This window comes from Protopterus annectens, chromosome 6.part0, assembly GCF_019279795.1.
Source record: "Protopterus annectens isolate FY-2018-M chromosome 6.part0, PAN1.0, whole genome shotgun sequence".
In the NCBI taxonomy this organism is placed as follows: Eukaryota; Metazoa; Chordata; order Ceratodontiformes; family Protopteridae; genus Protopterus; species Protopterus annectens.
The window spans coordinates 1955445724-1955589902 of NC_056737.1; positions in this window are offsets into that span (position 1 = coordinate 1955445724).

The following is a 144179-nucleotide window of genomic DNA, read 5'->3' on the forward strand; positions in this document are numbered from 1 at the left end:
TATGTTGAGGAGGTCTTTGCCAGCCTCAGGGCACCTGCCTGCCTGCCTGCCTGCACACACAATACCTGGTAGAGACCATAGTGGAGGTGGGTGCTACCCACACAATGGCACTGGAGCATGCAGGTAAGGCCACAGGGCACATCAGCAGACCACTGTCATGTAGCCATCTGCATCTGTACAGTTAGATCATGCATATGTGAGATGACATATACATAGTCTGTTGCTGCATTGTAGTAATAAACAGATGTGTATAATCTGTAGTATTGTGGGCTTGTACTGTTGATGTACTGTAATGCTGCACCCACCCTGTACCAATGCCACAGCTATGGCTACTGACATCACATTTCTCACACACTTATGTAGGTCCCTCAGGTATACCTCCAAGGCAGCAGCCTGTAGCTGGTGAGTATGTTTGTTCAGGTTTGCAAATACACTGGTCATGTTATGGCTATGGTATACTCCATGCACACATTTCACACACCTACCATAATGCATGTTGTACATGTTCACGTGTTGTTGCTGTTAACTGCACTGCATCACAGTGGTCATCATGATGGTGTATCTGAAGGGTATATCAGACTCCTGCAATATAACTAACATCCTATCATTGCAAAATGTGTGCACTGAGATGAACATAATGGTGGGGCAAATGGCCTACAGTATGGACATGTGTGAAACATCACCCATATACAGTGCTACAGCAGTGTATATACCAGTATCACAATGGCAACTGTTAGAGATATACACTACAGCATATCACAATATTGCAGTCCACAACCCTTACAACCTGCAATATGGTCTTAATATTAGCAATGAGTGCGTAATATGGAATCGTATGTTAGAACAGCAAATATAGGTAATGCATACCTTCACAAACACTGGAAGCATATGTGTGCACACACTCCAGACAAAATATAGTGGAAGCAGCTGTTGAGGTACCAATTGCATGCATTTGTCATGGAAATGCACCTCCAGCAAGTACATATCCCCAATGTCACACCAAGAAATGGTCTGCTGTCCAAGATGTTTGGCCATCATATGTCCCCACTTACCTGCAACAGAGGCAGCCATGGCTTGCACACATCTTACATGCCATGGATTGGGCCCCATACACAACAGGTTGTACCCAGAAGTTGGACATGTATGCGGTGAGGATGTATGGGACAGGAATAATGTAAAAAATGAACAGATGGCCATCCAAGACAGATGATGTCACATGTATCAAACTGGTCATGCAGGCTGCCTAGTAGCATGCCACAACACTGAGGGGGTTGCAGGAATGTCTAGCAAGTACTAGCTGTGTCAGCAATTGCCTGGACTCTGCAAACATGTGGCCCATGGTTAGGGTAATCAGATGTGACAGTTGTACTACAGCAAACATCAGCCAGGCCTCTATACAGGTAGTGTATGCATAACAGAAGTGGTCCCAAAAGGCATGTGTTGCAATGTGTACTGGTGTACCAAGACCATGTTGGAAACCTACAGGGGGTATCACATAAGATACATGTGCTGCACAACCAACACCTCACCCCACCTCAGGGCCACCATCCCCATCTGTACCATGCTAGTGCCAGTGTACACCTGTATTTTTGCCATTCATTAGCTGGGACTTGGCTGTTACACATGGTGTTCAGTGTTTGGGACACTGCAAACTGACACACATGCATAGGCCATAGTTGTCAAGCATCTACAAAAAGGCTGTAGGTGGGGAGAGGGTGTCATCATGACATAACAGTGCACAGCAGCAGGGATCCAAAGGATGCTATGAATGGCTATATCTGCACACAGTCAGGGTCAGGAACTGTGGCAGGCAGAACACTGGCTCCAAAGCAATAGTGACGGCAGTGTGTGAACTCCAAGGGATGTGCACATGAGTTGACCTTGCAATCATGCAGAGTTGGGGCACATGTGTAGGGCAGACTGACCATATACTGGCAAATGCAGATGGCCCATGCTAGTATACCCCTGCAAGGAATAGTGACTGCTGTAGTACACATAACAGTAAGTGCAACAAACCATCATGATAAGGGCGTGCACACATATGCACCCACAAAGTGTATCCATCTCAATCAGCACAACTAATACATTTGTTTGACAATGCATTTGATTGTACAGGACATATGTCACATATCAGGCTCATGTAATGCTAACATATACAGTAATGTGGTCCCATGGCATATCAAGGAAGAAGGCATCATATCAATAAGGGTGTGTACCCTCCCCATAGCCATGGTAAGATTTGATGGTTGTCAGTGTTATAGTATTGTATTGGTCATACATGCACCGCTGATAATGACATCTGTAAATCAGACATCTGGCATTCACAGATGACATCTGTCCACATATCTTCCCAGGTATGTATCGGACAAACACATAGGGGCTGCAAGCAACAGAGCAGACATAACTGACACAGTAATACAGATTCAGCAATGGTGTGTACACCTGTGAGGTATAGTGCACAGTACATGGCAGGGTACTGAACAGGTGCAGTGTTTTCCAGGGGAAGGGGCATCACCTACTAACACAGCCCATGCATCACACACATGTATACTGTTGCTTGCATGGATTGACTATAGTTGCACTGCATGCTGTTGAGTACCATATATTATGCATGTTGACAGATGGGTAATGGGAGATATGTGTGTAATATCTTCATGCAACCTCACCTGTAATTGTGTGTGTGTGTGGGGGGGGGGTTATTTTGTCTGTAAGTGCAATCTGGTGGAGTGGGGGTATGATGCATGTAGAATGTGTGTGTATGTGTGTGGGTGTGTCCATGTATGCACATGTGTGATTGTGGGGTTGTTCATATGTCTCGGCTTACCTTTGGAATCGTGTAATACATGGACATAGACTGACACATGAGACACCAAGAATACTTGTCTGATATGTAATCTCAGGACAGCTGATAGTATAATAAGGTCTGTAGCATGGAACATGCATTGGCAGGGAAACTAGACACCAGGTATACTGTTAACATTTCAATCAGCAGAAAGGTGAAAGAATACCTGCTTATGCAGCACTACAGATGCATTGAGGAATTTCTAGACAACACCATTGAGTGTATCCAAATACAAAAGCTGAACAGTCCTTTTTATACAATCTGAGGAAGGCTTATTTGCTGAAAGCGCTTATCGGAAGACTGAGGACTGCTTATTTTATGTTATATTCTTTTCATTAAAGTTTTGATTTTACTATTAAGTTTTACTGCCATGGTGGACATCAGGAGTTTTTAGTAGTGTTTGTCCACATAATAAGTTGATTAAGCAACGGATCTTGCATCTACTGAGCAATAGTTACATATGACACTCCAGTGCGTGACATTACTGAGTGACTGCAGTAGCCCCTAACATATGGGGGACATGCTCACGATGTCTGGACATACCCAGGGTGAACACTAGATAACAGCAGTGAGCCCTTGTAAAACTGACTCCAATCAAGTCAAAGAGGTAATGGAGTAACAATCATGTTTTGTGATCACTTGTCTAGGCAAATAGAAGATGAGTGGCGCAGAGCTACAGTTATCCCAATCCACAAGGGGGGATCCACCTTGGATCCCGGAAACTACCATCCCATCAGTCTGACAAGCCTTATCTGCAAGGCCATGGAGCGTATTATCATGGAACTTATAAACAAAGACATTGGCAACCTTCAAACACTGGACCCCACCCAGTTTGGGTTTGTGAAGGGCCGATCTTGTCTCCTGAACCTGATTGACTTCTTTGAATCAGTCTCCAGAGCCATGGACAAGGGTAAGGTGGTCCACACAGCCTATCTAGACCTTGCCAAGGCCTTTGACACCACCCCCCACTCTGGAATCATAGATAAACTTACTAAGTTGGGCATTAATCCCTATGTCACCCATTGGGTTGCTAAATGGCTTACTGATAGAACCCACACTGTAAAAGTAGCCGACTTCTGGCTAACAAAGTTTGCAGATGACTGCAAACTGGGAGCCATTATTGAATCCCCAAATGATGTGGATACTCTACAAAAGGGCCTTACAGAAACAGATGCTTGGTGCCAGAGCCATGGGCTCAAGCTCAATGCCAAGAAATGTATTGTTATCCCCTTTGGGAAAAAACATGTATCCATGAATTACCATATAGGTGGCAGTACACTAAACACAGAAAGTGTGATAAGAGACTTAGGGACACAGGTGGACAGTGGTCTCACCTTTGATAACCACATCGCCACAACAGTCAGGAAATCCTTCTATGTGGCACACCTCATTATGAAGGGCTTTTCATCCAGAAAAAAGGAGGTCATTGTCCCACTGTACTCACCCCTCATTAGACCCATTATAGAATACAACGCCCCATTTGGTATGTACCTCTCAAGACATCTGCAACAACTGGAAAGGCCTCAGAAATACCTCACTAAAAAAATCACAGGCCTAAAGCAGATGCCCTACACTGACCACCTTAAAAAACTGCAGCTATACTCTGTCGCATATCGTCTACTCAGAGGCGATCTCTGCTTAACATACAAGGCCATGTCAAACCCAGAGCTGTTGGACATGCTACACTTAAAGAAATCCCAATCCCTCAGAGCTACACGCTCCAGGGATCTAAACCTTGTCATCACAATAAACAAAACATGCTGGAGGGATAGGTTCCTGACCCAGAGACTCCCCAGACTCTGGAATAGATTGCCCATACATGTCAAGCAGAGTGCCTCTTTGGACCTCTTCAAGAGGAACCTTGACAATTGGATGGGAGAAAGGAAATTCACCCCAGGTATCACGTCAGTCACCCTGCTAGACAGGGGTCCAGGAAAGTAAATAATGTGGGAAGAAATAGCCAGGGAATTGTTATGGCTAGGCTTGTATAGGCCCTAGGGCTGATAGCCTAGTACTGACCTATGAACCTATGATTGGTATTAATGAGTGTAAGTTTCCAAGTGTTGTGAAGCAGGATGGGGAACTTAAGTGAATAAACTTGGGGCACTCTGTAAACTCAGGGACAGGTTGGTATTATGGTGGAATGTCAGTGTGTGTGTGTGTGTGTGTGTGTGTGTGTGTGTGTGTGTGTGTGTGTGTGTGTGTGTGTGTGTGTGTGTGCATGTGTGTCTGTGTGTACTGTTAAGTAATGACGTACAGGTCTTAAAGTGCATTTCTTGTTTTCTCCTCACAGGTGGCGAGGTGGGTCAGGGTCCCTCCTGCATGCAATCTGATCTTGGTGTCCACACAGACACTGAAAATGATGATAGGTGTGTTGATGCACAGGCGGGGTTGTCAGAGGCTGAAACTGTACCATCATTTGACATCCCCCTGTTATCCACCACATCCCTGCCCACAGTCACAGTGCCTGTAGATACCCCATCTCCAGTGTCCATAGCAAAGGGACAGTTGGCATTGGTGGCAGAGCATAGGGCAGTGTGGTATCTATGGCTGCTGTGTCTGAACACAACAGCCATAGCTGGATGTCTGGCAGGGTACCACATAGGCAGATTTACAGGGGTGCTCATGGGAGGGCTGCTGGTCATCGTGCCCCTGGCAGAAGTGCCACATATGGTACCACCAGATGCATGTTTCAGGCTGTCATGGAGGCACAGGCACGTATTGAACTCTACACCAGACAGGGTCTGAGGCTGCAAAAGGCTGCTTTTTCAGCTGTAAGTGACAACATCCATGATCTTGCAGGTGCCCTCCGTTATTATACAGAGGTCATAGATAGACAGTGGGGTGAGATGGTGGGCCTCCTCGACTGTGGATTGTCTGTGCTAGAGCATGTGGTGGGAGTGTTGCAATGGCCATGTGGATGTAGGCCAGCAACACCAACATCTGGAGGTCGACGTGGCAATGCAAGGACACCAAGTCACTCCCATAGTGGCAGTACAAGCCACAGCACTGCAGGAGGGGTGCTGTCTACACCACAGCAGGCCATGTGAATGTGGTCCTGGCCAGTACCAGGAAGGACCTGGTACCAGCAGACATATGTCATCATTAGGGGAGAGTAGCATATCGAGGCTTGTTCCTGAAGTGTCTGTGTAACCCCTGGCAGGCACAGTTCTAATGTCCATGGCCGGAGCTGGTGAACTGCACACCCTGCCAGGTATGGTCTGCAGCTGTCAAACAAACATCTCTATAGGGCAGCCCCATGGCAGAACTGTGTGCATGCATACCCACACACAATACAAACACACCTAGAGCAACCCCATACCTACACACACCACATCACCACAGCCATATCAGTAATTAAAACCTCTCACTCACACACACATGGTGTCAAACATATGGCCCAGCCTAGGTCTCTGACAAACCAACAACACACCCTTTGCATATGATGATACCCGTGCCACATCCCTGTCATCCATAACATCGATGCAGGGACAGGCTAATATGGTTCTGATGCACATGGTGACTGCACTACCGTGCACCAATGTACTGTTGTGTAACATGTTGTCAGCATTAATGTTTAATGCTTACATGTCTGGTAGTATATAGACTCACACCCCTTTCTAATGTAATGACAGCACATAGATGCATGTTATGTACATGGCATTACATACACTTATTACAGCTGTCATTACCCTACTATGTTATCAGACTGGGATGTGAGGATTGGTTATGAGGGCTGAGCCATGCTTAGCAGGTGTCAGCATTACTGCAATATAACATCTAAGCACATTTGTCCACTGGTAAGCGAAGCCTACACAGTGTAAGTGCCCATATGTTTAACTATACCTTAGCACAACTTAGCTTGGCACAAACCTGTGCAAATGTGCTTAAAGCTGCTCAAATCTGCCTTAACCACTCTGTATCCAACAGCCCTTGTTCTGCCCAGCAAGAAAATAAACATCCCTTGCAGGTCTTGAATCAGGACCCTGTACACTATAGTCACAACAGTTAACCATTACGCCATGACAGCTGTGAAAACAGTTGTTATTTTTCCAATATATCTGTCAGTACACATATTGAATAGTATTGAACAATTGACGTGACTTCTACAATTCTGTAGTACTTGTTAGTGATATTACTGTTGCATCACATATGTTGTTATAGCTAAATATACACAGATCCGATACATACAGTGTGATATATCTGGGAAGGTATCCACAACAGTAATGTTTACACATAGATATCTCTCTGATCTATATATATATATATATATATATATATATATATATATATATATATATATCTATATCTTATATATGTATATATATATATATATATATATATATATATATATATATATATATGTATGTACATCATATATGCATATATATATATATATATATATATATATATATATATATATATATATATATATATATATATATATATATATGTTGGTATATATGTAGATATCTATAACTGCATGGGTATATATATATATCTATATATCTGTATATGTGTAGACATATATGGATGTGTATATGTATATATATATATATATATATATATATATATATATATATACATATATATATATATATATATATATATATATATATATGCATGTAGATACGTATATGTGTATATATCTATATAGGTATATGAATATATAGGTATATGAATATATATATATATATATATATATATATATATATATATATATATATATATATACATATATGTTTACCATATGTCCAGAACATGGAGTGGAGTCATACCTCAGCACCAATAGTCTCAACCTCTTAATGCAAGGAGATGTCATATATGTATTACAGGTATATATGTAGACTGTTGCTACTGTAACAGGGCTTGTCTTAACAGACATGTTGTGTGTGGGAGGTCATATCTGCTATTGACATGTACGCCATCAGTTACTGACAGACATCCTAAGGTCATCATAGTACAGTACCACTGATATCACAGTAATGATCCTATGGACTGCAGCAGAGATATGACCAATATATGTGGACAATCTGGTGCACTCTGATCAGTCCAGAGGTATACACAGATCTCCTTAGTGCGAGACATGTGGACCAAGCCTGACAATGTGGATGTTAACAGCCATGTACATGAGCATATCACGTAAATACTGGACTACATATGCCCACACAGTTTATGCATTCACCCACTCCTGTCTGTCCTGACACATAATAACTGGTGGTGCAGAGGTCACATGGCCTCCTACTACCCACTAGTTGGTGACATACATCTGTACACTATCCCACTGCTTTGTCAGAAATATACAACAGTTATGGTGGCCCGGCAGCAGTACATCTGGCAAATATTTGGACATAACATCACACTGGGTAATTAACTAAGCTGCTAGGCATGTAACAAAGCATTGTGCAAACTACAGACAGACGGCCGCAGCACTGGTTTACATTTCTTATTGGGGAATACACATGTACCTGCAAATATATCAGGCTTTGCAGGCATGTCACAGCACAGAGTAACAGACACCTGTGTGAAAGTGCATACCCCCAGCCAATGTGAACACAGCCACAGCCACATATAGTAAGCAAGCTTAATATTACACTATATATGGACTGTCTGATCAACACCATCCTCATATGTGCCACTCACACACTAACCCTACATATACTGGGCCAAGACACAGAGTGGTCCAATGCCTGTCTGTGGTATGGGACACATGTGTGTTTGGACCTACAAACATGTGAGCCGATAGGGTACCATACACTGGATCAGCATATAACATCAGATAGAACAGGACCAAGAACAATGACATCTACCACAGTCTGTACACAGGCCAAGGTACGTGTTTGCAATACACATACTGCCAACAATCATCATAAGTAAACAGACCTCACTACTGTACACACAACCACAGAACGCCCAGGTTATGTCCTCAAATATAACTCCTACTATACATAACTATACATGACATATGTACAAAGGTTGACAGACTTGTGGCTGAAGGCACAAATACTGGACCAATATTGGCATGTTGCTGTGATACCCTCATACATTTACTTTTGTAACAGGGTTTGTTGTGACATATGTCCTATGAGGGATATGAAGTCAATAACTCTCATGGCTGTCTCCATGTACTGACTGCAATCCTCAGACTATGATTCTGCAGTTCTAAGATAGGTGATCTGTGAGTAACACAAGAAACATAGGATTCCGAAAACTGGCCAGTCTGCAGATAACCCTACGGGTGGGAGTTTCCTCAAACACATAACACTATTATGACAGGTATTAAATCATGTAGACCAGCCATATCAACACAAACCCTGTTAAACCAACATGACTCCAACTGCAGAAGAGCAACACTTACATTCTGTAGTCATGTCTGGAACATGCACCTCCTGTTTGTTGGCCTATCTCCACAGTGTATGTTGGTAGAGGTATATCCCACTACCATCTGTGATGCTGTTTGCCAAACACTGACATGAAGTCCTGCTCACAGTGAATGAAAAGGGCCAACACCGACATGATGTTCCTAGTTATAGGAGTGTGTTTCCATGCAATTGGCTATGGGAATGTTACCACAGCTGTTCCACATTCAATCAGCTTGTGGGGGAACGCAATTCATGCAGAGGCCATCAGCTGATCATTAGCATCACTTACAAAACACGCATTGCTGCCTAAGCAAAGCAGGTGTACTTCTCCACATCCACCAGAGAGGGATTGAGAGAGACAGAGAGAGACAAAGTAAGACAGGGAGGAGTGGAAGAGTAAAACCTAAGCATGTTTGTGTCACACACTTACCAGTACAGGGTTTCAAACCCCTGTCTGACTATGTACTGCTATCATATGTCTATGCAGTTATTGCATGTGCCACAGGCTGACATATTGGGGAGTTGTCCAAAGGTATATTCGATGGTGAGTGACATCAGTAACAGTGATAAAGGAGGGATAAGATAGGTGTAGTACATGTGCCTGTCCACATGAACATGTGTCAAGGTCGACATAGCCACACTGTCTCAGGGACTCACACACATTATCACAGTTGGCAGGGTCAGGATTAGACTTCCTAACTAGCTAGTTTGTCACAATACAGTAATATGCAGGTGTCACATGCACCACAGGGGTTATCAGGATGATATATGTGCAAAGGGTATGTCAAGGTGTCTGACATCAGAAGGCATGCTTCAGTAGGCCAATGTGAGGTGTAGTGAGTGTGAATGGTGTCCAAATCATTATACTGCACACACACACACACACACACACACACACACACACACACACACACACACACACACACACAGGTTTGCCAGTACTGACATGCATGGGTACATTGCTTCACAGGTATAAAGTTGTTGACTGTTCCAGAAGGCTGTGCAAGGCTAGGTAAAGGGTACACCTTGACATCAGGCCACATGACAATGGTCTGTAGTGTGGCTCAGGGGTGTTGTGTCTGGATTGGCCCACACAGGTGGGTATTGTATTCACCATCCAGTCATCTGGGTTACTACTGTGGGTGACCAGTGCTGTGCAATGCCTGCCATGTATGTGTTCTATATTCCATGACATGGGCAGTGTCTGGGATGAGCACACATCCCACATGCATGTTATTTGACAAGTGGAAGTGTACCTGATGAGTCTGGAGCATGTTGTGTAGACAGATTATCATCAGCTGTGCCATTCCTGACCTCATGTTGTGAGAACTGGCAATGGACACCATGTTAAGCATGCACCTACATTGACAGCATGATACAGGTATTCCCTGGTGTCAGTGGCATCTGTTCATACAAGGCATGTGTATAAGGCATGGTATGTCCTTTGTGGGTTACATTTGCTGGCTCTACAGTTGTTACAGGTGTCCAGTGGGGAACATAGTGAAGGAGCACTGTATGCAATGATTTGCCTATTGTAGGGATGGGACAGGATGCCATGTCCTCTGTAGTCCATTGCAATCACACCATGGTTACTATCTGTGGGCAATATGCAGGGAACTACCAAGATAGTGGTTGTTGCTTAGCCGAGTGTGCTTGTGTATGAGACATGGGTAGAGAGTGTTCTCTGGGTAATGCAAGGGTTGCATATATTGTTCGCCAAGCCATGATGTCACACATAGGGGTATGGATTGTCTACCCCATCCTCTCTGCTGTTTGACATCTGTTATCCTTGTAAGGTGGAAATTGTGACATATAATAGGCCCACCATATAAGAAATATGCAAAACCCACTCCACAATGAGTCCTGTTGTTACACACTCACAGCTACCTCCACACAGGATACGTATGACCAACACACACACCAAGTCTCACAGTTGCTATGTCTGGGATGAGAACTCCTACCTAATTAGCACATTACACTACAGTATCACGCAGTTATAGCATGCGCCATGGAGATTACTGGGCTACTCCTTCCCCAAAGGTGTATTTCAAAGTGAATGACAGCAGGCTTGCCAATGGAATGGAATGGAAGTTGTAGTGACTGTGAATGGCTTCAAAAGTACTGATTCATACACAGACATAAAGACACACAAAACCTTTTACACTTGCTGTGTCTGGGATTAGAACTCCTACCTAACTAGTACATCACACGACAGCACTATGCTGTTATAGCATGTGCTATGGAGCTTACTGGGATAGTCTTTTCCCAAATGTGTATTTCAGAATGAATGACATCATGACATCAATAGACTTGCCAAAGTAGGGCAATGGAAGTTGTAGTGACTGTGAATGGCCTCAAAAGCATTGATCCCTACACAAACACACCTTTACACTTGCCGTGTCTGGCATTAGAACTTCAACCTAACCTGTACATTACACTACAGCATTATGCAGTTATAGCACGCACCATGGAGCTTACCAGGCTAATCCTTCCCCAAAGATGTATTTCAAAGTGAATGACATCAGCAACCTTGCCAAGGTTGGACAATGGAAAGTGTAGTTCATAGGTTCATAGGTTCATAGGTTGGTACTAGGCTACCGACCCTAGGGCCTATACATGCCTGAACATGACAATTCCCTGGCTATGTCTTCCCACAATATTTACTTCCCTGGACCCCTGTCTAGCAGGGCAGCTGACATGATCCCCGGGGTCAATTTCCTATCTCCCATCCAATCATCCAGGTTCCTTTTGAAGAGTGCCAAAGAGGCACTCTGATTGACATGTATGGGCAGTCTATTCCAGAGTCTGGGGAGTCTCTGGGTCAGGAACACATCCCTCCAGCATGTATTGTCATTGTGATGACAAGATTTGGCTCCCTGAAGCATGTGGCTGTAAGGGTTTGGAAATCTTTAAGTGTAGCATGTCCAACAGCTGTGGGTTTGACATGGAATGGTATGTTAAGCAGAGATCACCTCTGAGAACACAATATGTGACAGAGTATAGCTGGATGAATTTCAGACGGTCAGCATAAGGCATCTGCTTTAGGCCCTTGATTTTTTTTAGTGAAGTATGGCTGCAGCCTTTCTAGTTGTTGCAGATGTCTTGTGAGGTACATATTTAATGGGTCGTTGTAGTCTGTACTGGGTCTACTGAGAGATGACTACAGTGGGACAATGGCCTCCTTTTTCCTGGATGTAAAGCCCTTAGTGGTGAGGTGTGCCACATAGGTGGATTTTAACTGACTGTTGTGGCAATGTGGTTATCAAAGGTGAGACCACTGTCCACCTGTGTCCTAAAGTCTGTTAATCACACTTTAGGTGTTTAGTGTACTGCCACCTATGTGGTACTTCATAGATACATGTCACTTCCCACAGGGGATAACTATAAATTTCTTGGCATTGATCTTGAGGCCATGGTTCAGGCACCAAGCATGTCTTTCTCTAAAGCTCTTCTGTAGAATATCCACATCGTGTGGGGATTCAATATTGGCTTGCAGTGTGCAGTCATCTGCGACCTTTCTTTGCCAGAGTCCCTTACTGTTGGAGTGTACTTCAGAGCAGTAGATGTCAAACAAGGGCGGTGCCAGGACTGAACCCTAAGGTACTCCAACTGTCACTTGTCTGGGGCTGGGGTTGGTGTCACCTACATTTAGACTGTGGGTTCTGTCAGTACAGCAGATGGCAGTTCATCGAGTGGCATAGGGATTAATGGCCAGCTTGATACATTTATCTATGATTCCAGACTAGGGGATGGTGTTGAAGGCCTTGTCGAGTTCCAGACAGGCTGTTTGAACCACCTTACACTCATCCACATCTCTGGAGATGGATTCACAGTTGTCAATCAGGTTGAGGTGACATGATCAGCCCTTCACAAACTCAACCTGGCTGGGGTCCAGTGTTTGCAGGTTGCCAAAGTCTTTGTTTTAATTTCCATGATAATACATTCCACAGCCTTGCAGATCAGACTCATCATACTGCTGGGGCTGTAGCTCCCAGGATCCAAGTTGGATCCCTCCTTGTGGACTGGGATAACTGTAGCTTTGCGCCACACAGTGGACACGAAGCCTGAGGTGTGGCTATGATTAGACATGGCATGTTGGTGAGGTGGCAGTTCATTTTATAGCTCATGTAGTACACAGTCCAAGATGTTGACTGGTCCCATGGCTGCTGTTGTCTTAGCTCTGGAGAGTGTGGTTTATACCTATGTGCCGTTATTACCAGAATCTGGTAATCTTTCTGTGTTGAGATGGGCCCTTTGGGGGGGTGGGAGGGGGGTGCAGGTGGCACTGAATTGATCTGCCAGGATATTGGCAATATCCTTGGGCGCAGTATATGTAATACCATTCTGTTGTAGCTCAGAGCAAATCTGAGCATTGCTATTTATATTCCTGACATAGCTATGGAATGGCTTGTGGTTGTCTTTGGCTATATTATGTTCATAACCAGCTTTGTTGGATGTTATGAGAGATCTCTGCTTCTTACTGTGGCTAGTAAGGGAGTATTTGGCATTCTGGAAATTCCCCCCATTTCTGCAACAGTTTCCTCCTTTTGCTGTATAGTATGTTTATGGCAGGGGCCAACACATTGGCTTTCTTTTCTTGGTGGGGAACATCTTGGTTCTATAGTGGATGGCACGATTCATGCACGAGTGGATGTGCTCATACAGTGCCTTCATGTAGGATTCAGCAGTCATCCTTTCAGTTCCTATCTGCATGGGTGTCATGATTTTAGTCACGTCTGACCTGTAGCATGACGTTGGCTTTGGAGATGTGTGTTATGGAGGTTTCTTCACTGGGGTGTGAGGGAGGGATGTTGATGTTAAGGGTCATTAGCTCATAGGCAGACCTGACCACCGATCAGGTGACCATAGGTATGGAGCATTGATTTCCCATGTTGGTAATGACCAAGTCTAGGATATTTGAGCCCCTGGTGGGACTATGGGTTACTTGATCCAGGACATTGGGAATTATGACTTCCAAGAACTGTTGGGCACACGTTTTGATACACAAGTATTTTTCCTAGTTAATGGGAGGGTAATGTAAGTCACCCAGTATTAGGGTGTTTGGTTGTATCATAATATTTCCCAGTATGTTTCAAAAGCTGTAGTGGGAATCATTGGGCATGATGGGGGATCTGTAGCAAGCTATACAATTTGTACTGCAGTCTGACCTAGTGTTAGTTGCACCGGGAGTATTTCAGACACATTCTGTTGGGCAAGTAGCCTGATGGTGTGAATATCCTTGGTGAATATGGACACTCCTCCACCTTTATTGCTTTGGTAGCCAACAGGTGTGGTGAGAGCTGTACCTGGTATTGCAATGTGCTCTCTGGAGCCTAGGATCAGGTCCCGGTTACTGCACAGATATCAAAGTTCACCATTTTTAGGTGTGCCTAGTGACTGTGAATGGCCACAAAAACATTGATCCCTGCACACACGCAACCAAACACACATACACAGAGTTTCACAGGTTCCATGTTTGAGAATAGAACTCCGACCTAACTAGGTATATCACACTACAGCATTACACAGTTATAGCACGCACCATGGAGCTGATTGAGCTACTTTTTCCCCAAAGGTGTATTTAAAAGTGAATGACATCAGCAGGCTTGCCAAAGTAGGGCAATGGAAGTTGTAGTGACTGTGAATGGCCTCAAAAGCATTGATCCCTACAAAGATAAACACACAAAGGTCTACAGTTGTCATGTCTGGGAATAGAACTCCTACAGAACTAGTACATCATACTACAAAATCACTCACTTATAGGACACGCCACAGAGATTACTGAGATATTCTTTCCCCAAAGGTGTATTTCAAAGTGAATGACATCAGCAGCCCTGTCAAAGTAGGGCATTTGACATTGCAGTGAGTGTGAATGGCCTCAAAAGCATTGACCCCTACACAGACAAACACATACAGTTGCCATGTCTGGGAATAGAACTCCTACCTAGCTAGTACAGCATACTGAAGAATTATGCAGTTCTAGGATGTGCCATTGAAGTTACTGGGCTACTCCTTTCGCAAAGGTGTATTTCAAATTGAATTACATCAGCAGCCCTGCCAAAGTAGGGTATTTGACATTGGAGTGAGTGTGAATGACCTCAAAAGCATTAATCCCTACACAAACACACACACACACATACACAGTTGCCATGTCTGGAATTAGAACTCCTACCTAAGGAGTACATCACACTACAGCTTTATGCAGTTACAGGATGCACCACGGAGATTACTAGGCTACTCCTTTCCCAAAGGTGTATTTCAAAGTGAATGACATCAGCAGCCCTGCCAAAGTAGGGCATTTCAAATTGTAGTGAGTGTGAATGGCCTCAAAAGCATTGATCCCTACACAGACACACACACACACACACACACGCACACACACACACACACACACACACACACACACACACACACACACACACACACACACACACACACACACACACACACTTGCCATGTTTGGGATTAGAACTCCTACTTAACTAGTACATCACAATATAGTATTACGCAGTTATAGCCCACACCATGGAAATTATAGGACTACTCCTTCACCAAAGGTGTATATCAAGGTGGAGACATCAGCAGGCTTGCCATAACAGGGCATGGAGAGTGCAGTGTGTGTGCATGGGCCATAACCCATTCATCTAGAAGCAGACACACAACACTCAGGCACACACAGGATTATATTCCACAGGTACGTGTATACAACTGCTAGATTACTACTGACTTGTACAGTCATGTTACATACACAGTTAGCACAAGCACCACAGACACTATAGTGCTGAGGGATACCAGAGGCAAATGTCTACGGTGATTGACATTTGCACATCATGTGGTTTTAGCCAGTTGGATGTGTGCTGAGTGGGACAGGCCTCATGATGGGAGGCTCTTTGTCACTGTCTTTCACTCTCTTCCACACATCTATGCATGTGTAATTTTGGCCTATTATAGTGTGTTGTCCTTGGCTATATTTGTATATTCCTATCCAATGTGTGTGCATAGCATGACTGGTGTGTACTGAGGAGTGTGTGCACAAACATCTGTGACTGTCAGCTATGTATAGGCCTCTATTGTTGCCAGACATGGGCTTCATTTCTTTTTGTGAGCATGCCCAGTATGACCTTTCAGTATTTTGTTGTCAGACATGGCCTTCATTTCTCTAAGTGTGGGAGCATGACCAGTATGACCAAAAGTCTTCATTGGAGTACAACCTACCTGGAATGGACTCACACATTCAATACAGAAATTGAATGTGTGAGTCCATTCCAGGTAGGTTGTACTCCAATGAAGACTTTTGTGTTCTACACCTACAGCTAGCAACCTGTTTGTGTAGGATATCTGTAGATCGGTTGACAATATGGATCAAAATAGGCAAAGGATAGTGGGTTACTGTAGGTAATTGTGTCTGTGCTGCTTCTGCTACACGGTCTTGGTGTTAGCAGAGATATTCAGACATATGTGCTGTTTTACACTGTGATGTTTTATGTCATCAAATACTGTCAGGTATACATATTTGCTTGCAGTGATGTCCTGGGAAACACAGGGTGAATGCAGCTGTGTCCAGTATTGTGGTCTGCAGCCTACATATTCTTGCACAATCATGCCATTCTGAAGGGGAAGCTGCAGACACTTGCTGCAGGGTCTGTGTAAATGGTTCAGCCCCTTGGTACAGTGGTGGCTGAGGATCCCATGTACATCCATCGACATGACAGTATGGCCATATCCTGCTGTGGGCATTTCTCACAGCTGTACAGATTCACACAGGTTACACACAGGCAGGGGTCATAGTTCTGGACATTACCCCTTCACATTGTGGTTTACGAGAAGGTTTTTAGCCACCCATTCATGTGTTTGTAGACAGGGATAATATGTGCACATGGCTGAGTTTCAGACTTCACACATTCCATGCCACCCATGCTCCTACCCCCCGCTATTATTCTATCCTCTTCCAAACATTACGCAAACACTATCTGATAAGTTCTCTATAGTTATCACCTCATCCCAGCAGTAATTCGGTGTTGATCCACAGTTCATGCAGTAGGACATGGTGGACATGTTACTGGGATTTGTCCACATGGCCTTGCATTTGGGTTTTGTGAACTGTGCTATGTTGTTATTTGGGAGTCCCTGACATAACATACATTGGCAGTACGGGTGAGACACAGGTATTTGGCAGAGGACTGTAGGACATTTGGTAGTGATGCAGGCCAGCTGTAGCAGGCCATTGCATTGCGTCACTATTACAGTCCCAGACTGCAAGACACTATATTCCCCTGGGGTGATAGGATAGGTGTGCAAGGTGTTAATGCCAATACTTTCTGTCATTATTGATCCAGTGGTGTGGATGCTGGCAGGATACTGCTTTTAGCTATGGACATACCTGCATGGGATACCTATTCTGCATGCTGCATTCTTTGATTATTGCCATACAGAGGTGGAGGTCATATTGTACTCATTCCCAACAGCAGGAATAAGACCGGAGAGGTACCTCTGGGTGATGGTGAGGAGAGCTGGGTGCATGTGTGCTATGGATACTACTTGCATCTTTCTCACAAATATACATGGGGCATTCCACTTATGCTGGCTTATGCAGTGACATCAGCTTCTTCTCAATTCTTCATATCTGTGACCTTTGTGGTCTGCCAGTGTTTGGCCAGGCGACATTGGTATTCCCTACTACAAGCCCAGCTAATGTGCTGCTAACCTGTATGCACAATTCCAAAGATGTGTCCATTTGACAGTTACATATTTTATTATGTCTGTCTGGGGTACTTCCCTGTGTGTACTGTTTGTATGTCTGGGCGCACATTCATGCCAAATCTATCTTTCAGATGGTGACACATATTACTTCTAAACATTCATTATAGCTTACTGCTGGAATGTGTTTTGCTGGGATGCATTGTTTTTGGCACTGCAGTTGTGAGAACTTGGCCCTGTCATCAGCAGTACTGGCCAGTGGTCACTAGGACAAACCTCACCATGTCTACATACTGACCACTGTCACACAATATATAACACTCATGAACCTAACACATGCAGCCCTGCATATTGTACACATGCTACAATCTATCCTGCTACCTTGGCCAGCTCAGGTAATCTGTGCTCCACTGTTATTATACCTACACATACATGTTTCTACATTTCTACATAGGATTGGGGGCACTCCTGACACTTGTACACATTTGCTATGACTGTACTGGCATTTCAGGGGCTCTCTTTCATTCTGTATTCTGACCTATCATGCTGATTAGAGGCATATCAGTGTACTACAGGTCTTAGGTTTGATTGACCTACAATTTAGTTTCAGACTTCTTACCCTTCAGAGCTAACATGCCACTGCCTGACCTGTTATAGTCTGTCTGTGTAGGTCTGGAGGGGGGATGTTCTCTATAGCCATCAATCAGAGGCCTTAGAATAGCCTTTGTTTGTATTTGTCTACACCTGTCCTGATGGCTTAGACTGTTGTTGGGTATGTGAGCCTCCCTGACTGGCATGTGTGTGTGCTATGGACACACATGTGGCCCACCACATTTCCTAAAGTGAGTTTTGTCACCTTGTCTATTACTGGATACTATGGTGATACCAGTATTTGTTACAGATCTCATGCTGCCACTATAGGTGTCTACTATCTGCTGGCATCCCATTCAGCCACTTGATTTCCTTGCATGCTCACATCTATACCATAGATACAAGTAACAAAACATAGTACTCAATTCGGCAATTGATAGGGAGAGTGACTTACCTTGTGGCTGTGCCAGTATTGAGGCTGATGCTGGAGGGCTGACTATGTCAGATGCACAAAGTACACTCCCTATACATGGTTATGTTCAGGTAGTGTCATGTTTGGCATCCCTTTTACTGTATGTGTGAGTCAGAGAGAGGTGTCATTCCCTGGGTTGGTACCATGTCAGTGTATGTGGTATGCATTGCCTCTTTGCCATGGCCTGGGCATACTGGGCATGCATCCTTCTGCCTACAGGGGCAGGCTCAGGTTGTTCCTCCTCTGAATCACTCTGTGCCTGTGCAGGCCTTGGAAATAGTGGGGGGCTGTGTGGGCCTTCCCTGTGCTGTTCCTGCTGCAGCTGGTTCCGCAGGATCATATTGTGTAGCACGGCACATACAATGAGAATTTGGGTACATGTAGCTGGTGAGTACTGCAAGGCTCCACTGGATGTGTCCAGGCACCAGAACCATCACATGAGCATCCCAACATTCTGGTCTGTGTGTGTGCCTCATTATGGAGTTTTTGTTCAGGTGTGTGTATTTCTGATGGGTGTCATCAGCCACGGCTTCAGTGCATAACCAGCATCCTTCACTAGGTGGCCATAAGGGATGACCCCATTGGCAAATCTCTGGTACAGCTGTATCATATGCCAGATGTGGGAGTCATGATAGCTTTCAGGGCAGTCAGCACACACATTCATTATAATGCCCTGGGCATCACAAGTGACCTGGCACTTGATGGAGGGGAAGCCCTTGTGGTTGATGTAGGCCTTACCCCGCTCACCAAGTGGTACTTTGATGCGTATGTGCATGCAGTCTATAGCACCTACTACCTCAGTGTATTCTGCTATTTGGTGGAAGAGATGCATATTCCTGGTCAACACCTCTCAGCTGTTGTGGAAATATACATGCTCACCGGCATGTGCTGACATGGCATCCAGGAACTGATGGAGTACCCTGGATGCTGATGCCTGTGAGATCCCCATGATATCCCCAGTTGGCCTTTGGAAGTTACCTGTGGCTAGCATTCTTAGCCCTACACATACCATGATATCCACTGGGATGGGTTCTCCTCTGTTGGTTCAGTGTTTGAGGTGTGTGGGGCACAGCTCACCAGCTCATGTAGCCTGGTAGGTTACCCTGGGTCTGTACACGCTTCTCCTTCTCCTCACTGTGGGTTGGTCATCAGCATTCATATCCTCACCACCCTCAGCCTCTTCCACATGTTGATTTATGATAGCTGCTGCAGCCCCTATCATTTTGTTGCTTTTGTTTGGTAAAATTTCCCCGCTTTTGTACATCGGTGTTGTAGAGTTTTTTGGGAAAAAACAGAGTGAAAGGTGTTTGCATAGTTTACAGTGATGTGCTGAGCTTGGCTGGGCTGCTGCCTATGTAATTAGCTGATTCTGATACATTTCACCTATCAGCTATGTTAGCTCCCCTTGATTATCTTCCTACTGCTGTTTTCCCATCCAATTGCCTTTCTGTTTAAGCCCGGGGGTGTACTGTGCAAACGCAGTGCTCAGATGTACATTAAGCTGCTATATCCTGGTTTACTTTTTTTCCTTTAAAACACAGTGAGCGGTGTGCACACCCGCTTAGGCAATGTAAAGTGTGCTTGGCAGCTTCAGACACACCCCCTTGCTTAGCTCTGCTAAGCTAAGGGCAAACCCGAGCCACAGGGCTCCAATAAGCTTACAGTATGCCTGACACACCCCTCTATGATGTCAGCTAGCTCTTTGGCTTGCACAATGGTCTTTCTGCACCAAAACAGTTGGGTGCAGGCTAGCCATGAAGGGGGATCTGGGATTCAGTATCATTCCCCTCATTTGCATAGGATTGCCTGCTAATGCTTAGTGATAAGTTTGACACTAAGCCTTCCCCCTTAGCAACCACTATTCACTGGCCATGTTGTTTCTGCCTGCCATTGAGTATAATAGCAAAATTGTGATTTTTGAATAGAATGCTTATTTCTAGTTCTTTTTTTTTATTTTCGGCCCAATCCCATTTGTGAGCCGCTGTCCTTTGCTTAAACAGACAAAATCGGCTAAAAAAAAGTAAAAGTTTTTTTTTTTTATTTTTGCAACTGTTTTCCATGCCAATGGCCATATATTTGGCCATTGGCATGCTTTCCACAATGTATATATATATATATATATATATATATATATATATATATATATATATATATATATATATATATATATATATATATATATATATATATATATATATATATATATATATATATATATATATATATATATATATATATATATATATATATATATATATATATATATCTATATATATATATATATATATATATATATATATATATATATATATATATACCAAGTACTTGGAGCTATCATGGCTCCATTTTGTACTTTGCAGAAATGCACTCAGTTACTAACCAATTACATTTCTGCAGACTACACTAGTCCTGCACGGCTGACTGCCAGCTTCCTGGATTGCAAATTCACCTTATTTGTATGTTTTTGACCTACATATGGGATAATTTGCATACAGGAGCTGTGCCTTTGCAGGAATAGTGCAGGAGCACTCATGCACTTCCTGGGAGCATATTCCTGGATCGCACGGTAGCAATATTGCCTCCAGCAGCTCCTGCACTATTCCTGCATGCCATGCAGAGCTTGCTGAATCCTGGGGAATGTCTTGAGCTAGAAGTTTTTGTATTGTCTTGAAGGAGAAATACTTACTAAGTTTCAAATGTAAAGTGTTTTATTGCTTTATGACTTCTTAGCAGCTGCAAAGACTCAAGAGATATGTATTTCTCACACAGAGATGTTAAATTCTGTTAGTTTCTGTTTAGCCTGGGAACTGAAGTCAGGTGACAAAAAGTGATGTCATCCAAGCTAACCCAGCAGTAAGATTTCATATTAAAGAACTCTCTCAGAGAGTGACTGTGCATTTTGCATTTTATCTTGGACCTAGCCAGAACATCCATTTATCATCAGCATCTGCACTTGTCTTGCTGTAAGTAAGATTTATGGCACAGTATCTCTTTTAGATATAGATAGGAAAATGTAAAGATTAGTTTAGATGTTTTCTGTATTTATTTGAGACTGTCCTGCAATGTTGTTTTAAAATATCTCCTGTAATTTTGAACTCTGAAGTAACTGTGCTGGATTTACTGAGTATTGTCTTGCTCTTTTATTATTTATTATTACATATTTATTTAAACCTATCTTTGTGGCTGATATTTGTGAGACATATTTAAGCTCTTAGAATACTTGCATATGTATTTGGTGAAACTGTACAGGCCACTCCTAAATAGCCTTGCATGTCTTGGTCAGACTACCATTTGGATAATAGTAACATTACACAGTAGGATTGGACTCCCTTTGTAAGTTCCTTATAGTAGCTGATAAGTAGGGGTTGGTGGCAGTGGATGCTACCTTATAGTCTGGGCAGAAATGGGCATAGCTAGTGAACCTGTGCCAGCCTTCCCCAGGTGTGTGTGTGTGTGTGTGTGTGTGTGTGTGTGTGTGTGTGTGTGTTTGTATATAAATCAAATCTCGACGTGTGTGTGTGTATATGTGTGTGTGTCAGCTACATGGACAGGGACACAAAGCACTGGTTGGACAGAGGGAGTGCTGGAGGTCTTGGCTTGGCCCTTCAGCTGAGATCTTAACCCTATAGCTGTGCCAGTGGTGAGTCTTACTGAGGATCTGGAGAAAGAGGGAGAAACCAGCCCCAGACTGCCTCTGATCTATGTGTGCTCTTAAGGTAAATTGTGCTTTACTGTGTGCGCACTTGTCATCCTCCCAATGTGCACGTTCCCTAGCTGTTGCCAGTGGTGAAGACTGAGGCTCCTTGATTACTGGGCCAGAGGAGGGGCATCACACTAATATGTATCAAACAAGAAGAAAGAACACTATCAATGTCTTCTGATAATGAAGGCAAAAATACTAGTTCTCTTGCCCCTCTTTTAGTAGATAATAAACCTGGGTGGCCATAATGCAAAATCTGAGTATATCCATGCTGTAATGAAGCAGGAAAACCAATTGTAAGACCTTTGAAAATAATATCATCTTCCATCAACAATTCATCTCTGTAGAGAAAATATGATTGCACCTCAGGTGACACACTAGATTGTTGTGATGGCCATCCAACATTGATGTAGTGACTGAGCTTTTGTGAAATTTGATCAGTCATAGTGTGATCTCACAACTCATCATGTCTAGTGGTGGAAAAATTACGCACTGACATTATGTCAAAGTCAACATTTTCAGTGTCAAGCTGTTCAGTTGTACTTCTAAACAGCGAAACTCGGAAATGTCGAACACACTAAATAGCAAAATCAGAAATGTCGAATTGCCATAGTTGGCCCATCTGTGGTATAGCTCCATAAGGTAAGTGTGCGATAGTTATGGACCTTAGGGTTAGGGTGCGGGTTAAGGTAAGTACATAGATAGGTAATGTATGCAAGGTTTAGTGTAGGGTTTTGTTAAGTGCATGTGCGTGGAATATTTACTTTGTGTGGGTATAGTTCTGTAGGGTAAGTGTGCGGTAGTTACAGACCTTAGGGTTAGGGAGGGGTTAAGGGTAGTGCATAGATGGTTGTGTATGTGGGGTTTAGTGTAGGGTTACAAGTGGGGTTTTGGTGCTTTAATTTAAGGTTAGTAGTAAGGTTTGGGTTAGTGTATGTATGTGTTTTTTGTTGTGTTTGCATAGGTAGTATGTTACGGGTGGTGGGGTTGGCCGACTATTGCGGTTTTGATGTTTACATTTCACTGTTTCACGTGTTCGACGTTGTCCTGTTTTGCTGTTTATGTGTCGACAGATTCGTATTTGATGGATTGCACTTCGTTTAGTTACAGTAGACCCAGCAGAATGCATAGGCTTTTTTTAGAATACTAACTAGAGGCTGATGATCAGTTTCAATTTGAATAGCTCAACCATAAATATAATCAAGAAACTTGGAACATCCAAAAACTATTGCTACACGCTATTTCTCAATTTCAGCATAACACATCTCAGTTTGAGTAAGTGTCCTAGATGCATAGGCTACTGGTCTGCCCTCTTGTAGAATAATTGCAGCAAGACCAAAATTAGAAGCATCACAGAATAAGATAACTAATTTTCGTCACATCATAGTACCTTAACGTAGGGTGGGGTGGGGTCGCAATTTTTTGCTTAAGGTCATCAAACGCCGTCTGATGATATTGTAACCATGACCATACAACATTTTTTCATGTTAGCTCTCTTAACGGTGCGGTCAGCTGACTGAAATCTGGTATAAACTTGCCCAAATAGTTGACCATGCCAAGAAAATGCTGTAAACTCTGCACATTATCGTTTGCTGACATCTCTAAAATAGCTGTTTGTTTGGTTGGGTCAGGTTTTAAGCTTGTACTTGTAAACAAATGTCCTATGTAGGTTAATTCTGGAAGTCTGAATTTTCACTTCAGGGGATTGAGCATTGAATTTACTTCATGTACTTATCTAGAATTTTCTTGAGGTTTCTGTCATGCTCTGCTTTGCCATTGCCTCCAGCTAGTAGATCATTTACTATTATGGCACAAGGATAACCTGAAAAATTTCTTCCATTGCATGCTGATAAACTTCACTTGCAGAATTTATTCCAAATGGCATCCTTAGAAATCTCTATCTGCCAAATGGGGTACTAAAAGTAATTGAAATGAGGATTTGCAATCAAGCATCACTTGCCAAAATGAACTCTTTGCATCCAAAACAGAAAATACAGTGGCATTTGGTATTAGGGCTGCAACTTCCTCTACTATATGCATTGGATGATATGGCCTCTTTAATGCTTTGTTCAAATTTCTAGGGTTAATGCATATTCAGATTTCATTGGAGCCTTTTTTGTGAGTGGCTACCATGGATGAAACCCATTCAGTTGGTTCTGTGACTGGACAAGTCACACCTTGCTGCACCATCTTATCCAACTGAGCTTTGACTTTATCTTGCATAGCTACTGGAGCACTTCTTGCTGGTCTGACCACTCGAGTGACCTCAAAGTCTAACTTCATAGAATACACCACTGGTAACTTGCCCAACTTGTCATCGAAAACATCAGCATAGTCTGAGAAAATGGTTTCTGCAAAACTTGAACTTGAAACTGCACTCACATGATCAACTTCTTTGGCAAACAAAAGTAGATTCATTCACAAGCTATCTTTGAGACTTAGTAAAGATTGCACTGGTTGTCGGACTACATAGAATAATAAGTTGTAACAGTTCACAGTCAAATAACATGGAAGTATTACTCAACCTTCAGTTTGAATTTCTTCACCTTCATACGCAGCAAGTCTCACACTGATGGTTACATTAAGTTGTTCATGGTTCTCACTTTTGCAAATGTATTGCTGATATAGCATTACACCTTAATCCAGTGTCTACTTTGAGCTCTGTGGTTTTCCTGTTGATCTGAACTGTGCAAAGCACTTCACTCCTTGTCAATAAGTTTACAGTGTCAACACTTTCTCTCAGTACTGCTACACCATCTGCTTAGAAAGCTGATTGTTTTGGCTCTACTTGATCAACTTGTTTTCTTGCATGACCTTTCTTTACAACTTGTGAGGCTTACTTGATTTGCAAAACTTCTGGAAGTGGTTCGATTTCTTACATTTATGGCACTGCTGACCATATGCTAAACATTTCTCTCTTTTAGATTCATGGTTTGCACCACAATTTCAACAGTTAATGATAAAGCTAGACTTGGAGTTTGCTGACTTACACTTGTATGGAGCTAAGATGGTGGTGGAGCTTGCACTTCTAGAACTTTCTGTAAAACTTGGCACCTTCTTTGGAATTCCTATGGTTGCCCTTTGTTTAGGGCTGTTTCTGCTTGCCACATGTGGCATACTGTCTGTGTTTGCTCTGGCACTTACTGAAATCATGCTTTTGTCACTTCTAAGCATATTCGTTTGCCTTTCTGTCAACTCATGGATCTGACAAATCTCACTTGCTTTGCTTAATGTCAAATCACTGTCACAAAGCAGTCTTTCTCACTGCATCTCTATTAATACCACATACAAGTCTGTCCTTTATCAGCACATCTTTCAAGTCAGCAAACCAAAACTTTTTGGCCTTGTTGCAAGTCAGTTATATAAGCTGAACATGTTTCCCCTGGCTTCTGATCTCTTGTGTAGAACAAATGCCTCTCTAATGTAATGTTCATCTCGGGTTTGTACATTTCTCTGAACTTATGCTTTAAAAACTCTGGATCTTCTCTGGATTCAGCTTGCACAACAATATGGCTGTCTGCACCTTCACCTTCATACACTGCTGGTGCATATACAAATGATTGCTTTCTTTGTATAGCCTCAGATCCTACTAGATTCCCTTGTGCATGCATCTCTGTCTACATAAGCTGCTTGTATAAAAATATCATACTTCTGTTTAAATATTCTCCAGTTCTCTGCAATATTCTGGTCAAACACAAGTGGTTGTGGTTTTCGAAATCTGTCTGCCATATTAACAGATACCAGCGAAGGGTCTTGCAAATACATACAAATACCCACAAACACACACACACACACACACACACACACACACACACACACACACATATATATATATATATATATATATATATATATATATATATATATACACATGCATAAGTATCAGCATGAACATTCAATTTGGTTAATGCTCTGCTGTTTTAAATCTGCACTTTCTTCTTTGTGCCTATCAGTATTGTGCAAATGAATAACCACATAGTGCTTTCAATTAACTGGACTTTGTGAAATTGACCTCTTAGGCTTCTCAATGCTTTATTGGATTTTGTGATAATTCCATTAAATTTTCGATAAGTAAAGGCAGAAATTCTAAAATCATCAGCTTTCTGAATTGGTAAAGGCTAAAATGCTAAAGTAGTTGCTTGAAAATTTATCGATAATGGCTGGCATGGATGCTTTATTGCACTTTGTGAAATACCCTTTCAAATTTCTTAATGCTTCACTGTGCTTTACGAAAAAGCTTTTTTTTAAGTTTCTGGATGCTTTATCGTACTTCGTGAAATGACTTTTTAGCTTTCTCGATGCTTTACGAAACTCAGCGGAAAAGCTTTTCAACTTGTTTACTGCTTTAAGGAGCTTAACAGAATACTTTCTTGGACTTTGTGATAATTCCATTACATTTTCGATAAGTAAAGGCAGAAATTCTAAAATCATCAGCTTTCTGAATTGGTAAAGGCTAAAATGCTAAAGTAGTTGCTTGAATATTTATCGATAAAGGCTGGCATGGAACAGTCAAATAGTAACCCTTTTTATTGAAGTTGTCGCTTTAAGAAACATTCAAGAACTTTGCAATGCAACTGAGGAATGCACAAGCACTGTAATACTCTTGTAATGTTGTAAGAAACACCTTTCTTTAATACAAGAAACATGCTAAGTAATTGCACAATGTGAATAATCAGATTTTGGTTGCCTAAATTCAACATGTTTTGAGATATGTGCTCTTTGTAAATGACTAAATGCAATACACTGAAATGCTCCTACAATGGCGGAACCTTGCCAGGCAACTCTTTACAGTACAAGAAGCACTCTGTAATGGTGACATTTTGTAAACAGCTACACCCAGCAGAACTTTTCTTCAAACAACCATGCTTCGAATCAATTACACAAGATAGTTGCACTTTATACACAGTGAACTCTTTAAATATAAGCACAGTAATAAGCACACACTTTAAGCACTTTCACACTCTGAGATACTGTAAATGACTTTAATTACTTTTTTGATACCAAACGAAGTAGTAGTTATGCCTAAACACAGCTCGTTGCCCAACATAGCAGTCGCCTTGCTTTATTTTTATCTACTGTGCCCCTTTTCTTATTGTTATTCTTTGTGCTCATTTAAACCCTTTTCCTTTTTTATGCCCTGTGTACATTCTTTGTGCTTGTTTTACTCTAAATATGCCCAGTTATGCCTTAAACACATGCTTTCTGCCTTAAACATGCTCATTTTATACTTTAACATGATCATTTTGTACTTTAACAAGCTCGTTTTGCACTTTTATCTTAAAAATTTTCTTTAGGTAACAAACTTTTTGGCTTTCCGCTTGCCTAATAATGTGGTTTATGCCTTTTCTTGCCTCTTTGCATCGAGTAAATAATTTGGGTTGCTTTTCATTACCTTTGATTCCTTCTGGTTATGATCGCACTGTTTTCTCTTGGTTTTACCTTTGCTGTTGCCTTTACATCTCATGGATCCAAATGTTTTGTTCATTTCCATCCTGGTTCTGACACCATGTCACTTTCATGTTGGTACATGAATAAACAAGTCTTCATGGGTTCTTTTTAAGCAGCTTTATTCTATATAAACACATTACTGTAAAGCTTATTTGACTATGACTAAGTAAGTTACATACAAACTAGCTGCTGTGATCATGCATGCTTACATACTGGCTGCTTCTTCAAAATGGCACTAGGGATTTGCATGTGTCTGGAATTTATATGTGCGCGCACAGCCTTGCATGCATCTTAAAGACATAGTGCACACACACACACACACACACACACACACACACACACACACACACACACACACACACACACACACACACACACACAAAACACTTTGATCTACACCTGTGAATTGTGCTATTTTGAACACCGGTCAATCATCTGTTTAGTCAATCAAATTTTTTGGCTAGCAGATGTTGACCAAACGTAGTGTTGACCAAATTCAGTCACCTACAGATATATGTATATATACATATATCTATATCTATCTATCTATGAAGTTACTGAAGTTAGTCTAAGGTTCAGTAGATCAGCACTAAAAGCAATGACTGAAAAAGGTCGGGGGGAAAAAAACAACTGCAACAATACCCTAATATGCATGCCCCAAGGCATAACCTTGGACCATATAAAACAAAACTTCTGTTTTTTGTAGTGAGGCAGTCTTCCTGCATCTCCTGGCCACTGATAATTATATATACTAACTCCAAGATCACAATATATCCAGTAAAGGGTCATATTCCCCCACCCCAAATATCAGTATTTAGAAGTCTCACTTACTTGTTAAAACAGCTGACCCAGGAAGAGGCACTCAAGACATATCTTACCAGCTTGAAGAGGTATGTCCACAAGGAGGGCTGTGATCAAGATAGCCGGGCCTCTTTCAAGGACATGGATGGGACAGATTACCAGAATTGTGGTAAAGTCAAACAAGATTTACTTTTCAGACTTGGAATTATTTCAAAGACACAAGCTCAGAAGTGCCGTGGTTGGATAGTTTCTCACAACAAAACAGTAAACTCACAATTATCTGACCTAATGCCTATAATTAGTTTACAATTAGAGCCTGAAGATCAACGTGAAAAACAAATATGATAGAAGTGATAGGAATTGACAAATTTAAGACCTTTACCTATTACTTTAAGAAAGTGGGTGTTCCAGATTTGAGTATTAACACTCCAGAACTGTTGTTGTTCTACTACTGTTATGTTAGGAATCCATATATAAATTCAACATTCTGGACTTGTATCAAATGATGTTCATCATTAGGAGCACTGCTGCAGTAGCCTAAGCTATATAAGTTATACCCTACTTAGGGTATAACACCCAACCATCTTTCAAAGCTTTCAGGGCACCTTCCATTTGCTCAAGCCATTAGCAATTTCAAGCTTAGCTGACTGAAATGTCAGATTTGGGCACTAAGCCCTACAGAGAATTCTTGCTGCCAAGAAGTGCTCCTCTTGCTGGCTTTCAAGGTTCCACTGTTGACTAACTTTGCTTCAATGTTGGGAATATGAGTTCCCTTCTTGGGGAAAATATGTAAACAAAACTTCCACTGTTTTTGCCAGATATTGTAGTTTTCTGTGAAATTAAAGCTAGGAAAAGCATTTTAATAAATGCCATGCAGCTTTTATTTACTTTTAAATGAGAGTATCATTTTTTGCTATTGTAGTAACAAGTTGTTAAAATTAATTTTAAACTACTTTATCTCAGGTGAAAGCTGTATTATTTTACTTTGGGATGATTGATAAATGTTTAATGTACTTTTTATATATATATTTTTTTTTTTGTGGAGAAAAAGTAACTTTCTTACTACTTACTTGTTTTACTGATTATTGCTGCCTGGCTTCTCCATGACTGAGGAATCTTCTGCACCTTGGCCATGAGACAACCTACCCAGTTCCTGCATCCTTCCTCTTTCCAGCCACAAAAAGAAGAACATTATCTAACAACCTTTGCCACCACTGCAAGTTGCTAAAGTGCTCAGTCACAGATGGGTGATTGCAATGACTAGAAATGGTTACAAAGACCATTCATCTTTTTCCTTGGCTTCCGCTGGTGTATTTGTTAAAGTCACCATGTGACAGGGGTTTGATATATCCTATGCAGCTGTTTTAGTTTTCCTTGTCAAGCAAGGGAAATACATTCTTGTAGTTCTAAGAGAAGGACAGAAAATAACACTATGACTAGCCAGAAAGCTATACCTTTCTATAGGGAGGTTTTTCCTGGTAAAATTAGATCTGTTTCTTCAGAATTTCCTGTAAAAATGAAACAAATACTTAAGCATATGCCCTCTCCTGTTTCAGCTACTATGAACAGGATGACTTATTGGGCTTAGCTCTGCGTTTAGTTAAATCTTTTGACCTTTTTCATATGGATGTTTCTGGTAAATGAAAAAGCCATTCTTCATTTTCTGAAGAGATTTAAGGTTTTGGACCTCAAAATGACTGTGAAGGGACAGATTCTGTTTTATCTCCCTAACTTTCTGATTCAGATTCTAAGGAGAGTGTGGCTTCAGCCATTTCCTTTGAATGATTTCTAGAATTAATAATTTGTCTCAATAGGAAAACAATGATTTCTTTCTAGTCTGTAAGAAAATATTATGGTTTATTACAACTGAATTTTCTAGAACCAATCCCAGTTTCTCCTGTTCTTTCATCATTGGAGGATATTTTTTGTCATAGCCTGAAACTTGATTGACAGCCAGCCTGCAGCCCCCAAGAAAGCAGATACAGTGTATAAAGTTCCTCCACTTATCCTAGATCAGATCCAGCAGCTATTTCTTAGGGATCCCAGGAATTGCTAAATATTTGCTTAATACAAATCTGTTTCCTTCTGACAAGGATGGGAAGGCTTTTGACAAATTTGGAGAACAGTGTGCATATTTCTTCAATACTTGTCTTTAGCATTCTCATTTGCCAAGCTCATAATGTTAAAGTTTATGCTCGTCTCTTTTGAGAAAATAAGAAATATTTTGGCTTCTGTTTTCTCTTCTTAGTAGAAATCTGCTATGTGTAATTTGGTTGTTTCTATTTTTCAAATGACTGCTCACTGGTTGAAATGCATATATGATTATGATATTGCCGATGCCACTTCCAGGGCTGCTGTCAGCAGAGCTGTTCTGAGGAGGTTTGCATTGTTTCATTCTCAAAATCTCCCAGAAGATATAAGAATTGAAATTTTTAATTTTCTCTTGGATAGAGACTTAGTTTTTGGTCCTTCTTCTGTGGAGGTTTTTCAGATTTATCAACCCTCCTACTCTATTTTTCCCAAGTGATTTAATACACCCTCTATAACCTTCTTTAAAATTCAGAATAAATAGACCCAGAGAACTGCTAGTAAGAAAATGTTTAAAAAGAAATTAGATGGAGTTTCCAAGAAGAAAGCAGGACCCTCCCCCAGAAGAAAAAGATTTCCTAATAAGTCTGAATGAATATTTGTAAGACTTCCCTTCCGTCCTACCCTGGCAATCCCTTAACTCATTAGAGCCGAGTGTTCTCCACGATTTTCTGCAGTTGCCTCCTACTGCGCCACTAGGTGTCAGATATTGCTTGTTCATATTTGCATTAATAATTTCAAAACCATGCTACATACAATGTATCAGAATATTTTACCTTGAGGCATAGATGATGGCAAACACAATTGTATTGATACTTGACCTCTATCAATGAGTATTTGTTAGAAGTGTAAAGACTCAAGCCACAGCCACTTGGAATTAAAGGTATGCACTCAAAAGAGCTGTACTGGATGGAATGAATTAAAGCTTCCAGAAAGTCTGAGCCTCCATTTCTCTGTTTGGCAACAGGTAGTTTGAGACAGATGAGTTCTTATAGTAATCCATCAAGGTTACAGATGGCAGTGGGAGTCCTTCCCTCCTTTCCAAGGAATTCTCTCTCACCTACCAGACCAAACTCTTCTTTTTTCTCCTGTCATTTCGCTATGTTCTCCCAGTGAGTGATAGAAGTTGTCTCTCTTCCTCCATTATTTGAATAGTTTTATTCAACAACGTTTCTAGAGCAAAATAAAGAAGACTCATGGAATCCAGTTCTGGATCTTTTCTTTCTGAACCTTTTTGTCAATACTGTCCAAGTTCAGAATGTTGTCACTTCACAACCTATTACCCCTTATTCCACATTTATTTTTCTGGTGACCTTAGTTTTAAATTATACATATCATCACATTTGATCCTGATTTTGTGGCTTGTTAATGTTTTCTGTGTCTGAATTGTGCTATCAGTTCTGCATTACACTTTGGTCTATCCACTGCTCCAAGGTTATTAATAAAGTGTCTTGTTGCTATGATAGACTAATGTTAGGTAATCCCATTTTCACTTGCTTATCTTTATAGGGTCTTTTTCAAAGTGAAAAAACACAACTTTACTGGAGAAAACCACTTTATAAAACAATAACAATAGCAAAGCTTTCAGGCAAAAAACCCTTCTTCAGTGCATTACAGGTTACAAAATCATTCTAAATTTATACAAGGTCACTATCACATGACCAGCAGCCCATTGATCATATGACACACAAACAAGATAAAATACACTCTTTAAAAATATATAAAAATATATATATATATATAAATATAAAATCTAAGAAATAACAATTTCATCTAAGTTTAATATGTTGTAAGCGTTTAAGGACAGGTTTTAAGGTAATAACATCATTAAGTCCTGGTGGATGATCCGCTGCTAACCTTATCATCCATTCATATTCCTTTAGTTCAAGCAAGTTATTGATGTCACCACCACGGGGTGTTTGTTTGACAGTATCAATAACTCTAAAAGAAAACCTATGATTTGCATCATGTTCAGCTATGTGTTTATATAATGCATTAGTAACCACTGCTCTCCTAATCTCTGATTTATGCTCCACTATTCTATCTTTCAGCTTTCTTGTAGTTTTTCCTATGTAGAATGATGGGCATTTTAAACAATTAGCCATATAAACAACAGAAACTGTGGTGCAAAAAGCTTTTATGTTAAAGGAATATAATTTATTAGTTACAGGATGTCTAAATTGGTGACTGGATTCACCTAAAATATCGGAGCAACAAGAACAATTCAAGCATTTATAAGTCCCAGGATTAACGACTACAGGGGAGGAATAGAAATTAAAGTCCTTATAGCATAATTTTTGTTTTAAAGTCTTCATATTTCTATAAGAAAAATATGGTCTATCACCTAAAATTTTCTTAACATTCATACAGGCCATAAGGATCAACCAGTTTTTCTGTATAACTTGTTTAATTAGATGAGTTCTAACGTTAAAGATGTAACAAATCTAATTTTGGCACCATGTCACATATTTTCAGTTCTGTTATTTCGTTCTAGATAAATAGGTTTAAGAATTATATCTCTATCCACTATAGTCTTGTTTTTAGCCTCAGTTAACAGCTTGCTATCATATCCACTAGATATAAAATCTGTATACATATCATTGAGTTGTGCATTAAACTGAAAATTTTCAGTATTTAATTTACTAGCTCTACCAAATTGAGAGGTCACTATGCCCCTAAAGATGTGAGGGGCATGCATACTTTTATAATGCAGATAGCGTCCCGAGTGTACTTCCTTCTGATAGATACTCGTATGAAAAGAGCCATCTATCAAATGCAGCCTTACATCTAGAAAAACTATCGTCTTATCCGAGTACTCCATCTTAAACTTCAGAAAATCTGTTGTGTTATTCAAGTAAACTAGAAATGCATGTAATTGTAACTGGGTTCCTTTCCAAATCATAAGGCAATCATCTACAAAGTGTTGGTAGAAGGCGATGTTATTAGTAAAGGGATTACTATCATTTAATATAAATTTCTGTTCCCAGCAATATAAGACCATGTTGGCATATGTGTTTGCTACAGATGTCCCCATGGCTACTCCTGATAGTTGCAGGTATAATTTCTTGTTAAACAGAAAGATATTATTACTTAGAACCAAATCAAGCAAACAACATATATTTTCTACCTTACGTCAATGGAGACTGCCTGGTTAAATAGTCTCTAATACATTAGATCCCAAACTCGTTGGGTATCTCTGTAAAAAGTGAAACTATGTCTAAAGTAACCAAGTAAATATTTCCCTCTAGGTTCTCTCTAATGTTAAGGGCATAATGCCATGTTCGTAGTTTTAACAAAAGGTCTGTGGTGTCTTTTAATACAGTAGTACAACTATCTAAATAGGGATATAATTGTTTCTGTAGGTATATAGAGATAGGCTCAGTTTCTAGGATCCGTTGAGGCACCACCTTTGTGGAGAGGGACCATTGTTGCTGTACACCACTCTTTGGGTACATATCCTGTAGTAAGGCTGAGATTGAACAGTAGTTTTATGTTTGGGTTTAGCTCTTCTATGTGGTAATTTGTAGGCACTTTGTTTTTGCCAAAGGGGATGACTATACACTTTTTAGCGTTTAGCTTGAGGCCATGGCTCTGGCACCATTTGTCTGTTTCTATGAGGCCCTTTTGGAGGATGCTTGTGTCGGCTGGAGAGTCGATTATGGCACCCAGTTTGCAGTCATCTGCGAACATGGTCAGCCACAGTCCTTCCGTGTTGGCCTGTACCTCCGAGAAATATATACCGAACAAGAGAGGTCCCAGGACTGAGCGTTGTGGGATGCCACTTGTAACTGGTTTGGAGTCTGACATGGCTCCAGCAATTCTAACCATGTGGGTTCTGTCCTTGAGCCAGTTTGCAACCCATCTAGTGACATAGGGGTTTATATTTAAGCTGGTGAGCTTATCTATACGCCACTCTTTGGGTACATATCCTGTAGTAAGGCTGAGATTGAACAGTAGTTTTATGTTTGGGTTTAGCTCTTCTTGGAGTTCATGTAGGACGCAGCCCGGGACACCGTCTGGTCCCATTGATGCTGTGTTTTTTGCTTTGGAGAGGGCGGCTCTTACCTGAGCATTTGTTCCAACTAGGATACCAGCGCTCTCGGATTTACTATTAGATGTGAAACGCTTTGTTAGGAAATTGTATTTGAGAGTGTATTTTGATGCAAGAAAACAACAAATTGACAATGTTGAACTTAATGATAGCATATGTACTGATATTTCTATTAATGATTGTTCCTTCAGTAGGTTTGATTTATCAATTCTGAATGATCCTCTTATGGATCTTTCGTTGCATGACTATGACCAAGGTGAAACTTGTGAGTTTAATGCAAATAGATCTGACACTGAATATAGTGTTAGTGATGGTAATTTTGTTCATGCGGATGTTTCTGAAGAGGTTGAGCGTTTTATTACTGGTTATGGGAAACTTAGAGTTCCTAATTTGCCAAGCTGCAGTTCTTTCTGCCCTCCGAAAAGTTCTTTTGTTTTAAGGAATTTTGAAAATGTCCTTTGTAAAAAAGTTGAAACTGAATATGTTACATTTTTGAAAAAGTATATTGAATTCAATCTAACTAAATCTGAATGGTTAGCACTGAAAGAGATGAAAGCAGTTTCTAATAAATATATATTTTGCACAGCTGATAAAGGGGGCAACTGGGTTATTATGGAAAGATGTCATTATTTGAAAATGAGCTATGATCTTTTATGTAATGATGACATTTATGTGCAATTGGCCAGTAATCCCATTGCTGAATTTAATTCAGCACTTTTGGACATTTTGGAAAGAGGGGAAAGATTAGGTTTTTTGAACAACAATGATGTTAAAAGGTTGTTCATTGTTAACCCTAAGGATCCCATGTTCTACGCACTTCCTAAAATACACAAGAATTTATTCGACCATCCAGGTCGTCCCATTGTATCTTGTTGCGGAGGTTTTTTGGAACATATTGGAATTTTTTTTGGATAGCATTTTAAAAAAAGAACTTAAAAGTGTAACTTCTCATATTAGTAACACTAATCAGTTTTGTCAGTTTATTAAAAACTTTAAATGGCAAAAATCATTTTACTGGGCAACAGTGGATGTAAAGGCACTTTACACCAGTATTAAGACCAAATTTGGTCTAGAAGCAATTGGAAAAATTCTAGGAGAAGGTCCACGAACTTCTTTCATCATTTCACTACTAGAGTTTGCACTTACCCACAATTATTTTCTATTTGACCAGAAAATATTCCTTCAAAAGGAAGGGACTGCCATGGGGGCTAATTTTGCCCCCACTTACGCCATTTTGTTCATGTCTTATTTTGAAATTAATTTTTTTGTACACTTTAGATTTTTTCAAAAGAAATGTTCTTTTCTATTACAGATATATTGATGATTTGATTTTTATCTGTAAAGGAGACAAGCTGGCATTTGAGAAATTCATTGATAATTTGCATCAGAATAGATTTGGGTTGGAATTTACCTATAATGTGAATTCTTGTACTACCCAGTTTTTAGACATTTCTTTATATGTTGATCAAAATGGATTGGTTCAATATAAACCATTTAGAAAAGAAACTGCCTGTAATAATTTCTTACACGCTAATAGTGCGCATCCTGCACATTTGATTGAAGCTCTTCCGTTTGGGGAATTTAAACGTACACAGGAACATACTTCTGAAAACATTTTTTTAAATGTGGAATTTGAAAATGTTAAACATAGGTTAAGGTTGAGAGGGTATTCAGACAAATTGCTTAATAATAGTTTGAATAGGTTAGTTAGTTCAAGTAGGATCACCCATAAGGGTAAGAAAGATCAGTATAATACCTTAAAAAATTATGGGAATACAAAAGATAATAACATTAGTATTTATTTTGTGACAAAATTTTCTCCCTTTTCTAAAATTCTGAAAAATGTAGTGGAATTTTTATGGCCAATTGTGAGTGCTAATGAGGAGATAGGTAATTTATTTCCAGATCTGGTTTGTTTTTCTTATGGGAGATATGCTAACTTAAAAGAAATTTTGAAATGCAAGTTCAATTGGAATGACAGGCTAGGTTCTGAATTGATCACTTTACCTAATGGTATGTTTAAGTGTGGTAAATGCAAAATTTGTAGAAATGTGAAGAATTTATCAGGCAGCATGATAAATGGGGTGAAATATATTGCTCAGAGCCATTTCAACTGTAAATCTTGTGGGGTAGTGTACATTATTGGTTGTGATTGTGTTCAAAGTAGTACTACATTGGCCAAACTAAACGCCAATTAAAAATATGTATTTTGGAACACATGGGAGATGTTAGAAATGCTAGAATTGATAGTCCTATTGCTGAACATTTTAATACAGTTCATAATGGGGCTATGGATTCTTTATTTTTTTGTGCTTTAGCCAAACCTGCCCCTGGTATGAATGGTAATTATTTACAGAACCTTTTAAAACTTGAAAGTAGATTTATTCTAAAATTTAGCACTTTAAAACCTAAGGGTATGAATTTGGAAGTAAATCTCACACTTTGATATTTGGTCAGTAAATTATATTGTGTGTTCTAATGTATTTTTTGCACATTTTTTCTCTTTGAATGTATCCAGAGAAAATTCTTTGTGAATGTATTTAAAGAAAGTCTTTTGTTTCATTACATGTCTCTTTAACTCTGATTGGTATTTATGCAAATATTTAATTGTATAATTGATGTTTTGTTAAATATAAAAGCAGATAAGAAAATGATGATTTTATTCCTTTGAAGGCACTCAGCCGATGTACCGGAATAAACTTTGCTGCTTCCAGTTTCGTTTGGTTTTTCACATTCTATTTGCTTGGTTTTTTGGTACTGAGCATCTGAGATGTCAGGGGGGTAGCACTCTGCTGGGATAGATATTTGCCCTTTTGGTGGGGGGGGGGAGTTTGCGCTGAAACTGTCAGCTAGGATGTTGGCAATGTCTGTGGGTTCGGTGTATTTTTTGTCATTTTGGACTAATTCTGAGCATATCTGGGAATTCTCACCCAGGTTCCTAACATAACTAAAGAAAGCCTTGTGATTATCCTTAGTGTCCTGTGCAATTTTTCTCTCGAAGCTGGACTTAGACGATTTTATGAGTGCCCGTAGTTTTTTGCTAATACTGATCAGAGATGCCTTCCCTTTTTGGGATTTTGCTCTATCATTTAGTAGCTTCCTCCTTCTATTGTATAGTTTGTTTATGGCTGGGGTCCACCAGACAGGACGTCTGCCTTTGAAGGATTGGGTCTTGGTTTTATTTGGGATTGCATGATCCATGCATTCCTGAAAGTGTTCATAGAATGCATTTATAAAGGATTCTGCGGTCTGGGCTGTATTTTCCACAGGCCCAGGGGCTTTGAAGGTTTCCACCTCGGTTTCGAGGAGTGTGAAATTTGCTTTAGAGAAGTTTTTCACTGTGGTTTTCTGGGCAGGAGGTGGGGTCGGGATGTGAGTATCCAGTGAGATTAGTTTATGGTCTGATCTTACCAGTGAGGGATACACTTCTGGTCTGGAGCATAGAGTCCCCATGTTGGTGATGATCAGGTCCAGTATGTTTTCCCCTCTTGTGGGAGTGGTGACAAGTTGTTCCATAGCATTTGAGTTTATAAATTCTAGGAACCTTTGGGCTAGGGTATTGGAGCTAGAGTAATGCTCCCAGTCTATGTTTGGGTAGTTGAAGTCACCCAATATAATGGTGTTTGGAGAGACCTTCATATTTTCCAGTGTTCTTAGGAAGGCCGAGTGGGGTTCCTGGGTTTGGGAGGGTGGTCTGTAGCAGGCTATAAACTGGAAGGCAGTTTTACCCACTGTTAGTTGCACATGGATAGTCTCTGATGCTTCGTGCTGTGCCACCAACCTGGAGGTGTGGGTATCTTTGACAAATATTGATACTCCCCCTCCTTTTGTGGTTCAGTCCAAGTTTTGGGGCCGAAAAGCATGGTATGAGGTATGTGCTGGGGTGCTCTCGGGAGCCTTGATCCAGGTTTCTGTTACTGCACAGATATCGATGTTCTCCATGCTAAGGAGAGTTTTGAGTGCGTGCATCTTGAACTTTAGACTTCTGGCGTTGAGTAGTATTACTCTTAGTTTTTTATCCCTTGTGATACCTATGGAGGTGGGTTTGTCTTTTGAGCCTTGCCTAAAAAAGGCACTATGGGGGTAGCAAGAGCCTTTGCCAATATCCAAAAGCCCAGGGGTGACAGGTGCAAGCCGTCCCTAGCGAAGCATCGTGGCTTGTTGAGCATGTCATGCCAGGCTGACAGGCATTGGATCCCCTTTGAATGACACCAATACTTAAGCCAATTGTTGAAATTGATCATCTTGTCTTCATATTGTGGCATCATTCTTGGTGAGGGTAAGATGCTACTCAAGGTCAGGATCATACCGGCCTGGGCCACATGCTCATAGAGCTCCTCTATGTCTCTTTTCATGTAGTCCAGGGAGGTACATCTCAGGTCATTCACACCAGCATGGACAATGACTGAGTCATATTTGTACTTGCCTTGGAGTGACCTGAGTGCTTGTGTTATGTGGTGGATCCTAGCGCCCGACAGGCAGCTCACCGTGACCTTCTCCTTGTTCAGCCTGGTGAACGGGACGTCAGTGTGCCTGACGATAGAGTCACCTATTACAAGTGTATCAGGTGAGTTGTTTAGCCTTAAGGGCTGTGACTGTTTGTCACACAGGCTTTGTGAGCTATGTGTTGCACGTGTTTTGTTTTGAGGTAGCGGTTGCTTGGGTGTCTGCTTTGGAGGTCTCTGGTGCTTAGGCAGATTTTTATTTAGAGCCTCCGAGTATGTTTTTGTGTGTTTATGTGTTTGGTTTGCTGTCGTGGTAGGTCTATGTGAGACTGGAATTGTAGTAAGTGTGGTTTCCTTCTCCTCCTGTCTGGTTACGCCAGTACTGAGTTGAGAGAGCTTAGCCTCCAGTTTGGCTATATGGATGCATCTCTCACATGTGTTGGAATTTGTTGCGAGGAGGAGAGGGTTGTCTGTGTACATGAGGCAGTTGTAACATTGCCTCAAGATTCCCAGATTCACCAGCTGGACCGGAGAGAAGATTGACAACTGACCTTTGGACATGCTAGAAGAGTATTGGGAACTGGGAATTCCTTTATAATTGAAAAAAAGGGCCAATGGAGAACAAGGTACTCAAGGGGATTTTGTGAGGGTATAGTGCTTTTAATTTTTAGTGCTGACTTATATAATTGCTTTAGTGAGCAAGTGCCAGGTAACTTAAATACAATGTGTTACAGGTAACTTAAATGCAAAAAACGACAAACAGTAACTTTCTTTTAAGTGAAACAAGGAAATAAGTACAGTAAGCAATGCAGATATCACTAGGGATCCACAGAAGCGCTGAAAAGCAGCGTTTTAGGTGGTATTAGTGTTTCAGGGAAATAACAAGCAAACAAACAACAAGCATACAAACAAAGCTAGATTCAACAGGCCTGGATCTAGTCTATGCTACAGCAAACAAGGTGTACTAATTTCAGTAAGAAACAGTTGAAATATGCAGGTACTATAAGCCTTTAACCAGAAATTCCCAGCTCAGAAGGGCAGAGTCCAGCCTCTCCTCCCACAAGAGTGCAGACCACAAACCTTCTTAATGTAAAATAACTGGCCTGAAGCCCAAGTGCTTAAACCAAAACTAATACACTTTTAGAATAACAGACACTGAGCCCTCAATCAGCAGTTCCCAACTTAGAAGGATGTAAGCTACCTGTTCTGCCACCACAGTGCAGGCCACAAACTTTCCTAATGTAAAACAACCGGTCTGAAGCCCAAGTGCTTAATCCAAAAGACTTAGAATGATAGCTACACTTTAATCAAGTTACTACCAAGCAGTAGTAAATACAATTGAATACTTTAAAGAATGCCTGGATTAGTGCTCAAGTTATACAAACAAAGCTAGATTCAGCAGGCCTGGATCTAGTCTATGCTACAGCAAACAAGGTGTACCAATTTCAGTAAGAAGCAGTTCAAATATGCAGGCACTATAAGCCTTTAACCAGAAATTCCCAGCTCAGAAGGGCAGAGTCCAGCCTCTCCTCTCACAAGAGTGCAGACCACGAACCCTTTTAATGTAAAATAACTGGCCTGAAGCCCAAGTTCTTAAACCAGAATTAATACACTTTTAGAATAACAGACACTGAGCCCTCAATCAGCAGTTCCCAACTTAGAAGGATGTAAGCTACTAGTTCTGCCACTACAGTGCAGACCACAAACCTTCTTAATGTAAAACAACTGGTCTGAAGCCCAAGTACTTAAACTAAAAGGCTTAGAATGAGTTACACCAAGCAGTAATAAATACAACTGAGTACTTTTAAGATGACGCAAAAGCAAAATAAAGTAGGAAGAAACACAAATACAGTAAAAGCAGATTTTTTTTTTTTCAGAAAAGTAGCAAAAACAGTAGTAAAAACAATTCACATGCAGTGCAAGCTGGCACACTTGAGTATGTAGCAATATTAGTCCACACACAGTTTGAAAAAATGTAATTAAATTAAAAAGGACTAAAAGCAAGTGCAGAAAGGGTTTATTAGGTAGAATGCGATAAAGAGATGGGACTGGGGGAATGTCCTAGATCAAATCTACAGTGAGGTGGGCACTGCAAAAGCCACCAAATTTAAACTACAACCAAGAACAGGGAGGGGGGTGGGGAAGACAGTTTCAACAGCGATAGATATGAGGAATCACAGCGCAAATTATAACCCAAAAAATATATATACTGATATCTGTATATTTGCAGAACAGTAAGACAACAGATATCTAAGTAACAATTTAGCTCTATAATACAGAATAATACAAAAAAATATACTCGGCTCTATATATTTGCAGAGAGTCTTGTAAGGCTGTCTCTCAACAATCCACTTTAAATGCAGGCATACCTGCACTTTAAATGCATGTATATAAACAAAGAAGGAATAACCAGATGTTACATTCTATGCAGACTAGGCATGGTAGCCTGGGATATAGCTTTCCAACACAATCTCAATCTACATGCATTACATTCCATCAGACCAAACTTGTGTTCCAGACAAGCTGAGCAGGATCAGTACAGACACTCAGCTGAATCAGGGGGTCTTCCATGGACAGATATAACTATGAAAAACATCAGAAATTGATCCTTTTGTCTCCACTCACAACAATCAGTTGGCCAAAGTCCATTCTGGTACTCCATGCAAGAAGGCATGGAAGACAGATTTTTTATTGGCAGAAATGTTCTTGTATGGTGTTTAGCCTTTCCACTAATATCTAAGGTCATTTTGAAGATTCATAAGGACTCCCTGAAGATCATTGTAGTGACTCCATTTTGGCTCAGGCAACAGTCATTTTTCCTTATTTGGAAATGGCCATGTGTAATTACTACAAGCTTCCTCATAGCCTGGATCTACACACACAAGACAAGGGATGTTTGATCCCAAACAACTACAACTGAGTGTCTGAATGACAGAATGTTATAACCTTTTAGGCAACTTCTTTCCTTGATGACATGCAACAGATATTAAAGGAAGAAACATAAAAAACTACTACTAGAAAATTATACATTAGTAAATAGAAAAGGTATTCTTGTTGGTACCAGGAAAAGACATAGCACATTTTAAGGGCTAGTGCTTCTCTGGTTTTACATTATGTTTGTGATTTACTATCCTTTGACCTGCCTGACTCCTCAGTCAAGATGCATTTCTTGTCTGTTTCAGCATATCTGGCCATGGATCAATTCAATTCTGTTTCATATGAAAAAGCTTTTGAAAGGGGGTTGCATTTGAAGTATCCTAGAAAACAGGAAGCATCTCCTTAAAATTGTAAATTTGTGTTAGAAAAACTAACTTTTTGCTCCCTTTGAACCAGCTCATCCAGCTGGCCTAATGTGCTTAAGATGTATAACAGTATTACAAATTGTTCTGACCTCTCCAAGAAGACAATAATCTGAGCTGCAAGCTCTTATGTTGGTCAAATTTATCTAATTTTCCTCAAGGGTAGGGTTTCCCTGAGAACTAATCCTTCTTTTGTGCCTATAGTTGTATTCAAAATATCCAAGCTACCTATCACCCTGTCTTTTTTTCCAGAACCTAAAAACAAGAGTGAGAAATGATACTCCATACCTTGTATTTCTACAAACAACTCAGGTACCATCTTGATAGAACAAAACTTTCAGAAAACTCTGAACAGTTGATTATTTCTTGTTTAGGTAAGAAAAAGGACAACCTATTTCAAAACAGACTATTTCTAAATGGATTCTCATGATATTACCCACCTCACAAAAACTACTCAAGGCTGCCAAAAGGTTTATTCTAACAGGATCTTGTCTTTGTATGTGGCTTTTTTGAAAGGGCTGGAATCTAGAAGATTTTTAGAAGCAGCAATTTGGTCAACTGTGCACACTTTGTCAAAGTATTTTAAACTAAATTTCTTCTCCAGTGCTAGGACAGGCATTGCTAGGACCATTCTCCAGGGGCTCCAGGATGATCACCCCCCCACCCCGTCAATCTATGCTATGGTAATCTACCCATAAGACTTTTTCAGCAGTGAGCTTAATAATGATGAAAGTGCAGTTGTATAAGAAATCTTACCATAACAGTAGATGGTTGAATGATCACTATGTAGTAAGAGCTTCCTCTCAACATCCCCCTTATTTTGGATGCCTTTGCTGCCGGTTTGATGACCCTTATTTTTATTTACCTTGTATTGCATTTGACAGGACTTTAGTCTCCCTGTGTCTATTGGCATGGAAGCTCTGAAGGGATTGGTGCCCTAACTTGACATTTTAGTTAGGTGACTAATGGTTTAGATGTGTGGAAGGTTCCCTAAATGATTTAAAAGATGGCCTGTTGTTATATCTTTAGCAGGATATAACCCATATAGCTTAGCCTACACAGTTGGAATTGGAGCTTCTCCTTTGGGATCCAGTAACATTGGTCTGTTGATAGAGTTCACATAGGTGGTTTCAAGAAGTCTCATAATACATGACTTGCCGCAATTTCACCTCGTGTTCTTTTTTTTTTATTATTTTTAACATTGTATTTTAATTCATTTTATTTTGTGCTATTTTTCTGTCATGGATATTTTTCTAGTTTTACTTGTATGATGTATTATTGATTTGTATGTGTTTAGCTTTTAAGCACTTTAATAAATTTGAACTTAAACTTGCTGACATTTTACATTATCTTAACATGTATTTTCTACTTAGACAAGTGAAAATGCCTGTGATTTGTAGATTAAAATGCATGGCACAAAAAAAGATTCCTTTGGGATAATGAGCTGGAAGGATAAAATAAAGAAGATACTTTTTTGAAATGTTGTCTGTGGATTTGGTTATGATACGAAATTAAAAGAAGAAGTATTTTGTGCAAACTAAAAATAATCTGCATCAGTTTTAGTAAAAGAAAGGAACCACTGCTGAGGGTTTTAAGTCTGTAGCAATGGCATTTTTATAATACTCACATCAATACTATATCCATGAAGTTGTGCAAATAATATTTAAGTTGATTACATAATGTCTTGTGTTATTTGTTCTATAGTTTTCAGGAATTTTTCATACAACACATATATAATTTTGTGCACTTGGATTACTTTCCCTACTCGTTTTAAATGAATGGTGAAGACCTGATGTACTGTTGTAGTTCTTGAGGAAAAAATCACATAAATGCAAGCTTGCTCTCCTACCATTGTTTGTGAAACATCTTTAGCTAAAATTATTGACTGCAATATACATCACATCAATTTTGTGCCCTTTTAATTCCCTTAGGTAAAATCAAAGCTCTTTAAACACTGAGGGAGGTGGCACTTCCCCTTTAAGCTCTATTGTACCCCCTACAAGTATAATTCCTTTTAATCCTAGAAATCATATGCTAATAGATGCTTTGTAATAATTAGTCATAAACACTCCAAATGTAACACCTTCTAATTAGCACATCCAAGCAAGACTATTGCTATTATCATTAAAACAAACAGAAAAATAAATGTTTATCAACTGACAGAAGAGGAAAAGAGATAAAGTTAGAGATTGTGATTATTTATGATTCCTTTTTAGTCATGCACAAAAGTAAGATACTTTGGGAGTTGCATTTAATCTTTGGCACTATCTTTGAAGATAATGAAATTGGCCTCCTACTGATAATTATTCATTAACGATTCATTCCTTCTTTAGCGATATTCTTCTTTCTCGGTCCCTCACAGCAAACATGCAATGGAATAATTACAAAAGGAAATGAAAATGCAATTAGTGGCAGCAACTGCCAGCATCTGATTAAAACACTGGAAGACAGTAGCAGTTTGGCAACCACAGGCCTGATGCCTGAAGCAAAGATGTGAGTGATTCCTGTTCAGTAACAGAACAGTTCAGGCTCTCTTTTCCTCTGTGTGAAATTTTAGCTTCACATCTAAAACACAGCTTTTTTGGCATATAAATTGATTCTTTAAATGAATTGTGAATATAAATATCCATGCAAAGGTTACAAACTACATTGGATATTTAGTTCTCCTTCTGAAAAGAAAAGGTTTCTGTTACAATATTATCTTTACTCTACTGGTGGTGACTATTATATAAGAGATAAAATGCAAGTTTGGTGAATCAAATTACAATATAGGACAGAGAATGATATTTTAGTTGCACTGGTAATTACATAATATAAATCTGAATCCTTCTCAGTTTAAAAGCAGCATTTTATTTAACAAATTAAAATTAATAATTTCACTTATTACTGAGTGCACTGCATTGAACATGCAACCATAATATTCACCACATGAAAAAATTCCTGCCAGTCAATCTGCTGGTGAAATTTAGAAACACCGTTGATCAACCAAAATCCAGTTTTACTTGTGAAAGACTATAAGGCAGTATGAAATCAGCTGTGTAAAAACACGTTTTATTTAGACACATTCACCTATGATGCTTACAAGAATGTAGTAACCTACAGAGTCATTATATGAAAGTGTTTACAAACAAGTCAGTTACAGATCACTTTAATCAGAATCTCCTAAATTTCTCAAAATGTTTGTTATAGTGTAAATAGTTTTCTATTAAAATAGTTGTACATATTCGGTACTGTTACATATAGTAACTGGTTTAACAATTTCTCTTGTGTGTGGCATGCAGAGCTCTCCACTCTCTGTATTTCAGAGGAAAGTACAAATTTTCACTAATGATATACCCTTGACATAATGTACAGATTTTTTTTAGGTATGTCCCTAGTTTCAGGCTTGATTTACCCCTTTATACAATTTTTTCACGTGATTTTTGAAGGTATTTACCACACAGAAAACCATACTGCATGACCAACATATTACTGGCATCAATAATTTAAAGAAAGAGGTCAAGCATCTTGTATCTACCTTTTTCAGAAGCAACCAATGACCTTGCATAGCAGAATTTTGGACTATAATTCATTAAAGTCTACAGACTTAACAATGTTTCTTTCTTTTGATAGCCTGCTTATATGTTTTAATTTTTATCAATGTTTTTTAAGCTTGTTTCTGAGTAGTATTCCACATTCCTTCTGGAAGCTTGTACAGTTATGTGTTATTTGGTATTAAACAATGACCCCCCATTAATATTCAAAAACGTGCACGCTGATTGGTCAGCATGCACGTTGTAAATCAGAGTTATAGTAATGGAAAAAGATACGATCGCCCGGACTTTTTCATAACTCTTTTTTTTCAGCAATGGAGAATGCAAGATCTTCGTTGCTTCACACTGTCTCACTATGCTAAACGAGTTTAACATAGCGAGACAGCTTTAAAAAAAAACAACAGAGATTCTCCGTTGCTTTTTTTAAAGCTGTCTCGCTATGTTAAACTCCTTTAACATAGCGAGGCAGTTTGTAAAAAGAATGGAGATCCTGCTTTCTCCGTTGCTTTTTTCAAAACTGTCTTGCTATGTTAAATGGGTTTAACATAGCGAGACAGCTTTAAAAAAACAACGGAGAATCCCTGTTGCTTTTTTTAAAGCTGTCTTACTATGTTAAACCCGTTTAACATAGCAAAACAGTTTGTAAAAAGCAACGGATATCTTGGTTTCTCCATTGCTTTAGCCCACAGCTCTGATGTACTGCGTAGTACATCAGAACTGCCGCAGAAATACCAGACAGCTGCGGAAGGGCAGCAAGGAGGCATTATACAATGCCATTATTTAAGAATAGTAATTATTTTTTTTCTTAAATAATGTCATTGTATAATAGCATTAACCCACTTCTGGGTGTGGGTAATGCTGGATTTACCCACGGTTGGCTTTGTTTGGCCACTCGGGCTTTGCCTTCATGACCAAACCACATCAACTGTGGGTAAATCCAACACTACTCACACCCAGGCATGGGTTATTGCTATATTAAATTTTTATGCTAATTAGACGTTCGCATTTTTGGTTGTATGTACCTACTTTTCAATAGCCTCTGTACCTATTTCCAAGGTCTGTAGGTTGTGAGATATGGCAGTGGGGCATGCTTTAGCAATAACATATGTGGATGTATACATTTCATACTTCCAAAATTCATTTTTTAAATTGTGATGAGTTTGGACTGCTACACTTGACATAACCCTGATTCTCACTTAGAAGGCTACTACATGGATAATGGATGTCATTCATAAGGTTTGTCATTTTTGCAATTGCTTGTGTTACTCTGCTGTTTACTTTATTATGCAAGCCAATGCAACAGCACAGGAGTCAAAGCAGTTTCTATAACATTATAATTGATTATATGCTGGCCATCATAATTGTAAGTACTATACTAAGATAAATGTGTGTGTGTGTGTGTGTGTGTGTGTGTGTGTGTGTGTGTGTGTGTGTGTGTGTGTGTTTTAGGTATACTCTCATTAACCTGACTCACATGAGGTTGAGTCCACCCATGCAAGTCCACTTTGTAAATGTCAGAATGTTGAAAATTGACATCACTGACTGTCCAACCTTGCCTCTTTCTGTTTCCATGGTAATGCTTGTTCCTGGGTCTAGAGCAGTAGGGACGTTAGGGGTTTGGTGCTTGTGTCAGGTATATTGGAATTCATCATTCTGACTTTTGCAGAAAGGTTTCAACCATACATTCGACTGCCTGTTGGTGTAGTATAGGATAGTAAACCATATATATATAGTTACCATTCACAAGATCGAATGGATGGAAGCACAAAATTCATAATCTCGAGAACAGAATCTCGAACTTCCATTCACTCGAAATTCTGAATGGGAGCCTTAGGTTTAAAAAAATAAAAAGTTAACTTACCTTATTGCAAGGGGCCAGGTCCCCCTGTACTCTAGCAGTTTAAATGTGAACGTTCCGTGACCGCACTATAGCAGAGGAATGGAAAATCTTCCATTTTGTGCTTACGTGTATAGCACGGAATGGGAGATTTCCCTTTCCTTCATTATAGTGTGATCTTGGAGTAGGTATATTTAAGTGGGGGGTGTGGGGGGTGCAGGGGGGCAAAGCTCTCCTTCGAAAACATTTGAAATGTGTTATTTATTTTTTTTGTCTCTTTCATATGTTCGAGTTTCTCTAAATACGAGATTCTGGTTTCGAGTTTATGACTTTCGAGTTTATAGAAATTCGATCATATGAAAGGGAACTATATATATATATATATATATATATATATATATATATATATATGGGTCTATCTTACTACGTCGACAAGTCAGAACGCCGACAGCGAGAACACCGACGCCAGAAGATCGAAAACGGAGAAGACCGACGGATCAAAACCCCGGCGCTGAGAACATCGACATGGGAAAAGGCTGTGTATGTATGCGGTAGTGACGGACGTTAGGGTGCGAGTAAGGTAAGTGTGCGACTGTGATAGTTTGTGGGTTAGGGGCGGGTTAAGTGAGTTAGGGTTAGGGCGGGCTAGGTAAGTGTCGACTGTGATAGTTTGTGGGTTAGGCGGGTTAAGTGAGTTAGGGTTAGGGCTGGCTAGGTAAGTGTGCGACTGTGATAGTTTGTGGGTTAGGGGCGGGTTAAGTGAGTTAGGGTTAGGGCGCGGGCTAGGTAAGTGTGCGACTGTGATAGTTTGTGGGTTAGGGGCGGGTTAAGTGAGTTAGGGTTAGGGCGCGGGTTAGGTGAGTGTGCGATAGTGGCGGACCTTAGGGTTAGGGTTTGGGTTAAGGTTGTAGGTAGTTGTGTATGTGAGGTTTAGTGTTGGTTTGTAAGGATTTTGGTGTGCTTGTGTTGTGTGTGTGCTTTTTGGACCGGGGATTTGTTTTGTTTGTTGCTTGTCGGGATTATGGTGTGTCGGGCATGTGAGGTTTCGTGTTTGTGAAATGTCGGTTATGTGGTGTCGGTGATTTTGTTGTCGGCGTTTTGACATGTCGACGTAGTAAGATAGATCCATATATATATATATATATATATATATATATGTACACATATACATAGAGAGAGAGAAAGGTGTCTTACAAATGCTCAAGTCAAAGATGTTCAAAGATAACTCTCTCAAAACCAGGGACGTGAGCATCCTGTAGCTCAGGGGCACTGCTGCTCACCTAGTGCTTGAATTAGAATATGAATTCAGACAAGCAGCTGCTGTATCTTATCCAGACATGTTACTCCAGGTCAGGCTGGGTAAGTGTGGCAGCCATTGTGAGGCAGTAGGAGCAGTGCTAGTGTAGATTAGGGCAATGGACAGGATGGGGGCAGTGGTTAGGTTTAGGGACCAGTAGGGGAGATTTTAGGTTTAGGAAGCAGGAAGGGAGATTTAGGGTTAGGGAGCAAGAGTGGGATTTTGGTTTAGGGAGTGGGAATAAAGGCTTAGTATTAGTGAGGGAGAAGGGAATGGGGACATTTAGTTTCACTGAGGCTGAATGCAAGTTTTAAGGTTAGGGATTAAGAAGTGTATTTTAAAGTTAGAGTCAGGGTTCTGGTAAGGATATTCAGGTTTGTCAGATAGGGTTTTGGGAGGGCTAAGTATTTATGGGAAACTAAGTTAGTGGGACATAGCAAGTGTGATATGAGCAAACAGCAAACAAATATTTTTGTAGATTCTGACTCTAAATATATATCTACATATATATAAGTGTATATATACAGAGAGAAAGTGAGAGAGAAAGCGGGAGACATAACATATAAATATATATATATATATATATATATATATATATATATATATATATATATATAGGTGTACCTGAAAATGCTGAAATCGCAGAACGCCAACAATGAGAACACTGACACCAGAAGATCGACAATGGAGAAGACCGACAGTTGATAATCCCAATGCTGAGAACACCAACATATTAAGGTAAGTGTGCGATAGGGACAGACGTTAGGGTCAGGGTGTGGGTAAGGTAAGTGTGTGATAGTGACTGATGTTAGGGTAAGGTGCGGATCAGGTAAGTGTGCGATAGTGACGGAGTTTAGGTTTAGGGGTGGGTTATGTGAGTTAGGGTTAGGGTGCGGGTAAGGTAAGTGTGCGACAGTGATGGACTTGAGGGTTAGGGGTGGATTAAGTGAGTTAGGGTTAGGGTGCGAGTAAGGTAAGTTTGTGATAGTGATGGACCTTAGGGTTAGGGTTTGGGTTAAGGTTAGTGCATAGATAGTTGTGTATGTAAGGTTTAGTGTAGGTTTGTAAGGTTTTTGGTGTGCTTGTGTTGTGTGTGTGTTTTTCGGGAAAGGTATTTGCTTTGTTGATTGTCGGGATTTTGGTTTGTCGGGCATGTGAAGTTTCATGTTTTTGAACTTTTTTTTTTTTTCATTTTTTTCGTGTTGGTTATTTCGTTGTTGGTGTTTTGGCGTGTTGGTGTTATCAGGTAGACCCATATAGAGGGTCTATATTAGAACACCGAACATTTGAAATGTCGGGTGTTCTAATATCGACCAGTTTTCAGTGAATGCTGAAAATATTGAAGTAACAGGAAACCGAATTCTTTCCTATGGAAAGAATTCAGTTGTCTATTTCTGTTGCTTCGGTATTTTCAGCGCTCTGGTGGAAAGTTACAGGTCGGGTTCAGGTAAGTGTGGGATTGTGTGGACGTGTGGGTTAAGGCGGGTTAGGTAAGTTAGGGTTAGGGCGCAGGTCAGGTAAGTGTGCGATTATGTGGACGTGTGGGTTAGGGTGGGTTAGGTGAGTTAGAGTTAGGGTGCAGGTGAGGTGACTGTGCGATAGTGACGGACCTTAGGGTTAGGGTTTGGGTTAAGGCAAGTGGATAGTTAGTGGTGTTTGTATAGTTTAGTGTAGGGTTAGGTGTTAGAATTTAGGTGTGTGTGTGTGTGTGTGTGTGTGTGTGTGTGGATTGCTGTTTGTTTGGTGTGCTTGTGTTGTGTGTATGTGTTTTGGAACAGCAAATATTTTCCCTAGGAAAAAATTTGCTGTTCCGAATGTTCGATGTTTTTTTTTTCGATTGCTAGGGTTTGATATTAGAACACTCGACATTTTGAACGTTCGGTATTCTAATATAGACCCTATATAGATAAAGATATGTATGTATAAACACACACACACACACACACACACACACACACACACACACACACATAAATATATTGCACTGTACTGCAAATAATTATCCCTCCACTCATAACATTTCCCACTGCCATTACATTTCAGAGAAGCACTTATTATCACAAGTTTGGCCTTACCAAAGGTGTGTGTGTGCTGCAGAACTGAGGACCATGGATGGGCTGGGGTAAAACGTTATGCAGCCCCAGGCATCAGATTCTGTTGGTACACCTCTGTTAGTAAAACAGAAGTAAGGCAGACTTGCACCCTATGCAACATAATCTGATCTGCACCTAGCTGTTGACTATAGTTGATTACACCTGCATGCAGTTGACATCTGCTTGCAAAATAAAATATTTTAAGGTTGCAAAAAGTTATTAGGTTGCCACATTATACAACAGCCTAATAACTTCTTTCTACCTTTGAAAGAAAAGAACCCTTTGACCTTCACAATTTATCATTAACAGTGATCTAATTGTTGATTTTTAAGCTGCACATGGCAGTCACCATTCCTATAAACTGTGTTTGCCTGTGTGTGCTTGTGTGCGTGTGTGTGAGTGTGTGCGTGTGTGCGTGGTGTGTGCATGTGTGTGTGTGTGTGTGTGTGTGTGTGTGTGTGTGTGTGTGTGTGTTTGTGTGTGTGGTTGTGTTCACAAAATGAAATTCACATACTAAATATGTCAGCTAGATTGATGATGAATTTATGTACTTGTTAGAGATGAACATTTATTTCTGCTGAGAACACATTGAACAGTCACAATTGTTAGGAGATTATTTTGAAAAATAGAAAATAAAACGATTCACACTGCACTGGAACCTCAAGGAGTGAAAACAGTGATAGGGCTGCATGGGCTACTTTGTTTTCTTTACTAATATATTGCCATGCAATTTTGAGATATGAAATTTGAGATCAAAGACATTAAGACATAATCCACAGCAAGGTACATTAGCTTTGATAACATAAGCAGGTGATTAATCAAGCCTGACTTTTACTACATTAGAATAGGTCATTACTGTCTGTAGATCTGTATTCACTCTTCTTAAAAATGGCTGCAGCCATTCTGACTAAATGATAGCAATGGCTCAGTAGGTTTTGTTGTGTGGTTTACCATGAATCTTGTTAAATTGGACCACAGAAGCTGGAACCAGCACAGGAGGTTGATAGATATATTCAGTAACCCTTTAATACTTCCCATTATAAATAGGATATGATGCAATCATTCTTGGAAAAAAATATCAATTTATAACATAATCAAACAATTACAACAAAGCCATTTTTTATTCCTGCACCACTCTCTTTTTTTTTTTCCAAAGGACTGTAAGTATGTACAAAGGGTTCCCTATTATTTAAGTGAATGTTCAATGTTTTGAACGTCGTTTTATCAACAGCTAAATGTCGAAAAGACCAAATCCCGAACAAATGGAACAGCAATTGTTTTCCTATGGAAAAAAAATCATTTGTCCGTTTTTGGGATTTTGCCATTTCCTCCACTGTGGTGCGATCTCAGAGTTGGTATATTTAAGTGTGGGGGGGGGGTCAAAGCCCCCCACTTTATTTTGTATTTGGGCTTTTTTTTTTTTTTTGTGGAAAATGTATAGCATTATTTAGTGACTTCAATCCTCAGATCAACCCAGTGATTTGCCAAAAAGTATGAGGAAGAGATAAAAAATATGAGGCAAAAAGCTGGACATTCTGTGAAAATCTATACAGTTGAGAGGTATAGATTGTGATTTTGGATGCAGACCTTTAAGGAGAATAACAATAATCATGCAGGATATTATATCTATAAAGTAGCAGAAAATATCTTAAGAACTAAGACAACATGGGAATGGAGAAAAGAGATTCTGCCGATAGGGATGACTGGAATTTGGTATATAGACAATAGGCAGGAGGGGCTGAAACCTTTCTGAGATAACCGGCAAAGGAACCTAGGTATTGGGAGCAAATAACTAGAGATGGAAAGCTGATAGAATGGGAAGATGCCAATAATTTATTTGGACTGCAGATTAGAGATTGCCTTCCCTATCGAGGACTGATATCACAGTATAGACAAAGAGAAAGAATTAGTGGAGTCCTAAATGAAAGACCAGTACTGGTAGAATTTTTAGTAAAATCTAGAATAGAAGTTGCAATTAAAAGGGGAACAATTAGTAGAATGCATAAAATATTGCATGATAAATATAATAATCAATTAGAGGAAGTTAAAACGGATTGGGAAGAGAGCTTGTATAAGCAATTTACAAAGAAACAATGGCAGGATATATGCATGTCTCCCAAGTATGTAACAAAATACGTTAGTGTGACCATCCCCCATAAACATGTCTCCCCAGCTTCTAACTCTCCTCTAACTCCATCTCCTATCCCTCCTTTCAACTGTGTTCCACTTCTCATTTCAACAGTTACCAAAACTAATCACATGTAAATATGATGTTATTTCTTTAACTTCATTGTATTAAGATTTTATGCTTTTTGTACCATGTACACTTTTTGTTACATTTATTAGTACTATGGATGTTAGTCATGCAGTCTATATTGGAGCTTTTCTCCTCGTACCTCTGCTGAAAAAGGGCTACTTAGCTCAGACAGACATTCCCGGTCATCAAATGTAAAATAAACAAATAAATAAATAATAAATAAAACCTAGAAAATGTAGGATTTTTGCTCAGAAATGTCTACATAGATAATTTTATACATAAAGTAGACTCCAGAGAACTTTTCCTTAGGTAGACAGTAAATGTTTGAGGTTTGACTGGAAAGAAATAGGTAATTGGAAACATATCTTCTAGGAGTGCAGTGAGTTGGTGGACTTTAAGGCTTTCCTGCAAGATGCACTGCCAGAGATGCTAGATGGGCAGATTTGTGTGATGAGGGAGCTATCATACAGAATCGGATATGCCTAGATGTGGTTAGGCCTTGCTGTGTCTTCTATTTTCTAGTAATTGCTTTTTTGGCAATCAGAATCTAAACTAACTATACTAGAAATAGTGACTGTAGTAACATAGATAAAACAACTGGAATTAAGATCTTTAGAAAAGGCTAGGAGTAAACTACATAGGAAAAATGGGAATTGTGGGAACAATACATAAAGGGGAGGAAAGAGATTTAAAAGAAGGCAGGACTTAAATAAGCTATGTAATGTTTGACTGAAAATAACTGGATAGATTATAAGTGATGTATAATGTTTGCAGCTGGGAGTGTGTCAGTATGGTTTGTGATATAAAATGCTTGCAACTAGGATTGTGTCGGTGTGGTTTGTTATCATTTATATAAATGTATGTTTGTCTGTGTCATAAGTGATGGTTTAATAAAGATGTTTATTTTTTTTTTAAAGGCAGGAATTGAATAGTGTATGTAATGTTGCTTAGGTTATATGACATATAGCAATATGTCTGTAAACATGAACTTGTTAATACATTTTGATTACTTTTATATAAATGTAAATTTGCCTAAGTGTCACAAGTGGCAATTCAATAAAGGTGTTTAAAAAGAAAACAAATTATTGTGTCCTAATAAATACTGAAGGTATGATTTACTGGTAATGCTGTTGCCTGATTGGCTGGATATAATTCCTTTTTAGTGTGTTTAGCTATCCAATATATAGAGTCATACTTTCATTTTTTTATACTTCTTGGGGGTTTGCTATCCAATGTCAGCCATTTTTTAGCCCCTGAAAATTTATTTCTCTGCATTGTGCCTGGCTCCCAGAGCATAAACCCTCACCCTAGAGTTATCTCTAAACATATTTATTACAATTATTTATCAAAATACTGGTAATCAAAAAAACATGAATGATGCTGCTGAGGCCTGAATCATAATTAACTCACCAGAAAGACTTTCCATGTCTGACAAATGATTTAATTAAGACATCTGTGTCACTCATTATATCAATAATATAAACAGAACCAACACTGTGTTGTTTGGTATATTATGTAAATTTTCTTCCTCCACATTTTTCAACACTGCTGGTGAATGAGGGTCCAGTTGCCTGTATTATCATTGAGTCATTCTTGCCACTTCATGTCCAAGTCAATATGACTGAGAAGAAAGTGCTTGCTTAACTCATGTTGTCATATAGACATGCTCTGCTGCTAACCAAGAGGTTTTAAATCTGTGAATTAGCATTGGCTTCTCCTAAACCAATCCTCAGGATGTAGGCAAAAAAACTGTTAAGTTCATAAGTCTTGTTTATGGCAATCTACACTATTAATGCTACACCTTATCTTCTACTTACAGATTCTTAACAAACTACCTAATTTCTCATCATAGAATTCGTAAAGACCGTTTAATTTGAAAACAAACAACAAAAGGAGGTCCAAGTTTAGTTTTGCCTAAACTGAAGGATTATTTTTGAAGTGTGCCCCTGTAATTTTGAATAACCGGGTTCCTATTATGTGATCGCAGACACATTCTGTCAAATGCGTCTTGATCGAACATAAAAGAACGAAAAGGCAAAATAGCGAAGTGGCTTTTAAGTGAATTATTTCCCTGGGAAATAATTTGTATGGCTGCTACCATTACTTTGCCGTTTTCGGAACTGTAGTGCGATCTTGGAGATGGTATATTTAAATAGGTGGTGTAAGGGGTGGAAGGCCCCCACTTTATATAATGTTTTAAAGTTTTTTTTAATTTATTTTTTTACTTTTTGGAACAGTGATTTTTTTCCCTTGGAAAAACATTGCTGTTCTGAGGTTTTGACATTGTAAGCTTTCGCTTACATGGGGTCGATTAATCATGGTTCGCTTTTTTAAGCATTTGATGGCATAATATAGACCTGAATAACCTGCCAGCAGAAATATGAAACCTTAATGTGATTATAAGAAGGACTTATCTAATTAACACAATGACACACAAGCACTTCAGTGAGCATAGAAAACACCTTTGCTTTCTACTCATCCCCTCTTTCCTGATATCAGTTAAAATGACTATTTAGAACAGGGGCACATCCAATATCCAAGCTATTAAGTTTCAGTTATCAGTGAATACATGTTAATATATATGGTTTACTATGACAATGCTAAAGTAGATTCGGTTGAATCCACTTTGACGAAGTCCGGAGGCTGAACGGTGACAATGTCAAACGTGACATTATCAAAGTACAAATCTTACCCCTATCTTGACCTGTGTTAAAGACTGTTTGAGGTTGAATTCGAGACGTACTTCGACAATGTCGGAATTCGACATTGTCACTTTCGTGGACATGAGTCGATGATACCATCATTTGACCGAGTTTGCTTCAACATTGTCATAATAAACCAGTATATACATATATGGGCTGTAATAAAGCTGAGATACTTCAGATTTTTGGAAGGGTTTGAGCAGGGATTGTTTTGTCTTATATTATTATGACAGTATGTGCAGATGGACATATTCAGAGCATTCTGTATAAGTGTATCTATTGAACAAATATGAGTACTAAACTTATAAGTTCAGTCTTGAACTCTTTACATTTGATTTTGTACACTTTGAATAGTATCAGCTGTCATTTACCTGTATTATAACATTGATTTGCTTTTGACAAGTTCTAAATTTTATTTTTCTTCTCATGCAACAAATATTTATGTTTTTATCTTTATTGTATCCTGTTTGCATTGGTGCAGGTGGACCAGGTCATTGCTAAAGGTGTCTCAGTACCTGATGGCTAGGTGAGCTGGCAAAGAAACTTAATTGAAATTTCTACTATGCTCATCAGTGAATCAAAATAATTTAGGTAACAAAAGCATCCAGTATACAAAAGCTGCTTTTTGAGAAGCTGAAATGTAATGTCAGAAAAATGTTTATCATTAGACTGGTAAATCATGGCTAATATCAACCTGTGCATTATCAAACCATATTGGTTGACACTGCATAAAGTCAACAGTTGTGTGAGAAAGGATGATCCCAAGGGAAGGGGAATAGGCCCCTTTCCCAGAGATTATGTGATCTCAAAATGAGCATATATAATTAGCAGGAGGAGTGGGGGGTGGTTTGCCCCCCTGCAAAAACAGTGTTTGATATGTTGTATGTTACAAGAAGTAACCTCAGAGTATGTGCAAAAGTATGTTGACCTTGTGTGATTCAGCATTACTTTGTTGACACTATGTCAACGTAATGCCAAATTAGCCTTACCTATTAGACCCACTAGATCCATAGATACACACACACATACACACACACACACACACACACACACACACACACACACACACACACACACACACACACACACACACACACACACACACACACACACACATACACACACACAAATATATATGTACAGTAAAATTTCACTTAACCAGCACCCATGTGGATTGGTAGGTGCCAATTAATTATAGATTCTGGTTGATTGAGAGCTGCTTAGCGATTTTTGATTGGCTCACATACCGGCATACAGAGCTATCAAAAATCGCAAATCGTAGCTTCTTCTGTTCAATGAGCAACAGTGGGCTGTTCTGCACTGAACAGGAGGCACCACTTTGTGATTTTTGATTGTCTGATATGCCGTTATATGAACCAGTCAAAAATTGCAAAATGGAGCCTCTTCTGTTCAATGAGGAACAGAAGAGGGTCTGCTTTGTGATTTGCAATTCTGGTTGAGCAAATTGGTATAACTAAGTAAATGATATTTTGGAGCTATTATACAGAATCAGTATTGCTTAGACATATAAGGCCTTGCTGAATCTAATTATGGTGGTTGCCAATAAAGCAATTACTAGAAAATGGAAATCAAAGTCTAAACCAGCTTTATTAGAACTAGTGACTATAGTTACAGTGATAAAACAACTAGAAATGGAATCTTTAGAAAAGGATAGGTGCAACTTAAATAGAAAAAGAAAGGGAATTGTGGAAACAACACATGAAAAGGAGGAATAAGGTTTAAAAGAACGTAGAATTTAAATGAGTTTGTAATGTTTGACTGACAATGACTGGACAGATTATAAGTGATGTATAATGTTTGCAACTAAAATTATGCCAATATAGTTTGCTTTCTTTTATTGAAATGTATAATTGCCTATGTCATACACGATAATTTAATAAAGATATTTCTTGTTAACAAAAACACTGGTAAGAAAAAAAAGATCTTTGGTATTTCATCTGACAGCTTTAAAAGACGTTCTATATTCTTGGTATGATATGATATGGACAGAAGGGACTTTTTATTCCCAGTATTATATGCCTTGAACAGTACAGTAACTAACTGAAATGTTATAGAAAGACACTGGAAATGCTTTCACTTTTTGTTGCACACTGTTTACCACCTGAAAATGTGTGCAAGGTAACGAAGGAGTAGCATATAATATATGCCTGTGAGTTGTTGGACTAAATTGGCCTTTATTTATATTAACTGAATAGTTTCCCAGTACATTTACACATTGTGCTAAGGTAGTTCATGTATTTTAAATGAAATATCTAACTTAAAGCTTTTAGCTAATGTTTCAGAACAGTGATATGCTGAAATATACAAGGTTGAGGAAAATTATATGCAGTGTTCAACCAGGATATTGTATTAAATTTCTAAAGGTACCTTGGGAGGAAGGGTCTCTGGTTTCAGCAGGGCATGAAGATATGCAAAGGATGGTGAAGGATGCTCCCATATTAGTAAGGACAAGATCCAAGATGTTATTTCCCATACTGGCTGCTCTGACTAATTGTTCCAGAGCATTTGTATTGACAAAGTGCAGGAATCTCTGTGCTTGTGCACTAGTGGTGATGCAGGTATGACAATCTATAGTTGGATAGTTTAGATCACCTTGGGCAAAGGTTTTATATATAAATATATGTACTAGGCTAACTGTCCTTGTGGACCACTTTAAGCCAACCAGTTACCCATGTGAGAATCAAACCCTGCACCTTTTGTTTGTAAGGTAAACACCTTAACCATTATGCCATCCCCACTGTAGTGCAACCTCGGAGTTGGTATATTTGAGTAGGGGGTGTGTGGGGTGCACAGACCTCCACATGGGAGGTGCAGGGGGGCTTGACCCCATGCAAAAACATGTTTTAGTGGGGTTTTTTTTGGGTCGCCCAGGGAACTATACTTCAGCGAAAGTCCTCTTTCGTTGAAGTGAACTTTTGTTGAAGTGTGGGTCTCCTGCTCTATTTTGAAGAAGTGTTCTTTCAATGTAGAGCAGTAGACTCATATATATATATATATATATATATATATATATATATATATATATATATACATATATATAGTCTATATTACTGTATCGAATGGGCTGTTAACCGAACGCCCTTTTATTGACACATATTAAGTGAAATATAAAACCTGGAATGCCCACAAAACTGAATTTTTTCCCAGGTGGAAAAAATTGCTTGGCCAATACAAAAAAAAAAAAAATTCAGACTGTACACCCCCCAACTAAATATACCATATGTCTGTGTGTATGCATGTATGTATGTATGTAGAGAAAGATATGAATATATGGGTCTACTTGTAAATTTTGAACTTTCACAACTTTAAATTTCTTATGGTCGAGACCATAATATTGAAGTTTAAATGGAGATAGCTGTACAGCGTACAGCGTGGAATGGCATATCTTCTGTTTTCCTTGCTGCTTTTGTTTTTAATTTTTATTTTTTATATTTAAATCTTGAAGTTTCAAAACTTTGATCTTATGATCTAGACCATGATAAATTCACACACAGACACACACACAGATAGATTAATAAGCTCATATAATATATATGTGCACACACACAAACACGCACAGACACACACACACACACACACACACACACACACACACACACACACACACACACACACACACACACACATTGCTTACAATATATTTTAAATAAGTAACTATATCATTTTTATTTTGTGTGTGTGTGTGTGTGCTTGTGTGCATATGCGTGTGCTTGTGTGTGTGCGCATGTGTGTGCGCGTGTGTTTGTGCATGTGTGCATGTGCATGTGCATTTGCATGTGCTTCTGTGTCTGCGTGTGTGTGTGTGTGTGCGTGTGTGTGCATGTGTGCATGTCTGTGTGCTTGTGTGTGTGTGCATGTGTGTGTATGTGCGTGTGCATTTGCGTGTGCATTTGTGTGTGCGTTTGTGTGGGTGTGTGTGTGTGTGTGTGTGTGTGTGTGTGTGTGTGTGTGTGTGTGTGTGTGTGTGTGTGTGTGTATGTGTGTGTGTATGTGCATGTGCATATGCATGTGTGTGTGTATGTGTGTGTGTGTGTGTGTTTGCAATCATGTTTCTGAGTGGCAGTATGCATAAAACAGATATGGTGCGTGTACATATTTATACCAATTAGTACTGTAACTATAAGCAGCAGCTGCATTCTGATAAAGGCATCATTCCTCCTCATCATAAGTGAACATAGATCCACTGAAACAAATGCAAGAATCCTCATCAGGAAGAGAAATAAAAATGTCATACAGTGAACTATCTGTGGTGTATGTCAAGCTGTGTGTGTGTGTGGGGGGGGGGTTGATCAGAGGATGTAGTGCTACTTTATGAGTGGTTGTTAAGATTCTTGGAAATGTAAAAATATACCTGACTGCGCTAATGAATTCTTTGTTGATGTCCCCCCTTCTTTTTGAATAACAGAGATGGTTAAATTCCATTGATTCTTCCCAGCTCTGAGATGAAGATGTTATTGTGACCCAGATAATCCAAGCTCAAGAAGGTGCAATCTGAGTTGTGAAGGACCTGGGCAGAGGTGGATGGAAGTGAGTGGCTAATGCATGCTCAAGTACCCTGGAGGGAGATAACTGTGGTCATGGTCAGTCATTCACCAAGTAAGCAGAGTGGTATGAAGCACTAAAATGGTGTGCCCAAGCCAGTGAAAGTAGCCTTAATCAAAAGTGGACATATGATGCCCTGTGGAGATGTTGGTGCTCGCATCAGCCATCAGAGTTGCTGTAAGGGTCTCATTGTTGAGATGATAGTAAGCACTGAAACTACTTTTATTAATTTAATGACTTTATGACAGCTCTCTAGTCAGCTGATATCTTCATAGAGAAAACAATGATGAAAACAATGTATTCACCTCTACAGATTTCTCATGGCCATTGTTGCAGATCTGCCATAGCTTTTTATCATTACATCACCTATCATGGATTATAGCTCCACTGCCACCAATGTGAAGGAAGAATGATAACATTAAGGTTTTAACTCCATCACTGTTAGCCAGTGTAGAGAAATGTCCAAGATGGCACCATAGCAAAGATGTTTTGAGTCACTCCACTGGTATCTGACAGGTTAAAATTAAAGACAGTGCACAAATATCTATCTCATTAATCAATTCACTTAATGCATCCTTGCCCCAAAAGCATAAAGGGAATATGCCCCGATGCCAAGGGTATGAGTCTCCAGCATATGCACCTGGATTAAACCACACACAGTCCACCTACAGTGCTGAGTTCTTGGGTTAGGACCCAAGATCCTCTTCTCATAAACTTTTGATCTTTATGAACCACAGTGTGTTCTGTTACCCCTTTATGCATGGGAAACTGTCAAACTTCTCCATTGCTCCACAGCTTTCTTCCTGGTATGGTAGCACTGCTACCAGTTTAGATAGGTATAGGAGGCCAAGCCTATCATATACATATGTCTCTTGATTTAGTCAAATATAAAAATGTACACATTAAAATTTTCTCTGGCAATGGACTGAAGCCTTCCAGGTTAGTGGATACAGGTGCCACAGCTTGTTAACCGACAGTGATAAAATTAACCCTCTTCTCAGATAATAAAAAAAAAATAATACATATTTAAAAAAAAATACCAGCCACAATAGCTTGAAAACAAATAAAGAAGCTTTATGAAACCAATAAAGTAAACATTGCAGAAAAAGATTACATATGTAGATGAATGGAAAAAATGCACAAGGAATATCAAAATAACAGTTAGGTACATAGACAGGAATAAAAAAATACACAAGCAAGATACATACATCTATCTCTAGTTTAAGGAGCACTGCACCCTTGTCATTATAAGTTGTTAGAAGATCATCATCATCAGCCCCCTTTTTCCCATTTTTACATGGTGCAAGGTACCATTCTAATTGTCGCCATCTCTCTTGAATCAGTGCCACACTCCTGCCTTCTTCAGCAATCATGCATGACTGTCACATATCTTCTTTCCCACAATCCATCCACCTCTTTGCTGGATGTCATCCTTTCCTCCTACCTTCTTTCAGTCTGTCTCAAATCTTCTTCACCACATCGTCTTCTGCTTTTCTGCCCATCTGAATCACTGTAAACAGTTCTCTTTGATCTTTTCTGCAATTGGAGCTACTTTGGCTTCTGTTTTTATGCCCTTGTTTCTTCATCTGTCCCGCCATGTGCATCCTATCACCCTTCTCAGTCACTTCATTTCCATCACTTCTAGCTTCTTCATTTACTCTGCCTTTACTGCCCAGGTTTCTGTACCACACAGTAGTACTGGTTGCACCACTGTTCTGTACACCTTACTTTACAGCTTTTTCGGCATTCTTCTGTCATAGACTATACCTGAGACTCTATGCCATTTGGCTGCAGCCCCTCTAATTCTACTTTTGTCCTCTTCATTCAGACTTCCCTTCTCCACAACCTCCCCTCCCAGGTACTTGAAGCTATTTACCTGTTCCACTGTCTTCCCTTCTATGTCAATTCTCAGCTTATTCTGATTTCCCCAAATCGCTGCCATTACCACTGTCTTATCTCTGCTTAGTTTTATTCCATGTGCCTTCAGTTTTGCATTCCATCCCCCCATCCTTTGCTGGAGTTCTTGCTCAGTCTGCCTGTAATGCCACATTGTCTGCATGCAATAACTTTGTTGATCTGTCTCCTCCAACCTGTTTGCTAATGTAGTCCATCACCAGTATGAACAGCAATGGGCTCAGAGCTGAACCCTGGTGTACACACACTCCCACTGGGAACCCCTCTGTGAGGTCCCAACACTGTTAGTACTTGAGTCATTGGGTCCTTGTACATAGCCTAAACTAATTCTACAGATGTTTCTGGGACATCAAACCACTTCAGTACTGCCCATACCAGCTTTTCTGGGACCCTGCCATATGTTTTCTCTAAGTCTAGGAATGCCCAGTTGGACTCTTTCCTTATCTCTAGCTTCTTCTCAACTATCTGTCTCACTGCCAACATCGGGTCAGTTCTGCTGCATCCTAATCTGAATTTGAAGTGGTTATCTCCCATCTTATGTTCTACTACTCTGCATATCTGTTTATCAATCACCATCTCCAGAATATTTATGCAATGTGATAGAAGTTTGATGCCTCTGTACTGCCTGTAGTTGTAGATGTCCCTTTTGTTTTTGTACACTGTCACAAGTATACTTATTCTCAAGTCATATGGGATATGCCTCCTCTCCACACTGCTATGAGTACCCTCAGGAGCCATTTCTCCCCTATCTCAGCCAGCATCTTTATCATATCTGCTGTCACCTCATCTGAGCCTGCTGCTTTCCCTGACTTCATCTTCCTTAGTGCTGTTCTTACTTCTTCTAGGGTGGGCTCCTCTTCTTCTCTCGTTGTAGGCTGTTTCTGGGGCAGTACAGCTTCTGCAGGGTTTTCTTCATTCAGAAGCTGCTGGAAATACTCATTCCATCTGCCTTTGATGTCCTGTGGAATGGTGAGCAGGTTGTTGCTGGCATCCCTTATGATGGGTGACTGACTATCTTCTTTATCTTTCTGTCTTTGCCTTGCAGCCTGATATAGTTTCTTTGTACCACCTACTGAGCTACTTTCCAGAAATTGGGAGAGTGCCTATGATGCCAAATTGTTTGCTATTGTAACTCCTTTCTTAGCTTCTTGTAAGCCAACCAGTATTTCTTCCTAGCCTGGTCGGTCTTTTCTTTCTCACATTTGTTTTTTGTACTCTTTCTTTCTTTTGATCACTTCCTCATCTTCTGCATTTCACCACCAATTTTCCTTCTGTACCATATTTCCATATCTTGCTCAGCCACATATCTGTTCTGTAGTCCTAACACATGTTGTTTTGAGCTGCTGACATTCTTTTTCAACTCCACCTATTTCCTCCTCTTCTTGGGGTGATAGAGCCCTGAGTAATTCCTTGAACTGTTGTACTTTCTCTCCAGCCAGCTTTCAGGTCTTCAGCCTGGTCTCTCTTGACCTTAGAGCCTTCTCTGACCACTGCTTGCAGCTGATTGTGGAAACCAGTGGTTTATGCTGTGGGATGACTTTGCAATCATGGATTCTACCCCAGTGCCCTTTCCTTAGTAATAGGAAGTCTACATGAGTTGCATGGTGGCCATTCTTGTTGTATGTGATCTTGTGACTGTCTCTCTTTATGAACCATGTGTTGGCTACTATCCAGGCCATTTGCCAGACAGAAGTCTAGAATGGCTTCTCCTTCTTTATCCCTATTGCCCCACCCATATGGACCCAGCAGTCCTCATATCCTGTTCTGTCTGTCCCAATATGTGCATTCAAGTCATTTAATAAATTTAAGTTCTTATTAGATAACAGACAGAAACTGTAAATACCAAACATAACAAGGAAATGATTACATCAGGTTCCTATTACACAATCAAAAATCCCTTTAGGCTAATACGAAGATGTCGAACCGTATTGCGCGAAGTATGTAAATCCTGAACGTTAAAAACCACAAATTTCAAAATGTCGATTTGTTTTGGTTGGCCCGTCTGCGATATAGCTCCATAAGGTAAGTTTGCGATAGATAGGACTTTAGTGTTAGGATTTGTGTTAAGGTAAGTACATAGATAGGTAATGTATGTAAGAGTTAGTGTAGTGTTAGGTGTAGGTTTTTTTTAAGTGTATGTATGTGTATTATTTATTTTGTTTAGGTGCATGTCTGTAGGAGATGTGTGCGGTAGTTACGGACCTTAGGGATAAGGAGGGGTTAAGGAGAGTGCATAGATAGTTGTGTTTGTGGGGTTTAGTGCAGTGTTGGAGGTAGGGTTTTGGTGCTTTAGTTTAGTTTAGAAGTAAGGTTTGGTTCGTGTATGTATGTGGTTTATTTATTTTGTTTGGGTAGGTAGTATTTAGCAGGTGGTGGGGTTGGCCGACTATAACATTTCTACATTTTTTTTTCGTGATTTAGTGCGTTCGGGATTTTCTTGGATTGCTGTATAGGGGTCGATGTTTCGGTATTCAAGCATAGGGTTTTTCGCTGTGGTAATATAGACCCAGTCACATCAGTATCTCCAGCAAGACTACAGACAGAACAAAGAATATTCTCAAATATTTATACATCTTTGTTTAGAAACCAGGGGTCATTTAATTTCCTTTCTTCAGAAAACATTACAGAAGCTTAGTTAATTGTTTCCTTTTCTGCAGCAAAAGTAAGACAGCCATTTTTTATACACGTAATGGACCGGTCCTTAATTACATCAACACAGAAACCATATAAAGTACCAGTGCACAAGATTTTACATACACTGCTTAACTGTCTGCATTTTAATTTCTGCTTTCTCTTCACAGTTCTAGTTAGCTGCTTCTTTGAAATAGACTGTTATCACATGTTACGACCCTTACCGGCATAGGAGATGCAAGAGGTTATAGATAATGCTTCAAACTCTAAATTCATGCACTTACCTTCTTTCCATTTCTCTTCTGGCAACCACAGATAAAATATCACTGGGTTACACACATTTTTCATTTAATACAGAGTTGAAATGCTACTTACAATTGTAACAACAAAACAGTCTGCAATGAGAAAAAGAAAAGTACATCATAAATTAATCATCTTTCCTTAGCTTAGCACCTTCTAGACAGCACATAACTGACGTCTCCCCCACCAGTTTTTTTAATTCAGATCCATTAAGAATCTCCTGTTTGCTCTGTCATTCTTAGTAACTTTTAATCTTCTGGACAAACTCACACCTCATATTTTCCTGCAATTTTTGCCCAAATGATGCTATGTTGCCAGCTGTTCCTAATCAGTGGCTGCTTGCCAGCACTTACCATATCCTGCCAGCTGAAAAACTAGCAGACTCCCTGTTTTTACAACCAAATCATTCCTGTAATGTTAATTTCTGTTCTTTTCTTTCTTGCTGGTGCATCATGATTTCCTATCATCAGATCCTTAGATGGCCTGGTTAGGCCCTGACTGCTGGATACAGAGATATCCTCCTTATGAGCATGTCTTCCCTCTAGCTAGGCATTCTCCTTCTGAATATTCCCAGGGCTAGTCCAAGCCTACCTTGATCTGACCAAATGATCTTTTTTTGTCAAGTCTACCATTTCCAGGCTATTTGCCAGCATGTCCCATACCTTTCAGCCTACTTACTAGCAGCTTCCCATACTCTGCTCTCAGAGAGAAGAATTATGTATTACAGAGCCTTATATGTTCTTTAAGACATCACTATTCATCCCCTCTCTCTTTCTGTCACCTTCTTTTTCCTCCCATCTAATGTCACTTTTGTTCATAATACTTTCACACCATCAGATAAACAAATTTGCATTTTGTCATGAGAAGAAATGGAGTGATGCGTCAAAAGTGCCAAATTCACTTTTCAAACACATTATTTTTTTGGATCTCCATCAGGCATAATTAAACCATTGCAGCTTTATCTCAACGAACAGGACATGCCCTTACTCCATTGTACCATTAACATGTCCATGTATTTCTTGATAACTACCTTATTATCTTTGTTTCCTTTAAATTTTCATATGGCAAACATTCACCCCCCCCCCCCCCAAGCAGGCCTTCAGTGGTTAACCTTGTAATTCCCTTGTGATATTTTTCCAAAGGTCCCAGAAAGTATCCCTCTGGTTGCATCTGTCAAATCCCCTTAGAGTATTCTATAGAGCTTGCTACCCTTCTGACTGTATTTCGCTATTATTATTAATATTATTATTATTATTATTATTATTATTATTATTAGCCCTGTGCCTCGTATTGGTTTACCATCCTTATCTCAACTGATCCTTTGTTGTTAGCTGGTCCTCTGCCCAATCAGCTTGCCAGCAGGTCACATGCCCTTCCAGACTGTATGCCTCATGTCTTGCCAATGCGATGACTTTGTTATGCTGTTACATTTTCTTTCCGTTATTGAAACCACATATCAGGTTGGAATTCATAGTATAGCACTTCTCCCTTTACCTTCCCTGTGTCATTTTCATCTGCCTGCCAGTACCTGCACTTGTGATGTACATAAGTTACACTGAAAATGTTTCTTCCTAGCTCATTACGATGAACTGCACACCAGCGAACCGATCATCCCTTCTTGTCTGATAATGCTTCATGCAGAATTGCAGATTTATAATGCCCAAACAGCATGTCATTAAATTTCTCATTGGTGGTCTTCATGTTTCTTTTCTTCCCTTTTTCACCTGCTCTTTTCCCCTCAACACAAAATCAGCCATGAAATGCTGAAGCTGCAATGTCTTCATCTTGATAATGTTATTTCCCATCAATGGATTACCAACACATGTAGCATAGCTTGTTGTGTCTTTTCCATTATAATAAAAATAACATCATCTGACCTCAAAGCATTCCTTTTGTGCCTTGTCATGTGAATTGTCACCTGTCTTAGATTGGAACCTAATGCCAACTGTCCTGCTCAGATCATGTGATACTCATCTCTTCAGTAATTGAGACATCTCACTATATGGCCCTTCTGCAATTTTTTAATGTTTCATGGTAAGAAAATCAAAAGTTATCTTCAGGAGTAAATTACGTATCACTACAAATGAAACACCCATTTTCTTCCTTTCTTCCTTTCTTTCTTTCTTTTTTTCTTTCTTTCTTTCTTTCTTTCTTTCTTTCTTTCTTTCTTTCTTTCTTCTATGTTGTAAAGTTTGCATCAGCAAAACACTATGGACTGACTAATATATAATCTTCTTTCTGTTTCACTATATCTGTCTTATTTTTGTTTCATATTCAGACTGAGATTCATCATTCAATAACTTGCAGTTGTCTTACAATAGCCCCCATGACCAGAAGTGTAAAACTATACCTCTGTGGAAGGAATGGGTAGTCACATTGTTACGCTAGAAACCTTCTTTCCTGAACACCCTCAGAATAGTGTCATCTAACTGTTGCTTTTTTACTTTTTTTTTGCCATCAGAATTTTTACAAATGGGGCTTGACAGGGTTCTTGTCTGAAATCCCAACATCCACTATCTGCCCATTGCCTTGGCCAGACACAAACTAGTGTGACCATGTTACCTGACTGAGGTATAAATTCTTCTCCATAAATTATCCATCTTTCCCTTGCTAGTGAAAGCACTAGGATGACACCTGTCCACTAGATATTCTCCTGCCTGAGGGCTGCATCTCCAAATTATTTTAACTATTCAGTAAACAGCTCAGTAATTCTGAATACCCTTTGGTGCTTCATGGGAGTAGCTGCTGTTTGTATTTCACAGTCGGCCTTGAATCAAAAGGAGTTACAAAGCCTCCCAGTATATTTCACAAAATCTTGTGTATTGACCCCTTTCTGCTGCTCCTGTTCCTTGACCTCCATCTTCCCCAACCTAGTAATGCCTGCCTTATAGACTATGCTTATGTCATACCTAACCTTTTGATAGACTTTACTTTGGCTCCATCCATTCCAATTGACATCCCCTTATTGACCACTAGATTAATCCTGCATTGTTAGAGCATTAGCCCTGTTAACCATAATTCCAGAAAAAATGAAACAGAATGATTGACCACTGCCAATGACCTACACAACATAAACTAATTCACAAAATATCGTAACAAAACATTCATTACATTTTTTGTGAAGGTCAACATGCAGGATAAGGCATCCAGTCTGTGACTGCTTATATATGTCAGTTACCTCTTACTCCCACCTATGCCTTAATGCTTACCTACCTGTACTGTAGTTGAGCATTACCTTTAAGGTTTCTGATCTTAACTTCTTCACCTAGCTTGGATGTTACAAGATATTATCTGTACTCAGACCATAAAATATGCATAAATGCAGTGTATAAAACATTTACATCTAATATGCTTTGTGAAAGTGCTATGTTCAAAATTAACTATTCTTTATACTGACAAATATACTCATTTGCTTTATTACTTCATACTGTTTTCATTTTTGGAGCTATTCTCCCGGTGACTTTGTTGAAATTGACTGTTCAACCCAGCTGGATTATCTTGGTTAAAATTCAGAAGTAAATAAATATTTAAACTTTCAAGTTTCCTTGACTGGCAGCAGACAGGTACATTAAGTAACCTTAACATTTGTAGCTTGCACTGCAAGTGCTAACTCCCGAACATGCTCCTTCCACTTGAATCAAAGTAGCAGTGTTTTTCACTACAACACTCAATTTATTAGGAATCATTTCTTCTGAATGTGCACATTATCAATACCACAATGCTTCCTACATACTCCGTGCAGTTGCTCACAATTTAACTACTACACCATGATTTAATTTTATGAATCTGTCACTTATCCTTTCTTTATTTCACTTGTTTATTTGTTAATTTCTGTAACTGTGTAAATTGTTTTAGCTTTTGTTCTTATTGTAGGTTCTGAATTTTTATAGTTCATACTGCATTATAATCTCCACTGTTTTTCTTCCAAATGTCTTATGGAGCTCTCATTGGGCCCCATCTGAAAATTAACCTTTATCAGTAATACCAATTCAGTGAAAGCATAACAAAAACAAAAATCAAATGTATAACTAAATGAATAAATAGCTCAGTAAGTATATTAAAAATAAAAATATATCTCACCACCATTCATTACAGTTCACAGATATTTGATCTATCTTTGAAGGTTGTTAATGCTTGAAGCATTATAATAAAGATTTTTTTGTCCGGAAATTTGCTAAATTCCCAAAAGATTGATGCCGTTATTATTTGTGAAACATGTTTAAGATAACAATGACTGGAGAACAAATCTGTGGGTATAAATGTTTTTACTGTAACAAATATTGTAACAAAAATCAGATGGTGGTGTTACGACAGGGATTAAAGACTGTCATGAGACCTGTGATTATTACATGTTCTTAGATAACACCAATACTGTAGATTGTGTAGCTGTGATAATAGAACAACCCTGGCACATATAGCAATTGTTGGAGTGTATAGACCATGAAAGTCAAATGCTGATGACCTGGAGGATTTCATACATCCTAGAGGAATTCATACATTTCTTATATGACACAATGGAGGGGAAAAATAACAGTAGGAAATTATTTATAAAGTATATTCAGGAACAATTGGTTCAGATTGTAAAATGCCTGCCAAGGAGCAGAGCACACTAGACATTGTTTGTGTACATAAGGAAATGACTGTTACTTCATGATGTACAGTGATAGCAGGGATATAAAGGTTAAATTGCTGCTACATAATTCTGCCAACTGGAAATCTAAACCAATGAACAGAAGGGTAATAACAGACTATATGGAAGCAAAACAATCAGTATGAAAAACTAGTTAAAATGATATGTTTAGTGAACAAAATGTTGACAAAATGTGGCAAGATTTGAAACGGAAATTATTTGAATCAAAAACATAAAAAAAATAAATGTGTAGCATCAGGCTCTGGGTACACTAAGTCAAGAGGATATATTTCCATAATGCCAGGTTTGTCATTTGCTAACTATTAAGGAACTGTATCTATGGTTCACATCGATCTTTTAAAAGTAAGATGTCCTTCTTCCTTTCATGAGACACTGAATAACCTGTTGTCACATATGAGATACACAGAGAGACACACACACTTACACACACACACACACACACACACACACACACACACACACACACACACACACGCGCACACACACGCACACACACGTGCACACATGCACATGCGCAGACACTATGTTCGTTGCAGTTATATGTAACAAATGAATGGAATAATGAACCACTTTGTGGATAAAACTGGCCTGAGATTTGAGATATTTCTTAGAAGACTGGTATTATACATTTAGTCCAGCTGAAATGATGTCAAGAATTATATTTTTTGTTTGTTTAGCAGATTTACTCCTGTGATTAAAAAATGAAAAGAAGTGGCAAGTGAGCTCCAGTTCATTGTAGATGTGCAGAATGGATGGTTTCCTAGCTCTCTGCCCTACTTTCAATCCTCAGTTAATTTCCTTTTGTTCCTGACTCACCTGGTGTATCAAGTAACTAAATCTAAATCTGCCTTCTATCATCATAGGTTAACGTGGAGAGGAGAACAAGAGTATACGCTCGTTTGACATACTCTTTCTCCATCTCCTGTCATCTACATTTCTTAACCTATAATTCAGATAAAATAATGTCGATATTCCCTTCACTCACTATTCCTCTGTCATGACTAATATCGGGATGCTACTTTCAGTTTCTCATACAGAAGAACTGTAGTACTAAAATTCACTTTTTTATTATTTTAAGAGCAATTTTACACATTTTGAACATTTTATGGAAAAAATGCAGTATATGCAATGACATAAATCATAAACAAAGACTTTTAATAAAGCAATGTCAGATTAACATTGAGAAGGAAATGAAATTATGGGAAATTTACACTTTTCGGCCACCTAACCTGGAATGAAGCACTAAAGGTGGAGGCGTGTCCATATTCATTAAGGATATCCACACCTCCAGGCTAGTTGCACAGCATAATGCATCCGAGATTATCCAAGTGCAACTAACTCTGGGCAAGACCACAATCCAAATTGTAGCTTGCTATAGAACCTCCACCATGCCCCAGGATTCTCACTCCTCATTTCTTGATACACTGGAAAGTATTAGGGTACAACTCAACACTCTAATAATGGACAATTTCAACTACCCCACCATTAACTGGGAAAACTACTCATGTACAAACTCTTTTGCTCAACGTTTTCTGGAATCCATAAATTCCAATCCTTGGATCAACTTATTCACACCCCCACCAGGGGCAGCAATATCCTAGACCTGGTCATTACCAACATGGGCAACCGGTGTTCCACACCAGAGGTCAATTCCTCATTGGGCAGATCCGACCACAAGCTAATCACCCTAGACATCCACATCCCACCCCCACCCCCAATTAGGGAAACCACCATAAATAGCTTCTCCAAAGCCAACTTTACACTTCTTAAGACAGAAGTGGTAAACTTCATGAAATCCATGCAGACAGACATCAGAGGTATGACTGCTGAATCCTACACAAATGCACTTTATAAGCACTTACATGAGTGCATGGATCATGCTATCCCTAATAGAACCAAGATGTTATCCTCCAAAAAAGGAAGCCAATCTGGTGGTTCTCTGCCATAAACAAACTCTACAACAGAAGAAAGAAACTGTTGCAAAAAAGAGTAAAATCCCATGACTGGAGGGACTCCCTGGTCAACCTCAGTAAGAAGCTGAGATCCCTCATAAAATCCTCCAAAGCTAGTTATGAAAACAAAATTGCCACTGACTCTAAAGACAACCACAAAGCATTCTATAGCCATGTCAAGAATCTCAAGGGCAACACTCAGATCTTCTCTGAGTTACAGGACAATGACACTAAATATACAGAAATAACTAATATTGCCAACATCCTGGCAGATAGGTTCAATGCTAACTTTACCTCCCTCTCACCCCCTAGAGGGCCCATCTCTATACTGGAAGAATGTAAAGTTCCTGTAATCACGGCTGCACAGGTAAAAAACACACTCCCCAAAGCCAAGAACATAGCATTCATGGGATCTGACAATATCCCAGGCTGCGTTCTACACAAACTACAGAATAAACTGGTACCCTACCTAAGTACCATGTTCAATCATAGCCTCACCTCATGCTTTGTGCTCACTGAATGGTGCACCGCGACGGTTATCCCACTCCACAAAGGGGGAGCTACAACGGATCCCGGGAACTACCGCCCCATTAGCCTGACAAGCCTGGTCTGCAAGGCCATGGAACATATCATCATGGAACTCATAAACAAAGACATTGGTAATCTCCAAACTCTGGACCCTACCCAGTTCAGTTTTGTAAAAGGCAGTTCATGTCTTCTAATTTTGACTGACTTCTTTGAAGCAGTCACCAAAGCCATAGATGAGGGTAAGATGGTTCACACAGCTTATCTAGATCTCGCCAAGGCTTTCGACAACATCCCCCACCCTGAAATTATAGATAAGCTCACTAAAATAGGTATAAATCCATATGTCACAAAATGGGTTGCCAACTGGCTCACAGACAGAACCCACACTGTGAAAGTAGTAGACTCCGAATCTGACTTCAGACTAGTGACAAGTAGAGTACCACAGGGTAAAGTCTTGGGTCCCCTCCTGTTTGGTATCTACTTCTCTGAAATACAGGCTAACACAGAAGGTCTTTGGCCAACAAATTTTGCAGATGACTACAAACTAGGAGCCATAATCGAAACTCATAACAATGTAGACATACTACAAAAGGGCCTCACTGAGACAGATCCCTGGTGTCAAAGCCATGGCCTGAAGCTCAATGACAAAAAGTGTATTGTCATACCCTTGGGTAAAAACTCTGTACCCATGAACTACCACATAAGTGGTAGTCTACTTAATGCCGAAAGTGTGATAAGAGACCTTGGGACACAGGTGGACAGTAATCTCTCCTTTGATAATCACATCACCACAGTGGTCAAAAAAATCCTTCTACGTGGCTCATCTCATCACCAAAGGATTCTCATCCAGAAGAGGTCATTGTTCCCCTCTACTCATTACTCATTAGACCAATTATAGAGTACAACACCACTTTTGGTATGTACCTCACAAAACATCTACAACAACTGGAAAGGCCACAGAAATACCTCACAAAGAGGATTACTGGCCTCAAACAGATGCCCTATGCAGACTGTCTCAAAAAACTCCAGCTTTACTCCGTTGCATATCGTCTACTCAGAGGCGATCTCTGCCTAACATACAAAGCTATGTCAAACACAGAGCTGTTGGACATGCTCCACTTAAAGAAATCGCAATCCCTCCAAGCTACATGCTCTAGGGACCTAAACCTTGTCACCACAATAAACAGAACAAGCTGGAGGGATAGATTCCAGTCCCAGAGACTTCCCATACTCTGGAACAGACTACCTATCTATGTCAAACAGAGCTCCTCATTAGCACTCTTCAAGAAAAGTCTTGATGATTGGATGGGAAATAAGAAATTCACCCCAAGGATCATTTCTGTGGCTCTGCTCGACAGGGGCACAGGAAAATAATTTTCTTGGGTGGCAAAAGCCAGGGTACCTTTTTGGCTAGGCTTATATAAGCCCTAGGGCTAATAGCCTAGTACCTACCTATGAACCTATGAAAGAGTAGTAGAAGGTAGGTTAAGAAGGGAGTTGATGATTAGTGATCAGAAGTATGGTTTCATACCAGGAAAGAGCACTACAGATGCAAAGTCTGATCTGAGAGTGTTGATGTAGAAGTAAAAAGAAGGTCAGAAGGAGTTGCTTTGTGTCTTTGTGGACTTGGAGAAAGCATATGACAGGGTGCCTAGAGAGGAGTTGTGGTATTGTATGAGGAAGTCAGGAGTGGCAGAGAAGTATGTAAGAGTGGTACAGGATATGTATAAGGGTTGTGTGACAGCGGTGAGATCTGCAGTGGGAATGACAGATGTGTTTAAGTTGGAGGTGGGATTACATCAAGGATCAGCTCTGAGCCCTTTCTTATTTGCAGTGGTGATGGACAGGTTGACAGACGAGATCAGACAGGAGTCTCCGTGGACTATGATGTTTGCAGATGACATTGTGATTTTAGTGGCGGCTGGTGACTTCAAATTAAAGGAGGGCTGCAGGAGACAGCTGAAAGGGTGGGGCCAATTGGAAGGGGTGTGGCCAACTAGAAATGGGTGGAGCTATGCTCACAACCACAACAACTGGAACATTAATTAAATACGCTGCCCTGGGTGCCAAACAGTCATTACGAGAGTCCAATCAAGGCAAAATGAAGTGTAGAAGAAAAAAATATTTCAATGCATTGGCTACATGACAACTTGCTTAATATCCAGATGGAAACAGGTTGTGAGGCATGAAAAAATAAATTACTGTTTAAATGCATTACTGGAATGCCTGTCAAAATCAAGTATAAAAAAACAAGCAGCACTCAACTCAAACCACTACTCCTTGCACTGCAGTTCTAATTATAATTTATATTCAGCTTTATAAAATTACCAAATAACATACTGAAAGTAGCAATCTCTGTGATACCCCCACTTGTAAAAATGTCTCTTATCCAAAAAAGACCTGCTGCCTGACACAACTATCTACTTGTTTCATGGGGAAGACATGATCAAAGTAAAAAATGACAGCAAACAAGAAACAAGCTCAAGATAAATTGCTTAAAGGATTCCTGCACAAGGTATGGACCAAACATGATAGATTGGCATTCTGTTTAGTTTACGGATAAGCTTGCAAAGATCACTGCAAGTCTCCAACAAAAGATGACTGTAAGTCTCCAATAAATGTAATGAGCTTCTGAAAATACTGTAATACTGTCCTTTTATTACAAATACTGTCATATGCATTTCAATACTCAAGGCTTATACATTATCTAGTTATGTAAATATTCTCTGCATGGCAGCAATGAAAAGGCTTTCAATGATGACAATTCTTTAACAGTATGCTTATTAAAGCTTACTTGCATCTTACAATCTCTGACAAGCTTACCTGATGGTCATTAAATCATTGCTACTTAAACAGAGCAACAGGGCACTGTGACAGCATGCATTTCCTGAATAATAAGAAGCATAAATCAACAGTATAAAAATATGACAGGAAAACCAGAACATTCTGCAAAATCCAGGACAGATGAAAAGCCACGGTCATACTTGTGGTCTACCTTGGATGGGGGAATACTCTGCACACTTACACTGCACAACTGCTCCTTGCCTTCCTTGGACACATCCAGAGCAACTACAATGGGGAGTGGGGTACAACAAGTATGTCACAATTTGAAATGTCTCTGGCTGACAGTGATGGCGCTAACACTCATACCTCTCAACTTCAGAGCAAGAAATCTGGACAAAGCCATACATAGAACTAGAAGTGGGACACAGGCCCAACAATAAGGACAATTTTTAAATATTGCTCTTATTAACTTAGATAATAGAACAGCAGTAGGTATTGCATTAATACACATTTTCTGAAGGGTATGAAATCTGAAACTCAAATGTCTGCCATTATTTTCTAACTTCAATCTTTAATGACTTGCCACTAATTTGCCAGAAAACCACAATTTTATGAAAAACAGACCAAAAATGTGATGCAAAAATATAAAGTTGCCACACAATACAGCTGGGAATCTGTCAAAAAAAGGACACTTTTTTAATATTAACACTGTTAACTTGAGCAGCTAACAAAATAAGAGCATCTACATGCATTTCTGAAATAAAAGTAATCTATAACTCTGATCATTACAGTTATATATAATTGTAAACCCTTCACATTTTCTTCCAAAATTGCTATTTTGAGGAGGTATTATTAGGGGAGAGCAACATTTTGAGCCAAAATTGGGGACAGTTGAGAGGTTTGGATATTCCTAATTCTACAAAGCGATTTGCATGTACCTCTCAACCTCTTAATGCAGGAAATCTGGACAAGGACAAATATATTAGGGGAACATACAAACACTACTAAAAATTGCTCTTGTATAAACTTAAGACAGTTGATAGAATAACATGTCTTGCATTAGCATGCATTTTTCTGAAGGTTATGACATCTGAAACTCAATGTCTGTCATTTAGTGACTTCATTCATAAATGATTTGCTAGAAAACCACAATTTTATGAAGAACAAACCAAAAATAAGAAGCAAATATCTATTCATTCTGCAAAAATATGGACAACTGAGAGGTATAGTTCAACCGGGGCTGTCTGAGTTTGCTACCCCCCCCCTCACAAAATCATAGTCGAATGGAGCTTGCCCCCTGCAGCCATTCCAATGTCCCATTCCTTGGTTATTTTGCCCCATTTACCATTAACACTGTAATGTGCATACTGCTTTACTTCTGCAATGATTTAGATTTCATTTGAAAGTTTTATTTTGCATTTTACAGCACAAACCCTATAGATATCTGTTAAACAAAGCAATGCAGTCTCACAATGAAAATAGACTTAGCATTAAAACTTCTCTACCCTTGAAACTCACATGCATTGAAACAGCATTGAAACCCACATTCAATGAAAATACATTTTGTCAGTGGCAGATAAAGATTAACTCTGGGCTGTTTTCAAAATCATAGGCCCCTTGAACATAAAACATACACATGCTCTTTGATGCACTTTCCTGACTGTATTACATTATATTCCTTATACAATACAGTACAGCTGTTAGAGGGCATTTTAAATTTATTGTTTTGAAGATTTTTCCAGTAAACAATGAAAAGAAATGCATGCACCAATGACAAAACTGGCCAATTCAGAACATTTCCATCATAAAAAGTCTACTCAACCTTCTATAGTCGACCAGTATCAGTAAATATGCACAATCTCTGAAGTAGTAAAATCCACATTAAAGAAATCTGTAACCAATAAAGAGGTTGCTGCTAGCAAACAACTTTATATGTCATTGTTTCATCTACAAGTAAAGTACCTGTTGCCCTTGAAGAATAAATTGCCTATGTTGCATGCATTAAAAAAATGATAAGCTAGTAATACCGCAATAGGGAATGGATAGCAAACTGATAACAGGTTCATAGTTACTAGGTATCTTTGCCAAAAAGGACTGCAGCATCCACCCCCTTTACAGCACAGTACAGTATCAGCAATGAATCTACCTACTGTGGGAGTAGAACCCACAGCCTTCTGCATCAAAACCAAGTACACTACCTGTTGTGCTATTAACAATGCAAGCGGACTTAGCATAAGCAGCACTAAACATTTGTTCCCCTGCAGCTCACAGCTCCTTGTAAAATCTACTCGACACTCAGCTGTATCTCTGAACTTTTCAGCACAAGAAATATGGAAAAAGCCAAAATTTATTGGGGGGGGGGGCAAAAGGCCAAAAACCAGGGACACATTTTAAGCATTGCTTGTATAATGTTGGGAAGTTGCTAGAATAAAATGCTGTGTTACCACCATACATTTCACTGCCACGTCTTGAACCCAGGGGACCCTGTGCAAAACAGTCAGAGAAACATATCACTATGCCAAATCAGCTGAAACAGAGGAAGACAAACTTAAATGGCTACAATTTAGTGAATTCAGTTCTCACCATAGCTGTCAACGTCTTAGCAAAAAACACATGAAAAAAGCCAATAATGTGGGAATACAGCTGCCAAACCTATTCAGTGAATTCAGTTCTCACCATAGCTCTCAACCTTAGCACAAAATACCTGGATGAGGCCAATAATGGGGGAATACAGTCCCAAAAAATGGCAAATTTCAAATATCCATGCTATAAACTTAGACAATTGCTAGAATAAAAGGTTTTGTTTTACCATGTACTTTCTGAAGAATATGAAGTCTGAAATTCAAATGCCTGTTATTTTTAAACATTTGTTAACCAAGAAACTAGTCTGACTTGGAAAAAAACAAAGCCAATTTTCAGCAGAGCGAAACACATCTTTGTAAGGGAAGGGAGGACATGCAGACTCCACACAGAAGGAACCTCAGCCAAGAATCAAACCAGAGAACCTGTAGTTGTCAGGCAACAATGCTACCAGTGCACCACTGCACTGCAAACCTTTGCAAGGAAACATGAAGATACAAAAACCACAGGTTTTATGAGGAACAGAACAAATATGAGGCAAAAATCTGCAATTTTTTACAAATAGTGATGGGTAGGGAATTCAGGTCCTTGCCACCTGCACCCAAGGTACAGGGCTCAAGCCTGAGTATCTCTGCCCACCACTATGTGTTAACAGGGGCATTTTACACACACACACACACACACACACACACACACACACACACACACACACACACACACACACACACACACACACACACACACACCTCCATTCCATTACCTGTAAATGGGTCCGGAAGGAGCAAACCTCCACACACAAGGTCCGGAATCACTTGAAGCAGTAAACCTCCACACATTAGGTCCAACTCCATTGTCTTGAAGCAGCAAACCTGCGCTTGACTTAACGCTTCCCTGCAAGAGCTTAGAACTCAACTTACCTCTCACCTGATTGGTACTGCACTTGAATCCCTGCTCACCTCTCTCCTGATTGGTCCTGTCTGCAGATTAAGCAGTTTGGAGCTCCTCTGTTCTGTGCGGTCATCTACCGCACAGATTCCTGGGCATCTGCAGAGCTGAAAATACCTTCTCTGTATCTGGATTACTGACTCAGGCAGTCAGAGTTTGCACAGATTCCTGGGTATCTGTGGGGCAGTCTGAGTGTGTCTGCGCATGCACGGCAGTTCTGGTACTCGTTAAAAAAAATATATATATTTTTTTTAAATTTATGTTTCACATTTTTTATTTCTTTTATTTCTAGGTGGGAGGGCTGCAGTCCTGCAGTCCAATAGCATGAGCTGCCCCTGTGTGATATGTAGTGAGAGTAGGGAACAGGTTGATGAGACCCTGCAGAGTTGGAGATATGCTCTAGAGAGGAGAAGAATGAAGGTCAGCAGGACTAAGACAGAATATATGTGTGTAAATGAGAGGGAGGATAGAGGAATGGTGAGGATGCAGGGAGTAGAGTTGGCGAAGGTGGATGAGTTTAAATACTTGGGATCAACAGTTCAGAGTAATGGCGAGTGTGGAAGAGAGGTGAAGAAGAGAGTACAGGCAGGGTGGAGTAGGTGGAGAAGAGTGTCAGGAGTAATTTGTGACAGACGAGTACCAGTAAGAGTGAAAGGGAAGGTCTACAAGAGGGTAATGAGACCAGCTATGTTATATGGGTTGGAGACAGTGACATTGACAAAAAGGCAGGAGTCAGAGCTGGATGTGGCAGAGTTAAAGATGTTAGGATTTGCACTGGGTGTGATGGGAGTAGACAGGATTATGAATAAGTATATTAGAGGGTTAGCCCAGGTTGGACAGTTTGGAGACAAAGCCAGAGAGGCAAGATTGTGTTGGTTTGGACATGTGCTGATGAGGGATGCTGGGTATATTGCAAAAAGAATGCTAAGGATTAAGCTGCCAGGTAAGAGGAAAAGAGGAAGACCTAAGATACGGTTTATGGATGTGGTGAAAGAGGACATGCAGGTGGTTGGTGTGTCAGAGCAAGATGCAGAGGACAGGAAGAAATTGAAAGAGATGATCTGCTGTGGCGACCTCTAATAGGAACAGCCGAAAGAAAAGAAAAAAAAGAAGAAGATTAACATTGAGGAGGAGAGTAAATATAATAAATTTAGATACTGTCAAGGTTCTTTCAATTTTACTTAAACTTTCGACTTCTGTTTAGAGCATTTATGGAGTTCTACATGAAGGTTCTTCCTTACAGTTTTCATATACTGTAATATTAATGCCAGAATACTTGCTTTGTCTTTTTAACCTGTTATGTTTAGAAAATATTCTATACAATTTATGATCTTTTCAAATAGACCTTTTCAAAGGTCCCTCTTACTTGACCTCTCTAAGGCTTTTGACACTGTTTCCCATCTGATGACCATGTTCTGGCCCAGAAATCAAGGAGCCTCAAACGTCACCACTAACACTAGGGAGGTTGTCTCATAAAAGTGGAAAGGATAACTAATACACACAGTAAAGTACAATTTCCCTTAAGTGCACACAGAGATCACAGTCTGGGGCTGGATGCTTCCTTGCTCTCCAGGTCCCCAATAAGACTCCCCAGTGGCACAGCTATAGGGTCCAGATCTCAGCCTAGCTGGCAAGCTAACCTTCAGTACCCTCTCTGTCCAATCAGTGCTTCGTGTCCCTGCCCAGGTAGCTGAGACACACCCACACTTTGAGATAAGTATTTATACAACTCAGACACTCTGGGGAAATGCCAACACAGATTCTCCAGCTGTGCCCCTTTACCCAGACTATACGGTAGTAATTTCTGCCACCACCAGCTAACAATTATCAGCTACCCAATGGCCCTTGAAAGGGTGTCCAATTATTACTGTGTAATATTATTATCCAATTGGTAATGTGACTATTCAGTCTAAAGCTTATTAGAGTGGCTTATTAAGATAACCTCTATAAATATGCAATGTACTCTAGAGCCTACTATCTCTACACAAACCAGCCATAGGTAAAGGTTTTTAAAATATTTAGTAAAAAATAATTAAAACACAAGACAATACTACTACACCAGAGAGATATCTAAGAGTGCAGCGATCACACAGAAACTTAAAATAATACAGCAGGACAGATCTGATGTCAAAGAAGAAAATTTAATCTAACTTTCTAATCTTTAGCTAATCTTAAGAGAAAACACAGTGCTATAATTCTACTTACATATATAAAGAGCATAAGCAGTGATGGGGTTGATGGTCCAAGACAAAATGCTTCCAATCTCTCACTGAACAATAGTTTTTAAAACACTAACAAACAGCTCTGCTAAGGCCCTCCCAAATTACATCATTTTGACTCTTAGGTTTTCCCAGTATTCACATTACATCATTTTGACACTTAGTCTGGAATTCCCAGGCCGCAAACTGCATTATTTAGCAAGATAACACCTGCTCAGGAAACTACAACAATAAAAGACATTTCACATGTATACTCTAACAATTATTCCTTAATTTAAGGCAATAGAAAAAAATGTGTTCAGCTAGCCACTTTGGCACCACTTTTTAGATAATTGTAACTTCAAAGGGGGTTGGGAGGGTGGCTTAATGGGTAAGGTGTTTGCCTTACAAACACAAGGTGCAGGGTTTGAGTCTCACAATGGATAATTGGCTAGGCTTAAAATGGCTCACAAGGGCAGTTAGCTTAGTACTAAACTATGAACCTATGAAAGAACATTTGAAATTCTTTGCTTGGTATTCCTTACAGCAGATGGCAATGTTGCAACAATCTTGAAATTCACATTTTACAGTGTTTTCTTTCATTAAAAAACACAAGCCTGTATTTTACATTTATTTATACAAATGATAGAATTATGTATCAATTTTTATTTGACTAGGCTGGCAGCCGTCGCCCATTTTTCCCCAATCTTCACATCTCTTCCCCCCTGGAGAACTCAAGCTAGTTTTTCAAGTTACCCTTGAGAAACACCGCTTGAGAGGGTTAAGTCTATCTGCATGTACTTCACCCCATTCCCTGTCTTGAGAGCCCATCTGCAGTGGCATTGCTGCCCCCACTGCGGTGTTGCACTGACATATTATATGCTTACAACCCCAGGCTCCATCTTAGCAAATTGGCATTTTGCTGACTGGCTCTGTTTAACCATGTTAGAGGATTGTGACCTGTCATTACAGTGAATTTTCTTCCATACAGATAAGGTTGATGTTTCTGCAATGCCCACACTATAGCTAGAAATTCCTTTTCTACAGCTGCATAGCATTCCTCCCTGGGTTGGAGCCTACGACTGAGATAAACCACTTGGTGCTCTTCACCCTCTGAAGAAATCTGGCTGACTACAGCCCCCACCCCATGGTTCAAGGCATCCACTTGCACAACAAATTCTTTGCTGTAATCTGGACTGGATAACACAGGGGGCCCTCCCAAAGCTTCTTTAAGCTTCTGGAATGCCTACTTACATGGTGGGGACCACACTACCTTATCTGGCCTGTTCTTCCTTGTCAGGTCTGTGAGGGGAGCAGCTATGGTACTATAATTGGGGACGGACTTTCTGTAGTACCCTGCTGTCCCTAACAATGACCTCACCTGCTTTTTGATAACAGGTGCAGGCCATGCCTGAATAGCTTCCACTTTGGCAGGTTCTGGTCTTATCTTACCACTCCCCACTCTATGTCCCAGGTAGGAGATCTCTGCCATACCCACCTGACATTTGCTCGGCTTAATGGTCAACCCTGCCCTCTGTAGTCTGCCCAGCACCTCCCTGACATGCTGAAGGTGCTCTGGCCAGGAATGGCTGTATGTGGCAATATCATCTAGGTAAGCAAGGGCAAACATTCCTGCACCTGCTAGGATATTATCCACCAGCCTCTGGAAAGTTGCTGGGGCATTCTTCATTCCAAAGGGCATCTTTGTGAACTCATACAAGCCAAAAGGAGTCACAAAGACTGACCTCTCTAGCACCAGGAGTCAAGGGAACCTGCCATTAGCCCTTGGTAAGATCAATAGTTGTAAGATACTTAGCACCACCCAGCTGCTCTAGGGCCTCATATGTCCTTGGCATGGGGTAAGCATCCGACTCTGTGTGACTATTTCATTTTCTGTAATCCACACAGAACCTGGTGCTGCCATCCCTCTTTGGCAACAACACCACTGGAGAGGCCCAGGGACTGTTGGACTCTTGAATCACCCCTAGTTCCAACATCTCCTGTACCTCTTCCCTCAGAGTTTGCTTGACTCTCTCAGGCACCCTATAAGGGGCCTCCCTAATAGGCATTTGGGGTCCTGTATCCACCTGGTGCTGCACCAGGTGGGTGCTCCCTGGTTTCCCAGTGAACATGTCCCCAAATCCCTGCAACACTGCTGGGATTTCTCGAACCTGGGTAGGAGATAGCTGCTGGGATATTGCTACCCCTTCCACTGAGGTGTCAGCCCGAGCCTCACTGAGGAGATCAGTCCACAGATTTCCCTCAGACTCCTCCTGCAGTCCACTGCAAATGCTCAGCACAAGGGCCTCCTGTCATGGTAAGGTTTCATCATGTTAACATGGTACAATTTGTGCCCCTGCCATCTGCCTAGCACTTGCACCATGTAGTTAAATTAACTTACCTTTCTTACCATTTTGTAGGGTCACTTCCAAGCTGCTTGCAACTTGTTGTGTCTGACAGGAATGAGAACCATTAGCTGCTGCCCCACATCATATTCTCTAGCTCGAGCATTCCTGTCATACCACATCTTTTTCTGTTGTTGGGCTTCTGCCAGGTTCTCCTGGGCCAAGCCCATGAGTTCCCTGAGCCTTGTCCTGAGGTTTAGGATGTATGCCACAACAGACTCCTTGTGAGACTTGCACTCACCTTCCAACTCATCTTGAATTATATCTACAGGTCTCCTCACCATATGCCGATACAGCAACTCAAAGGGTGAAAAACCTGTGGATTCCTGGGGAACCTCTCTGTAAGAAAACACCAGATGGGGCAAATATTTGTCCCACTCCCTCTTAAACTGATATGCAAATGCCCGTAGCATGGACTTGATTGTAGAGTTTAACCTGTCAACAAGACCATTAGTCTGGGGATGGTAGGGGGTGGTCCTCATGTGCTTCACCCCACAGGACTTCCACAGACAAGTCAGCAGGTCTGACATGAAACTGGCACATCGGTCAGTCAGTATTTCTTGTGGGAAGCCTACCCTGCTGAAAATCTCTAGCAAAGCATTTGCCACCTTCTCTGCCTCAATGGAGGACTAAGCCACTGTCTTAGGGTATAGTGCAGCATAATCCACTACCACTAGGATATACTTTTTCCCTGTGGAACTTGGGGTTCTCAGAGGACCCACAATATCCATAGCTACCCTCTGAAATTGCTCCTTAATCACAGGCAAAGTCATCAAAGGAGCTCTCACCTTGTCTCCTGCCTTGCCTACCTTCTGGCAATGCTCACAGGTCCTGCAGCACCCTGTTACATCTCTGGAAATTCCAGGACAATAGAAGTTCTGCATATTATGCCTCTTTGTACATTTTATGCCCATATGACCTGTAAAGGGAATATCATGGGCTATGGCTAGAAGCACCAGATGGTAAGCTCTAGGCACTACCAACTGCTGTACTCTCTCACTTTCAAGCCCTCCCTCAGGGGTCCACTCTCTGTATGGTAGCCCTTTTCCCCAGTATACAGATCCCCCTTCCCTTTAGAATCAGATGCCTCCCTGGCTACCTGCCTCAGGCCTTGCAATGTAGGGTCTGAGAGCTGAGCCTGTCTCAACTCTCTCCTTGTAACCCTTCCCAGCTCCTCTTCCACAGGAAGTCTGGCATCCTCTGACAGTGGTGCCTCACTGTCAGCCTGGGTACTACTACTCACCTCTACCCTTGCAGTTACCCTGTCCAAGGGAACATCAGTACCCACAAGCAGCTGTGGCTCACTTTCAGTCTCACTGCTACAGCGTAGTTCACTCCCTGAAGTAACCACCTCAGCAGTCTTGGCTGCAAGAATGCAGTCTGTCTGGGTCTCCTACAGGATATAAGACCATATGCTTGTCTCCTAGCCTCACTGCATGTAACTGCATGAGTACATAGCACTGCCTCATTCAAATCCTTCCCTCTCAGGACATCTGCAAGATGGTAGTTCCATACCCCTGTTGTCTCAAGGCAACCTACTGTTGGCATTTTGTCTTTCCCACTTACTGGCTACCTCACCTTTGGTTCCCCACCTTGCCTCCATGGACACCTGTATGCCACATGGCCCCACTGGTTGCATTCAAAACATTTAAACCAAGCTCCTGGACATGTACCTGGAGTAGTGGCTTCCCCTGCTACTGGCAGATTCTGTTGCATCAGTCTGTGATGCCAACCATGGGTTCTTTAAATGCATGAGTAGTACTGGGGTCCCCTTCCTGTGCAGCGCTGCTCTGCTGGCCAGGTATAAGTCTCCCTTCTTCTCCAACTCATCTGAAGTAGCACATTGTCTATCAGCTAACAAGATCCTCATGTCCTCAGGCAAAGTGCCAAGGGCTTGTTCCCTAATGAAAAGGTCTTCCAGCCATTCAAAAGTGGTGACCTGACATCCACTTACCAAGCTATGAAAATAAGTGCTCAGTTCAGCAACATATTCACATACATTTTCATCTGCCTTGCATCTATGCTCACAAAACTTTTTCTTACACATTTCAGGTGTTAGCTTAAAACATTTTAACAGACATTTCTTTACAACAATATAATCAAAACATTGTCAGGCATTTGTGATATACACGTTACAGCTTTCCCATGGAGTAAGAGGGTCAGGAACCATACCCAGAGCTTTTGGTCAACACTATACTGTTTGCATACCCTTTCAAACATGTGAATAAAACTATCAAAATTATCACCCTCTTTAAATTGCGGAAGACATTTACTGATCTGTTGTGCTTCTGGGATCCAGTTACTCCCTTCCCCATTACCTCCATGACTCTGGAGAAGAGTCAGCATTTCCCTCTCATGCTTCCTCTGACACTCCTTTTCTTCCGCTTCTATCTCCAAATGCCTGGCCTCCAACTCAAGTCTCTTTAGATCCAGCTGGATTTTTAAGTCCACTGCAGAAAGGTTGAGCTGCCCATTCCCAGAGGATATTGTGTCTCCACTGCCAGTCTGATTGTCCTTTGCAGAAAGCTTGAGCTGTCCATTCTCTGAGGATATTGCATCTCCACTGCCAGTCTGATTGTCCTCATGGATGCTGTTTTCTGAAGCAGCTGTAATGAAGGCTGCAATCAGGTCTGCCTTAGTCAGGTTTTCATGCACCAGTCCCCTAACCTGGCACATCTCCACCAGCTGGCTCCTTGTCAGCTTTCCATACTCCTGTGCTGACATGCTGCCTGCTTACCCTGACTAACTAAGCTAACAAAAGAAATAAAACAATTGTGATCTGAACTCTGAGTATACACTGTGTGGCTGGTTTAGAATACAAAACACTTCCAGAGATCACTCTACATAAGCTACAGGATTCATTTTACCCACACCACTACAAGCCAATTAGTATGTGAAGTAGATTCCACCACTGCCAAACACTTGTGAGAATATCTTATCCCACCACTGCCACCACTTGTGACGACTGTGCCCTGGCCCAGCAATCAAGGAGCCTCAATCATCACCACTAACACCAGAGAGGTCATCTCATAGAAGAGGAAATGATAACTAATACACACAGTAAAGTACAATTTCCCTTAAGTGCACACAGAGATGACAGTCAGTCTGGGGCTGGTTGCTCCCTTGCTTTCCAGGTCCCCAATAAGATTCTCCAGTGGCACAGTTATAGGGTCCATATCTCAGCCTAGCTGGCAAGCTAACCTCCAATACCCACTCTGTCCAACCAGTGCTTCGTGTCCCTGCCCAGGTAGCTGACACACACCCACACTTTGAGATAAGTATTTGTACAACTTCACAGACACTCCTGGGAAAGGCTGACACAGATTCTCCAGCTGTGCCCCTTTACCCAGACTATACGGTAGTAATTTCTGCCACCACCAGCTAACAATTATCAGCTACCCAAAGGCCCTTGAAAGGATGTCCAATTATTACTGTGCAATATTATTATCCAATTGGTAATGTGACTATTCAGTCTAAGGCTTATTAGAGTGGCTTATTATGATAACCTCTATAAATATGCAATGTACTCTAGAGCCTACTATTTCTACACAAACCAGCCACAGGTAAAGGTTTTTAAAATATTTAATAATAAATAATTAAAACACAAAACAATACTACTATACCACAGAGATATCTAAGTGTTCAGAGATCACACAGAAACTTAAAATAATACAGTAGGACAGGTCTGATGTCAAAGAAAAACACTTAATCTAACTTTTTAATCTTTAGCTAATCTTAAGAGAAAACACAGTGCTATAATCCTACTTACATACATAAAAAGCATAAGCAGTGGTGGGGTTGATGGTCCAAGACAAAACGATTCCAGTCTCTCACTGAACAATAGTTTTTAAAACACTAATAAACAGCTCTGCTAAGGCCCTCACAAATTACATCATTTTGACACTTAGGTTTTCCTAGTATTCACATTACATCATTTTGACACTTAGTCTGGAGTTCCCAGGCCACAAACTGCATTATTTAGCAAGCTAACACCTGCTCAGGAAACTACAACAATAAAAGACATTTCACATGTATACTCTAACAATTATTCCTTAAGTTAAGACAATAGAAAGAATGTGTTCAGCTAGCCACTTCGGCACCACTTTTTAGATAATTGTAACTTCAAAGAACATTTGAAATGATTGACTTGGTTTTCCTTACAGCAGATGACAATGTTGCAACAATCTTGAAGTTCACATTTTGCAGTGTTTTCTTTCATTTAAAAACACAAGCCTGTAGTTTATATTTATTTATACAAATGATAGAATTATGTATCAAATTCTATTTGACTAGGCTGGCAGCCTTCGCCCATCTTTCCCCAATCTTCACACCCATAGCCTCCCGCTGTCCAAACTTGCATCCTTTAACCTCTCTACCTTTACTCTTCTTCTCATACCTAACTAATAGAGCTCAATCTGTCAAATGGATGTCAGCTACTTCCCCTTTCCTTCCTGTTCTTACTGGAGTCCCATAAGGTTCTATCCTAGGTCCCCTACTATTTAATATTTTTACTAACAATCTCTTCCAATCCTGCCCCCACTCTAAACTCATACAATATCCAGATGACTCTACAATCATCTCTACTTCTGACAATCTATCCCTCCTACATACCCTCACACAAGATACACTACACTCTGTCAAACAATGGCTCTCTATCAACCAACTCCTACTTAACCCCAATAAAACTAAACTTCTTCTCTTCCTTCCCAAACCCCTCCACCACCTCAAATCTCAAATATTCCTTCTCAGTCTCTTCACTAAACAACACATCTATTCAGGCCGAGTCTTGTACTAACCTTCTGCGTATACTTATAGATGATGAACTAAAATTTGACTCCCACATTAACTGCATCAAAAGGACCCACCAGAAACTAGGATTGCTATACAAAAATGAAAAAAATTCCTTTCACAAGAATCCAAAGTATCTCTTGCTCAAGCCTACCTTCTCCCTACTTTACTATATGCCACTCCCATCTTTACTAACCTCCAAAAAAGTCCGTTAAACAAACTTGAACTTACGTATAATAAAATTTCTAGGTTTGCAACAAATCTCCCCTATCACTCTCACCACTGCCTCTCCTTAAAAAAACAAAACTGGCTAGAATTCCATAATCAGCTCCGTCTACCTCAACTCCACCTGACACACACCATCTTACATCAACCCCTAGCCTGTCCTTCACTAGCTACCCTCATTTCCCATTTCCTTAACTGACAGCTTCGTAGCTCTGACCAACACCTTCTTCAAGTTTTCAAACCTAATAAATCCATAGGTAAAAGTCTTTATAGTCACGCAGTCTCTACCTCTTGGAACAAACTGCCCCTCTATATCAGATCTTACCAAAACTCTCTGGATTTCAAACTGGCTCTAAAGGAATACCTACAAAACTCCTGGAACTGCCCCTGTAAAAACCCTACTTGAAGTAATTCCTCCCCCACCTTTCCTCTCCCCCAAGCCACTGTCCCCTTTCCTTACATTCTTAGACTCTCCTGTTTGTATGTTATTTCTATAACAATACACCCCATTCTTAGCCCTATCTACTGCATCACACAACTCTCACTCCTATTTGATGTTATTACTTATAATTTAACAACAATACACTTCATTCTTAGCCCCACCTACTGTATCAAACTATCACCTATATCTTTCTTCTACCTATACTCTCTCCTCCTCACTACCCTCAGACTAGACTCCACACTATACGTCAGACTCACCTACATACAAGTACTTCCTTTCCTCTTCTCCTATTTGTTAGCATACCACCACTACAATTCATGCATTTTAAGATTATTTATGTGTTCTTTAATGTACAAGATGAATAATATTCTCCCTGTATATTTAGCTTATAAATGTACTTCTCATTTGTAACTAATTGCAATCTTGGTATCTGGAGCTTTGCTCCTCGGGTCTTTGCTGAAAAAGAGCACCTGTCCAACCAGAATAACCTGGTTAACAAATTGAAATAAATAAACAAATAAAAAATAAATACTTGGCAAAACCATCCAGAACAGCTTCATTTTATTCATCGATCAATGGCAAGGTAAACAGTATAATATGTAGACAAAATGCAAATAATTTTTTGTACATATTTTGATTTTGTATGCCTGCTGTGCCTTTGCATTTTCATGTATATCATAAACTTTAAATATTTAATCTTATCACGCAAAATCTTTACTGGGCTTACGATTAAGAAAAACAGAAGCAAATATTTAACCAATCTGAAAAACACTTTGGTCAAATATTTTTCCAAATTTTAAATTTTAAAAGAATTTCAGTGCCACTCATAGCTCTTGAAATGTATTTTTTTGTCATGATGAGCTACAATACTCTCATTTTTTTAATTTTTCCAAGTCTTTAGGGTTTCTAATACCATGACAGGAATGGACCTCATTCCTAAGGCAAAGTATGGTTAAAGTTCATGAAATTAGTATTGTTTCAATCTTTGATGTTAGCCAGAAGTGCTTTTCACAGCACCTGCAATGTGCCCAGTAATGATTCCTTCTCCAACTTGTATGGCATTATATCTACAGGATAACATATGTAAGTACAGTTGTAAATGTATTTTTTATAAGACCCGTTGCTCCTACTACTACTGGAATTGTCTGAGTGTCCTTCATCCACATTGCTTTTGTTTCTGGCTGCAAATCTTGGTATTTTATTTCTTTGTGTCTCTCTGTATGTAAAACATTGTAGTCGCTGGGTGTAGTAATTTCAATGATCAATGTTACTTTTATCTTCTTTTCATGGACCACTACATCTGGTTTTCTCAGATCTATTTTTAAACTGTAGGTAATGGGTGATCCCATGTGATATAAAGTTCATCATTTTCTATAATGCTTTGTGGCTCATGTTTCCAGTGTTTTTCAACTATAGTATTATAAAGTTTGCACACTCCCTAATACAACGGTCTTGCCACATTATTATGTCTTTCAGTATACAGTCCTTCTGCCATTAGTATATCATAACCTTCAACAAGATGCGCAAGTGTTTCCAATTCTGTTTTACAAAACCTAGATTTGTTTGCTTTTTTCCACATGTTCAACGGACTTTGTAAACCAGTATGTACATAGTCCACTGTTTTGGTCCTCCAATATTAACCTTTCATTTTTTGGTTTAAATTCTCCTTCTTAACCATTCCTGCATCTGATCCTGATCAACTTGAGGTTGTTCTAAGAGTTTTCTATCCCTCAAACTATATTTATGCATTTTCCACTTTTCTTGCCTTCTCATCTGATCCTTCACCTTATATTATTTCTTTTGTTTTTGACACATTCAGTTGTTGCCTGATTTTATCTACTTCTGGTTTAATTTCCATTCCCACTTGACATCAATATGCTTCTGCTAAACTAAGCAGGGAAGTCATCTTAGACTTATTCTCCTCATGTTTCTAAACTTTCACTATGTTTGGGTCTTATGAGATCAGCAGATATGTATGCACTCCCACAACTGAAGATCTATACATGTAATCAATTTCGAGGAGCCCCATATCTTGTCCAGAATGAGGAATATATAGTCTTGGTATGCAATTATTTTTGTAAATCATTTGATGGACATGAAGGCATCTTTCTTATTTTCCTGTCCAACCTATCCAACACATTTTGAGGCTAGTCAATAACTCCAAAACTGTAAGTTTGGAAATTTGGTTTATAGTTTGAACTTTGTTCCTAGATACCAAGGGTCTATATTAGAGCATCAAAATTTCAAAACTTCGAATGTTTTAATATCGACCCCTATTCAGCGAAAGCTGAAAATATTGAAGCAACAGAAAACTGATTTTTTGCCTAGGGAAAGAATTTGGTTGTCCATTTCTGTTGCTTTGGTATTTTCAGCACTGTGGTGGAAAGTTACAGGTCAGGTTCAGGTGAATGTGTGATTAAGTGCAGGTTAGGTTAGTTAGGGTTGGGGTGCAGGTTAGGTATGTGTGCGATTGTGTGAACATGAGGGTTAGAGTGGGTTAGGCGAGTTAGTGTTAGGGCTCAGGTTAGGTATGTGTGCGATTGTGTGGACGTGAGGGCTAGGGCGGGTTAGGTGAGTTAGGGTTAGGGTGTGCGTCAGGTAATTGTGCAATTGTGTGGACGTGAGGGTTAGCGCAGGGTAGGTGAGTTAGGGTTAGGGCACGGGTGAGGTGACTGTGCGATAGTGATGGACCTTAGGGTTAGGGTTTGGGTTAAGGTAAGTGGATAGTTAGTGGTGTGTGTATAGTTTAGTGTAGGGTTAGGTGTAAGATTTTAGGTGTATGTGTGTGGGTTGCTGTTTGTTTGGTGTGCTTGTGTTGCGTGTATGTGTTTTGGAACAGCAAATTTTTTCCCTAGGAAAAAATTTGCTGTTCTGTATATTCGATGTTTTCAGCTTTCACTGAATAGAGGTTGAAATTAGAACATTCTAAGTTCTGAAACTTTGATGTTCTAATATAGACCCAATACTAACACTGTTTTCATTATTGAACCAATAAACAATCCCAAAATCCACTAATTAAGGAAGGAATAACCACAAGGTTGTTCCGGAATGCAAAATGAATACTTTTAATGTTAAAGTGATAAAAGCACAGTGGTAAACTGATAAAAGCACAATGGCAAAACATAAAATGTACACAACTAAGAGCTTTCACCTATCCATAGGCATCATGAGAGTCATAGTACAACCAACATAATCACATTATATAGCTAACCTTCTAACTTAATTTCCTGTTATATCCATAATAAACCAATTAACAATAACTACTTCATTGTTCACAAATCCACAATATAAAAATACAAATACAAAAATACACTGAAAAACTGTCGCTGCCAGCATTACGGACCAGCCTTGTGGTTATTTCTTCTTTAATTACTGTTTTCATTATTAGTTTAAGTCTTTTAAAATATTCCTAAGTTTTATTCACATTTATTCATGTTTTATTGTTGATCCTTTATCAATTCCCAAATATTTATACACTCCCTCTTGCTCAAGTTATTTTATATCACATTTCTATCCCAAACTGGTATTTTCTTGGTGCTGCAACTTTCCTGTTTTACAGTTTGCTTTTGCACATTTATCAAGACCAAATACATTCTTATATAATCTGAAAATGTTTTGACCACTTGCACTTTTGCTTTCAGTTCCTCATTTGATGAACTATACAATTTTAAATCATCTACAAAAATAAGATGAAAAGTCTTTATACTTTGTTGTTTTCTGGGAACCAAATTGTAGCAATGAGTTAATCTGTTAAGTAAACAACTTAAAGGGTTAAGAGGTAAGATAAAAGAGCAGTGGTGACAGAGAGTCACCATGGAATATCCCTCTTTGAATTTTTATCCCTGGAATAATAGCTTGTGTTTTATAATGGCTTAACTGCAAAGTGGTTTGCCACTATTTCATGGTCTCCATAATGTAATCAATCAGTGTAGGTCATATCTTATACATTTTAAGCACTCTTTTATCCATGAATATGAGATACTGTAAAATGCTTTTTTCTAGTCTATTCATACTTACATTCTTCCCCTTTTTACAGTTCACCATTATGATTTTATTTAACAACAAATGATTATTTGTTCCATATGACTTTCTTTTGTCACCCTTGTGTTCTGTTGCCATGATTGACTTTCTTCTAGATGACTTTAAACTCTGTCGGCATCAATTCCAGTGTATAGTTTAAACATAGTTGAAGGGCAAGTTACTGGTCTATATTTTTTAGGATAGCTTGCAGGTTCACTCTTAAGTAGGAGTATTATTTTTTCTGTTGTTAACCAGACTGGTGTCTGTTCAAAGTGTGCATATAAATAGTTCTTACTCATGGCTAAATCTTCATGTAAAGATGTTAATACTTTTAGCCAAATGTTAGGTACTGCATCTAGGCCTGGGATTTTCCAGTTAGGAGCTTTTCTTAAGTTTAAATAACAAATGTAAACCAGCACAAAAACACAACTGTTTGGATAAAAATCCAGGTTTATTGTAGCAAGACAGATAAGCGCTTTCACACATTAAATGTGCTTCTTCAGACAACACAGCAGTAAAATCAGCCACATTATATAATACATTCATTTACTATAATAAAATAAATAACCTATAAAAGCACTGTTTCAATTAATCAATAAAATATTTTCATTCATTTAAAGAGGCCTCTGGCTTTCAAAGCTGGTTTAATAGAGGTCCTTTCATTAATGCCAGGAAAACTGTCTGCCTTTATAATAATAATCCATGACAGTTCCCTTTCCTAAGTAAAACTTGTAAAGTTACTACCCCAAGTATTAGGAGTCACCATCTCAATTACCCTAAAACCAAATATATGCCCTTGTCCACATTCAACATAATTCTTGGCAAGGGCATTGTGTACATCACCTTTATTTATACTGTTAACATGCTCTCTCATTCTTTCCAGCAAAGACCTGTTGGCCTTGCCCATGTAGAAACAATCACATGCTCTACACTTGGCTAAGTAAACCAGATTTCTGCTTTTACAATCAGCAGTGACATTAAAACAAAACCTCTTATTAATAGATGGATGAACAATACCCACATATGGCTCAATAAACGTGCAAAAATTGCATCTCGAGCAGCAACACATCCGGGGTCTGCTCACTGATTCTCCCTTCTCTTGTGTGGAATTTTTATAACACAATTGTCTCTTCAAAGACTTTTTATTTTTAAAACTAAACCTAGGGTTTTCACCTACAATAAAGCGAATATCTTGGTCTAAATGTAAAATAGACCAATTGTTCTTAATAATGTCTATAATGTCACTGACATCACTAGTATAATAAAGATACGTAGGTAGTGTCTCCTTCTTCGTGGGGGTGCTTCCAATCTCATTAAATGAGTCCATTCTATGTGTAAAAAAGGGTCTACCCCTTCCACTCCTATTTTCATGTGTAAAACGAACAGTGTCAGCTACCTCCTTCCTCTTATAACCCCTATCAATTAATTCCTGTTGAAAACAATTGTCTACCTCATACAACATATCTTCATTATTTAGTCTTGACAAATGCATACATTGTCCTTTGGCAACATTCTTGAAGATATGACCCACATGCATACTGTTACGTTGTAACAGTGTGTTCTTTCTGCAGCTTTTTCAATGTAAAGTAGTGGTCAAATGTCCAGAGAATTAACAAAAACCTTTACATCTAAATAATCTATTTCTGTCACTGAAATCGTAAAAGTGAACGAAAGAAATGGCACTGTATTGTTAAAATAAGATATAAAATCAAAGAGTTGTGCCTCCATCCCCTTCCAAACTAGAAAAAGGTCATCCACAAACCTTCTATACAGTACAATGCTTGATGAAATCCCAGAGTTAAAAATGTTTCTCCTCCCATGCAGACATAACAATGTTGGTGTAGCTATGGGCACAATTAGTGTCCATAGCTACACCAACCTTCTTCAAGTAAAGATGTTAATTGAACATAAAATTATTATTTTCTAAGACCATTTCTAAAAATAAACATTTAAGGTCAATAGTTATCACATCATAGCCACTTTTAGCTGTTAAAAATTTGTTCACCATTGTAAAACTATCCACATGCAGAATGCATGTAAAAAGAGATACAACATCCAAGGTAAAAAATAAATAACTCCCATCAAAATACAAACCATTCGTGGCCTCATAAAAATCGCCCAAAAACTGCTGTAACATCCCTCAAAACTTGCATCTGTGCATTGAGAACAGGTCTTAACTTTTTCTCTATAAAAACAGAGACTGGCTTAGTAGTCCAGCCTCTGCCAGACACTATAGGTCTGAATGGGGGTCTCTCTTTGCATTTATGAATTTTGGGCAGTCCTTGAAGCACAGGGACTACAGGTTGCTCCATTGTTAATCAAATAATTATTTAGAAATGAAACCACTCTGTAAACAGTCACTCAAACTTGAATGAATTCTGTTGCACACTAAACTGACATCTTCAAAACTAATTTCATTATAAACCTCAGTGTCATTCAACATTCCCATCATACTACTATCATAAAAGTCAGTATCCCTCACAATGATGGACCCTCCTTTATCTGCAGACTTTATGGTTAGCTCTGTGTCCCTATGTAACTCCAACAATACTTGCCACTGGTCAGCATTTAAATTACCAGACATCTTTCTCAAACCTCCATCATTATAGGTGGCCATTAAATCATATTGACATTTTGTAGAAAATGTTTCAAGTACAGGATTTAACAAAGGTTGAAAAACACTGTGTCGCCTAAAGTAAATACCCTCAGTAGTATAATTCGCGTCTGCATAAATTACTTTAAGCATGACATTTCTAACAAACTTTTTAATATCTATAATAGTGTCACTTCAGTAAGAGCCCTCATCATTCTCTTTCGGCTTTTCCCGTTAGGGGTCGCCACAGCGGATCATCTCTTTCCATTTCTTCCTATCCTCTGCATCTTGCTCTGTCACACCAACCGCCTGCATGTCCTCTCTCACCACGTCCATAAACCTTATCTTAGGCCTTCCTCTATTCCTCTTACCTGGCAGCTCCATCCTTAGCATCTTTTTCCCAATATACCCATCATCCCTCCTCAGCACATGTCCAAACCAACGCAATCTCGTCTCTCTTGCTTTGTCTCCAAACTGTCCAACATGAGCTGACCCTCTAATATACCGATTCCTAATCCTATCCATCCTAGTCACACCGATTGCAAATCTTAACATCTTTAACTCTGCCACATCCAGCTCTGACTCCTGCCTTTTGTCAATGCCACTGTCTCCAACCCATATAACATAGCTGGTCTCACTACACTCTTGTAGACCTTCCCTTTCACTCTTACGGATACCCGTCTGTCACAAATCACTCCTGACACTCTTCTCCACCCATTCCACCCTGCCTGTACTCTCTTCTTCACCTCTCTTCCACATTCACCATTACTCTGAACTGTTGATCCCAAGTACTTAAACTCGTCCACCTTTACCAGCTCTACTCCCTGCATCCTCACCATTCCTCTACCCTCCCTCTCATTTACACACATATATTCTGTCTTAGCCCTGCTGACCCTCATTCCTCTGCTCTCTAGAGCATATCTCCACCTCTCCAGAGTCTCCTCAACCTGATTCCTACTCTCACTACAGATCACAATGTCATCTGCAAACATCATAGTCCACGGGCCTCCTGTCTGATCTCATCTGTCAACCTGTCCATCACCACTGCAAATAAGAAAGGACTCAGAGCTGATCCTTGATGTAATCCCACCTCCACCTTAAACGGATCTGTCACTCCCACTGCAGTCCTCACCACTGTCACACTACCCTCGTACATATCCTGTACCACTCTTACGTACTTCTCTGCCACTCCCGACTTCCTCATACAATACCACAACTCTTCTCTAGGCACCCTGTCATATGCTTTCTCCAAGTCTACAAAGACGCAATGCAACTCCTTCTGACCTTCTCTGTATTTCTCCATCAACACTCTCAGAGCAAACATTGCATCTGTAGTGCTCTTTCCTGGCATGAAACCATACTGCTGATCACTAATCATCACCTCCCTTCTTAACCTTGCTTCCACTACTCTTTCCCATAACTTCAAGCTGTGACTAATCAGTTTTATCCCTCTGTAGTTACTGCAGCTCTGCAGGTCTTTGCTGGAAAGAATGAGAGAGCATGTTAACAGCATAAATAAAACTGATGTACACAATGCCCTTGCCAAACATTATGTTGAATGTGGACAAGAGCATATATTTGGTTTTAGGGTAATTGATATGTTGACTCCTAATAATCGGGGTGGTGACTTTAAAAAATTTACTGAGGAACGGGAACTGTCATGGATTATTATTATGCAGGCAGACAGGTTTCCTGGCATTAATGAAAGGGCCTCTATTAAGCCAGATTTGAAAGTCAGAGGCCTCTTTAAATGAATGAGAATATTTTATTGATTAATTGAAACAGTGCTTTTATAGGTTAATTATTTTATCCTAGTAAATGAATGTATTATATCATGTGCCTGATATTACTTCTTTGTTGTCTGGAGAAGCGCATTTAATGTGTGAAAGTGCTTACCTGTTTTGCTATAATAAGTCTGAATTTTTATGCAAACAGTCATGTTTTGGTGCTAGTTTACATTTGTTATTTGTATTTTCTGGCTAACTAGCATCATTTATTACAGTGGGTCCATTTGTTTGCTATTATTTCCTTAAGTGTGTTTCAATCTCTCTGGCCATTACTTTATTCCATTTCATATCCTGGACATTTGCACTTCTTATTCTTTCTTTTACTTCATCTATCCATTTAGCAGCTTTGTTATGTTCCACAGGATCTTCATAGATGGTTCTCCAGAATATATCTACGTCTTTTTTATTTGGTGGTGTTTAAATTCCTTTTACCTTGTTTCCCATGTCTTTATAAAACGTTTTTGGGTCATCAATAAATTGCTTATTTTGAACTTTTCCTTTACATTTATCTGCATATCTTCTAAGTTTTTCCGCCTGTGCTGATATTATTAGTTGATTATTTGCACAATAGATCCTGATCTGTTCTGATACTGTGCATTGCTTTTATCATTTCTATCTTTTTGAGCATTTTTGTTGATCTGTTTCATTTTCTATACTCTTCTAACATGTCTTAATTGCTTTATAGTTTTCTCTGTTTGATACTTCCATGATTCCATTACTACCCTGTGTTTTTGTGGTAAGGATTTATCTGTTATTAATTTAGGTGCACAGATTATCGTTTGAATCGATGTGGACAGTCTTAATTATTGTGTTCATGTGTTCCTACTTCTTTTTTGGGTTTTATTGACTTTCTGTAGTCTATTTCTTTCATTGATCTTAATATGTCTGTCCATTTCTATTAAATCAAGCAACTCTTCTCTTAGATCATTTTCTTCTAAACTGAAGGCACATTCTTTGTTCTCCATTTTCTGCAGGCATTCTATAGAAAGTTCTAGTGCATCTTCCTGTGCCACATACTCTTCAGTTTCATCCTATGTCATCCATTGCTCTTTCGTATGGGAACTTACTGGCCTATAACTCTACAATATTGTCTGTGTCAGAGTTGTCACAGTTTCCTGTTCCTTCTCCTGCTGGGCAACTCCAACTGAACATTTTTACTGGTTTCCTATGGAAGGCTCCAAACTATCTTTGTATGGCAACTGATCAGGTGTTTCCCACTTCACTGGTTTCTCCTTAACTTGGGGATCCAGTGCTCTATCCAGTTGTGACATTATCTCAGTTAGATTTTCTACACTAAATCCTTCACTTCACACGTAGTCCATAACCTCAGTTTCTATTTCTTTAATTTCTCCATTGATAATCTTCTTTTCTACGTTTCCTCTTTGTTTTCTTATTTTTTTATTGTAAAACCTTCCATGTCTGGATGCCTTTGCACGTATTTCTCTTAAAGTATCTTTGGTGCTGCTCTTTTTGTATTGATTAGTTCTGCTTTCTCCTATGGATAGATATTGCACCTTACTAAATCTCTTTTTCTTTCCTGTGCCCATATTTCTTCTTCACATGTCTCCAGCTCCTCCTTTTTCTCTTTACTTGGGCGACTCGTTATTACATCATGTTGTAATATAGCCTGTGTTAGACTTTCTACACTAAATACTTCACTTTGCAAGTATTCCCTAACTTCAACTTCTATTTTTTAACTTCTGCTTTACTAATTTTTTGTTCTACTTTCTCTCATTGTGGTCTTATTTTTTTCCATATCTGGATAGCTTTGCTTGCAGTTCTGTTCAAATATCTGTGGGACTGCATTTTTGTGTCGATTAATTTGGCTTTCTCCTTTCGTAAATATTGTACCATATCAGATCTCTTTCTTTTCCATGCCCATACTTCTTTTTCATACCTGTCAAAAGTCTCTAGATTTTGTTCTTTATATTTATGTACTTCCTCTGTCACATCTTTTTCCAAATGGCCCAAGGTTTCATGGTCTATACAATGTTTTTCGCAAATCATTTGTATTAATGAAGCTTCTGAAAGTTTTTTGTGTGGAAGTATTTTTCTTTCCTCTAATTTCTCTTTTAATCTTTTTGTATATCTTTTGCTTGGAAATCCTGGGGTTCTTATGTAATAGTAACAATTCATAATTTCTTTCTTATGCTCAGTAGTCCACTCTATAGTCAAAGAGATGGAGAAAGTAGACAAGAGTACAAGGAGATGAGGTGCATGGCAAAGAGAGAGGTGGCGAAGGCTAAGGATAAGGCGTATGAAGAGTTGTATAAAAGGTTGGACACTAAGGAGGAAGAAAAGGACCTGTACCAATTGGCTAGACAGAGGAACCAAGCTAGTAAAGATGTGCAGCAGGTAAGGGTGATAAAGGATAATGAGGGAAACGTACTCACAATTGAGGAGAGTGTGTTGAGCAGATGGAAAGAATACTTTGAGGGGTTGATGAATGAAGAGAATGAGAGGGAGAGAAGGTTGGATGATGTGCGGATAGTGAATCATGACGTGCAGTGGATTAGCAAGGAGGAAGTAAGGATAGCTATGAAGAAGATGAAGAACAGAAAGGCTATTGGTCCAGATGACATACCAGTGGAAGCATGGAGGTGCTTAGGTGAAATGGCAGTAGAGTTTTTAACTAGATTGTTTAATGAAATCTTGGAAAGTGAGAGGATGCCTGAGGAATGGAGAGAAAGTGTTTTGGTACCAATTTTTAAGAATAAGGGTGATGTGCAGAGCTGTAGTAACTACAGATGGATTAAACTGATCAGACACAACAAGATGTTATGGGAAAGAGTAGTGGAAGCTAGGTTAAGAAGGGAGGTGATGATTAGTGATCAGCAGTGTGGTTTCATGCCAGGAAAGAGGACTACAGATGCGATGTTTGCTCTGAGAGTGTTGATGGAGAAGTACAGAGAAGGTCAGAAGGAGTTGCATTGTGTCTTTGTGGATTTAGAGAAAGCATATGACAGGGTGCCTAGACAGGAGTTGTGGTATTGTATGAGGAAATCAGGAGTGTCAGAGAAGTATGTAAGAGTGGTACAGGATATGTACGAGGGTAGTGTGACAGCGGTGAGGTCTGCAGTGGGAGTGACGGATGCGTTTAAGGTGAAGGTGGGATTACATCAAAGATCAGCTCTGAGCCCTTTCTTATTTGCAATAGTGATGGAAAGGTTGACAGACAAGATCCGATAGGAGTCCCTGTGGACTATAATGTTTGCAGATGACATTGTGATCTGTAGTGAGAGTAGGGAACAGGTGGAGGAGACCCTGGAGAGGTGGAGATATACTCTAGAGAGAAGAGGAATGAAGGTCAGCAGGACTAAGACAGAATATATGTGTGTGAATGAGAGGGAGGATAGAGGAATGGTGAGGATGCAGGGAGTAGATGTGGGGAAGGTGAATGAGTTTAAGTACTTGGGATCAACAGTTTAGAGTAATGGTGAGTGTGGAAAAGAGGTAAAGAAGAGAGTACAGGCAGGATGGAGTGGGTGGAGAAGAGTGTCAGGAGTGATTTGTGACAGACGAGTACCAGTAAGAGTGAAAGGGAAGGTCTACAAAAGGGTAGTAAGACCAGCTATGTTATATGGGTTGGAGACAGTGGCAATGACAAAAAGGCAGTAGTCAGAGCTTGACGTAGCAGAGTTGAAGATGTTAAGATTTGCACTGGGTGTGACGAGGATGGACAGGATTAGGAATAAGTATATTAGAGGGTCAGCCCAGGTTGGAAGGTTTGGAGACAAAGCCAGAGAGGCAAGATTGCGTTGGTTTGGACATGTGCTGAGGAGGGATGCAGAGTATATTGGGAAAACAATGCTAAGGATGAAGCTGCCAGGTAACAGGAAAAGAGGAAGGCCTAAGATAAGGTTTATGGATGTGGTGAGGGAGGACATGCAGGTGGTTGGTGTGACAGATCAAGATGTAGAGGACAGGAAGAAATAGAAACAGTTGATCTGCTGTGGCTACCCCTAACTGGAGCAGCTGAAAGAAGAAGAAGCAGAAGAAGACTTTCTTCTACAACAGGGGGGTGGGACCCCCTGTGCCTGGGGCCCCCCCTCCCGTGCCTGGCCTAGCTCTATTGTAGGAATGCTTCCCTGTTTTGTGGATTTTACACTGTCATTTTTTCCAGTCCTGGCACCAGTGCACCTACCAGGATTGGGCATTTTTTTTATCCTGTGTCTTGTGCACCCAGCTATCCTTTTTATTTTTTAACCTACTTCTGTCCATGATATATGCTATATAAAATACAAACACTATATCCGTGTCATCTTGGTGAGATTTTGTGAAAAACAGGGTCCTCCTCATGAAGGTACTCCCAAGACTTGAGGACGAAGTCAATTTGAGCAATGCTTCTCTCCTCTGGTTGCTGACTTATCATCTCTCCATTTACATGTACATGAAGAATTATAGCAACAGTATAGATTTGTGATGGCTTACTATTGAAATTCTGAAACTGCATTCATCGACCGGTCACAATGGCCAACTCGAAATGCTGAATTTGGAACATCAAAACAGCAGCAATGGAGAAAATTAATACATTGACATCCGTACTTTGATATATTCAACATAGCAGGAGGCAACATCACTCACGCATGCTATGCACCTTAATGTACTGTTAGATTCTACAGTCAACAGTACATTAATTGTACAATTTTGCAGGGGGGGCAAGGGGCTATGCCCCTCTACACTGCCTGAAATTTAAATAAACCAAATTTGAGATTGCATTACATTGAGGAAATGGGTTAATTCCCTGTTCCTCACTGAACTGTGAATTCCATTCATATTGCTGAACTCAAATGCTCGAACTACACTACCCATCTGCTGTAGTGTAGTTGATATATTTTGGTTCAGCATTCTGACCATTTGAAAAGTGCCTTTTGACCACATGCCAGTCGAGCACAGGCACTTCAGACATTTAATAGTAAGACTTTGAAATGCATTATCTTCAAATTGAATAGAAAATGATGAATGACTGAATTAGAAGAGCTAGTACTCTAAACTATAAACTCAGCTATAAAATAATGAATAAACTATATGAATACCTAATGATAACTCTGTGAAGGCAAACTAAACAATAAATACATAAAACAGTTTCACATATCAAATATCAGAGGAGCAATTCTGTGCTGAAAATCAGTTCTTCAGACTTGAAGTGCTAGCCCAAGTCAGACTATTTGTAATAAACTAGTTATGACATCATCTAGTAAGATATGTGATGTCTTAGCTTTTGAAATTGGTTTAATTTTATATGTTCATTAAAATTGCATGAGTGACTAATATTTAATAAAATCTGTCTTATTAGTTGTTTTATTCTTAAATAATATTATCTCTCCCTCTTAGCCTCATTGTCATCAATGCTAATAACTAAAAGTAAAAAAATTAAAAAAAATAGTTGTTTATACATAAATGGAATGCTTGCATAATTCTCACATTACATTTTTCAGTGTTTTATACATGAGCATATATTTGCCTATTCAACCTGCACACTACCGTAACTATCTAAACGCATTATGCTCTTGGCATGTAGCTATATAGGTCAATCAAATATGGCATCAACAGGTAAGATAGGTGTTGCCTTAAATGCCTAGCTTTTAAAATAGTTTTAAATGTTATATGTTAATTCAGACCATGGAACTCACTAACATTTAATAAAAGCTGCCTCCTTAGTTCTTTCCTCCTAGAATAATATTTTCCTAGCTCTCCCAGATGGGGCACTTTGTCATAAATGTTAATACCTAAAAGTAAAAAAAAAAAAAGTTAGTTTTTAGTGTAAATCTTTTTAAGGTAGTAGTGATTTACTTTATAATATTTCCTTAATATTCTTATCACATTTGTATGTAATGTTTAGTTTTTGCCTGTCATTTCCAAAAGTTCCTTATTACTTATATAATCATGCCTATTATTCTATAATAATGTTCAAATACTTCCTCTGTCTGTAGAAAACTGAGAATATGTATGCAAGCTTTCTTGATGTCACACCATAGTTCTCAACTAATCAGGGACAAATCTCAACAGAATCAGGAACAAATCCAAAAATAATTTGGGCTGGTCAGGGACATTTTTAAAATATTAGCACTATTAACTTATATTTTCAGAACTAGAAGTCCATACCACTAATTATCATTATTTATTAAGTGCAAGTCACCATATTTTCTCCAACAGTTACCAGTTTTAAGAGGGATTAAGAGGGACAGATCTATAAACTGAGTCAAAATCAGGGACAGTTGAGAGGTATGTGTCACACTGATGATGTTAGAGAGAGACTGGCATGATGATTAAAATATTTGCATTATACATACAAGGTGCAGGGTTTGATTCAAAGAGAACAGATTATAGTGGTTCAGACACATATGCAGAAAAGCAGAAGACAATCCGGTGAAGAATATTTGGGACAGACATGAACAAAGTAAGAGAAAACGAGGGATCCAGCAAAGAGGTAGATGGATTGTGTGAGAGAAGATCTGTGACAGTCAGGCATGAGGGTCAAGGAAGGCTGGAGTGTAGCAATGAATGGAGAGAAACAGTGACAGTTAACATGACACCCTGACTCCACGTAGAAAAAATGGGGAAAAGTGGTTGATGATGATGATGCATATAGATCTAATTAACATACATACTCTTTTTAATCATATTTCTGATTTAACTATGTATCAAGTCTCATTTTGGTTAACTATACTGTCACTTCCAAAAAGGTGATCTCAGTGCATCATATTTCAAAACTAAATTTAAACTAGTAGTAGTTATATGAATATATTTTGAAAGTTTTGCAATTTATTATATTATTGCTACCATACTATCAATATTGTCACTAAAGTACAGGCATAAATGACAATATGAGGAAAAATAAGATTTGCAAGTGACTGTTTCTTCCTAGTAACCTATGAAAGTAATGGAATGTCTTTTACCTGGTGATATATGTATATGTATATGTATATGTATATGTATATGTATATGTATACGTATATGTATATGTGTATGTATATGTATATGGTTCCCCTTCAGAAGCCTGAATGATCATAAGCTCGAAATTCATAAGCCTGAAACCAAAAGCCTGAAAACTCAAAAGCCTGAAACTCAAAAGCTTGAAAACACAAATAATGCTAATATCCAAGTACAAAGACACTACTATCTACCCACTTACCTTAACCCAAACCCTAACCCTAAGGTCCGTCACTATTGCACACACACCTAACGTGCGCCCTAACCCTAACTCACTTAAACCGCCCCTAACCCTAAAATCTGTCACTATCGCACACACACTTAACCTGCGCCCTAACCCTAACTCACTTAACCCGCCCCTAACCCTAATGTAAAAACAATCGCACACTTACCTGAACCCAACCTGTAACCTTACACCACAGGGCTAAGAATAACAAAGCCACATTAAAGTCAGTATGTGTATTTTGTGTTTTCAGGCTTTTGAGTTTCAGGCTTTTGAGTTTTCAGGCTTTTGAGTTTTCAGGCTTATGGTCTCAGGCTTATGAATTTCGAGCTTATGAACATTCAGGCTTCTGAAGGTGAACCATATATGTATATGTGTATACATATATATATAAATATATATATATATATATATATATATATATATATATATATATATATATATAGGTTCATAGGTAAGTACTAGGCTATCTGCCCATAGGCATTTATAAGCCTAGCCACAGAGTGATGGCTTTCGCCTCCCCATTAGATAACCTGGGCCTCTGTCAACAGGGCTCCTGAAGTGATCCCGGGGTAGAACTTAAGATTACCCATCCACTCATCAAGATTTCTCTTGAAGAGGGTCAGAGAGGAGCTCTGTGGAATATGGATTGGGATTCTATTCCAGAGTGAGGGGAGTCGCTGGGACAGGAATCTATCCCTCCAGCATGTCCTGTTTATTGTTGTACATAGGTTCAAGTCGCTAGAACGAGTGGTTCTGAGGGATCTCATTTTTTTGAGGTGAAGCATGTCCATTAGTTCAGGGTTTGACTTGGCCCTATAGGTCAGGCATAGGTCACCTCTGAGCAGACGGTAAGCGACTGAGAAGAGCTGGAGCTTTTTTAGTCGTGCTTTGTAGGTTAATTGTTTAAGGTCCTCAATCCTCTTAGTGAGGTACTTCTGTGGTCTTTCTAGTTGTTGCAGGTGTCTAGTGAGGTACATCCCAAATGGGACATTGTACTCTATTATGGACCTAATGAGTGAGGAGTAAAGGGGCATAATCACCTCCTTGGATCTGGATGAGAAACCCTTTGTGATCAGGTGTGCCACATAGAAGGATTTCCTGACCGTTTTGGCTATGTGGTTATCAAAGGAGAGCATGCTATCTACTTGGGTACCCAGGTCCCCAATTACTTCTTCTGTACTTAGTGGATTCCCATATATGTGGTAGTTTGTAGGTACTTTGTTTTTCCCAAATGGGATTACAATGCATTTTTTGGCATTTAGCTTGAGGCCGTGACTTTGACACCAGGTGGTTTGTCTCTGTGAGACCCTTTTGCAGGATGTCTGTGTCAGCTGGAGAGTCAATTATTGCATCCAATTTACAGTCATCTGCGAACTTGGTTAAACACAGTCCCTCCACCTTTGCCTGTACTTCGGAGAAATATATACCGAACAGGAGGGGTCCCAGGACTGAGCTTTGTGGGACTCTGCTTGTGACTGGTTTAGAGTCCGACATGGCGCCTGCCACTCTTACTGTGTGGGTTCTGTCTGAGAGCCAATTGGCAACCCATCTCATGACATGGGGGTTGATATTTAAGCTGGTGAGTTTGTCTATGATTCCTGAGTGTGGGATGGTGTTGAACACCTTACCGAGGTCCAGATATGCTGTGTGGACCACCTTCCCTTCATCTATGGCCTTGGTGACTGTTTCGAAGAAGTCGGCCAAGTTCAGGAGGCAAGATCTGCATTTAACAAAGCCGAACTGGGTGGAGTCCAGTGTCTGGAGGTTCCCAATGTCCCTGTTAATGAGCTCCATCATAATGCGTTCCATGGCTTTGCAGACCAAGCTAGTCAAGCATATAGGGCAATAGTTCCCAGGGTCAGTTGTGGCATCACCTTTGTGGAGTTGTACGACTGTTGCTGTACGCCATTCTTTGGGTACATAGCCTGTAGAGAGGCTGAGTTTGAACAGTGATTTGAGATGGGGGGCTTAGTTCATTTTGAAGCTCATGTAAGACACAACCTGGGATAGCATCTGGTCCCACTGATGCTGAGTTTTTGGCCTTTGCAAGGGCTGTCTTTACTTGTTTGTCTGAGATATCTGGAGTGCCACATTCTTTTGAGATGGGTGCTAGCCCTTTTGGTGGAGAGGGGGGGGGTGAAGTTTGCACTGAATTTGTCAGCCAGGATGTTGGCAATGTTGGTTGGTTCAGTGTATTTATGGCCATTATGCACTAGCTCGGAGCATATCTGAGAGTTTGCCCCTAGACTCTTGACATAGTTAAAGAAGGCCTTGTGGTTATCCTTAGAGTCATTGGCTATTTTTCTTTCGAAGTTGGCCTTGGATGATTTAATGAGGGAGCACAGTTTTTCACTGATGTTAATCAGGGATGCCTTCTTATTTTGGGATTTTGCTCTATCTTGCAGGAGTTTCCTCTTTCTGTTGTAAAGTTTATTTATGGTTGGGGTCCACCAGACTGGCTTCCTCTTTTTTGAGGAGTTGGTCTTGGTTTTACTTGGGGTGGCCCGGTCCATGCATTCTTGAAGGTGTTCATAGAATGCACTTGTAAAGGATTCTGCCGATGGGTCATCATTTTCCATTTGATTGGGAACTTTGAAACTTCCCACTTCGGTCTTGAGGAGTGTGAAGTTGGCTTTAGAGAAGTTTTTTACCTTGATTTCCTTGACTGGGGGGGGGGGTTCGGGATGTGGATGTCCAGTGTGATTAGTTTGTGATCTGATCTTACCAATGGCGACTTTACCTCAGGTGTGGAACATAGGTTCCCCATGTTGGTGATGACCAGGTCCAGTATGTTGTCACCTCTTGTGGGAGTGGTGACCAGCTGTTCAAGGGCGTTTGAGTTTATAAACTCAAGGAAGCATTGGGCTAGGGAGTCTGAGCTTGAATAATTTTCCCAGTCAATGTTTGGATAGTTGAAGTCACTCGGTAGCATGGTGTTGGGTAGAATCTTCATACTTTCTAATGTTCTCAGGAATGCTGCGTGAGAGTCCTGAGACAAGGTGGGAGATCTGTAGTAAGCTATAAATTGAATAGTCAATTTACCTGCTGTCAATTGCACTTGGATGGTCTCAGATTCCACGTGCTGTGCTACTAACTTGGAGGTGTGGGTGTTCTTGATGAATATGGACACACCCCCTCCTTTTGTGTTCTGATCCTGGTTTTCTTGTAGTTTTTACTATTTGGCTTGTCTGTGTTACCTTTTTACTTTTAACTAACATGATGAACAAATATGCAGAAGGAAAAAAGCTTAAAGGAAAATGTTATGTTTGAGGTTTTCTTTATTAAGCATACCATTTTTGTTTAGAAATAACGTACTTGTACAACATGACGTAAACACAAGTCACGTGGTGTCAGGAGAAAGCTCTTAGTGCAAAGATGTTGCTTTAAATCTTTCCAGCTGCCACAACAGTTGTGGTGGTTGGTTCAAGAATTTAAATGGTATAGGTTTGCTTGCATTTTTGTTCACCCATACAAGTATGGATATGGTTTGCTACCAAATAAACGTTGCAACTAAAGACAAAACACAGTACAGTGAGATAAAGCAAGCGCTATAGTATATTACCCACCTGTATATATATATATATATATATATATATATATATATATATATATGTGTGTGTGTGTGTGTGTATGTATATGTATATGTATGCGTATATGTATGTGCATATGTATATTTATCTCTATATCTATATCTACATATCTATATCTATATCTACTTATCTATTTAGATAGATATAGATAGACTGATGTATAGATAGATATATAGATATAGATACGTGTGTATTTGGGTGGTTGCAGTCTGTAAGAACAAATATTAGTAAGAGTGAATATTCTTACTAGCTTGTTTTTTTTTTTCGGACTATCAGCTGCTTTGTGTGTGAAATTGTAGTATTAGCAGGCTCTGGGATTTGCCTTTACTGTGCTGTTGTGCAGTCTTGGAGATGTTACATATGATGTTTAAGGGGTGGTGGAACTCTAATATTCCTTTTTTAATCTTTTTTATTTATTGCTCTTTTTACATCTCTCTTTTTGCATTTGCTTATTTTGACAATCCACTCAATAATTAGACAATATATGTATGTGTATATATATATCTATATATATATATATATATATATATATATATATATATATATTATAAAAACAAAAATATATAGAAAGTCATGTTATTGTCCGGCTTTTCTACACAGAGACAGCATGCATAATCCTGCACTTTTTGATAATATTGTGAAGGGACAAGCAATATGACTGTCCAGGTTATGTTGTGACGAAGAAGTGTTGTCAACTGAAATGAATCAGTTGAAACAAAATTTCTTAGCTAGAGGTTACAACGGAGATAATATAAATAGAATATGTACATACACGAAAGAGCTCAGAAAAAGTACAGCTAAACCTTTTTACTCAAAAAATTCTTGTCATGTAGATAATAAATGTAAAAAAACAGGTAGAGATAAATTATCTATTTTATTAAAACAACAGCAAGCAAGATGTATATATATAAACAACAAAGACTATCAGTGAGTCCCAGCTCTACCTTCCAATAAAATTTATTTCGTTGAACAGTTCCTTCTCTAGCGCCTCGGCCAACAGCCTTTACAGAGTAAAACAGTAAAACTCATAAAACACTTGCAATATATACAAAAAACAAATAATCAATCAATTACATAATTAAACTATCAAATCACATAGCTTGAATATATTTAAAGTCATAGTCTTAAACAAGACATTGCCAGTTACATTCTCTGTTCATTCCATGTGGATGCAAAGTCCCAAATTTCATAATCAAAATGCATTCCTTTTGTCTTAGCATATTTTTTTGCCTATCAACATCATTATAATATAATGGAACATGTTCCAGAACAGACACTTTTATATTCTCAATATTTCCATGGTGTACTGAGTTAAAATGCTCAGCAATAGGACTAGTAATTTTATTATTTTTAACATCTCTAATATGTTCTTTTATCCTATCTGCTAGCATTCTTTTTGTTTCTCCAATATAGTATTTATTACAATCACAGAATATGACATACACAACACCTTTGCTCATACATGTATATTTGCCTTTTGTATCAAAATTTTGCCATTTATTTTATTCACTTCATTTACAACATGTTTACATATAGCACATTTTCCACAAGGGAATGTTCCCAAATTCTTCACAACATTTAATTCATTAGTACAAGGCTTTTTATAAATGCTGTGTATCAGAAAGTCCTGTATATTTTTCCCCTTTCTATATGATGTCATTAATTTTATATTTTTCAGTGATGTTATATCTTTTTAATAAAATTCCAATATTCCATAATGATTTTATTACCAATCGTAGAGAGGTTAGTGTACTTTGTATCAGAAAACATTGTCTCCTGTTCAGTCCCATATTTATTGCTACTTTCATAGTTATTTTGTCTAATAGTGCCCTTACTCTGTTTAAAGGCTCTATGCAAGCTATTTTCTACATCATCTGGGTTATACCCTCTAGTTTTGAATATCTCGGCCACTTTATAGGCCTCCTAAAGGCCATATCAATATCAGAATTGAGTCTTTTTATTCTCAAAAATTCCCCATAGGGGATGGCTGACAACGTATGGGGGGGATGGCAACTATCTCCCACATTTTCCAGCTTATTTCATCAAATTTTCTATGAATACTAGTATATATGGGAAAGCCATTATTGCCCCTAAGCGAAATATCCAAGAAGTTAACCTGATTTCCTTTTTGTATGTCACTAAATTTTATACCAAATCTGTTATTATTTAATTCATCAATGAAGTTATCTGATGTATCCCAATCCCCATGACAAATGAAAATTAGGTCATCAATAAATCTAAAATACCTTAGAACATTATTTTGAAAGAAAGGCAACCTATAAAGGTGTTCATTTTCAAATAGCCCCATAAACAGGTTAGCATAGGCTGGTGCAACGCTGCCCCATAGCAGTACCTGTAACTTGTCTATAAACAGTGCCTTTAAATTCAAAAAGGTTATTTATCAAGCAGAATTCTACCAGTTCCAGGACATAATATGTTTTAGGACTATCATTCAAAAAGAATTTTATAGCTTCCAAGCCCAAAATATGGGAAATATTGGTGTAGAGACTCTCTACATCCACCGTAATAAAGTACATATTTTCACCCCAATATATATCTTTTATTTTCCTTAGGAAATCATATGAATCTTGTATATAAGAAGGTAACAACAGAACTTTCTTTATCAATATTTCATGTAACATGGTGCAAAGATTGTAAGTAAAATATCCAAAAGCTGACACAATAGGCTGACCAGGTGGTCGGTTCAGATCTTTATGAATTTTAGGTAGGCAAAAGAATTTTGCAATTTTTCTATTCTTTACATTTATTTTTCTATTTATATCCATTTGACTTAGATAGTGTAATCTCACACCTTTCTGTAATAATTTTTCAAAATCTTTTCTGCTTGACATAGCTGATTAATGTTAGTTTTACAATATACATTGTTGTTATCTAGATGTTGCATACACATACTATAATAATCATGAGAATTTAATATAACTAATTTTCCCCTTTGTCTGCTTGTTTAAAGACTATATTACAGTTTTACTCAGTTGTTGCAGCTTTTCCCATTCCAATTTTGTTAGATTATAAGTATGCTTTTTATTCATAAAGCTCTCTATTTCCTTTTCTAACATTGTATTCAGTAAAGATTCAAAGCGTACTATATTAGAATTTTTACATGGAGGTAAAAAATAGTTATTATCTTTAAGCATATGTGTATTTAATAAGTCATAAGCATTATTTTCATCTTCACTACCCGATGCACATGAATAAAACTTTCTTCACTTTCTGTTTCACTATCTAATGAAAGTAAAACATCACAGTTAGTATCTAACTCAGTTGCTTTATTTAATCTAAAGAAGTGTTCCTTTAAATGCATTTTTCGGCATAGTTGGAACAATTCAGTTTTAACCTCATACTTTTGGGTAAGCATGTGGGGACAAATTTTAAACCCTTCTCTAAAACAGACATTTCTATCTTGTCTAGTTTATAACTGGACAAGTTAACAACATAATTACTATGTAAGTTATGTCCATCTACCTTTCTTATGTTGTCCATCGCCCGAGTCTCTCTGGCGTTCTGGATTGTTCCAGCCCCTTTTCCTGGTATTGGTATAATGTCCATTCGATTCTGAGTAGGTTTTATGAAATGCTTCTGGGTTTGCTGCAACTGGCAGTCTAGGAAAAGTTTCTCTGTCATCTTCTTCCCATGAAGGCGCTCCACTTTCACCAGACAGGAAGTTCTTACTGGCATATTTTTCTGAAGCAGGATTTCCTTTTTGAAAAGAGACACTCTTTCTCCTGTTTCTTTGATAGCTAGGAAATACAAACGCCCTCTTGTGGTCATAGTCTCTAATGTCTCTAGTTAGTTTAGATTTTTTTCTTTCTACCAGATCTTTTTCATAACTATTTAATTTGGTGTTAATGCCTGAGAGGAAATTCTCTAATGTAGAATTTGATGTAATATTTACCAGTTGTTCACAAACTTGTTTGGTTTCAACTACAAGTTTGTCTTTTTTCATATTGTCTCTTTCAATTAAAATTGTCACCCATTCTAAACTGCACCGATGTGCAGCTGCTATCCATCGTTCATGAAATTTAACTTCTACTTCATTAGTAAGGTCAAATGGTGTTGATGGATTCTTAATAGACCTTAACCCTCTAGGTGTTATATCCAGTTCAATATATCTTTCAAGACTGCCAATATTGTAGAAAGTAGATGTTTCTTTAAAAATCAATCTTTCAAGTTTAGAACACAAATCCTGTACATCTGGATTATCTGAAATAATGTTCTTTTTGCCTACCATAGCAAAAGGATTGGTAGTAGTTCTCTTCCTGGAATTTTCCCATTTCTTTATAATACCAAAGCCTGAGTCTCCTGTGGCTTCTGGTACTACATTCTTTATCATTGTTGTGCCAGTGTCATTAGGCAAATTACTGGAACGGTTGCTATTTTCTCCATTCCGATTAAACATCTCCATACCAGTCTCTCTAAATATTCTAGGAAAGGAGCACATGGACTCACTTGTCATATTAAAACAACAGCAAGCAAGATGTATATATATAAACAACAAAGACTATCAGTGAGTCCCAGCTCTACCTTCCAATAAAATTTATTTCGTTGGATATTTTACTTACAATCTTTGCACCATGTTACATGAAATATTGATAAAGAAAGTTCTGTTGTTACCTTCTTATATACAAGATTCATATGATTTCCTAAGGAAAATAAAAGATATATATTGGGGTGAAAATATGTACTTTATTACGGTGGATGTAGAGAGTCTCTACACCAATATTTCCCATATTTTGGGCTTGGAAGCTATAAAATTCTTTTTGAATGATAGTCCTAAAACATATTATGTCCTGGAACTGGTAGAATTCTGCTTGAAAAATAATTTTTTGAATTTAATGGCACTGTTTATAGACAAGTTACAGGTACTGCTATGGGGCAGCGTTTGCACCAGCCTATGCTAACCTGTTTATGGGGCTATTTGAAAATGAACACCTTTATAGGTTGCCTTTCTTTCAAAATAATGTTCTAAGGTATTTTAGATTTATTGATGACCTAATTTTCATTTGTCATGGGGATTGGGATACATCAGATAACTTCATTGATGAATTAAATAATAACAGATTTGGTATAAAATTTAGTGACATACAAAAGGAAATCAGGTTAACTTCTTGGATATTTCGCTTAGGGGCAATAATGGCTTTCCCATATATACTAGTATTCATAGAAAATTTGATGAAATAAGCTGGAAAATGTGGGAGATAGTTGCCATCCCCCATCGTTGTCAGCCATCCCTATGGGGAATTTTTGAGAATAAAAGACTCAATTCTGATATTGATATGGCCTTTAGGGAGGCCTATAAAGTGGCGAGATATTCAAAACTAGAGGGTATAACCCAGATGATGTAGAAAATAGCTTGCATAGAGCCTTTAAACAGAGTAAGGGCACTATTAGACAAAATAACTATGAAAGTAGCAATAAATATGGGACTGAACAGGAGACAATGTTTTTGTTACAAAGTACACTAACTTCTCTACGATTGGTAATAAAATCATTATGGAATATTGGAATTTTATTAAAAAGATATAACATCACTGAAAAATATAAAATTAATGACATCATATAGAAAGGGAAAAATATACAGGACTTTCTGATACACAGCATTTATAAAAGCCTTGTACTAATGAATTAAATGTTGTGAAGAATTTGGGAACATTCCCTTGTGGAAAATGTGCTATATGTAAACATGTTGTAAATGAAGTGAATAAAATAAATGGCAAAATTTTTGATACAAAAGGCAAATATACATGTATGAGCAAAGGTGTTGTGTATGTCATATTCTGTGATTGTAATAAATACTATATTGGAGAAACAAAAGAATGCTAGCAGATAGGATAAAAGAACATATTAGAGATGTTAAAAATAATAAAATTACTAGTCCTATTGCTGAGCATTTTAACTCAGTACACCATGGAAATATTGAGAATATAAAAGTGTCTGTTCTGGAACATGTTCCATTATATTATAATGATGTTGATAGGCAAAAAAATATGCTAAGACAAAAGGAATGCATTTTGATTATGAAATTTGGGACTTTGCATCCACATGGAATGAACAGAGAATGTAACTGGCAATGTCTTGTTTAAGACTATGACTTTAAATATATTCAAGCTATGTGATTTGATAGTTTAATTATGTAATTGATTGATTATTTGTTTTTTGTATATATTGCAAGTGTTTTATGAGTTTTACTGTTTTACTCTGTAAAGGCTGTTGGCGGCGCTAGAGAAGGAACTGTTCAACGAAATAAATTTTATTGGAAGGTAGAGCTGGGACTCACTGATAGTCTTTGTTGTTTATATATATACATCTTGCTTGCTGTTGTTTTAATATGACAAGTGAGTCCATGTGCTCCTTTCCTAGAATATTTAGAGAGACTGGTATGGAGATGTTTAATCGGAATGGAGAAAATAGCAACCGTTCAGTAATTTGCCTAATGACACTGGCACAACAATGATAAAGAATGTAGTACCAGAAGCCACAGGAGACTCAGGCTTTGGTATTATAAAGAAATGGGAAAATTCCAGGAAGAGAACTACTACCAATCCTTTTTGCTATGGTAGGCAAAAGAACATTATTTCAGATAATCCAGATGTACAGGATTTGTGTTCTAAACTTGAAAGATTGATTTTAAAGAAACATCTACTTTCTACAATATTGGCAGTCTTGAAAGATATATTGAACTGGATATAACACCTAGAGGGTTAAGGTCTATTAAGAATCCATCAACACCATTTGACCTTACTAATGAAGTAGAAGTTAAATTTCATGAGCGATGGATAGCAGCTGCACATCGGTGCAGTTTAGAATGGGTGACAATTTTAATTGAAAGAGACAATATGAAAAAGACAAACTTGTAGTTGAAACCAAACAAGTTTGTGAACAACTGGTAAATATTACATCAAATTCTACATTAGAGAATTTCCTCTCAGGCATTAACACCAAATTAAATAGTTATGAAAAGATCTGGTAGAAAGAAAAAATCTAAACTAACTAGAGACATTAGAGACTATGACCACAAGAGGGCGTTTGTATTTCCTAGCTATCAAAGAAACAGGAGAAAGAGTGTCTCTTTTCAAAAGGAAATCCTGCTTCAGAAAAATATGCCAGTAAGAACTTCCTGTCTGGTGAAAGTGGAGCGTCTTCATGGGAAGAAGATGACAGAGAAACTTTTCCTAGACTGCCAGTTGCAGCAAACCCAGAAGCATTTCATAAAACCTACTCAGAATCGAATGGACATTATACCAATACCAGGAAAAGGGGCTGGAACAATCCAGAGCCAGAGAGACTCGGGCGATGGACAACATAAGAAAGGTAGATGGACATAACTTACATAGTAATTATGTTGTTAACTTGTCCAGTTATAAACTAGACAAGATAGAAATGTCTGTTTTAGAGAAGGGTTTAAAATTTGTCCCCACATGCTTACCCAAAAGTATGAGGTTAAAACTGAATTGTTCCAACTATGCCGAAAAATGCATTTAAAGGAACACTTCTTTAGATTAAATAAAGCAACTGAGTTAGATACTAACTGTGATGTTTTACTTTCATTAGATAGTGAAACAGAAAGTGAAGAAAGTTTTATTCATGTGCATCGGGTAGTGAAGATGAAAATAATGCTTATGACTTATTAAATACACATATGCTTAAAGATAATAACTATTTTTACCTCCATGTAAAAATTCTAATATAGTACGCTTTGAATCTCTACTGAATACAATGTTAGAAAAGGAAATAGAGAGCTTTATGAATAAAAAGCATACTTATAATCTAACAAAATTGGAATGGGAAAAGCTGCAACAACTGAGTAAAAACTGTAATATAGTCTTTAAACAAGCAGACAAAGGGGGAAATTAGTTATATTAAATTCTCATGATTATTATAGTATGTGTATGCAACATCTAGATAACAACAATGTATATTGTAAAACTAACATTAATCAGCTATGTCAAGCAGAAAAGATTTTGAAAAATTATTACAGAAAGGTGTGAGATTACACTATCTAAGTCAAATGGATATAAATAGAAAAATAAATGTAAAGAATAGAAAAATTGCAAAATTCTTTTGCCTACCTAAAATTCATAAAGATCTGAACCGACCACCTGGTGGCCTATTGTGTCAGCTTTTGGATATTTTACTTACAATCTTTGCACCATGTTACATGAAATATTGATAAAGAAAGTTCTGTTGTTACCTTCTTATATACAAGATTCATATGATTTCCTAAGGAAAATAAAAGATATATATTGGGGTGAAAATATGTACTTTATTACGGTGGATGTAGAGAGTCTCTACACCAATATTTCCCATATTTTGGGCTTGGAAGCTATAAAATTCTTTTGAATGATAGTCCTAAAACATATTATGTCCTGGAACTGGTAGAATTCTGCTTGAAAATAATTTTTTGAATTTAATGGCACTGTTTATAGACAAGTTACAGGTACTGCTATGGGGCAGCGTTTGCACCAGCCTATGCTAACCTGTTTATGGGGCTATTTGAAAATGAACACCTTTATAGGTTGCCTTTCTTTCAAAATAATGTTCTAAGGTATTTTAGATTTATTGATGACCTAATTTTCATTTGTCATGGGGATTGGGATACATCAGATAACTTCATTGATGAATTAAATAATAACAGATTTGGTATAAAATTTAGTGACATACAAAAGGAAATCAGGTTAACTTCTTGGATATTTCGCTTAGGGGCAATAATGGCTTTCCCATATATACTAGTATTCATAGAAAATTTGATGAAATAAGCTGGAAAATGTGGGAGATAGTTGCCATCCCCATACGTTGTCAGCCATCCCCTATGGGGAATTTTTGAGAATAAAAAGACTCAATTCTGATATTGATATGGCCTTTAGGGAGGCCTATAAAGTGGCCGAGATATTCAAAACTAGAGGGTATAACCCAGATGATGTAGAAAATAGCTTGCATAGAGCCTTTAAACAGAGTAAGGGCACTATTAGACAAAATAACTATGAAAGTAGCAATAAATATGGGACTGAACAGGAGAGAATGTTTTTTTGTTACAAAGTACACTAACTTCTTTACGATTGGTTATAAAATCATTATGGAATATTGGAATTTTATTAAAAAAGATATAACATCACTGAAAAATATAAAATTAATGACATCATATAGAAAGGGGAAAAATATACAGGACTTTCTGATACACAGCATTTATAAAAAGCCTTGTACTAATGAATTAAATGTTGTGAAGAATTTGGGAACATTCCCTTGTGGAAAATGTGCTATATGTAAACATGTTGTAAATGAAGTGAATAAAATAAATGGCAAAATTTTTGATACAAAAGGCAAATATACATGTATGAGCAAAGGTGTTGTGTATGTCATATTCTGTGATTGTAATAAATACTATATTGGAGAAACAAAAAGAATGCTAGCAGATAGGATAAAAGAACATATTAGAGATGTTAAAATAATAAAATTACTAGTCCTATTGCTGAGCATTTTAACTCAGTACACCATGGAAATATTGAGAATATAAAAGTGTCTGTTCTGGAACATGTTCCATTATATTATAATGATGTTGATAGGCAAAAAAATATGCTAAGACAAAAGGAATGCATTTTGATTATGAAATTTGGGACTTTGCATCCACATGGAATGAACAGAGAATGTAACTGGCAATGTCTTGTTTAAGACTATGACTTTAAATATATTCAAGCTATGTGATTTGATAGTTTAATTATGTAATTGATTGATTATTTGTTTTTTGTATATATTGCAAGTGTTTTATGAGTTTTACTGTTTTACTCTGTAAAGGCTGTTGGCCGAGGCGCTAGAGAAGGAACTGTTCAACGAAATAAATTTTATTGGAAGGTAGAGCTGGGACTCACTGATAGTCTTTGTTGTTTATATATAAATTATCTATTGTTTTACCGTACAGCAATAATATAGATAGGGTTAAAAAAGCCATTAATGATAATTAGCATATTCTAATGGTTGATGAAGGTACTAAAGAATTGATAGGATACTATCCATCCTATACATATAAAAATGTGATGAAACATATATATATATATATTGAATCTATATATATCTATATAAATATATCTATCTGTATATACATATATATTCATATATTATTAACTCATTACATTTCAGTTTAACTATTGATATCAGTGTTTAGAAGTCCAATAGTTCATGTTTCATGCTATAAGCACTTGAAATATCTAGCCTGACTCACCAGCAGGTCAAGGTCAAGTGTGTCATTTATGATATCTATTAAAGATAGGATAGGTGAGAGTGCATGTGATCTTGAGGGAGGCTGTCATGTGAGTTGGATGGTGACTTGCTGTGATGCCATGACCTACTTGATCCTTCAGAAAGTGATTTCAAATTGTTGTGAGACAGGAAACTTGAATGAGAGGTTCTACTACATTCAAATAAATGCTGACTTGTTCTGTATGAATTATGTTGTGTCCCCCCTACTATTTTGCTACCTTCTTGAGAAACACTTGTAATGTGACTTAATACTACCCCATGTGCTTGGACAGTAACCTGTCCTATTCCCTCCCAACACTGATTCTTATTTGAGCCTGGTCAGTCCTCATTAGTGTACAAATTGAGTTGGACATGAATGCTTGGTATACCAGCATGTTGTAGATCAATGTGATCATAACAAGATCCCTACTGTCTACCATTTCTATATTGTGCTAGAAATCCTCATATACTCCCTGCAGTACTCTGACCATTTCCAGCTGACTCTAACAGGCAGTGCACTGAACCTTAGCAACATCTTGGCACATTTACTGCTGGACATTTACTCCTGAGGTAGCTGCAATATAGGTCAGTGGCCTGCACCACTTGGTAAATGTGTCATAGTGGACACTGTTACCTCTGATTTCTCTCATCATCCTGAAGATATTCATGTGGTTCTGGAGACACAGGTATTGAGGGGAATGGGTTTTCTCCCTGTAGAACCTGTAGTATAATGTCACCATGCACGTGAGTGAGTGATCTAGTGTCACTTATTGCAGAGTTGCTAACATGTTGTCGGGTGTGAGATCCTGCCATTAAACTTGTTGATTGTGTGCCACTTTCCTTAGCCTTTCTAATAAATATAAGTATGATATAATCACCATCATCATCCCCATCATCATCATCATCACCATCATCATCATCATCACCATCATCACCATCATCATCACCATCGTCATCATCATCATCATCACCATCATCACCATGATCATCATCATCTCCGTCATCATTATCATCATCACCATCATCACCATCATCAACATTATCATCTGCTATTCTGCTGCTGCAATCCTCTAAGTTTACTGGGATAGCAGAACTGTTTACTACTGTTACTGAGGAGTTTGGGAAGAATTCATTGAATATATTGCTACTCAGATACTGGCATACACTGCGGTATTCTGCGTAAGGAGGTGCAGTGGACACTTACCATGCACACTCTCTACAATGTCATGTACAAAAGTGGAAGCTTCCCCCTGTTAACAGTAATTGCCATGTGTTGCATATAGTCATTCCTCATGAGCATTCATTTCTCTATGTAAATATGTTGCAGTAGTTAAACCAACATTCCTGAGCAGAGGTCTGTTGATGCTGCAGATGTGGATAATAGCCAGTGCCCACACCACCTCTGATTATTCTAGTGCCATCATCATCTGCTTTATAGTCATCCAACTATGAAGCCATCCAGTCAGAACAGAGATGCATTATTCTATCTGGTGTCAAAGAAATAAATGTTTGAGGCCTGTGTTGCCCTTGCTCTGGCACATACCGCCATATCAATTGCCATCCTCTTGCACCATGCTAATGTGCAGTTCCTTCCACCAACAGCATTTATAGCCATAACCATTTTGTTTCAGGCATTTGCCTCTTAGCTTGTTTGTGTCCCTCTTTTCCAAAAATGGGTCTGCCATATATCCTAAGGGCAGCCATAAGGATACAGTTCTCTTGTCTAAAACTCTCCTTTCTCTGTCTGGGTTCATGCTGTTTTATCATGTATTAACCTAAAAGAACATGTAAAACTAATATACTGACTTCATCATCAATAAATCAAAGATGTCAGTAAAAAGTGTTTACGATGACATACCCATATTCATGTACACTTTTTGCAAAGTGTTATTTAAGCCACTTAAAATTGTGTTGTATGAAGCTGTACAGGATCATCAGAAAACACATAATGCTATTATAAGCATGTATCATTCCACTGACATCTTTTGCATTGATACAAGAGTTGCATCCTTTCTTACCACTTTTCTGTATTATGCTGTCAAGTTTCATTTATTATTGCCAGTTACAAATCACACAGTAAAGCAGCATGTATTCCGACAACACGGTTTATTACTTTAAATGTCTAACATCAGACTTCACTCACTTCTAGTCACGTGCTTACATGCTGTCTAGCATAATCTGCAAATGCCAAAACAATTCAAACATATATTTCACATTGCCATTATTGCTACTTCCCCATGCATCTTTTCTGCTGCTGTCATGAATTCCCATTTGAAAATGACATTCATGTCATCAGTATTAACATGAATCATGTGCATCTGATCATCAGATCAATGAAAGACACGGTTCTCCTTCTAATCATTGCTCTCTAGCATTAATGTGAGCTACTTCCAAATGATTTCTAATAGTATTATGATTTTTATCTTACTTGGCAAAGTTCACATTTTCCCAAACTATTTGCTTCTTATCTTGAGTGGTTGCAATATAATGAAGCAGTCTTAAACATATTCATGCAAATTCAGACTTGTTTACACATTTCATAAAAAAGTGGGGGCGGTTACTGACTCAACACTTAAAAAGGTAGGCTTATAAATGCAGGATGTTCATATTTGCTGTTTAAATATAGATAACATTGCAGCACAGAAACAGGAACATGTGTAAGCAACTTAATAGGTAACAATCTCTTAACTGAATTTAAGGCAATGTGAAAATATTCCTTTAAAAATATTTATGTGACAAAGCAGTTTGGTAAAACAAAACTTACCAGTAATAGCAGTTCCCTGTCTAATGACCCTGAATGGTTGCTGGGTTTGTTTTTGATAATGTCACACATCTGGGGGTGTGGTTCTAACCATATGAACCACATCCCTGCACTTACACTCTTTCATTCTGTTACTGGCACTTTGAAAGATGGCAACACCTTAGATTATATGAGGCTAAGCTCCAAGCTGGCCTGATAAGGAGACCAAAATTATGGTCTACCTTCTAAAACAGTCATACCTGGAGAAAACTGAGACATCTGTAGATATCATGGAGTGGAAAAAATTGACATCTGCCAAGAGCTGGGCGAGCACCTGTGTTCTCTAACTGGAATCACCCAGTCTGGTGCCTAGTGCTGCCACAGGCATGATGACCTGGAGAAGCACAGGCCTGACTTGCTGTCTGAGTGGTTAGAACAGGGGGCAGTAAGAAGAACAGATCTCTATAGTATTATACATTTTTTTAATCTTATCAAAAATATAAAAAAAAAAAACATACTATATAAATATTGAATAAATGCAAGAAGAAATGTATGTGTAAGTATGAATATGTAATCTAAAGGTATGAGTAGGCATAAACATATCTGTAAACAGAAATCCATCTTTATAGAAATATGGCATGTTTATATACAGATGTGGGTTTGTGTATAAATATGAATGCATATGTATCAGTAAAATATATATGTAAGTATATATATATATATATATATATATATATATATATATATATATATATAAAACTGGAAATGTGCAGAACTATACATATACTTATATCTAGACAGATATAGATATCTTTATATATATATATATATATATATATATATATATATATATGTATTCAAACCAAAAAGAACATATTTGCATTGACAAATAATTTCATATGCTGCAGATATTGGGCAGGATTCACGAAGGCTTGCACGGAGTGTAAGAGACGTGTAACACTCCATGCAAGCCTCGCGATCCAGGAACAGCCCTAAACTCCATGTAAGAGACCAGCTAAAACGTCTCTTACACGGACTGGGTGTGGACATGCTAAATACCTCACTTGCAGCCGAAAGGTATGCAAATGAGGTATATTAGCGATCCACGAAGCAGAAACCAGCCCATGTAAGAGACGTTTTAGCTGCAGAAATGTACTCAGTTGACAACTGAGTACGTTTCTGCAAATTTCTATGAGCCATGTCATCTCCAAATAAAGGGTGCATATGTGTCAGGCAGCATGCCAATGGCCAAATATGTGGCCATTGGCAAGGTAACCCGATGCAAAAATAATAAAAATATAATTTTTTTTTTGGCGATTGACGATGTTTAAACCCAGCGCAGCCCCGCGCAAATGGGCTGCGCTGTATAAAACATAAAAATAAAGGTTATAAACCCACAAATGTGGGTTTTATGCAATACATGGAATGACAATGCAGGAACAAGCAGACCAAAAACAACATGGCCATCGTGTAGTGGTTGCTAAGGGGGGAAGCTGAGTGTAAGAAATGTAACTAAGCATTAGTAGGCAATCTCATGTAAATGAGGGTTAGGATACTGAATCTCACAGTCACATAGCAAATGAGCACAGTCTGAGTAGTGTAAGAGATACATAAGGGGGAGGAATAGAGTAGGAGTTAGGTGACGTCACAGGGGGGAATGGTAGAAAGAAATGCAGTTCATTGTAGGTCAGTGTAACATGACAGGTGACATACACAGATCAGGGAAAGAGGAGTGCCACAAGATAAGTCTGGGAAAGTCAAGAAATGGAAGGTGTACACTGTTACTTACACTAAAGTTTCTTGCTGGGCGTGCATGCGCATGTGTGCGCGCCATGAAGCGCGAGTAGGGCAGTGTGCGTGCGTGTAAGGCAGACTGAGCATGTGGGAGCATGTTGGTAGATGTTTAACACTGTTTGCGCTGGTGTGCGCGCATGTAGGGCAAACTGAGCATGTGGGAGCCAGTTGGCAGACTTGTAAGACCTTTTGCGTTGGTGTGCGAGTGTTTTAACCCGAATAAGCAGATTCTGAACCGTGTAAGCATATGTGCGCGCGTGTAAGCCACTGTGAGCGTGTTTCTGCTGGTATGCACGTTGCTCCCCCCTGAGGAAACAGAAAGGAAAAAGGAAGCAACAGAATTAGTAGGAAGCTAGCAGGGAATACTGCTGAAGCTAGCAGGTGAAAACAATTAGAAGCAGGCAATTACACAGGCAGAATAGTAGCCCAGCCCAGCACTTAAAACTCTGCAAACAGCAGTGCAGGATGTTTCTCTCAAGAGACACTGCAAGACAGGAGTAAGCTAATAGAAGAGGAAACTGAAAAAGCTTCACTCAGAGCAGAAATGTTAGGGGCTGCCATAGCTGTCATAATGAGACATAGGCGACTTGCTGAGGGTGGTGACAATGCAGATGGTGCCAGACAACCCACAGTGAGGAGACGGAGAAGAGTGTACAGGCCCAGGGTCACCTATCACGGGTCACATGAGCTGGAGATAGTAGACCGCTATAGAGTGGACAGAGAGCTCCTGCAGCAAATATTTGAGCTGTGCAGGCCACGACTCACACACAGAACCAACAGAGGGGAACCCATCCCAGTGGAAACCAAGGTATGTGTTGGCCTAAGAATACTAGCAACAGGTACCTTCCAGAGACCAACTGGTGATATGATGGGGATATCACAGGCATCAGCCTCCAGGGTACTGCACCAGTTCCTGGATGCCATGTCAGCACATGTCGGTGATCATGTATATTTCCCCAATGCCCGTGAGGTATTGGCCAGCAATATCGTCTCTTCCAGCAAATAGCGGAATACCCTGAGGTAGTGGGTGCAATAGACTGCACGCACATGCATCAAAGCACCAGCCGATGAGCGGGTAGGGCCTACATTAACCGCAAGGGCTTCCCCTCCATCAACTGCCAGGTCGTGTGTGATGCCCAGGGCATAATAATGAATGTGTGTGCTGGCTGCCCTGGGAGTTACCATGATTCCCACATCTGGCATTTGACGCAGCTGTACCAGACATTTGCCAATGGGGACATCCCACACGGACACCTAGTGGAGGATGCAGGTTATGCACTGGAGCCGTGGCTGATGACACCCATCAGAAATGCACACACACCTGAACAGGAACGCCATAATGAGGCACATGCACAAACACGTAATGTAATAGAGCGTGTGTTTGGGCTGCTGAAGTCATGGTTCTGCTGTCTGGACACATCTGGTGGAGCCTTGCAGTACACACCAACTACATGTACCCAAATTGTCATGGTATGTGCTATGCTACATAATATGATCTTGCGAAAACAGCTGTAGCAGGACCAGCATAGGGCTGGGCCAAACAGCCCCCACCATTGCCAAGGCCATCACAGGCAGAGCGTGACTCGGAAAAGGAACAACCTGAGCCTGCCCCAGTAGACAGAAGGAGGTGTGCCCAGTATGCCCTGGCCTTGGCAAAGAGGCAACGCATAGCACATACACTGGCTCAGTAGGAACCCTGGGAATGATACCCCCTCTGACTCACTCAAATAATAACATGGATGCCTAAAATGACATTACCTGCTCACAAACATGTACAGGGAGTGTAATATGCACATCCGACAGAGGCAGCCCTGCAGCACCATCTGAGGCATGAATGCCATGTGTTAAGTAATGTAACACCATGTACTATATGCACACCTGAGCACCCTGACTAACATCCACCCTCATCAAGCATGAAGCCACAAAATGACGATGGGATGATCAAGTGCAATAACTGGCTGAAGTAATGCAGTTAGTCAAAGGGGAGCCAATGTGTTTCAGGCTGGGAAGACATGCGGAGCATGACATGATGCACCACCTGCTAGGGGTGGCGTGCACCGATCAGTCCATGCCCCATGGATACTGGCAAAGGCTGTCAGTACCCACAGCATGCCCTGAATAGGTAAGTCTCAAAACACAAACTCACCTTCATAGGTACCACAAGGAATAGGAACCTAGATGTAATGCTACCCAATGCCAAAAGTCTAAACAGCAAGATGTGTGCAGTGTAAACGCACACAGTATGGAGAATGTAGATATCAGTCCTGTAATAGAGAACTGGGTCAAGGCTCACATCAGCACCCTAACACTACCAGGTCACACATCATACTGTGCTGTACAGCCGCAAAACATGGAACAAGCTACAAAAGGAGGGTGACTAGCAATAAATGTCAAGGGTAACCACACCCCCATATTGGTACCACAACAAGAAGCAGCATGGATTAGCCATGGTCAAATACCAATGGCTAAAACCGCCTCCCAGTATATAGCCTGCTGCAGACTACTGTCCTAATACCAGGAACTGCACCTGGCCTATGTTGGAATACATAAATATATCAAGCCCCCCAAACCACATTATATTGCTTGACTGAAAATACCCAGACATACACCGGGAGCATTATACTAGCACCAACACAGTTGGAGAAAAGTTCCCAGAATCCATAAACCAAAATGCCCAGGAACAACTTACCACTCCCACAAGAGGGGTAAGCATACTGGATGTGATAATCAGCAACATGTGTACTGGATGGCAAGATGAGAAGTGTATCCTTCACTGGTAAGACCAGACCATAGAGTAATCACACTGGATATACACATCCCGACCCCAGTCCCTGGCCAGAATACCACAGTGAAAAACATGTGTAAAGCATAGGTTGCACCCCTCCAAACCGATGTGGAATCCACGAAAGGCCCTGTGCAAGTGCAGAATATGGGACACACCGCAGAACATGTTATACAGGCATTCCATGAACACAGCCAGGAATATGCAATCACAAATAACAACAAGACACAATGCCATACACAGGCATCTGGCATGCTGGACTCCAGCCATTACCAAACCATGCAAGAGAATGAGGAAGCTACCACATGACAGAGCAAACATAAAAAGGGAAGTAATCACTGATCAGTAGTATGGCAATAACATATGTCCACACATACAATCCACTAAGGCCAGCCACAACAAGTAGAATCTGTGAATCCAGAGGCAATGTGACACCTATCCCAAGTACACAGACAACCACAGCTCCCCCCAATAAATACAAATATATGTGATAGATGCAACCATGTATCCAAACCGGAGGCTGAGCTCCCCCAACTCAGTACTGTCAAAACTAGTCAGGAGGAGAAGGTAACCACATACACCACAAACCCAGTCCCACATAGACCTAACACAACTGTAAACCAAACACATAAACACAGAAAAACATTCCCGGAGGCCCTAATTACGAATACACCACACCAACAGAAGCCTCCAAAGCAGATCACAAGCAACCACAACCTCCAAACATAGCACATGCGACACATAGTACACAAAGCTGGTGTTCCAAACAGTCACAGGCCAGAAGGAGAAACAACATGCCTGATACAGTTGTAATAGGTGTCTGTATAGGCAGACACACTGCTGTCCCACTCACCAGACTGAACAAGGGAAAGGGTACAGTAAGCTGCCTGTAGGCTGCCACAATATGCCACATAACACAAGTACACAGGTCACCCCAAAGCAAGCAGAAATATAATGCACTCAATGTCCATGCTGGTGTGAATGACCTGAGATGTACCTCCCTGGTCTACATGAAAAGAGACATGGATGAGCTCTCTGAGTATGTACCCCAGGCCGGTATGACACTGGCCATGTGCAGCATCCAACCCTCACCAAGAATGATGTCACAGTACAAACACAGAATGATCATGTTTAACAGGTGGCACAGTTACAGCTGTCAGTCCAAGAGGGTCTAATGTCTGTCTGCTTGAGATGTCAAGCATGACAAGCCATGCTGCTGTTCCAGAGATGGCTTGCACCTGTTACCCCTGTGAGTCTGGATACTGGATAAGGCCTTTGCCACCTCCATAGAGCCGTATGTAGGCAAGGCCAAAAAGACTACCCACCACCCTAGAAAACATAAGTGGTAAGAAACATAAGGGTAATGCTGACCAATGCCAGATGTGTAAACTGCAATATGCATGCCCCTGAGGCACTTCCCAGTATGGAGAACATCGATGTCTGTGCAGTGACAGAAGCCTGCTGCAAGCCTAGTAATAGCACACCAGCACTACCAGGTTATACCACATATCATGCGTTATGGCCCCAACACCTGGACCAAAACATCAAAGGAGGGGGAGTATCCATATGCAGCACAGACACCCATACGGCCAGGTAACTGACAATGCACAAAGCAGCGGAGACTACCCATGTGCACCTAAGTGTAGTCAAAACTGCTGTACAGTCTGCAGCATGCGACAGACCACACTCTCACACACAAGAACTCCACCCAGACATCCTGAAGACACTGGACAGTATGAATTTCCCACCAAATATCAGACAAGGTACACACAAATTACCACATAGGTGGCAAACCATTATGTATGCAAGGAGTAATCAGGGACCTAGGGACACAAGTCGACAGTAATCTGTCATGTGACACTCACAATGCCAATGTGGCTAGGAAGATTGTTGATATTGGACACCGTATCATGAAAGGATTCACATCTACATCAACAGAGGTCACTGTGCTGCTGTACTGTTCCCTTATCAGACCCATAATCTAGTACAATGACTCATATGGGATGTACCATACGTGACACCTGCAGTGGTTCGGAAGACCTCATAGTTACCCCACCAAGAGGATAAAGGATGTGAAATATATGTCATATGCTGCCTGGCTGTAGACACCCCAGCTGAATGCAGTCACAGACTGCCTACACAGAGGCATTGTATGTCTGTTGTACAAGGCCATGTCCAACACAGGAGTAATGGACATGCTCCACCACAGGAAATCAAAGCCATTGGAGCTGTGAGAGTGACAGATGTCAGCCTCAACACATAATGTAATAGGATGTGCTGGAGGGACAGATACATAACCCAGAGGCTCCCCACACCCAGAAACAGGATCCCAATCCATGTTAGGCAGAGCCCCTCACTGACACCCCTCAACAGGAATATTGCTAAGTGGATGGATGATCGTACATGTATACTGGGGGTCTTCACTGTGTCACGACCAGACAGAGGCACAGTAAAGAAATTCATAAATGGCCATAATAGGTACATAGCAAGGGGTGGCGAAAGACACACACACTCTGGCTAGACTTACTAATGCCCTAGGGTGGATAGCCTAGTATGAACCCATGAACCTATGAAGATACAAATTGTACAGGACACTAAGGATAATCACAAGGCTTACATAACTGATGGTAGGAACCATGTTGGGCATCCACAGATATGCTCCGAATCACACAGATATTACAAACAACATACCAAACACACACACATATTGCTAACATACAACCTGACAGGTGAAGTGCAAACCCCCCCCTCCCCACCAGAATGCAAAATATCTATCCCAACAGTCTGCTGGTCCCCTGACATTGCAGATGCTGAGGTAACAGCCATCATCTGCAAAGCAAAACACACAGCAGCAAAGGTATATGATGGTGTCCTGGGCTGAGGCCAATATGGACTCCAAGAATAATGGAATGCCAAATCACACTACTGCCCAATGTCAACTTTACCACAGGATATGTACCCAAAGAGCAGTGTACAACAACAGTGGTCCTTCACAACAAAGATGTTGCCTGAATGGATACTGCAAACTACCACCCCAGGATCCTGACAAGCTTGGTCTGCACAGCTATGGAAAGGATCAGTATGTACCGCAGACATAAAGCTATTGTGGACCTACTGATACTGGACCCTACACAGTGTGGCTGTCGTAACTGCAGATCCTGCCCCTAAACATGTTTGACCCATTTGAAACAGTCATTAAGGTCATTGATGAGGGCAATGTGGTCCACACAGCATAGCTGGACCGTGCATATGCTTCTAGACAATACCCTACGAGTTCAGTATGGATATGTTCACCAGCTTAAATATATACCCCTATGTCAGTAGAGGGGTTGCAAACCAGACCAAGAACAGAACTGACATGATCAGACATGCTGCATCCATGTCAGACTACAAAGCAGATATGAGTGGCATCCCACAAGGCATGGTCCTGAGCCCCCCCCCCATTCTGTATATATGTCCCATAGGTATAGGCCAACATGGAAGGGCTGTGACTGAACATGTATGCAGAGGAGTACAAACAGCCCACCATATCCGACCCCCAGCTGACACAAGCAACCCACAAAAGGGCCACCTACAAACAGACAACTGGAGCCATAGCCATGTCAGCAAGCTAATTGCAGAACTGTGTATAGACAACCACAGTGGATATACAGTAAGTGCCCACAAATTACCACACAGGTGTTAACCCATTATGTACCTAACATGTAATGAGAGACCTGGGGACAAAAGGTGATAGATATCCTGCACTGGACAAACATGTGGCTGTAGTGTTCGCAGAAACATACCATATACCCACCCAATCATGAAGGTTGTCAGATGTAGATAAGGGGAGGTCACTGTGGCTCTGCAGTCATCCTTCATCAGTGTCACAATTGACTACAATAGCCCCTGTGGGATATACCTCAGCAGACACCACCATCAACTGTACAGTCCACAACAGTACCCCACCAGGAGTAGCAAAGAGCATGAACAGATGCCATGTGTTGCCTGAGTAAACAAACTGCAGCCCCACACACTGCCATACTGCCCAGCTACAGGCAAGCTGTGCCTGATGTATGAAGCCATGTCCAGCCTGGAATCAATGAACATGCTGCATCTTGTACAATCTGAATGGCAGTGAGCTATGCACATGAGAGACCTGAACTCCAGCACTGACATACATAGGACAAGCTGTACAGAATGATCCATAACACAGAAGGCAACCCCACTCTTCAGTAAACTCCCGGTACAGGTCAGCCAGAGAGTCACCTATCGACACCCCTCAAGAGGAATTCCGATGAGTGGATGGGAGATGGTAGGCTAACCCTGGGTATCACTGTTATGTCAGAGGTAGACGGAGGCACAGTATACTATCCATGACATATGTCATGGCAAACTCCAGTTACAATGTGTGTCGAAGGACAAACACACCCTGTGACTAGCATCAGAAATGGCCTAGGGAACATCGCTAGTGTTTGCCAATGTCCACCCATGTTGTGGAATACACTACCAATGTTGGACGAGCCTGGTGTAGGTAGTCCATATCTGAATATAATGCAACATGGTCATATGTGCACAACTGGTCCCTACACAGTCTGTTGTGCTCACTATGAAGATGTCAAGCAGTGATAGGACTAAAGCCCAGGATACTGTCCACCACAGTGAAAGCACTGAACCAGTACACTATACGGTACGACAGTGTTAGGTCATTATGAAAGTACGTTGACAACTGTCTGCAAAGTATCCCATGCAATCCCTGCAGGCACAGTATAATCCCTGTTGTGGCAGACACGAAGCAGTTGGCCAGTTAGTACACAACATGACACCCAACACACAACCATAAACGTGAGATATTGTTGAAGTTCACACACACCCAAATATGTGGTGGACTTCAGAGTGCAACATATGGAAAGCTCACACTGGGCATGCTCGCACACTTTGATAAATGAGGCATATGTCAGACAACATGCCATGGAAAGGCTGAACTGGGCATGCTCACACACTTAGGCCATATCTCCGTTTAGCAGTTGGCCACACATATCTGGTATTTGTACGTGTCAGTTCAGGAACCAACCACAACACAGCAATCTGCCCAGTATACACAGTAAGTGACTACAGAGACATAAGTGATATAGTGGATCGCCGTTGTATGCAAACATCTTCCACGGATACACAAGTTGGTCATAGGAACAGGGAATGTTATGGCAATAAAGACCTGCAAACAGTAGAACAGCACAACAAATATTGTGCATCTGACAATTGAACATATGGGTGTAGAGGTCAATACTAGGCTTGTTGCCCTAGGGAATGACAGCTCAGCCAGAGTGTGCTTGGCATCTGCATCCCCAGTACAGTAGGCCACTGTGCCACTGTAAAGTAGGTCACATAACACAATGTGTGAGGCTAGTGAGCTGTGCCTCTGTCAAGCAGGGGCACAGTGGAGATCCCAGGGTTTGAATGTGCTAAGCCACAGCCATGTTGTCGGTGTGTGCTGGAAGAGGGTTGCTGAGGATCTCTAACAGTAAGTGGCCATCAATAACAGACTGAGGGGAGCCCTATCTGCATTCTCTGGACAATTCCACTGTCAACACTGTGTTGTGATGATTATGTGTGAATGAAGTGCCGTGCCGGAACTGTTCACAGATGTCCTCCCTCTGTGGGCTACAGCTCTGCAATGTATTAGCTCACTCTGTCTGTTGTACGGCTCATATATGGCTGGTGTACACCTGACAGGTGTCTTGTTGTGGAGCAGTCATGGGTATATGTGGGATAGCATGATCAATGCAAACCATACACATGCTCATAGAATGCAATTGTCAAGGATTACGCTGAGTGGCCAGTATAGTCCCCCAGCATGGGTCCTTTGAAGTCATCCACCCCAGTCTTCACAAGTGTAGTGTCTGCTTGTGCTAAAAACAGTTTGTGTGCAGTGACAACCTTGCCTGGGGGTAGAGATGGGATATGGATGTCCAGGGAAAGGTGGGTATGGTCAGATATCAACAATGGTGGTCTACCTCTGGTGTGGAACAGTGATTACCCATGTTGCAGATGGACAAGTGCAATATGTATTCCCCCATGTGGCTGTGGTGTGTGGTTCTGCCATAACACATGGACCCAGAAATTGTAGTGGCTGTAGGGTAAAGTGGTAGAGGCCTGAGTAGTTTTCACACACAATATGCCTGTACCTGATGTTAACAACTGGAATGGTGTATGTGAACACATGCATATCCTGGCACTGTTTCCAGGGAAGCTAAGTGTGTGTCCTGGATGTGGGTGTGGTGCTCTGGACTGGCTGTGTTGTGTGTTACAGGTCCTGTGGTCACGAAGCATGGTATAGAACATAACCTGCCAGTGCGATGTGCATATCTGACCCTGACGTAGGTGGCTGCAAATGCATATATACGCTATCCCCCACCTGACAGGTAGTACTAGATGTACATACCTCTGTAGAAATAAAGATTTCTGCACCCTATAAATACCGCAGGTACAGACCAGGTGCCCAGTAATTCGGTTAGCACGCTCTGCTAATGCGTCTCCCTTAAGTGTCATAATATAGGTAGGTAGGCGTTTGAATCCTGCAACTGCCCAGTGTGTGTGGAGGGGGGTTAGTGTGTGTGTGCAAGCCTGTGTGAGGGAGATGTCCCTTTTGGCAACTGTGAAAGCACTCTACAGGATGCACATTCCCATATCTCAGCAGGGATGATGTCAGCACCCTATAAGTACAGCAGGAAAAGAGAAACCTCCCAGTAATTTGAATAGTGCGCTCTGCTAATGCGTCTGTCATGAGTGTCATAACATAGTTAGGTAGGGGGTTGAATCTTACAACTGCCTAGTGTGTGGGGAGGGGGGTTAGTGTGTGTGCAAGTCTGTGTGAGAGAGCTGTCCCTTTTGGCAACTGTGAAAGCACTCTACAGGATGCACATTCCCCTATCTCAGCATGGATGATGTCAGCACCCTATAAGTACAGCAGGAGAAGAGAAACCTCCCATTAATTCAAATAGTGCGCTCTGCTAATGTGTCTGTCATGAGTATCACAACATAGTTAGAAAGGGATTTGAATCCTGCAACTGCCCATTGTGTGAGGAGGGGTGTTAGTGTGTGTGCAAGTCTGTGTGAGGGAGATGTCCCTTTTGGCAACTGTGAAAGCACTCTACAGGATGCACATTCCCCTATCTCAGCACGGATGATGTCAGCACCCTATAAGTACAGCTGGCGAAGGGAAACCTCCCAGTAATTTGGATAGCGCGCTCTGCTAATGCGTCTCTCTTGAGTGTCATAACATAGTTAAGTAGGAGTTTGAAACCTGCAAATGGCATATGTGTTTGGATGTGGGGACTTTGTCTGTGTGTAATTCTGTATGAAAAACATGTGCTTTTTTGTAATCAGGAGATCACACTACATGATGCACATTACCCTTTCCAAACAGTGATGATGTCAGCACCCTATACATACAGCTGGAGAAGAAACATCTACCAGTAATCCAAATAGCGCAATCCGCTATAGCGTCATTCTCAAGTGTCATAACATAGTTAGGTAGGGGTTTGAAACCTGCAAGTGTGTGTGTGTTTGGATGTGGGGAGTTTGTGTGTGTGCAATTCTGTATGAAAAACATGTTAGTTTTGGCAATCAGGAGATCACACTACCTGATGCACATTACCCTTTCAAAACACTGATGATGTCAGCACTCTATAAGTACAGCCAGAGAAGAGGAACCATCTAGTAATCCGAATAGTGTGCTTCGCTAATGTGTCTCTCTCATGTGTCGTGACTTAGTTAGGTAGGGGTATGAATCCTGCAAATGTGCATGTGTGTGTGGGGGGGGGGTAGTAGGGTGTGTGAGAGAACAGATCCTTTTGGCAAATACTACAATACACCAGATGCTGCATATTCCCCCAGTAAACACAGGGGATGTCACCACACTATCAGCACAGCCAAACAGGGCTAGTTGGCCAGTAATGCCAATAGTGCGCTCTGCTACTGGGTCTATTACCATTGTCAGAGTACAGATAGGTATGTTTTGGTAACCCACAACTGCCACGTGTGGTTGTGTCACACATTATGACCTTGTGTGGGTCTTTGTGCATAACAATGCATGCCATTGCCTAAACCAGCAATGGCATTGCACACATGATGTATGTGTGTGGCACATACACATAAATACCTGTGACCTGCAGTAGTTACCATGTCTGACACATGCCTCGAGTGGATAAATGGTATTTGCAATGCATAACAATATGACTGTGTCTTACTGTGCAGGGGCCACATGCGGTATGTGTCTATACAGTGTGGGTGTATATGGTAAAATACCTACAGCAGGGGATACACATCTGGTCTGGACCATATAGTTTACATGTAGTCGATGTACAGGTGCTGCATGTTCCCACCTGTTGTGGGAGTGGTAACATGTCATTCCACTGCAATTCAGTGACCACATGCTGGGAACCCTTCAACTAGTGTGTTGTAGCTACAGTAATGCTCACGCACAATGTTTGGCTGGATGCAGTCCAGCCGTATAAAGACAGTTCTTGAGACTGTCATATTGCCAGTGTTGTTATGGAGGATAGGTGGTTTTCCTGTGTATGGGAGGGTTGTGTGTGCCAGGCTATGAACCAGATGGCAGTCCGACACACTGTTTGCTGCACATGAATAGGCCCTAATGCTTTGTGCTGTGCCAACAACCTGGAGGTGTGTGTATCTGTGGTGCCTTGGGATACCACCCCCTGTCCATGTGTGTTACATGTGTAGGGGACAACAGGCATGGTATGAGGCATAACCTGGCAGTGATGGGTTGCACCTGTGAGCCATGAATCAGGACTCTGGTACTGCACAGACATTGCAGTTCACTGTGCTGAGGACAGTGTCCAGTGCATGCATCTTGCGGTGTACACTGCTGGTGTTGTGTAGCAGCACTGTTAGTGTCCTAACCTGTGTGATACCTACGGAGGTGGCTATGTAATCCATGTCCTGCAGCATAAGGCAGTATGTGTTTATCAAGGAGCTTCGCCAATATACATTGGGCCATGGGTGTCACGTGCAAGCTGCCCCTTGCACATCATTGTGGCTTCCCTAGCATGTAAGCACACATTGACAGCCAGCGGATACCCTATGAATGACATTGGAGACTGAGCAGAATGTAGACATTCAACACCCTTCCTACATATAGGGGTAGCATACCTGGTGAGGGTATGATGGCAACCAAGATCAGGCTCATACTGGCCCGTGCCACATGCTGAGAGATCCCTTCTATGTTCCCTATCATGTAGTCCAGGGAGATATGTCTCAGGTCATTCATAGTGGCATGGTCAATGACTGAGTCATATGTGTCCATGCCTCTGACCGACCTGTATGCATGTGTTTTGTGATGGACCATAGTGCCCCTGAGGCATATCACTGTGACCTTCACCATGTACAGCCTGTTGAGTGGGACCCCACTGCAGCGGCCAAGACAGGTACCTGACACATTTGTAGCAGGTGTGTTGTGTAGCCCTACAAGCTGTGAGTGTGTGGCACACGGGATGTGTGTGCCATGTGTGGCATGTGCTCTGTTCCGACATAACATATGCCTGTGTGCCAGCTGCAGAGGTGTGTGATGCTCAGGCAGGATGCTATTCTGAGTCCCCACGTATGCCCCAGTGTGTTCAGCTTGCTGTCAGTGTGTGTCTATATCTGACTGGTATTGTAGTCACTGTAGTATGACATGCCACCTGACAGGGTATGGCATTACTGGGTTCAGAGTGCTCAGTCCCCAGATTGGCTATGTGGTGGCATCCCACACATGTGTTGTACGTTCCTGGCCAAGGGTGATGGTTGACTGCATACATGTGGCAGCTGTGACATTGCCACATGACTCACATAAACCACAACTGGACCATAGAGGTGATTTACAGGTTACCTTTGCACATGCTACCCTAGTAGTGTGATTGCCATGGTGAGTACCAACACATAGGGCCAATGGGGAACAACATACTGAAGGTGTGTATGTGTGGGTATACTGCTACTGTTTCATAGCACTGGCATATATGACTGCACACGTGGGTAAATGCCAGGTAAGACATGTGCAATGTGTCACAGGCAACGTACGTGCGAACAGGACAGACAGTGACGTTCTGTCATGTGTAAGCTTGACATACGTATCGTACGCTATGCAGATGTCACTAGGAGTCCATAGAAGCACTGTAATTCTGCATTGCAGGTGGAAGCAGTGTTCCAGGGAACCCCAAGCGAACATGCATGCAAACAAAGTTACAGTAAGCAGGGCTGGAAGTAGTCCATTGTACAACAAAGAAGGGGTAACACTAACAGTAGGTAATAGTGCAAATATGTAGGCACTATCAACATGTACCCAGGAATGCACAGCGCAGACGCCCATGGTAGAACTGATATTATGTCATAGTTAATTGTGATTTGGATTACATTGGTACTGCACACATATCAACATGCGCAAACATCCACATTGCATAGTCATTGTGGGCAACTTGACACCATTACTGTACATGTCCATCATTGCATATCACTACTTGCATTAGCTTCCCCCCTGTGCTACCCATGTATGTAGCTATCTGTTAACATCCTTACCACTGGCATGCAATAATGTGCAGCTGTTACACTTTGGTACATACTATGGGTGCAGATTACAATTCAGGACAGTCATACAGTTACTGCATCAGGCATGCTGGGATATACACACAGTCATATCAGCACACTGTACTGTTACCAACATGATACTACTAATACACTTCTATGTAGTCACCCTGTGCATCAGCAACATGTTTACCTGTTCCCGCAATGATGTTGGAGATTGCAGGAGGTGGCATAGTTTCATCATATGCACAGGGTGTGAATTAGGTATGCCTGAGTCTGCCACTGATACCACCAATTGACATGTGTGTGTATGTGTGTCGGTGAGGGACAGCAGTACAGGGTGGGGCACTGTTGGTGCAGTGTGTGCGTGTATGTGGTAGCCCTAGGTGTTAACAATTCGCATGTGTGTATGCACGCACACAGTTCCACCTCATGGCTGCCATATACAGGGGTTTGTGGATAGCCACAGACTGCATCTGGCAGGTCATACAGATCAGTGTCTGTGGGCATGGACACAGTACCTGTGCCTGGCAGGGGTGCTACGGACCGTATCCAGTACTAAGCCAGACTGGGTACTGTCATCAGAAGCGGGAGTGTGTTGATTGGACACAGGTCTCTGTTGGGACTGTCCAGAGCCACGTGCACCTGGGGCGTTCTGATGACAGCACAGACCCAGCATTGCTGGGGCTGCTGCTGGCACTATGGGGGCATGCGCGGTCCTGTTGTCGTCTGCGCTGACTGCCAGCTGCTGCTGTTGCTGGCATATGGCCACGTCGAAGACACAACCGCCCCCCATTGCCCTGGCTCATGGACATTTGGTTGTGGAACTGCTGTAATATGTCCCCACAACGTCTGTCTATGACATCGGTGAAATTACGGATAGCATCCGCGATGTCACGCATACTGTCAGTCATGGCTGTGCGACACTCTCAGCTCCCTCAGACCCTGTCTGGTGTACCTTTCCATATGCGACTGTGCCTGCATGACAGCCCGAAACATAGCTGAGGTTGACAGACCTCTTTGGGCATGTCTGCCAGAGGCAGTACACCCACGGATGCTCCCACGAGAACCCATGGCCAACTGTCTGTGTGATACCATCGCAGGACCCTGCCCATGGCTGCTGTGTGGGGAAGCATGTGCCACAGATACCACATTACCCTGGTCAATGCCCACTGTATCCTGTCCATCACCTAGGGACAATGGTGACAAAGGATGTACTGGCAGGATGACTGTGCGCAATGATGGGGTTGACAGCTGTGTACTGTCAATTGGATGACCAATGGTGGACCCTGACACACCTTCCTGTGCCATTACACAGATATCATCATTACCAGTACCTGTGGCACCAGATTCAGGTTCCCTGCTGCAGGACACCAGAGCAGCACCAGAACCTGTGGGAGGAAGACAGGAAACACAGTTTACAGTGTCCACACAATATTACCAGTGATGCACTTATGCACACATGCACACATGTACACGTGGACACATGCACACATGCACACATGCACACATGGACACATGGACACAGGCACACATGCACACATGCACACATGCACACGTGGACACAGGCACACATGCACACATGTACACATGCACACGTGGACACAGGCACACCTGCACACATGCACACCCCGCAGTATACACACAGAGCACTACTGAGTTACACTAGTATTACTAGCACTATCAGGACTATTATAGGTATTGTTAAACACACTCACCAGCATGGATGACCTGCCTTCCTGTAACACCAGAGGGACCTGCAGAAATGAGGAGATTAATGTCAGTGGGCACAACTGTGCCATTGATACTGCATATGATACAGTGCAGTAGTACACCAGTTGCCTTTCACACGTCAGCTGCTGATATTGCCAATATCACACATGCACAATTACATGCTATGTTGACAGCTACATACCACGGACACACCTTACAGATGCATAAACTAACAGTGTACAGAACAGTCAAGTGTACATATGGCATATTACCTGCATGCTCCATGTCATGCTGTTGTGTGGATCCAGCCTCCATCATGATGCAGGTGTATTGCTGTTGCTGTTCTGGGGCTGGAGCCACAACACTTAGGAGTAGCCCCTCCAGTCTGGTGAGGGGGGGATGTGTGGCCACCCCACCTCCTGTGGCAACCTGTTGCCTGTGGATATCTGACGCACACTGACGGACATTTCTGATTAAATCACTGCAGTGATGTCGTACCTGCTCATATGTCCTATTATGCGTGCCAATGTCATTTACCCTACGGACAAGGTCTTGCCACAGTGCAGCCCTCTCCTGCTGATTCTGGCTGGTGCAGGAAAACAGTATGTCATAATCCCGCACTAGGCTCTGGTGTATCTCCTCATCTTCCACTGCAGAGTAGGCGGGATTACGCTGACGCGCCATCTCCCTGGAAGAGAACACAAACAGGATATCAGCAGACTATGTTAGCAATATATGGCACACATACTATACATGATACTCAAGTGTAGTGATATACTACTACTCCCATATGTTGCATGTGTGTGTCTCGTGGTGGATACACAAGTACATGGCCAGATATCAGTGCTCAGCCAACACCTGTGCAACAATACCTGCCACATTCCATACAACATAGTAGCATGCCCCATCGGTCAGCACACTGCGACAGGTCCAATGCACAACCTCACTCTGGGGGTTCATACCAAGGTACTGTATGTGGAATGCCATCCACTAGTGTAATCTGGACACAAGTTACTCAGCCTGGATATACATATTCCACCACCACCACCAGCACAGTGGACTACTTTGATATGTATGTGATTAGACAGTTATTCACTTGTTAGGACTGAGATGGTATCCGTGCAGCCCACTGGGCCAGTGGAAGCCACAACCCATACTGCTGACCCCTTTGCGAATGCTTACCACGGACATCCCACAGATTGTATGGAACTTGCACACACATTTCTAACCCAGACCCTATGCACAAAGGTTAGGCATCCTGTCCGGTGGACCCCAGCCAGAGGCGGATTGTATAACAATAGCAGGAGGCTACTGCAGGACAGAGCAGATTCACATTAAGGGAAGGCATCTGTGGTCAGCACTGGTAATACGCTACTGTCTCTCATAACAACGGCCATGGCCTACTCTGGGAGGGAAATGGCCACAAACACTATAGATAACCACAAGGCCTTCTTCAGTTATATTAAACATATGGACCAAATGCATCAGATATGCTCTGAGTTAATACACACCTACTTAACATTCACCGAACACACAGATATTGGCAACATTCTTGCAGACAGGTTCGGTGCACGTATCCCCCCTCCTTCTCCCCCACAGGTAGAAATACTTATCACAGCTGAATGTAACCTCCCTATCATCTCACATGTCCAGGTGAGGGCCGCCCTCAGCAAAGCAGAACACACAGCATCACTGTGACCTGATGGTATCCCTGGATGTGTGCTACGTGCACTCCAAGAGGACATACAACCGCATATAAGCCGTACTACAGGATATGTACCTGAACACTGGCATACAGCAACAGTCGTCCCACACCACTAAGGAGCACCTCTACTGACCCTGGGAACTACCGCATCATAAGCATAACCAGCCTGGTCTGCTAAGCTATGGTATTATTCAGTATGGGACGCATATAGAGCGATATTGGGTACCTGCAGACACTTGTTCCCGGCCAGTTTGGCTTTGTGATGGGCTGATCCTGCCTTTTGAACCTGGTTGACCTTTCAAAACAGTCACAAAAGCCAATGATGAGGGCTATGCACAGACAACTGCTGCCAGGATCATGGCCTAACACTGACTGACATGTAATGTATACTCATCCCCTTTTGGTGGAACTACGTACACACAACATATCACATGGACATACCTATAGATACAGACCTATGACACATTTGGAGGGTTCACAGTATGCAGACTATTAACCTGCTACTTTACATTACCTGTGTTTGTCGCAGCTGGTTGCGTTACCACTACTTCTGCTTCCTGCTGCTGCTGGCACGGCTTGCTACTGTCACTGCTGACAGCTTAGACTCAGTGTGTAGCGTGTGTTTTTTTTTTTTCTTCTCACTCTCTGTCTCTGTCTCTGTCTGTCTCTATCCCTCTGTCTGCTTCCAGAGAGTGCAATAAACGTATTGCATGTGTGGAGTGTTAGTACAGGATGCTTTTGTAGGTATCTGCATAGGTCCATGTGATGGCCTCTGCACCAGTTGTAAGCCAGCATTTGCTAATTGCATGCAGCCAGTTGTGTACTGACTGCAGTTCTCACTGTGATTTCAGGACAGTGCTATAAAAGGGTATGTGAGATAGGCATTGCACTTTCAGATTGTAAGGGTGGGGACCATGCTGGTATGCTGTGGACACTGTTCTGTGAGTGTAAAGGTTAGTATCTCTCTCAAGATTCAGGCTGTGTTGTAGATTCACATTTCTCCATTCCACTCTCCTGTTCCCTGTAGTAAGTGTGTATGCACAATGACAACTATATATATATATATATATGTAAATATACATACATTTATATATGTACATTAACTGACATTATTACCTACTAGCTACCAACTAGCATGGCTGTTTCTGTTCGCACACACTACTATTATGGAAATCCACTAGTTTTGACAGTAATTCTAAATGACATGCTTTGTGTACTACACATCCTATATTCCCTTTACATTCATTCCTACTATTACATTACATATATCATGTAATAGTAGGAATGAATGTAAAAAGATATAAGATAATACATCCTATATTCCCTTTACATTAATTCCTACTATTACATGATATATTTATTTTAGCACAATGTTCTTATATAAGAGTTATGGCTTAGTGGTAGGTCATACAGACTATTGTTTCCAAGGTCCTGGGTTTGGGACTGAGAGTGGGATTTTATTTTGCTTTTGAACTGACTACAGGACCTGTCGATCAGAGTGACTAAGGCACTTTTAAGCAGTTGTAACCAGGTTAGCGCTGGTTTGCGTGGAGCTCCCGCATGCGCACTGGCGTTCAGCTCTGCGCACACCCGCTTACAACCGCTTAACAGTGCTTACTCTGGCGCACACCTGCACTATTTTCTTTGAAAGAAATGAAAATGGGGAGACAGGAAAGTGGTGAAAAAGGGGTCACAAAGAGGGTAAGACAGTAGGGAAACAAGCTTGGGATTTGCAGGAGCGATGTAGGTAAGGCCCATAGCTGCCCATTTCTTCATCAGCAACAGCTGTGCATATGTATCTAATTTGGTGTGACATTTGAAACCTTCCACCCCTGAGAGAGGTATCAGGACAACAATAATACTTGTTGTACAGCCAATTGTAATTGATAGTTTCCATGTCCAGCAGACATGTGTGCAGAATGGGCAGCTATGTATGGGGTGTAATTTTGTGTGGGTACAGAGTCCCTTTTTTTTTTTTTTTCAGGTGAGAGTGGTATGTCAGGTGAAGGAAGTCGGTATAGCTGGGGAGGTAGGTTGGGTAGGTCAACAGACAAGACAAACAAGACGCATACAGGGGTGGTGTATGACACGTGTGGGGGGTTACACAATTGACGGGGATGGAGGTTTGGATATCCAGAGCCCATGAGCCCACAGATGGCAACAGTGAAACTGATATCCCCACCCATGGGCAGTTGCCACTGTTCCTTCACTGCCCAAGACGGGGCTGTGCTGGGGGCTGTGTAGGCCAAGCAACAGGCATGCCCATAAGTTGTGCCACCTGTGCCTCAAGGGCCCAAGAACAGAGTCCTGGATCTCCCTACGCACCACAGTCCAGACGCTACGGAGGGTGAGTGGTGGTTCTTCTCCGGCCACACTTGCAGAGGGGGGACGAGCCCCATCCCCTGCAGTGCTTCCACCCGCAGATGGCACAGGACCACTGGAGGAGGGTCCAGACTGTGCACTAGTGCCAGGTGCACTCGCCAGCTGAGGTGGGAGAGGTGGGTCCACTGGAACCCGCCTTCCCTGTCGTCCTATGTTTTGCATTATGTCATGACAGTTTGGGTTAGTGACATATAATACCATTCACAATTAGTTGTAACAGCATGCATTAGTATTCCCATTAACCAAACACCCAGATATTCACACTATTGAACAGCGAGCATAACACATGTATAATTTGAACAGCAATACACAGTCCAACAACATGCAGGGTTGATTGATGGCAACAGGCCATCAGGTTTGGATGTATGAACAGGGCAGATGCATCACCGGACATGCAAATATTTATGACCCAACAGGACAAATGTCCAGGGGTGTTAATTGTGATTGCACATACCATTTTCACGTGGAATGGGTTATATGTGGTTATAGGGTGGGGTGAAGAAAATAATATTAACACCTTCGAATACCAATACATATGCTGTACATTTCTAATAGCTGCACATATATACACAATACTGTTCTAACTACAGTTTCCTGTATGATAACTACTTCAACTTGGTGATAGGACTGTTACTGCTACATCAATATACATTTTATTGTTCTTCATACACATTCATATCTAGCTTTGTTCAGCTACATCATCCTGCTACATTTGCTTTATATAGCTATAGACAACTGTGGATGTTTGATATGTCAGACAATCATACTATATGCATATTGCAGACTGAGAGCAACATATCCAGATTTTGTGATACACATTCCAGCTGCAGGAACACTTTGAACAGATTTCGCTGTTTGGTTTTGCTTCTCACATGCATTTCATTCTGTACTGACTGCAGTATACTTTATTCAGGGGTTATTACTACTTTATTGGTGGATTCATAACACTTTCTCACACTCTCTCACTTGTTTTCGTTTTACTATTCAGTATGGTACTTACTTCTAGGCTTTATTGACATGTTTTACCTGTAGTTATTACAATCCTTTCCAGCAGTCTCACTTATGTCATGTTTCAGTATTTCAACAGGGGTATATTTCACACATGTGATTTGCTCATCTTCTGCAGCTGTACTTTTCAGCCTGCTGCAGGTTGTGTACTATTATATTACAGGTGGGGCATCTTTATTTCAGACTTTATTTTAGACATTTTCATTTTTCTGTTTGGATTACAGACTGCAACACACTTTTGTAATCAAGCAATACTTGCAAACACTCTTACACTTGTTACTTGCACATTCTATTACTTAGTGACTACACTGCACTCTTTTGCTAACTGTCATACTTTTATATTTCTTTACAGTTACTGGGAGAGGATTACTGACCTGCCTGGTGGCGCAACCACACCAGCCTATCGCCATAGGCTCTGCGGTTCGTAGAATGGACACCTGCAGCTGTAATATAAATGAAGTAATATTGGAATACACATCTCCATAATATCAACTAGTTTAATTTCTTACATACATAATTACATGTAACTTACTCAGTAGTGGGGCGTTGGGCATTTGCCGGGCCTCCTGGATCCAAAGGTTCAATTGGTCCTGCTTGTGTCTCTTCAGGTCCGCATGGTGGTGACGAACCTGCTCACCAGTCCTTGGAATCCCTGTGGCACTGGTGAGATCATGAGC